We start from the raw sequence: 117,619 nt of genomic DNA, 5'->3' as shown, positions 1-117,619 counted from the left end.
CTACACCTTATTCCTCCCTCCGAGGATATTAATTGATGAAAATCCTATTATTTCTCTAAGCCATTCTGCTACCATGCCTCTCTTTAAGACCAAGCTTGTAGTCAATAGATTCTGAACAGATGAATTTGAACCTTGCACCTTGTTCCTCCCTCTGTGGATGTTTTTTTTAATGGGCCCTCTGTGGATATTAGTTTGATGAAAATCGTATTCTGTTCTGTAAGCCATTCTGCTACTATGCTTCTCATTCAGACCAAGCTGTCAGTAGACTCTGAACCTGTGAACAGAAGCAAGTGCCATTGAAATTAGAAAGACATGAATATCTTATATTATATTTATTTTTTGTTGTCCTTTCACAGTTTCACTCATGGTTATATTAACAGAGCAACATTTTTTAGTATTGTTTTTTATGTAACTTCTTTGGACATTTTGTACATTTACCACACTATGATCTGGTATTGTTTTTGCTGTTACTTCCTCAGACATTTTTTACATTTACCACTCTTTCATCCGTGAAGAGGTCGGGTCTCCACTTCTTCGCAGTTAATTCTACAATCTATGCTAGAGAATTGGAGCAACTCTGTAAAATCCATGCCATTTCCTTTTCATTTTCATCCATCAACATGATCAGATTGTTGAAGTTCTTTCACATAACAAACCTACCACACCTGTGTTCTCCATCGCATTCCACTTGATTTAGAAAACTTCAGCAGCAGAAAAAACTGTTTTCGGTGTAAGATATAGTGTCACCTTCAGTCTGTTTGTATGCCAATGTATACTCAGACTCGAAATCACTAACTAGCTGCAACAATGAATAAAATTAAAAATAAAACAAATGGGAGGCAATTATAGTCTTATCCGGTTCTAAATGACCTCTTAAATATTTTGTTGAGTGATGCAAGCATATCTATTAATATGAGAATTCATCTTGTATGGTATTTGTTTAGTTATTCAATTAACCCAAAGAAGAAGTAAAAGGTAATCAGTTTGAGTTGGGCTTGCGAAAGAAAAATCAATCGGAATAGAGATGCCATCTCTGAATGTTTCTAATATGTGAAGTTAAACAAAAATGGTATAATGCTTATGCTCAAGGGGCAAAAGTTTATTGAACCCTCATCGGGCTGACCACTTAGCTTGGCTAGCTTCTGTGATGCACGCATTAATCTATTCAGGTGATGAATCATTCCCATAAGACAAGACTGTTAAGTACCTAACCGATAGACCAAAACCTCCAATGGAATGCGGTAATTTAAGCCCTTTAAACTTGGCCCAAACCGGTCTGGATCCAATCTAGTCCTATACCTACTTAGGAGTTAGGACCATAACATTTCACCACGCTTTTACATCTACCATCCTCAATGGTCCACTTTGCAGTGTTTGGTAACTTTACCGTGCCGACTTTCACTCTGGTTTATTTTACCAAGTAGACCTTTACAGGTAATCTCTCCGCAAGTCGCCCCTTACATGGCTCGAACATGTGAAGTGCTACTGGTTGCTCTGATACCAAAAGCCCCATGACCGATGGAATGCTTGTGGCTAGGCCCTTTAAACCTATCTCATACCATGCTGCGTCCCACTCAGTCCCATACCCAGGCAGGTCCCACTTATGACTCTTAACAATGTACAACAGATTAGACAATTAAAATTTGTCTCACTGATGTAATTTTTAGGGACATGTTACCAGCAAAACCATGTTTTGATATTTGCACAAACACATCTTATCTATTATTATTTAAAGAGTTGTCAAAGGTCTCACCAGCCAATTAAGAAAGAAAGATATGCTGCATTTGTTCAATTATAAAAACATGGTTGTGCTGATAACATTACCCAATTTTTATCAGATTCAAACTAAAAAATCTGTCCATTGACAATTAACAGATTGCCAATTCCTCAAAATCTGATCCAATTGGATGATCGCAGCCATTGGAAACAGTTCTTGGCCCTTGTTTAGGGCCCACCTGGCGTACTGTCAAAATCCAGAAAATAATTTCTACTATAGCCCATGGCCCACCAAATCAACCTTACCGATCACATACACGTGGGTTGGGAAAATTAAAAGGATCGCTTAGATGAGACGCCCGCCGACTTAATAGCCTTGATTTTGATTTTCAGATGTTCTAATCTGAGATTTTATATAGTCCCTTATTTTGAGAGAGAGAGAGAGAGAGAGAGAGAGAGAGATGGGTAGGGAGAGAAAAGAGCCTTGCAAGAAAGAAGCGTGTGCCATTCAAGCTTGCCTCACCAAGAACAATTTCGATTCCCAGAGGTATTACTATTAACATTATTATTAAAGTAGATTAAATTACATCAAATTATACATGATAATCCCTTCCTAATTCTCAATTTCCTTCAATTTCTATTGGGTTGTGAGGCTGAGGACGTTAATATTTTTTTTTTTAGGTAAAACCCACATACATGTTAACATAAACAAGGAATTCATATGGGTTTTTTTTTTTTTTGAATGGTGAATATATTAAACCAAACAAAGAGAAGAAGAAAACAGCACAACACAAATGACTTAGGGCCTCTTTGGATGCCTCTAATTACCATCTTTTCGTAATCTTGTTTATGCAGATGGTTTTGAAGTTAAATATGATTACATGCAAATAATGGTCATAAAAATGATAATAGTCAATGGGTTACTAAGAGGCCTTAACTTCATATTTGCAACCATGATTAAATTAAAATAATATTATTTACAAATATGGATCAATTTTGGTGGCATCCAAAGACGCCCTTAGATTCTTTCATGACAATTCACAATAGTATTTCTTCGTCTTTTCTCTTTAGTGAGATTCAATGCTTAAGTTTAGGAGGTATGGAATGGTGTGGATTCCCAAATCAGACATTTTATTGGATGATTAACACCGTGAAGGCTAGCACTTGTGGAAAGGGATTAACAATGAAATGGTTATTTGAAAGACTATTAAACTTAGATCATTGGAAATGGAGAAGGAATATAGATTTTTGAAGACATGGGAGAAGAGTCAATTATTGACATTCTTGGCTTGGACGATGATGTTGTCTCTGGCTCTCTGCAGCCTATTGATGGAAGAGAGATAAATGCTATTCTAACAGGTACAAATCGGAAGCTCCCTTGGTAGTCCAATGAAGTTGGTTTCTGTTTGGATCAAGATCAACTCTTTGAGCAAGAAACCAAGATATAAGGCTCTTGATGGGAGGCCTCCAAGGTGTATTCAATTTCTTCTCTAGATAAGACACAGTTACGCTCTAGGAACCGTAAATTGGTGTCAAATTATTTGGATTAAACTATCTCGCCTCAAAATTTCTACACATTGGTGGTTCTTCTAAACATGATGACTGTTGGTACCGATATCCATAGTTTTAAAACTCCCCCGCATCCACGTTGACTCCCTTTTACCTTGGCCGCGTTGCGCCGCATTTGCGTTCCGCGTTTTGACCTACGGTGTCAATAAAAACTCCTTTGACTCTTTCGAATTATGACCGCGTCAACTGAGTACTCGACTGTGTTGTGCCGAGTTGACTAGGATTTTCTTCGGCCGCGTTCTGCTCCGCATCCTCGTTTTTAAACACTGCCGATATCAACAGAATGATTTTGAATTCAATTTTAGGTGATGTTGTTGTTTAAAGATAGGACAAATAGTGAAGAAGGTTTTGGGTAGATTTATAGATAGTAGATCATGAATTTAAAAAAAAAATAAAAAATAAATGCACTAGCTGCACTGCTTTTTACCTTGCCCAAATCTTCGCCTATTATAAGTAATGGTGACCCGTTGAAGACTGGAGTAAGGCTAAATGGGGGGAAATTCGGGACCGGGGTGGTTAGCTCGCACACGAATCCTTTCCTTCAATACATATGGCATTGAAGCTGACTTCACATGTTAGTCATGTTTTTCTTTTTCGGTTTCGGGGTGATTCTCCTATTTGACTTGCTTTCCTGATTTCTTTTTCTTTTGGTCTGGTGAGAACTAAGGATCATGAGGCTGGGTGAGTGTTTCTGCTTAGACTTATGAGATTCATGGAGGAGGTGTTTCCTTCCCTTGATGACTCAGATAGTCGAGTGGGCGAATGAGGCTCACGGTGCCTTCTCTATTCATTTGTTCTTCTCATCCTTAGTGGGAAGGGGAAAATACTATTGTTTGGAGGAGAATGTGTGAAGTTGCCATTCCTTTTAGAGTACAGTGTTTTTCTTGGATAGCTATCCTTGGAAAGATCAATACTTTGGACTTCTAAGTCCTGAGGTTTCAGGCTGGCCAATAAATTTGTGCTTTGCAATCAGCAAGAGGAGACAGAGGGTCGCATACTCATTCATTATCCTTTCGCGAGGCGCTTTTGGGTGACGTTGCTACAGTGCTTTGGAGTTCAATGGGTGTTCCCCCTCTTGTTGAAGGATTGAACCAGAGTTGGTGACGTCCTCTCCTTTCCAAAAGGGCATCCTTTTTATGGGCTACTCTTCTTTGTGCTGTAATCCAGACCCTTTGGAAAGACAGAAATTCTTGAGTTTTGACAAAAAATGAAGAATTATTGAAACTGATTGATTTGCAAGGTTAAGTTTTTTGTTGCGACTTGGGCCATTGGAAAGAGAGAATTACATAACTGTTTTTTCTAGAAAAAAAATGATGGACCCAAAGGGAAGAGGAAACTAGAAAGGGAAATCTTGGATCTCCAATGCTAATTTTAAGACAAAAGCATGTTGATGCAGTAGAATTGGTATGAGAAGGGTTCAGATCTACTATGCAAACAGGTGGGAACAAGGTTATTTATATGACTTGGATGCAATAGGAATGGATGAACTGTTCAGATCTAATTTGATATTGGCATGGGAGATGAGTATCCAAGAACCTAAATGAATGAAAGATTGGGAAAAGATGAGAATATTGATTAACGAGAAGACGAATAAAAGAATAATGGAGAGAAGAATATGTTCTAGGATTGGAAAACACAAAGCTAAAGAGTAAAGAATAAATCAAAACACTTGATATCAAAGAAATAAAGATGATAAGTTCGTTAGTATATCGTGCCAACAAAAATTCATGGCCTCACACCAATGGAAATCTTGGAATCAGAACAAGGGGCTAAAACATTGCACCTTGTAGACATCACATCCATGAAATTGTTGCAAAAAAGTCCTTTTCATTCATAAATTATGTTTTTTCCAATGGCCCTAGGGCACATATACTTCGCCACAACTTATAGAGACTTCTAAGCTTACACTCCTAATAACAAATAAAACCGTAACACGCGGGCCCTATTGACTTAAACAAATAAAACCCTAACTTCTAGTAACTTCTCACTTGAAACCCATGAAAATAAACTAGAAACAAAACAAGTTGTGGACCATGTGGGAGCCATTACTAACAAATCCTAATATTAACTTCTTAAAATAATATATAACAGTTAAGGAAAATAAAGTTGCAACTAAGCTCATGTGAGCCCCATGTGGACTGGGTTCATTATTCATGGTAAACAGTTCATGGATTCTATTACATAAGTAGCACTCTACCCTTACTAATCTTCAATGCCTTTCAAACCTAGTGGTGATTTTTAAATTCGAGCCGAGTACTCGTTCGACTAGAGGAATAGTCGGGGGAGGAAGAACAAGTAGCGATCCCCTAGATGCTGGAAGTGGTTATGGCCGATCGACCCGACCGGTATTTTGACTCACTCCTGATTTTCAGGTTAGCGTTCCGAGCCCCATGTGGACCAGGCTCATTATTCATGGTAAACAGTTCATAGATTCTATTATATAAGTAGCCCTAACCCTTACTAATCTTCGATGCCTTTCAAACCTAGTGGTGATATTTAGGGGCCCCATTTCACCATGACTATTAGAACAAGAGTTTGAGCTTGTTTTTCTCTCTTATGACTTCAACTGAACATTTTAAATTTATTCCTGTTATTTCTCCCTGGATTGAAAAAACTTGACCCTGACGAGTAAATAGAATGGTAGTTGTTATTGAGATCAAGATTAACAAATTGGAATTCTTCACCAACGATCCAAGTGCAAGTAGATAATGGTCGTCCTTTCTATTGAACACCATTGTTTCTAGTAGAAAATTTGTTGCTCAACAAGTTTTGCTTCTATGCCTTCTTTAAGGTTGGGAGTTGGATGTAAATGAACAGTCGGCTCCTCAATCATTATAGCCTTGTTAGCTTTTGCAATATTGTTCATTGTTCCAACTTCCACAACTTTAGCATGAAGACTATTAAGTGAAATGTTTTTGGTTTAATGAATATAGATCTTTCAATGCCCAAATCAGATAAGCGAGAAGATCATTGTGCTTTGGAAACATCATTCTTCCCAGTTATATTATCTATTTACACTCACGTTCATCATCATTGGAAGATCATGTTCAACAACAACATTCTGATCTCCCTCTAATTGGCCATCCTTATCTTTTGCACCGTCTTAACTATCTTCATCTGAAACACTACCCATATTCTCATGTTGTCTAGAATCAAGATTTCCCTTCATGGAATTCTGAAAATTAGTTAGCTTCCCTGTTAGTTCAGGATGGATAGCTAATGGAAGCGAGACGAAGTGAGAGTAAATGAGTAATCAATATTTGGGCTTTGAATTTACTGCTCAAGTACAAGTTGTATCTTCTTTGAAGCTTTAGTGACATTTAGTACAAGTTGTATCTTTTGTTAAGCTTTAGTGACATTTTTCAATGGTGGTTCCTTCCATGGAAATAGGACTCTCGTCCTTAGATGATGGAAAATTGATTTTCACTCCGACCCCTCCCTCAATCTGCTTCTCTATGCATCTCCCTTTTTTCCTCTTATAAAACAAACCAAAGAAATATCTACATTTACAGATTCAGCCTTTTCGCTTCAGCTGCCACACTTATCAGTTATGAATAGGTGACTGTGAACCACTTATCCTCGCCCTCCAGTGAAGAGTGATCATCCATTAATCCTACAAGTTGCTATGAAGAGTCCATATAATTGTGGGAAGGTTGTGATGTAGTATGCTTGTCCTCTTTGATGCCCTAATTAAGTGTTGCAAACCATCTGGGTGACATCTTCTCTGGGAGCCATGGATTTTAATTGTTACATCTCCTCTGGGGTCCATGGGTTTTAATTTGTCCTTTCCAGGTACCTCACGAGCTATCTCAATTATAGGGGTTTGTTGTGTGTTTTGTCTATGGGGTCCATGGGTTTTAATTTGTCCTTTCCAGGTACCTCAAGAGCTATCTCACTTATAGGGGGTGGTTGTGTGTTTTGTCTAACATGTATAACCCTCGGAATGGTCCTAGGTGGTGGGGTGCCTTGTTGTTCTCTTCCTCCACCATTTTGGATTGTTCTGTCTTTTCAAATCTTCCACTTGGGTCTCGAAGATATCTAGTTTTTCAGCAATCTTAAACAGTAACTTATCTCTTTGAATTACGAGTAGTCATCTTAACCTAAGCTCTTATACCGAAAATGATGCAGGTACAAAAGGAAATAGGAAACTAGAAAGGAAAATCTCAGATCTCCAATGCTAAGTTTAAGACAAAAGCTTGTTGATGCAATAGAATAGGTACAAGTATATTTCAGATTGATAGATCTAACAGGTGGGAATAAGGTTATTTTTATGACTCAGATGCAATAGAAATAGATGAACAGTGCAGATTTAATCTGATCGTGGGGTGGGAGGTGAGTCTCTAAAACTACGGATGAATGGAAGTTTGGGAAAGAATGAGAATATCAAATAACAAGAAGATGAATAGAAGAATAATTGAGAGTAGAATATGATCTAGGATTGGAAAAAACAAAGTTAAAGAGTAAAGCATAGATCTAAATACCTGACGTCAAAGGGATATAGTTGACAAGTATGTTGTGGAACCCTAGGCATCACAACAAGGGGTCAAGGCATTGCACCTTGAATTGCAGACATCACAATCACGAAATTGCAAATGGTTGCAGATAAGTGTTTTTCATTCATAAACTTTGTTTTTTGATGGCCTTAGGGCTTATATGCTTATAGACTTCTCCAGGACTTGTAGAGACTTCTATACTTAGGACTCCTACCTAATAGCAAATAAAGCCCTAACAAGTGGGCCCTATTGACTTTAACAAATAAAACCCTAACTTATAGTAACTTATCACTCAAAACTCATGAAAATAAACTAGCAACAAAACAAGTCATGGACCATGTGGGCCCTCTTACAAATACTTATCCTACTATTAACTTCTAAAAATGATAGATAAATATTAAGGAAAATAATGCAACTGAGCTACTGTGAGCCCCATGTGTACTGAGCTCTTTATTCTTGGCAAACAGTTTGTGGACTGTGTTTCATAAATAGCCCTCCACCCTTACTAATCATTGTTGCTCTTCGAAACCTAGTTGAGGTTCTTGTGGGCACCACTTCATCATGACTTTTAGAACAAGAGCTTCGGCATGTTGCTCTCTCTCGTGAGTGTGGCTGAACATGTGAAACACAGTCCACAAACTGACTTCCTATAAAAAAAGGAAGTCAGTCTAGGCTGGGCATATGTTGAAGAAAAAGAGAGTCGCATCTGGGATCCCTCATTTTCCTAGTTTCATCAAGCTGAATTTTGATGAATGTTCTCATTGGTAATGCCTGACCAATAGGCATTGGAGGCATGTTTGAAGACAGTAACGGGATGTTGTTACGGGAGTTCTCTGGTCCTATTATTACCACAGACTCCAACTAGTCTGAGGCAAAGGCGCTCTTGACTTGATTGTGCATTTTGTTTCCAGATTTGAAAGGAGTCTTATCGTGGAGGGTGATTATCAGAATCTTGTTAACCGGAGGTCTGGTTCGTGTAAATGGCTAAGTCTGGTGTTAGCAGAGGTTTTCTTATTGAGGGGCAATCCTTGCCCTATTGAAATTTTCTCCATCTTATGTTAACAGTGTTTTTTTTTTTAGATGTCAAATAATATTAAAAACAAGGAAGACCGAGAAAGTCTCCCAAAGGATTACAAAGAATAATACAATAACCTCAAGGAGGCAAAAAATCAAAACTCTCCAACTGTAATCTCTCAAACTCCTGATCTAGCCAAAGAATCCGCCTCACAATTTGCAGATCTGCGAACATGGTTGAAAACAATGGATGACCCCTCTACAAGATCAAGGATTTCGTCAAAAAGCGACCAAAATCTCCAAGGCGGTGCCTCAGTCCCACGGAGCCACCTTACCACATTTAGCGAATCCCCCTCCACTATAGTATTGCCGATATGGTCTCTTGCAATTCTTTTAATACCCTGATGGACCGCTCTGACTTCCGCCTCATTTGAGTCACACACTCCTAACGGCCCCGAATAAGCCCGCAAGGTAGCCCCTCTGAAATCACGATAGAGACTGCCAATACCCGCCGGTCCGGGATTGCCCAAACTTGAACCATCAAAATTAAGTTTCATCCATCCAATGGGAGGAGCATCCCACTCTTGAGTCACTTGAGATCGATATTCTCCACTTAAACATACCACCCTCCAACCCTCCCACAAGTCAAAAGCAGAGACAAAATGAAAAGGAGGCAAGCATTTGGCCCAAGAAATGGTAAGAGCGATGATATTGATGTATAACCGGTAAGGCGATCTATTAGACCCCTCAAACACCCTTGCATTTCGGTCCTTCCAAAGGACCCACAATGTAGCAAGGAGACAAATCCTCCACAACATCTTACCTTTTTTCTTCCATGGCACCACCTCCCAACAGGAAAAGACTTCCGAAATAGAAAAAGGAAACATCCAACAAATCCCAAATCTCCCCAAAATGTACCCCCAAACTTCTCTAGCAACTTTGCAGTGAATAAAGAGATGGCAAGCCGACTCTCCATCTTCCAAACAAAGGGAGCAATGATCCACCAAGAACATACCCCTCTTCCGAAGAAAGTTACTACTTCGAAAAAAAAAAATCATGGGGACTGCCACCTTCATAAGGCACTCTTCTTCTTTCGTATCACTAAGAAGTTTCATGTGAAAGTTCTTGAGTCCGGAAATGGTTCATTTTAATTCCCATTGTTTGTTTAGATGACTCGACATGGTTTGTCTCTCTTCCTGGTTTATTTAAATAACAGTGCCCTTTATCAATTTCTCAGCTGAGGCCTTTGTTTTAAAGCAGCAACAGTAACAGCTATTCCAGATGAAGCCCTCTGTGATGTTTGATCTTTTGCTTGAATTGATATCCTAAAACGGTTTCTTTGAAGGGATGAACAGCTCACTTGTTCCTGTAAAATCCATCTTGACTCAACAAAAAGTATTATTTGACCTCGTTGGCGTAATTGAATCAAGGATGAAGCAAAGAAGGAAAAGGAAGAGGAAAACCATGAGGGAACCAAAATGGAGTGATTTTTGTTTAAAATGTGAGCTCCAATGACTTATATACTAATAATGCACCTTTGTTATTATACCCTTAATGAAGGGCATTATTATCCAATGCATGTATTTTACTTCTTTAACAGTTGGCTTGTTGCTTCAGCTCACCTCAATACTAATGGAACTATCCGCATCCCATCCGAGTTGGATATAATATGCTTTCTCAGACTATTTAATTCCTTGGTCGTTGTTGATTCACTGTTGGCTTTGACCTCTTCATTGCTGTATACCTAATCACAGTATGTTCTAGAAATCCTGATAGTATTATCTGAAGGGCAGTGATAAATCGACCCCCTAATCTCTCTCTCTCTCTCTCTCTCTCTCTCTCTCTCTCTCTCTCTCTCTCTCTCTCTCTATGTGTGGGTCGATTTAAGATGTATGGGGGTCGATTTATCACTGCCCTATCTGAATTGCCCATGTTTCTGCATACCAGTAGTTTCTCAACATGCAACCTTGTGTCAAGATCAACATATTTTCTGTATCTGGAGACTCTTATCTTCTCATCCCCACACTCCATTGTATAAGGGTGTTGTTCGGATTAATAAATGTGCTATGATTTTTATTTCTTATATCATGCATTTTAAAATTGTCTAGCACCCTTAACGACATTTATAATCTTATATTGTGCATGTTTATAATTTATATTGTTTCCTGAGATCCTTCACCCCACCCGGGCCTTTTATTAGCGATTCCCTCCCACGAAGGCCCTGTTTGCTTTGGATTTTCAGAACCGATTGCGAGTCCAAAACTTATTATTTGACTCAAAATCAGACGTAAATTTTTGTCCAATAATCAGTTTTGGACTCACAATCGGTTCTCAAAATCCAAAACAAACAGGGACTAAAAGATTACTGATTGTGCTTGGTCTCACATCTTTTGGCACTTCCTGTTTCCGATTTAATCTTGTGGATTGAAGTGGTTTTATTGTAATGCTACATCTTTTTGTTTCAATTTTGATTGGCATCTTTTTCGTTCTGTAGACTACTGTTAACAAATCAATATTCGAACTGTTCTGAACATGATGACATTTGGCCAGGCAACATGATTTCAGTTTCTGATTGGTGTAGGTGCCTGAAAGTCATTGAATTGCTTCAATTCTGCTGTGAGAATTGCAAGTATAACTCGACTCATTGTGCTTCGCTCTCTGGGATCCTGAAAACAAATTCCAAGTAAGCAAATAGGTTCCTAGTGTGAGCATTCTTATTAAATTTCAGAGAAAGTGTTCCCAAATCTTGAGATGATTGATAGACGACTGTCAGTAGACGGGAAAAAAATGCCTACATCTCTGCTATCACTTCTTCCTGCAGGAAAACCACTGCCAAAGATGGTGAAACCTCGGATGGGACCCGCTTGAAGTCATGAAGGAACTGGAGCTACATCTCTTTTCAATTTCCATTCAAGAGTTCTTAAGTGTTTCCAGGCCCTTTTTAGACACACCTAGCGAGCAGGGACAAAAAATTAGTCTTACTGATTTTTACGGTGCCGAGTGGAAGGGTCGTCGCCCGAGAGATAAAAGTTAGTAAGTTACTCTAGCATCGGCATGTGGCGCATCCTTAACACAATATGTAGTTCAAAGTTCTTAATCAAGTAAGGCATTTTTTTATGAGTTTTATTTAGAGCTTAGATGATCTGTAAGAACACAAATTGATTTTAGTTGATGATAAAAAAATATATGATATTTCCATCATGTCCAAAATATATTATATTAGCATTCTTGGCCCATGCATAAGGTGTAAAATAATGGGCCCCATCCCATAAAAAATGAGGTGTAAAATGGCGGCCCTGGCCCTGGCCCCGCCCCATCAAATTATGAGGTACAAATGGTGGGCTCCACAGCATAAGATATGATGTGTAAAATGGTAGGTCCCACCCCTGGCATGGCCACACCACGTAAGGTGGTGGGCTCCGCATGCTATGCATGAATTGTAAATTTTAATGGAACTGGGTAAAGAGAAATGGGAAAATGGATGTTTAGGTTTGATTTTCCCTCCACTTTAGAGAGAGACTTACCCGAAACCCAAGCATTAATTAATAGCAACAAAACTGTTTCTGTAGGGTGGCGAATTAGTAGTGCAGTAAAACTGATTTAGTAGGCAAAATGGATTTAGTAGAGGCATAATCGAACCCCCTTTCGTAGGAGGCCAAATTAGTAAACTTAACTCAACTTAAAACTCAACTAAGCCTTTGTCCCAAACTAGTTGGTCGGCTAATGAATCCTTTAGAAAATTTTCATGAAGGAGGTGAAAGAATCTACCCGGCTCAAATTGACTAAGTCTACTCTTGACACTAGTTGGGTTCGTCTACATGGATCATTTTCTTCCATACCCATTAAAAAAACAAAAAAATTCTTCCATTCTTCCTATCCAAGGTCATGTTCTATGTTATGTTCCATCCTATCCTATCCAAAGTCATGTTCTGTTATCCGACAAAAACAAAACTGTTTTTGTAGGAGGCCAAATTAGTAGTGATGATAAATCAACAAAACCGGTTTCATAGGTAAAACTGATTTAGTAGGCAAAATGGATTTAGTAGTGTTAATAGCAGCAAAACCTAAGAAAACCCAATTTACAGTGTAAAAATTAAATTTCTATGGAAAAAAGTAATACAAAAAAATTCTAAAAAAATGCCAATGATGATGAAAAGAAACATGGTTAGTATGAGTGTTGCTATGGAGACCGATAGTGGAACCGAGAGAATAACCTAACAAATCCCCATGCCACATGGCATGGGAGGCGTAGTTTTGCCATTTTCATGGAGAAAAAAAAAGCCAAAAATAGGGAAAGATTTCTAATGTGGTAAGAAGCTATTTGATCAGTTCCACTCTCGGTCCCCAAAACGGTTACCATATCAGATAATACTGAGTCTGTTGTAGACATCAAATCAAATGAGAATATGTTAGGTATCTAACCATGCACCCGTCTCTTTTTTTCTTTTTTTCTTTTTTTTTTTTGTTTAAGGGAGCAACTTGGGTTGGGTTGGGTCAGGATGAGCTTTTGCTAGAAACTGAATAGGATTCAACATGAAACTGACCCTATTTTAAGGTAAAAACTCAACCCGAATTCCAAAAAATCGACCCGAGTGGCACCCCTACTTTTTTGGGGTTGGGCCTGTAGCTCAGTTGGTTGAGGTCTTGTATCTCAACCTTCAGGTCGCAGGTTCAATCCCAGCTTACCCACCCAAAAAAACATTCTTGGATGACCATCCTTATTCCACATGATCCAGACCATTCTGTGGGTCCCACTACAGAATTCAGATCATGCTGAATTCAAGAGGGTGGACCCAATCATAGGCTCCCAGCAAGCTACCTTTGTTAACTAAGGGAGCGTATGGAAGCACAAACTCTCGGCAGCCGCTAGGATTTTGGAAGGAATTTCATATGCCATTCATCATTTGGCTGCCAATATTGCATTGAACTCCAAGCAGACTCGTTAGCATGTTTCCTAGGTAATTATTGAATGTCTGCTAAGGTGGAATTCTAGGTCTGCTTGATTCTATGGACGGAAATTATCGACACTAAATCATTTTAAGGTCCCAAGCAGAAGCCAGGCTTTTCCCGATTTACATTTGCTTTGATCCACACAATGGATTTTACCATTTGGTTAATTCAGTTTTTCTTAAATCTAGATTCAACAAGCGAAAGACGTCCTTCCGCTATAAATAACGCAAAATGATACATATTTCTTTTCAAGAATACAAGAGTTCAGTAGCCTTAATCTGCAAAATTCTGTGTCTATAACAAAATTCAGCAACAATCATTGGGCAAATGTTCAGAAAGAAAATGGGATAATTACATTAACACCCCCTCTAGTTTCTGACCCAACCACTTCAACCCCTATAAACTCCTCTCTTGATTCCTTTTCCATTTCAAGAGTTGTCTTTAGGATCTACCAATTTCTTTCCACTCGGTGATAAATCAGACGTAGTCGAACAAGGTATTATCTTTGGGATAATTACATTTACACCCCCTCTAGTTTCTGACACATCCACTTCAATTTGTTTAAGGTTTGCCCCCTCAGCTGAAGGTTCGATTTTTTGGACACACCCTATCTATGTCAGGACCCATCAAATGAACGCTTTGTTTGGATTCAGGTATGGGCCCACATTATTTGGATGATCCAAAGCGTTCATTTGATGGGTCGTGACATAGATATGGTGTGCCCAAAAAATCAGCTCCATCGGATCATCCTAACCCTTCAATCTATGGTCGAACCTTCAGCTGAGGGGGCAAAACTTAACCAAATTGAAACTAGAGGGGATGTCTTTGTCACGTTTTAAGCTATAGAGGTTGAAGTGGATGTGTCAGAAACTAGAGGGGGTGTAAATGTAATTATCCCAAAGATAATACATTGTTCGACTACGTCTGATTTATCACCGAGTGGAAGGAAATTGGTAGATCCTAAAGACAACTCTTGAAATGAAAAAGGAATCAAGAGAGGAGTTTTAGACAGTTCATCAAAGCATCTGTGTGCTCGGGCTTCCCGACAGAGACCCGAACATAGCCCTTCAATTCTTTGTTATTGTAGTGTCGAATCATCACTCCCATTTGAGCAAGGTCTTCCTGAAATTAATTCAAATATATCAATACAGATTGGCATAGCAAAGACAAAACGGATTAGATGTAAATCATGTAGACTGTCATCAGTTATAGTAGGATTTCCTTTTACCGATTGTAACATGAAATAGGGCGTTCATTTCTGGTCAAAATCTGAATATTAGCATCCAGTTCAGAAATTACTTCAAATATATCAAGCATTATCTGTCTTATCAAATTGTCTCTAGTAACCATTTTAATCTCCCTTATATGTGTACTTTCCATATAAAGGATAAAGCTTTAATCAGATTTCTTAATGAAAGTTACTATGACATTTTCTCTACATACTAGTTTGTTCAGAATACTAGTTTGTTCCGAAATTAACAGGCTCTAAACCTGACTACAGGAGAAATATCCGTAGCAAAAAAACAATAGAAGAAGACTGGAACAAACACATCTGATAGATGCGTACAATTTCTCATGGAATATTATGAGCTTATCTAGGTGCCACAAGATCAACATGTACTGTCTTCATATTCAAACTATAGAAAAACCATTTCACTATAAAGCCTTCAACTGCCAACAACTCAACAGCCTAGGGAAGCCCCCCCCCCCCCCCCTTCTCCTCAATATAAGACCTGTCCTTTTGTTTCACTAGTACAAAAGAAGAGCAAAGCACCTGAGCATTTTCTTTTTTTGTCTCACTTGGTCATCCAATGGCAAACAATGCTAATTGAGGACAAGCCATGGGCGAGAGAGAGAGAGAGAGAGAGAGAGAGAGAGAGAGAAGGCAGAAAAAGCACATCAATCAAGGAAATGTCAAGTTATGTCCCTGTGTTCCCGTCCTAGCAAGTCTATCTGCCTCGCTGATTGCCAATCTCCTAACATGAAGAAAGGAGCTATTGTGATCCGAGACTCGGTCAATTATCTCCTCAATGAAATGTGCAAACCTCCATGGGTGAAGGTGAGAACCGTCTAACCACCTATGACATTAAGCAAATCACATAGCACAATTAGGCTGTATAAATCGCTACTTGCAATCAATGTGAATCCCTAGAGCACAACCCTCACTTCTGCTTCGTTGGAAGCAGTGACCCGTATTGCAAAAGAAGAGCTGTTCTGTGAAAGAAGACAGAGCATCAAAGCAAAAACTAGTAATGTTCAAGGGGTATGCCTACAGTGGACTTCTGCGTTTAAACGAAAAGGGGACATGCATAACATGGCTCTCAAGCATAGAGAACTTTCTATTTCACCCTGAGGGAGAGAATTGCTCAAAAACTCAATCTGAGAGAAAGAAAAGAATAGGCCAATAACCCGTCAATGAGTGCAGTACACTAGTTTTGCTCAGTCTTTCCAGCAAGGAATGGGCTCACACTTCTATCGGTCATCTCCTAGAGACGGCACACATTTTCTCATGGGTGACGAATGAAACAGGAATAAGACCCTTGAGGATAATAATATCAGCTGAAAATGGGGTCTCCAGTAATGTCAGATTCAAGCTCTACAACTCAATCTCTTTCAAACAAAACATCATGTGGTTGATCTAATAGGTTTTTATACCACTAAGAATACCCTAACCTGCAAGAAAATGTTTTGCAATAGTGGATACTCGCCAAGCATAATTATTATGCGATCAGTGCCACTCGCCCTTCATGCTAATCGAAGGAAAATCATGACATTCCATTAACTCCCAGTCTTGTACCTTCTTGTACATGGGACAGATTCTAATATACTTTTAATGTCACCTTCTCATGCAAATTTGTAGTTAAAATAGTATATCACCCTAGACATTCCTTTTCAGCTCTTATGAACTAGATGCTACAGAAGAGGCTTTTGTTTAGTGTGCACGGATTTCCAATACAGTGAAGATTCCATTGCATGATAAATTTTTTAAGGCTGCCACAGAAAAGCATATGGCAAAGCATTGGCACTATGCTCCCATCCAAGGCCACCGGAAAAGAACAGTAAAGACCATTATCTTATGAAAAAAAATTAGTGGTAAGATAAGACAAATACGCCCTGTCGAGCTCATTAAGCGACCATGATACGCATTACATTGGTAACTCTAAATGTCCCACCTATCTTTCTTTGTTGAGAACTCCACAAACTGTAGATGTGTCAGTGTGATTCAAAGTTCGCTACACTAGCAAATTCAAAATTAAAGCTAACAATGTAAGCTGAAACTTAAGGCAGAATTACAGAACCAAGAAAAGTTGCATTAAGAAAAGAAAGAACATCTCTAACTTTAGCCACCATGATGATGGGGCCCACGCAAGAATGAAACGCAAACAGAATAGTTCCGCAGGCAAGGGAGCATGAAAGTTCATTGAATGAACATTCATGGGAATTCCCAACTCAACTTAATTCTACTCAACTCATCTAAGCCTTTGTCCCAAACTCAACTTAAATCGAACCCCTGATCTCTCTCTCTCTCTCTCTCTCTCTCTCTCTCTCTCTCTGCACTGCCCTATATGGGGGTCGATTTATCACTGCCCGCAGTAAATCAACTAAAATCTTCAATTCTGAATAAAAGACAACTTAGGCCAGCTGTATTGATCCACCCCACAGTGAGCAACCTGCACCTGACCCTTCCATCTCAATCCCACCAATACATGGTTTTTATGTCAAATGATGATCCAGAAACTCGAGTTTGCAACTCTCTTGATGTGGTTCCAAACGTGATTAGCACGCTCCTTCCATTTGGCCAATGAATTGGTGACGAGAGACTTTAAAGTCAAAAACACATACATGCCCAGTTAGAATTGATTCATTGGAAGTCTGCTTCCACGGGTCATGTAAAAGCAGTTTGGCCTCTAAACTCTATCACTCCATGCCATCAAGGATATGAAACTGTTGATACCTATTCATATTTACGGCATAACCTTGACTTAGTCCCTAATATCACTCTCCAGTCACTCTCTACTCTATTTGAGTTTATTCAAGCCATAAGAGCCTTTTATCTTTATCCAAGTGTACCCTTTTCAATCTGCCATGGACTTGTACATGTTTGGAATGTCATACAGAAAGTGAACTAGGTCTAGAATCAGAGAGGTTGCTCCAAGAAATCATCTCTTTCTCGTCAACTCCAAGAGGAAAATATATAAATTCTGAAGGGGGATTAACAAACTCTCACAATGTAGGTGCTGAAAGATTTTAGGTTTGGGTTACTAGAGACAATTTGATAAGACAGATGATGCTTGATATATTTGAAGTAATTTCTGAACTGGATGCTAATATTCAGATTTTTACCAGAAATGAATTTTCAAAATAAAAATAAAAATTTAGGTTCGTTTCTGAATCTAGAAATTTAGATGTCTTTGAAATTTTACAATCATGGTTTATAATTAACAGCTAATTTCTCCATCATCCTCGGGAGTAAAAACATTTGCTCTGCAACATCTTTCAGTGGTATATAGTTGTCCTAAGCAACCCCCAATAAAGATCCCACAAACTCATTAAAACTCCCTAGAAAATTTAAAATGGTTTGAATTAACTAGATGACAAAAAAACTTGGTGGTAGCACTTAGCCAGACTTGACGTGAAGCCATAACTAAATAACTCATATTTCCAAACTGATAGTATAAGACATTGTCTGGTGGGTGTCTGAATGTTAGATCAGTGACCTGATGATACAACGCTTTCGAGTTGATTTGATATGTATACCACACTCATATTAGGTTTAGTTTCAAAAGAATCTAACAAATCAAGAAAAAAGAAAAATGTTGAAAAGACAGGAAAGGGAGAAAGCATGGATAGATAGTAAAAAAAGGGCGGCCAAGTGCACGAGGCTCCCGCCATTGTGGGGTCTGGGGAGGGATGGATAGTAAAAAAACAAAAATGGTTAAAATACAAATGAGAAATCGTGAAACAAAAATGGCTAAAACACAAATAAGAAATCGTCAAATTATAAAATTTAATAATCATAAAAACCAGGGATCTGTGGTGCATTTATTTTTTATAAATGTATAGAATATAATATAACTCCGCCTGTGTTTTTCACAGCCTGTCCAAAGCCAGGATAAAGGAGGAGGGTTGGTGTCAGGTTGGCAGCCAGCTGAAAACTTTGCCACTGTTCTATGAAATGAATCCTATAGAAAAATCAGAGGGGCGTACCCTCTTAGCAACGTGCTGCATCGGCCCTTGGATGTAGTGTTAAATGAGCAACGGTCCCTGCACCTTCATGGGCGGGTGCGGGGGGTGAGGAGGCTAGTCTTAGGCCGTCACTGCCTTAGTGACGCGCCACATCGGCGCCCGCGTGTGGTAAAAACAAGGGTCCTCGCACTTTACTGGACGAGGGCGAGGGGCGGGAAAGCTAGTCTAAGGGAGAAGGATTTGTTTAGCCAATTGGAACATAGGTTCACTAACGGGTTAGCTGAGGGAATTAGTTGATCGATGAGTAGAAGGGAATTAATATAGCTTGCCTTTAGGAGACTAAATGGGTAGGAGAAAAATCTAGGGAATAGAAAATACGGGTTTCAGGTTACGGTATACAAGGAAGGAGACGAACAAAAATGGTGTAGGGATTATAATAGATAAGAGCCTAAGAAATGAGGTTGTAGATGTCAAAAGGAAGGGTGATAGAATTATTCAAATTAAATTAATATTAGGTGAAGAGACGATTAATGTTACTAGTGCGTATGCCCTTCAAATAGGATTAAACGACTCGGTCAAGAGGCAATTTTGGGAGGATAGGGATGTAGTCCAAGGAATACCACATGAAGAGAAGTTATTTATATGATGAGATTTAAACGGGCAAGTGGGAAGAACTAGTTGGGGTTTTGAGAGGGTTCATGGATGATTGAGTTTTGGCAATAGGAATGAGGCAGGGGAAGATATTGTGGAGTTTGCCCGATATCATTTGATGTTAACAAATACTTTTTTTTAAGAAAAGAGATTCACACTTGATAACCTTTAGCAGTGACGCCAACTGTAGCTAGATAGATTTTATCCTCACTATGAGAGAGGACAGAGCTGCGTGTAAAGATTGTAAAGTCACACCCGGGGAGTGTTTAGTGACACAACATAGGCTGGTGGTGTTGGATATATGCATTAAACGGTAGAAGAGAAAAGATAGAAATGTTAGACATCCGATGACTAGGTGGTGGAATCTCAAAGAGGAAAAACTAAATATGTTTAAGGATAGATTGCTTAAAGGACCTTGGAGTCGTGACGAAGGGACTAATATTATGTGGAATGAGATGTCTAGTTATAACAGGAAAGTTGCTAGAGACTTGGAGAATCTAGAGGAAGTGGGCCACCGTCTAAAGGTACGTGGTGGTGGAATGAGGAGGTTCAAAAGGCGATTAAGTCTAAAGGGGAGTGTTATAAATGTTTGCATAAGTGTAGAAATGAGGAGAACATTGAAAAGTATAAATTGGCTAAAAAAGAAGCTAATAAGGCAGTAAGGGAAGCTAGAGGCAAGGCCTATGAGGATTTGTACCACAGGTTAGGGATGAAAGAGGGTGAAAAAAGATGTTTACAAGCTTGCTAAAATGAGAGAAAGGAAGAGCAGGGACTTGAATCATATAAAATGCATCAAAGACTAGATCAAAGATTGTTAGTAAAAGAAAATGAGGTTAAAGAGAGGTGAAGAAGTTATTTCGATAAGTTGTTTAATGGAGAACCCGTAGAGAATTTAGGAGAATTTGATAACGCTTTTGATGATACAAACCAGAGGTTTGTTTGTAGAATCCGAACATCAAAGGTAACAGTAGCTATGAAAAAATGAAATTAGGTAAGGCCATGGGGCCTGACGGTATTCCTATTAAGACTTGGAGCTTGGGTGATGTGGTTTGATTTGGTTAACTAGATTATTTAACAATATTTTGAAGATTAAGAAGATGCCTGATGAGTGGAAGAAGGGTACATTAGTACCTATTTATAAGAAAAATGGGGATATTCAGAGTTGCACCAATTACAAGGGAATTAAGCTAACGAGTCACACCATGAAGCTTTAGGAGAGGGTAATTGAGCATAGACTAAGAAAAGAGACTAAGGTGTCAGAGAATCAATTTGGCTTCATGCCCGGACGATCGACTATGGAAGCTATCTTCTTGATAAGGCGGTTAATGGAGAGATTTAGAGAAAATAAAAAGGACCTTCATATGGTTTTCATTGATTTGGATAAAGCATATATAGGGTTCCTATTAGAGTTGGTGCCTTAAAACCCAGTATATTTCGCATGTTAATCAATAAAAGTTTCTTTTTCATGACATTTATGGGTACTAAAAGTTAAATATGTGTGATATGTTACTTGTTATTGACACGTATTTGTCCTTAGGTAGCAAAGTAGGAAACCCATGCTCATGGATTCACACAGATCCTAGTAGGGGTGGACATCGTTCGGTTCGGTTCGGTTCTGAGGTAAACCCAGAACCGAACCACTCCCTATCGGTTCCCAAAATCAGGAACCAGAACCGAACCAATGAAACCTGGAACCGAACCGAACAAGAACCAAATTTAATCGGTTCGGTTCTGGGTTTGCAAGGAGGTGGAAAGGGAGAGCCTAGAAATTGAAAGAGAGATTAACACATACCTTCTTCTTCTTCTTCACGGTGGAAATAGAGGCCGGAGTTGCCTGACGAACAGTGGAGGCGAAAAGGGAGAACCTCGAAAGGGTTTGCACTTTGCAAAGTAGATCTAGGGTTTACTTTCTTTTGTCTTAAAAAATTAGAATTGAGACTCAAGAATGATACCAGCAGCCCTTTGCTTTGTTATAGAACTAACAAATTCTTGGCCTCAACAATGATATCAACACCCCCACTTTGGTTAATACTTAATAGAACAGCCAGTTCGGTTCGGTTCTCGGTTCCAGGTACCCAAACCCAGAATCGAACCAAAAGCCATCGGTTCCCAGATTTGGGACCCAGAATTGAACCGAAAAATTTTAGAATTGAACCGAAAAATTTTAGAATCGAACCAAACCGAAGCAGCCGGTTCGGTTCGGTTCTTCGGTTTTAGCCGGAACCATGTCCACCCATAGATCCTAGGGAGCAAGGAGATATGGGATTACGGTTCTTTGCAAACCTTAGTAGTTCCTAGTTGGGGTTGAGGTTGGACACATCCTCCTATATATAACTAGCATCTATCTTGCCTACATGCACGAGACGTGGAGTGACTTATCTCAATCACTTGGGTAATGGATGCTAAGCAAGATGGAATGGGTACGACAATGAGATTGCGTACTAAACAGGATCACATTAGAATAGCTTGTGGACAGGAGAACGTTGAGCTATTCTACCAGACAGGACCCTTTACATGTCCTTTGACCTGAGGGGTCATATTGGTCTGTTGGCGAGTCTTTCATTTTTTGTCTATCTAACCGTGATTCTTATTGGAGTTACCAGAGGGTAGTACTAGAGTGTTGGACAAACCTTCGAGGTCAATAGTGATACCCGACATGGAATTCTCTGCCTATTTAATAGTATAACGTCTACGGTTTTGATCAGAGCAGTAGTCGTAGAAAAATACCTGGTCAGGTGGATTTGATAAGATGTTTATCAAAAGGATTTCACAAAATAAGTTTTGAAATGGTTTGAACAAATGCATTTGCGAGCCGACATTGCTTGACTGAAAGGTATACCATGAGTGAGCCCAGAGGGTAGTTGATGTCCACGCCCCGTAGGACTCAACTCGGTACATGTGGACTTGGAGAAAGGACTTGCACATTTGATGTGATTAGGGGTATGATGATTTGACGGTTATCTTCAGGGTTACGTCTCGATAGAGGTCACTGACTCAATGCGATTGTAGCATTAGTTACGGAGCAATAATCGCAGTGGGGCCCACTTGTGGATTTTGCAGGATCTACCATTAAATCCCTGCTACAATCCCAACCACTACTCGATTGACCTATTATAATCTATTAGATAGAGGTCCCCGCAATTATTTAGTTGCTCACACGAACTAGTTTGGTGGTATTAAATATATTGAAAGGATATACACAATGTATATAGTGTATATACACTATGGGATACATTGGGAATACCAAAATGGTTAAGTATTAACTATAAGAGTATTTTGGAAATATCATAAATTATATTGGAGCTTTAATTCTATTGGATAGGATTGGATTGCATTAATTTAATTGGGAATTAAATAAAATGCAATGGGAATTTGAATTGGATAAGTGAACCCACATGGGACGAATTTGGGTGGGACCCATGTCCACACGCCCCATGTGGTGTGCCATTAGCAATTTGAATTACATATAATATTTGAAATATTATTGCTTGATTTGTTTTGAAAAATTAAAGCAACACATATGGTGAAATTAAAAAGAAGGAAACAATTGACCAAACAAAATTGGAAACAAGGAAACCACACGAGGCAACCCAAGGTTGCTTGGGCAGCAAGTGACACCCCCCTTGGGCGCCCCATGTGGGTTTCCTAAGTGGGGTAGCTTGTTTCCCCAATTGGAGCTCCAATTTTGGTTTCCTTAGTTTTTGGGATTTCTTTAGAAATTTTGGATTGTGCAAATGAAAAACCCTATAGATACAAGACATATTGCTGTAGTTTTTTAGAGCTCTCCTATAATTCCATGTGCTGGAAATTGGTAGAGACACCCCAAAGTTTTTCTCTTCTCTCTCAATTCCATCAACTAGTTTTGTCTTTTTAAGGTCAAAGACAATTATCCAACTAAGCTCCATTGATCAAAACATATATTCTCATATTATAATCTGATAAAGATCATATTATAAAGTGAACAAAGAGTTGTACACAAGTTCCTTTGTGCAACAAAAGGAATCCATCGATTCATCTTGCGGTTTCGCGTCGATTAAATCGTCAGCGAATTTTCGAGGAGTAGATCAAGCGGACATGTTCTTCTCTACAGCAACTAAAGGTATTTGATTTATATTTGTGTTTATTAAATCACCATAAAATCAATTAGTCCCTAGGAATCCTAGGTTAGAGCATTCTACACGGTTTATTCTTCCGCTACGTGTAGCGATTTTGCTCGGGGTTTTTCAACCTTTCTAAAGTTTCACAGGAGTCTTATGTGGTAGGTCTTTGAAAGGAAAAAAGTACCTAATAAATATGTTGATATGATTAAGGATATGTACGATGGAGCAGTAAATAGTGTCACAACTACGGATGGCACATCTAGTCAGTTTCCAATTATCTTTTTACTCTAATTATTGATGAACTTATGGATGGGTATCCAGGGCGAGGTGACGTAGTGTATGTTATTTGCAGATGACATAGTATTAATTAACGAAACCAACGCAAGAGTTAATGCTAAGTTAGAGCTATGGAGAACTACTTTGGAATCCAAAGGTTTTATACTGAGCAGGACTAAGACAGAGTATATGAAGTGCAACTTTAGTAATGTAAGGAAGCGAAGCGAGGATGTAGTAAATATGACTGGACAGTAAATATGACTGGACATGAGGTATCTAAGAAGGGAGAAATTCTATGGGGTAAGCCCTTACACCATATAAAATCTCCTAAGAGGGATATCTTTTGCTATCTTGGTTCAATCCTACATAAGGAATGAGAGATTGAAGAGGATGTTAACCATAGAATAAGAGCAGGTTGGTTGAAGTGGAAGCATACTTCAAGAGTTCTGTGCGACCGTAAAATACCTACCAAGTTGGAGGGAAAGTTTTATAAGACAGCTGTGAGGCCAGCCATGTTGTACGGGTCAAAATTTTAGGCCACCAAGAAGCAGCATGTGCATAAGATGAGTGTAGCGGAGATGCGAATGCTTAGATGGATGTGCGGTCACACAAGGTTTGATCAAATTAAAAATGAAGACATCCGTAAAAAGATAGGGGTGGCACCAATTGAGGAGAAATGAGAGAGCACCACTTAAGATGGTTTGGGCATATCCAACGTAGGTTTTTGGATGCTCCGGTGAGAGGAAGTGACTCGTGCCACTTTTGGAGTAAAAAGAGGTAGGGGCAGACCGAAAACAACTTGGGTAGAAACAGTGAGGAAAGTTGAGGGCTAGGAACATAATAGAGAACATGACCTTGGATAGGAGTGAATGGAAGAAAATGATCCATGTAGACGAACCCATCTAGTGTTAAGTTTAGACTTAGTCAATTGAGCTGGTTAGATCCTTTCACCTTCTTCATGAAAATTTTCTATAGGATTCATTAGCCGACCCCAACTAGTTTAGGACAAAGGCTTAGTTGAGTTGAGTTGAGTTGAATTGTATCGAATATAATATACCCGAAGATGCTTCCTAGGGTTTTGGAGATTGATGTTGCCGAAAAGGAAAGAGGAACGACATTGATGGTTCTAATATATATATATATATATATATATATATATATATATATATATATATATATATATAGAGAGAGAGAGAGAGAGAGAAATAAGTTATCTACACACTAGCTTAAAATACCGTGGAGGGCATATTGTTTGAGTGATCCAAACCATTCATTTGATTGGCCCTCACATAGATAGGGTGTCCACAAAAAATCAGGTCCATAGGACCATCCCAACCCTATGATTTGTGGAGGTAAAATGGACGTGTATAAACATTCACAAATCTGTCCATTTTTTGCCTCCACGGTTCGAAGGGTTAGGATGATCCTATGAAGCTGATTTTTTGGGCACACCCTATCAATGTGAGGGCCCATCAAATGAATGCTTTGGATCACCCAAACAATGTGGGCCCCCACTGTATTTTAAGCTAGTGTGTAGATAACTTATCTACACTTGTGTGTAGAATCCGTTTTCTAATATATATATATATATATATATATATATATATATATATAGAGAGAGAGAGAGAGAGAGAGCATATAATCATGACTTTCAAACTAATCATTGATGTTGCATGGGAAGGGGCTATGAGGCTTTGGGTTTAAAGCTTCAATAGAAAGAAGTGAATATGACAACTTCAAAGAAGATCAAAAGTTAAAGGTATTTGCATTTGTTTTTTGCCATTTATTGTCAGTAAATGCCCAGTACATATCAGCCTATATTTACCAAATTTTACACGCCTGACATGAAAATTTGACAGAATTGTAATTGGATAAGGTGCCATCAAATCATTGGTCTCAGATATATTTGCTGGCTAGTGTAATTAGAGGTTCGAGATTGATTTTGAGTAGGCAAAATCATGCATTTAATTCTGCAACCAATTGAGGTGAATAATGCCATTAACACAAACAAAAGCATGCAGAGGATGAAACACAAGAATTATTAAACAAGTTAGACTAACCAACTAAAATGCACTGGTCATAAATAACTATGTTAACTCTATATGTGCAGAAAGTGAAAAGAAGTGTAAGACAAACAACCAGTAACCAACAAACATAGCAAATAGAAATTTGCATCTAAACGATCCCTAAGTGTGGTTTTTCTAGAGAAGATCAAGTACCTTTAATTTCTTAGCATCTTTCCCAGATGTGACCTCGCAAAGAATGAAATTAGAATAGCTTGGATACGGCGTCAGAAATGGTATGCCCTCCAGAAGGTTATAAAGTCTTTCTCTTTCTTGTACCAAAGCATTTTTCACCTTCTGTGGATATTTGCACATTTTATTGTATGACGTTATAATAGTGAACCATGATATTTGAAGGCATCTGGTTCGAGAGAAAAAAAAATGTGAAGGCATGATGTAAAGCCAAATAAATTACAATGAAGAAAATACCTCTAAATAAATGGGGTTCTGCAATGCTGCACAAGCAGAAACTTCTGCAGCCACAGACACATTATATGGTTGCTTTGCTCGCCAAAGGTATTCAATAATGCTAAGAGGAAATGCTCCATATCCCACGCGAAGTCCAGCTAAACCTGGTTCATGTAGTTAATCAAATGCATAATGGTCAAGCCTAGCCTTAGTAGGCATGAGGGACATGCATAGGTAAAAGCCAGGTGTTAACAGTCTTAAGATTGTATCTTGTTCCAGAGCATAATTTTCGTCGAGGAATTTATGGACATGACAATGAAAATATGCTAAAGATAGACCCAATAGTGAGTGTAAAATGGAAAGATGTGCCTTGAAGCCAAGTGCAATTTTCGTCGAGGAATTTATGGACATGACAATGAAAATATGCTAAAGATAGACCCAATAGTGAGTGTAAAATGGAAAGATGTGCCTTGAAGCCAAGTGCAAAATTTGTGGTACCATATAAAGTCCTTTAGATACTAGTGGTCCATATATTAAATACATCAAATAATTCCAATACCATTTAAAGTCCAACACAAAGTCCATCTCGCCAGAGGTAATTGATACATTATAAGTAACCAAGTTAACAAGAAAATCATCATCAGGAGTACAACATATATCTGTAGGCTGGCAATAAATTTCCAGAACAACTTGGCTCTTTAAACTTACAAGCACAGAAGGAACTTTGAACTTACCGGCTCTTTTGCTAAATGTCCGAAGGACAATTAAGTTTTCATGTTGCTTCACCCACGTCATCTTAGAATCTTTTCCAGAGAATTCAATGTATGCTTCATCCAATATAACCAATATTGGCAGATGAAGAATCTTTAAGAGGTCCTCGTCACTGATTATACTATATGACAACAGAAAGGATATATGAGAATTAAATGATTCTCGAGAAGAATCAATGGAAAGGTCCATGCTCGAGAGATGTTATCCAACTTTGAAGAATGCAATCTGCTGCATCATTCAGTCAGAATAACTGAATTTCAGTTATGTTTTCATTCTTATTGATTGATAAGGGTGGCCCAGTGCACGAGGCTCCCGCCATTGCAGGGTCTGGGGAGGGCTAGATGCACGCAACCTTACCGTTGCGCCAAGGCTCATCCTCGGCGCAACGGTAATTTTGGAGTATGTTTAAAAATTGTTAAAGTATCGTGGATAATTGTTATCTTTAAAAACTGTTAAGAGTATAAAAGATTAAATAACGCCATCTCCAACAGCTGAAGCTTTTGAAGTAATTGGTTGTTTCACATGGTATCACAGCAAAGGACTAGGGTTCAAAACTCCTTGATATTAAAAAACCACATGTAATGGCCAACCGAAAGGAGAAACCACATGTGTCACGTGTAGGCGAGCCCTAAAAAGAGGGGCCACATGTGAGGGGGAGTGTTAAAGTATGAAAGATTAAATAACACCATCTCCAACGGCTAAACTTTTGTAGTAATTGGTTGTTTCACAAAAACAATTCATTGAGAGAAAAAACCGAACTGAAAATGTACCTCCCATCCGGATTGTTTGGAGAAGTCAGGAATATACATTTTGGTTTTTCCTGTTCGACAACTTCAGTAATGCGGGAGACATTCAGACTAAAATCTGACTGCCTTGGTACTGCATAAAATTAAGATGATGAATGGCCGTATGAGATGTTACCCACATCAAGGAAATATGAAATATTACAAGATTACACTTCTAACATTCGAACAAGCGATTGATGGACATCCTTATATCAACAAACATCAAATCAGCAGGTAACAGCAAACAAAAAAATGTATGGAGTAAGGGTTAGAGTATACCTAATGATATTTTCAAAACTGTGCACACAAAATTTATCTTAGAAGGAAACTAAAAAGATTTTTTTTTTAAAAAAAAAAAGAGGCTTTATAGTACCCTTAATGACCAGTGCTCCATTAACTGCAGCATCAAACTCATACATAGTAAACGTTGGAGGACAGTCTACAATCTTGTCGCCAGGATCAAGTACACATCTGCAATGGCTCAAATTCAATTTAGAAAAAAAATAGCTGCAGATAGTTGATATGAAAGAAAGGAATAAACAAATGAATCAAAGAAACTATGGTTCAAAAAAAATGAATCAAAGAAACTTCAATTTCTAACCGCATGATTAAATCGATGAGCTCATCTGCACCACATCCTGCAAGTATGTACTCAGACTCGAGACCAGAATCTTCAGCCAGGGCAGCACGTAAGCGACGACTCTCAGGGTCAGGGTAAACATATGGGAATCTCAATGCACCCAAAGCTTCAAACACCTACAAACAATCAAGAACATAGACTTAGAACAAAATGAAGTTCAACCATGTCAAAAAGGAAAAAGAAGATCATATCCCGTCTGTTAGACTTCAATATATAGAATTAACTGACAAAAGATTAAGATATAGAATCACATACAATTCATTGATGCAAAGTAGATACCATTTCCTATACTACCAGGTTGAAAAATCAGTTTTACCTATATTTATAAAAGTAAATGATATTGATTTAAGTAGCAAAATGAACACAAAGATTTACCATTCAGTAAGCTTGTGTTTGATTTACCATTCATTAAGCTACCATTCTCAAAAAAGGTCGCTTATGGTTGCAGCCAAAAATAATGAAAAACTTCTCAAAAATACATGAATAGAAATCATGTATTTGGTAACAGTGTGCTTTGTTACTCGAGGCAAATTATGAGAAGTCACACATGGTTACTAAGAATTCATGCAGAATTAATTCTGAAAATCTCAAAATCATGATTTTGCGAAGGGGATAAGACTTTCATGAGCTTACCCATTCCTACCACCGCACCTCCTCTCACATCAACTCCATCACCTCATCTTCCTCCCACCCCACTTCCTATCTCCCTGTCTTCCTTTGTTCATGCCAGCTAGGGAATGTAGATGGGTGACAGATGACCCTCCTTGTACCTTCCCCCCATAGTCTTATTGTCGAAAGAATTTCTCGCTTGTTAATGGTGGCCATATCACTGGAATTGACCATTCCCAGCGACAACTTCAAAGATGGTACAAACGACCTTCCTGATCTATCTAAGAAAAATCGCAAAAATAAAGATTGCTAGCCCCTCACATCCATCGAAAAAAAAAAAAGCATGTTTCCTCCGATTTGCACTTTTCTGCACATCCATCTAAGGTTAAAATTCTGTTATTTCATGTCATCTCCGTTTCCGCTTGACCAGTACTCCCTATACCTAGTAACAAGCCACCCCCATCACCCTACTCTAGTTGTATAATCAGTAAGTTATGCCTCCTCTATCTCATCCTGAACATAGTATGATGTTGAGATTGTTGGTTAGTTTCAATTGGGTTCACTTCCTCTGAAATCCTAGACAGACATTTTTCCTTCCTGAGACCTATCATGCTACAGTTAAAGCACAAGCACCAGATTAATTCATAAGCAAAATGCTGCCATTGAAACTTTTGCACGCTTGGATGCAAATGTCACTGGCTGGTAGTTTATCAAATGGGAGATTAACAGAAACCCGAGAACAACATCCAGATAATCCAACAATTTTTTTCCAGTATTCTGATGGTAAACCCATCAGACTCAACCACACTTGAACAGATTACATTTAGCTATTTCAATGTTAAATTTAGGAACTCATTGAAAAAGCACCAGTTTTGCAATTTAGAAAGGTTTCTTGTATACAGCCAGCAAACAATGAAGCTCCAAGAGAACTAGTCAAGATTTTAATAATCAAATCCAGTTAGATTTGTAAGTAGTATGGCTCTAATGTTGTTCCATAACTTTTATCTTGTCTTCTTCACAATATTGTTTAGGGTCAACCAAACATGCAGAAGATTTAAAATTAAATTAATTTGCTGTTAATTGACTTTTGCCAAAGAGCCTAATAATATTGTTTTTCTTCGCAAATCTTATGGATACTTCAGGAAACTTCTTACAATGATAATTAATTGAAATTATGTAGTATTATACATTAAAAAAAACACCCTAAAGAAAAGGAGAAATGACTTGCCTCTGGTGGTGGACCATAAGGATTTTCATTTGCGTCGAGTTTAATAATGTCCTCAGGCTTCCTTCCAAGCCGTGTAGACAAAACCTGCAAAGAATCAATCTCATAAATAGATCTGAATAAGTTCATTTGAAGCACAAAAATTCATTTGAGCAGATTCTAAAAATGAATAGCTTAACCCAATCTAAACTCTACATTCAGTCCAACACCCTAAACTACATAATCTGATAATTTCCACTAAAATCCATCAAACCATCAAAATCCAATACCCAATCAAACAAAGAGATGAAACTCAACAGTGACATGCAATATCAACAAATCTCCAAAGAAATTACCTCAACAGGCAAGATGGGTTGATAAGGAGACAATTTCCTGAGATGGGGACGGATGAATGAATCCCCAGTTAATTGATTCTGACTCTCGTTGACATGTTTTGTGGGTATAGTCGACGCCATACAACGGGCCACAGACATTCGATTTTCGCCCAAAAAATAGATTTTTCTTGTCTGGGTTGTTAGAGATTGTGAGGGATTTTGTGATACAAAGCCAAATCCGTGATGATTTTTGATCATTGAAAGAGAACAAGTGTTTCCAACACTAATAACTTCAATCAACATCTGCATTTCAACCCAAAATCAGCATCTGAAGAATAGGTACTGCAGAAAAGAGGGGGAAGGAAACTTAAAAGAACACAGCATTAGGCTGTTCAATCGGTTTTAAACGAACCGAAATTACCCAAATTAACCGAACCGAAATATTTCGGTTATCTAAAAATGCTAACCGAAACCGCAACCGATTTATATGGTAACCGAACCGAACCCTCCTTACAAGAACTCAAACCCATTTCGATAAAAACCTTCAAAATCTCATCCAACTCCAACCTACAAAATCTATGCTCACCTCTTTTGAGAATCTTCAAAAGACCTTTGAAAAACCCAAATTCCTCTTCTGTTTGCTTTAGAAGGGAGTTGAAGATGGGGATCTTCTGAAACAGAGGAGAGAAATCAGAAGCTTTGTGTGGATCTGCTGAAAGAGGGAAGAGAAATCAAAACCCTCAAAATCTCAAATGAAAAATATAAAGAAAGAAAAAAGAAAAAGAAAAAAAGGGAGAGGATCAGAGATTCAAAGAGAGAGAGAGAGAGAGAGAGAGAGAGTACCTGATCGCTGGAGAGGTGGCCGACTGGCCGGAGTGGAGAGGTGGCCGGAGGCGGAGCCGGGGAGAGAGAGACGGCAGAAAATGAGAGAAGAAACCCTAGCTGTGAGCTCTCTCTCTTTTTCTCTATTTGCTAAAATGAATAAACCCTAACTTTTACTACCTACTTACCTTTAGTTATTCTATTCACCCCCTTTTTATTACAGGACAGCCCATATTTTAGCTTTTACATTTCCCAGGTAAAAAAGGGGTGAATAAAGTTAATTTATCGTTTCCATTTCAAAATCTAAGGGTTTGGATTATTCGGTTTTTTAACCCAAATTAACCGAAAACCGATTTTGAAAAACTGAATTTTTTTAAACTGAAATTGGTTGTTTGGTTATTCGGTTAACTGAATAATTTTCCAGTGAAAACCGAAACCGAAACCGATAACTGAAATTGGTGCCGAACCATAACCGAAACCGAACCGATACAGTTGAAAACCGAACCGAAATAACCGACCGACTTCGGTTCGGTCGGTTATTTCGGATTAATGAACACCCCTAAAAGGGGTTTCCGCGATTTCACGAAAAGCCCTTTTCCTTCCTCATACATCGGAAAGCCCCTCTTTCCGATACTTTCACCCGATGATCGACACACTCTCTCTCTTTTCTCCCTCAGACTCTCTCTCAAGACCTCCATTCTCAATGACTCTCTCTCTCTCCCTCCCAAGACCTCCATTGTCGACGACTATCACCTTCCAGTAAGTCTCCCTCTCTCTCTCTCTCTCTCTCTCTCTCTCTCTCTCTCTCTCTCTCTAATATTTGTCTGATTTTATTTTTGCTGGATTTATGGGGTTTGGATAGGGTTTCGGAAAAGGGGTTTGGGTAGGGATTTGGATTTACTGGGTTAGGGTTTCATTTTTTATTTTTTTCTCATTCTATTTTGGTATTCTATTACTGGGTTAGGGTTTCAAATTTTTGTTTCTCCTCTGTAGATCCACATATCTTTGGGCTTTAGATCTTTGCAGGAATACATTTGCTGTTGATTTGCACATTTATTTTTTGGTTACTTTTGTGCCCTGCATTTTTAAAGTATTTTTCGCTGCTTTTTAAAATGAAAATTCCAAACAGATGTCTCCATGTATTCTAGCTCAGCAAATTAGTTGGAGGTTTTTCTTTTATGTATTTTTTGCACATCTCTCCATGTATTTTTCATGAATTACTAATGTCTTCATATTGTTGGTTGGCCTATGTATTTTTTAGTTGCTTTTGTATCATTGTATCTTGGACTAATTTTTGTTCTATGAAGGAAACACTCCACACTGAACTCTCCATGTATTTTAGCTTAGCATATTAGCTTGAGTATTTTGTGGGTGTTTTTTTTTCCAAGTTTTAAAACCGTTTGATGCAAGTCTCTGTGACTCTGTCTATTTGATACTTGATTGAGTCATTTGATACTCAATTGGTTTTATCAATTTGAAAACCTGATCTATTTGATTTTGGGTGGATTTAGGGTTCCACAAATATGATTTTTTCTTGTTAGTCATGTTCTTTTTCTTCTTTTGCAAGTAATCATCCTACTGTCAATTTCCTTCTTCTTAACCTTCCTGAGATTTGTTCTTAATTTCCTTTTTATAGTCTTGATTTCTTTTTTTATAATATTTGATTCAAGGCTGTTGTAACCTTCATGAGGTCTGTTTCTTCTTGGCAACTCTATATTTGTGACAATTTTTTGTCAAGTCTATGTTGGTTGCTTGATTTATATCTTGGCAGGTCTATATTTGTGACAATTTGATTGGCATTGTTATTGTTCAACTTCTGTTTGTCATGGTTTTCTTATTTTGATTGACTTCAGAGGGTTAGACCCACTTATTTTAGACTAGATTATATGTTGGCATCATTCTGCATATCAGTTTGTCACAGTTTCTAATTAACAGGTTTCAATTGAGTTTCCCTGCAACGAAACGCATATTTCTGTAGTTTTTGTTAGTTTCTGTCAGGTTTCTGTGCAATGAAACGCTCATCTGAAAGGTTTCTGTCAGGTTTATTTTCCTTCACTTTCCTTTCTGCCACATCAGTTTACTTCCCTTTCCTTTCCTTTCCCGACGAGAGAACAGAGCATAAGGGTCAAAAAATGTGTGCTAGTTTTTTTTTAGAAACAAATTGAACCCTACAGGTCCATTTGGATGTATGTAAAATAGAAATAGAAGAAAAGGAAAACATTTCCATTTCTTTACTTGGGTTTTTCTCTGCCTAACAGTAAAAAAATTGCTTTCCATTTTGGGATATGTAAAGAAAGGGAAAACTTTATCAATGATCCAAACCATTCATTGTCCGATGCACATTTCATGGTCTTTCTCACCGAGTATGGGATTGAAAAGATTAAACTGCTACTGGGATTACCAAAATGGCGGAGCCAATTTCTAATCCAATCCCTCCATATTAAAATTATTTATTGACTCAAGTGATCCTGAGTCCTGACTATTTGATTGGGAGAGACATTTCATCACTGAAATATGGACCAACACTCAAAATTAAAAGGTCTTCATTCCAATGATATATTGCCTAGAAATTGATCTTTTTAGTTTTTGTGTGAATGGCAGAGATTAATCTCCCTAAAAAACATGGTTTTGAACCTCACCCATTCCACTTCATTAAAGGTGAAAGGCTCATGATGGAGGAGAAACATAGAGACGACTGCGTTCTTAGTATCTTGAAAAGGGACTAGGCATGGATTTATCTTCGCTCACGTCTACACATCACATGCAAAGAATATTTTCAAGGGTGCCTAGAGATATTGAAAAGGGACTAGGCATGGGTATAGTCGACGCCATACAACGGGCCACAGACATTCGATTTTCGCCCAAAAATAGATTTTTCTTGTCTGGGTTGTTAGAGATTGTGAGGGATTTTGTAATACAAAGCCAAATCCGTGATGGGTTTTGATAATTGAAAGAGAACAAGTGTTTCCAACACTAATAACTTCAATCAACATCTTCATTTCAACCCAAAATCAGCATATGAAGAATAGGTAATGCTATGTATCGAAACAGAAAAACCCTAAACCTGTTTGGTTGCCGGGTTTTCTTCTTTTCCAGGGATTTATGTGGGTAATGGTAAGAGACAAGAGAGGGGACAAGCATTAATTAGAGAAAGATATTATGATGAGTGGTGAGAGAGGGTAGAGAGAGAAAGAGAGACCACCATTTTCAAGACAAGATTTTGCTGATGTCAGCAAGAAAAAGCTGATATGACCACTAAATATTCTCCCACATAAATCCTAGGAAAAAGAAAACCCAGCTAGTTTTTTTTTTTTATAAACAAATTGAACCTTTAGATGTATGTAATATAGAAATAGAAGAAAAGGAAAACATTTCCATTTCTTTAAATAGAAGAAAAGGAAAACATTTCCATTTCTTTACTTGGCTTTTTCTCTGCCTAACAGTAAAAAAATTGCTTTCCATTTTGGGATATTTAAAGAAAGGGAAAACTTTATCAATGATCCAAACCATTCATTGTCCGATGCACATTTCATGGTCTTTCTCACCGAGTATGGGACTGAAAAGATTAAAGTGCTACTAGGATTACCAAAATGGTGGAGCCAATTTCTAATCCAATCCCTAGACCTGGCAAAAGCGACCCGTGCCCGCGGGTCGACCCGACCCACCCGCAAATTTGCGGGCATGGGTCTGAGTTTTAGTGACCCGTCAAAACTAACCCGCGGGTGACCCAACCCGCAAAAACACGGGTCGGGTCGGGCCAACCCGCGGGCACCCGCTAGTCAGTTGGCTTTTTTAAGGGTGGTGATTTTGTTATGCTAATCTAGTTAGATGGCTTTTTTTTCTAATGTAAAGATGGTGATTTTGTCATGCTAATCTATTTTTTAAGGGTTTGATGCCTGAATAGGTTATGGCTGGCACCATAGAATATAAATAGGTTGTGGCTAGCACCATAGGTTGATCTCAACCCTCCGATTTGAATGTTAGAAGGTTGATCACTTGATCCTAACCCTCTATAGATCAGACGGTTAGGATCAACCTATTGAAATGATTTTTGGGGCACAACCTATTTAGGCTGTGGGCCATCTAATGGACGGTTTGGATCATCCCACGGTGCCGGCCATTCCCCCTCATCAAAATCCAGTGATAACATTTTCAAAAATAAACAACTGTTTGAATTTTGTGTGGGTATCATTTCCCCCTGTTTCTATTAATTTTGTTTGCAGAATTTGTCATTTAAGTGTTCTTTGTTTTTAGATATTTTCTCTTTTGTGATGCTATTTGATGGATTTTTCAGAAGTTTTTGTTTTTTTAATGGCTGCTTGAGCTATTTATTGTTCATCTGTGTTGGGTGGGAATTGAGTATTTCCTTGCAAGGGTTTATTATTGTTATGTGTTCTTTCTTAAGGGTTTAGGGTTTGTGTTGGATTACTCATTCAGCTGCTTTTTGATGATTTTGGGGTGTGGGTTGAATTGGGTTAAGAAACTCTTAAATTGAATTTTACTAATACATTTATTTACCCATCCTTGCTTTTCTACGGGTGTTTCTTGAATTGCATCACTGATGGTTATTTTTCAGCTTGAAGGTGGGATGAATTTGGTTAAATTCTTCATATTAGTCTTTTTCTTTTTCTTTTTGCTGCTCTTATCATACTTGGATTTCTCCAAGAATATGATTTTTCTTTATGGGTATATAACTGCAATGCTCAGATCTTTCACTCAAAATCATTATGCTTGTCGGCTATATCTATGTCAATGCGATATCTTTTAATTTCTAGACTATGTTCTGTTAGTTCAAATGGTTCCATTTTGTATTTACAGATACCTGATATCCTCTACCTGGTCCTAGGATAAAGTTTCTAGGTATTTTTTCTGGCCGTGATTGCGAAATTCGTATATGAATAATGGCTTTGAAAGTTGACCTAATGCTCTATAATGTTTCTGTAAGATTGTATCCTTAACTGTAGCTTACATGGGGCTTTTCATCTTTGTAATTTTCTGATGTGAATTCCAGTTTAGTACAGAAGTAGCCTTGTTTACATAGTTTCTTCCTCATATTGTTCTACTGTCTTTTCTAAAGTGAAAGTTGTTGTTCTTAATAATTTAATGAATCAGGTCCTGCTTATGTACTTTGAATTCTCATACATATTTAACTGATGATGTTTATCCATAGTACTTACTTTAGTCATGCATAGTGGTTGGTGGTAACCAGTGAGAATTCAGAGAATGCAAATAAAATTTTGCGCTTGACTCAAGAGGGAATGATGTGGTATTCTTATACTGTTCACCGTTTACAAATATCGGCTGCAGAATTTGTGACGACTTGTACAAGTTCTTAATTTTCTGTTCATTTCTTGCGAAAATGTTGATTTAACCCATTTGATCTTCTTTAATCTGCCTAGTATCTCATGGTGACTCCATTAGTTGGTAGTTTTATTCTCCTTCTCGGCACAAGCAGGTAACCAATTCAGGATCACCAACTATCATGACTACAAAAATTCATCTTCCATCCCATAAAGTATGGATTAAATGTCTTCTGCAGAAAATCCTTCCTCAGAAAACAGATGTTCCTATTCAGTCAAACAGAGCTTTTGATGTTCCTGACTCTGTGTCAACTAGGTGTTAGTGGCTTGGAATTCTAGTTGTGCATGAATCAGGAGTGAGCATGATGAAAAGACTATGAATAAGATCAAGTTAAAAGGTAAAAAGAAGACATTACATGCTTTTCATAGTTCATTCATTCATTCATTAGGATCATGGTTTTAAATTTCGACCGAAATCCGAAATTTAAGAACCGAAATTTTGGGTTTCGGTCATCCCCGAAACCGAAATTGAGGATACCCGAAACGTTACTTTATTTTGACAGAAATCTCGAAATTTCGTCTGAAATTTAAGGAAATTCCCCAAAAAATTCAATTTTTTTAATTATTTAATGTTTAGCCCAAATTTCGACCGAAACTACTGAAATTTCAGCCGAAATTTGGTATGGAATAAAATATTAATTTTAATAGTTTCGTCCGATTTCGGCCGAAATTTCAGTTTCGGTGAGGACAGAATAGCATTCCGAAACCGAAATTTGAAACCATCATGATTAGGATGCAAAAAATAGATGGGTCCATAAGGATATGTAGCTACTTGTATTAGGTAAGAGACAAAAGCAGAATTGTGCTAAGAAATAAGCAGCATAAATAGTAGCAAATAGGGGACAGACTTCTGTGCAAGCATTTTCAAGAACACACTAAGGGGCCGTTTGGATACGCGGATTTTAGCATCCGGGATTTCTTCAAAATTGTAGCTAAGAGACAAGAGAAGAAGCAGACCAGCCGTCGTTTTTGACTTGTTTTTTACTTCTCGCCGTTCTTTCCGTCGGCAAGAGAGTAGAAGATCCTCCCATATTTCCAGGTTTTAGAAATCTCTGGATGTGGGAGAGATTTTTAAAACCCGAATTTCTCATTTAAAATCCTAGAAACGCTGTCAGGACAGCATACAACAGCTTGATCATGAACCCTCATTTACACTGTTTTCAAGCTAAAAACCTGGATTCTAAAATCCGTGTATCCAAACGGCCCCTAAGTGTTCCTAACATAAAAGTAAGTGGAATGATTTACTGGAAAGTATGAAAAACATTGGGTTACATCTTTTAGCTTGAGTTAATGTAGTGCGCATGGGAGAGAAGCAAATTCTTCATGGCATCGATGATATTATAATCATAGTCAAGGCAAATATTGCATAGAAGTATCAATCGAAGGTTGTAGCAGGAGTTTACCCTGGAAGACCATGGTTTGCTTAGATATTTCTTGGGTATTGAAGTGGACCAAAGTAGAAAATTGTTGAAACTTGAAACTAATTCATAAAAAAAAAGCAAAGTTTTTGAGATGAAACCACAATGATGCTGCCCCTAGTTCAAATTAATTCGTGGACTGGATTTCACTTGATCCGTTAGATATTGGACAGGTAAAGGAATTTCTTGTTCATTTACGTACCCACTTAAAAACAAATAAACCCCGGTTCCAATAAATCATGTCTTCTACCAAAACATTCACCGAGCAAGCAGAGAAGAGTAGGTTAGATCTATTGGTTGAGTTAACGTAGTCAAGATTGGAGAGAAGAAAATCCTCCATGACATCAATGATACGATCAAAATATCAAAGGAAAGTTGTAGCAGACTTTTCTATTGAACACCTCAATTTGCTCTGATATTTATTTTGTATTGAACTGGTCCAAAAGTAGAAAATTGTTGAAACTAATTCATAAAAGGAAAACAAAAGAGCAAAATTCTCGAGATACCTAACAGTGGAAAACTGTAAAGTGAGTGGATAATAGGTTTGCAGAAGATTCAAGTAGAAAAAATGAGGTAAAGGTTTTCAATATCCTATTTTCATAAGACTGAACACTCCATTTATTTCCGTAAATGAAGTTTCAGTTATGCATCATGCGTAGAACTCGTCAATTGGAAGCTATTAAAGAATCCTTGATATTTGAAAGGATCAAGTAGTGATGTAACTAGTTTATAAGAAAAACTCATCATGATATATGCCTCTGCAGAGACTCAAATTGGGGTAGAGGTCCCATTGATAGAAGATCTGCCTAAGAATTCTATGCATTATTGTGAGACAAAGAATACAATGTATGACTAAGCGCAAAAATGGAATATTGAACAATGGCAGTATCAACAGTTGAGGTAACTTGGTTATGATAGATTTTAAAGAATCTCCATTTTTCACTTTCAATTGGGTCAATTGCAATGTGCTGTGACAATTAGTATAAACCCAGGGTTTTTGTACCCAATGCTACATGCAGAGATGTACAATAGATCGATATGGACATCATGAGCTGTCCGTAATAAAAACAGTTGTTGCTGATACCTCCTTCTCAGTTCCTTCTTCCATAACCTGAACTCGGAGAAGGAAGAGACAAGAGGCCCCTATAGAGAATGTGGTCATATGTAGGAACGGAATCCAATAAGGTTGACTATCACTTTGTTCTAAAACATGTGTTATCTGGAAAAATCAAACTCAAATAAATGAAAAGTTTCAATTAGGTGGCTTACATCCTGACAAAATGTGAGCAAGGATTTTTATGTGCTTCCCAATGGCAAGTACTCTAATGTTACTTAGACATATTTCGTCTTGAGGGGTTGCACTTGAAAGAAAATGGATATGCTTATCAGCCTTATTTAGTTCATAGTGGAAATTTAGTCATTTTATTAGTTTTTATTCATTTTAAAAGATTTTAGTCCAAGGCATAATGTTCATTGTGTGTGCACATGTGTGAAAGAGCAAAGTTAACATTAAACCATACCATAACCAGGTCTCATTGTGTGAGGACTCTTGCACTTGACCACAGTGTGTGCAGCTTCTGTCTGCCATAACTGAGTAGGTTGGATATCCTGTCAAAAGGTTCAGGTTCCCAACTGTCATGGCGGACGTCCTTATCAACTTATCCAAATCGACATATCCTCGTGCAGCGTTCCTATGATCCCAGAACCACTTACTGTGGAATATTAGAGACCAAATAGATGAAGGGGCTCAGTCTCATGGGGACTTTTAATGGCTTGCATTAAAGCAAAAGGACATGTCATACAGGTCATGGTCTCTACTCGAGAGGAGTTTTGGGGTTGTCCTGTTATTATTTTATAATATTTGCAATTGTTTCAAAACTTGGACTCGGATGAGAACTCAACCAAGGTAAAAAAGAGTCGATTCAGTCAATTTTTCATTAAGTCAAATGAGTTTTGATTGACTTAGTAGGAAAAAACTCAGACTCAGCCAAGGTAAATGGGAGTCGAATTAGATAGTTTTTAAACAGTGATATTTTCAACATAAATGGTGCTGAGTGGCCTGCTAATCTGTATATATCTTGACTCATGAATAAACATATATCATCTGATTTGCTGTTGTTATCAGTTCTAGCTGTCTCTGGTTTCTGCCTGCCAGATATGATCAATCCACATTCTTCGCTACGAGAAAATATTGATCTCAAAATTGGACAATTTCTTTTAGTTTTCTTTTACCCGGTAACTTCCTTGTGAAATGGGCCATCTCCTGCTGACATCAATATTTGAAGCCTACACCTTATTCCTCCCTCCGAGGATATTAATTGATGAAAATCCTATTATTTCTCTAAGCCTTTCTGCTACCATGCCTCTCTTTAAGACCAAGCTTGTAGTCAATAGATTCTGAACAGGTGAATTTGAACCCTGCACCTTCTTCCTCCCTCTGTGGATGTTTTTTTAATGGGCCCTCTGTGGATATTAGTTGATGAAAATCCTATTCTGTTCTGTAAGCCATTCTGCTACTATGCTTCTCATTCAGACCAAGCTGTCAGTAGACTCTGAACCTGTGAACAGAAGCAAGTGCCATTGAAATTAGAAAGACATGAATATCTTATATTATATTTATTTTTTGTTGTCCTTTCACAGTTTCACTCATGGTTATATTAACAGAGCAACATTTTTTAGTATTGTTTTTTATGTAACTTCTTTGGACATTTTGTACATTTACCACACTATGATCTGGTATTGTTTTTGCTGTTACTTTCTCAGACATTTTTTACATTTACCACTCTTTTATCCGTGAAGAGGTCGGGTCTCCACTTCTTCGCAGTTAATTCTACAATCTATGCTAGAGAATTGGAGCAACTCTGTAAAATCCATGCCATTTCCTTTTCATTTTCATCCATCAACATGATCAGATTGTTGAAGTTCTTTCACATAACAAACCTACCACACCCATCGCATTCCACTTGATTTAGAAAACTTCAGCAGCAGAAAAAACTGTTTTCGGTGTAAGATATAGTGTCACCTTCAGTCTGTTTGTATGCCAATGTATACTCAGACTCGAAATCACTAACTAGCTGCAACAATGAATAAAATTAAAAATAAAACAAATGGGAGGCAATTATAGTCTTATCCGGTTCTAAATGACCTCTTAAATATTTTGTTGAGTGATGCAAGCATATCTATTAATATGAGAATTCATCTTGTATGGTATTTGTTTAGTTATTCAATTAACCCAAAGAAGAAGTAAAAGGTAATCAGTTTGAGTTGGGCTTGCGAAAGAAAAATCAATCGGAATAGAGATGGCATCTCTGAATGTTTCTAATATGTGAAGTTAAACAAAAATGGTATAATGCTTATGCTCAAGGGGCAAAAGTTTATTGAACCCTCATCGGGCTGACCACTTAGCTTGGCTAGCTTATGTGATGCACGCATTAATCTATTCGGGTGATGAATCATTCCCATAAGACAAGACTGTTAAGTACCTAACCGATAGACCAAAAGCTCCAATGGAATGCCGTAATTTAAGCCCTTTAAACTTGGCCCAAACCGGTCTGGATCCAATCTAGTCCTGTACCTACTTAGGAGTTAGGACCATAACATTTCACCACGCTTTTACATCTACCATCCTCAATGGTCCACTTTGCAGTTTTTGGTAACTTTACCGTGCCGACTTTCACTCTGGTTTATTTTACCAAGTAGACCTTTACAGGTAATCTCTCCGCAAGTCGCCCCTTACATGTGAAGTGCTACTGGTTGCTCTGATACCAAAAGCCCCATGACGGATGGAATGCTTGTGGCTAGGCCCTTTAAACCTATCTCATACCATGCTGCGTCCCACTCAGTCCCATACCCAGGCAGGTCCCACTTATGACTCTTAACAACGTACAACAGATTAGACAATTAAAATTTGTCTCACTGATGTAATTTTTAGGGACATGTTACCAGCAAAACCATGTTTTGATATTTGCACAAACACATCTTATCTATTATTATTTAAAGAGTTGTCAAAGGTCTCACCAGCCAATTAAGAAAGAAAGATATGCTGCATTTGTTCAATTATAAAAACATGGTTGTGCTGATAACATTACCCAATTTTTATCAGATTCAAACTAAAAAATCTGTCCATTGACAATTAACAGATTGCCAATTTCTCAAAATCTGATCCAATTGGATGATCGCAGCCATTGGAAACAGTTCTTGGCCCTTGTTTAGGGCCACCTGGCGTACTGTCAAAATCCAGAAAATAATTTCTACTATAGCCCATGGCCCACCAAATCAACCTTACCGATCACATACACGTGGGTTGGGAAAATTAAAAGGATCGCTTAGATGAGACGCCCGCCGACGTAATAGCCTTGATTTTGATTTCAGATGTTCTAATCTGAGATTTTATATAGTCCCTTATTTTGAGAGAGAGAGAGATGGGTAGGGAGAGAAAAGAGCCTTGCAAGAAAGAAGCGTGTGCCATTCAAGCTTGCCTCACCAAGAACAATTTCGATTCCCAGAGGTATTACTATTAACATTATTATTAAAGTAGATTAAATTACATCAAATTATACATGATAATCCCTTCCTAATTCTCAATTTCCTTCAATTTCTATTGGGTTGTGAGGCTGAGGACGTTAATATTATTGGTAAAACCCACATACATGTTAACATAAACAAGGAATTCATATGGGATTTTTTTTTTTGATGTAAACCCAACAGAGAGAAGAAGAAAACAGCACAACACAAATGACTTAGGGCCTCTTTGGATGCCTCTAATTACCATCTTTTCGTAATCTGTTTTGAAGTTAAATATGATTAAATGCAAATAATGGTCATAAAAATGATAATAGTCAATGGGTTACTAAGAGGCCTTAACTTCATATTTGCAACCATTATTAAATTAAAATAATATTATTTACAAATATGGATCAATTTTGGTGGCATCCAAAGACGCCCTTAGATTCTTTCATGACAATTCACAAAAGTATTTCTTCGTCTTTTCTCTTTAGTGAGATTCAATGCTTAAGTTTAGGAGGTATGGAATGGTGTGGATTCCCAAATCAGACATTTTATTGGATGATTAACACCCTGAAGGCTAGCACTTGTGGAAAGGGATTAACAGTGAAATGGTTATTTGAAAGACTATTAAACTTAGATCATTGGAAATGGAGAAGGAATATAGATTTTTGAAGACATGGGAGAAGAGTCAATTATTGACATTCTTGGCTTGGACGATGATGTTGTCTCTGGCTCTCTGCAGCCTATTGATGGAAGAGAGATAAATGCTATTCTAACAGGTACAAATCGGAAGCTCCCTTGGTAGTCCAATGAAGTTGGTTTCTGTTTGGATCAAGATCAACTCTTTGAGCAAGAAACCAAGATATAAGGCTCTTGATGGGAGGCCTCCAAGGTGTATTCAATTTCTTCTCTAGATAAGACACAGTTACGCTCTAGGAACCGTAAATTGGTGTCAAATTATTTGGATTAAACTATCTCGCCTCAAAATTTCTACACATTGGTGGTTCTTCTAAACATGATGACTGTTGGTACCGATATCCATTGTTTTAAAACTCCCCCGCATCCACGTTGACTCCCTTTTACCTTGGCCGCATTGCGCCGCATTTGCGTTCCGCGTTTTGACCTACGGTGTCAATAAAAACTCCTTTGACTCTTTCGAATTATGACCGCGTCAACTGAGTACTCGACTGTGTTGTGCCGAGTTGACTAGGATTTTCTTCGGCCGCGTTCTGCTCCGCATCCTCGTTTTTAAACACTGCCGATATCAACAGAATGATTTTGAATTCAATTTTAGGTGATGTTGTTGTTTAAAGATAGGACAAATAGTGAAGAAGGTTTTGGGTAGATTTATAGATAGTAGATCATGAATTTAAAAAAAAAATAAAAAAAAAATGCACTAGCTGCACTGCTTTTTACCTTGCCCAAATCTTCGCCTATTATAAGTAATGGTGACCCGTTGAAGACTGGAGTAAGGCTAAATGGGGGGAAATTCGGGACCGGGGTGGTTAGCTCGCACACGAATCCTTTCCTTCAATACATATGGCATTGAAGCTGACTTCACATGTTAGTCATGTTTTTCTTTTTCGGTTTCGGGGTGATTCTCCTATTTGACTTGCTTTCCTGATTTCTTTTTCTTTTGGTCTGGTGAGAACTAAGGATCATGAGGCTGGGTGAGTGTTTCTGCTTAGACTTATGAGATTCATGGAGGAGGTGTTTCCTTCCCTTGATGACTCAGATAGTCGAGTGGGCGAATGAGGCTCACGGTGCCTTCTCTATTCATTTGTTCTTCTCATCCTTAGTGGGAAGGGGAAAATACTATTGTTTGGAGGAGAATGTGTGAAGTTGCCATTCCTTTTAGAGTACAGTGTTTTTCTTGGATAGCTATCCTTGGAAAGATCAATACTTTGGACTTCTAAGTCCTGAGGTTTCAGGCTGGCCAATAAATTTGTGCTTTGCAATCAGCAAGAGGAGACAGAGGGTCGCATACTCATTCATTATCCTTTCGCGAGGCGCTTTTGGGTGACGTTGCTACAGTGCTTTGGAGTTCAATGGGTGTTCCCCCTCTTGTTGAAGGATTGAACCAGAGTTGGTGACGTCCTCTCCTTTCCAAAAGGGCATCCTTTTTATGGGCTACTCTTCTTTGTGCTGTAATCCAGACCCTTTGGAAAGACAGAAATTCTTGAGTTTTGACAAAAAATGAAGAATTATTGAAACTGATTGATTTGCAAGGTTAAGTTTTTTGTTGCGACTTGGGCCATTGGAAAGAGAGAATTACATAACTGTTTTTTCTAGAAAAAAAATGATGGACCCAAAGGGAAGAGGAAACTAGAAAGGGAAATCTTGGATCTCCAATGCTAATTTTAAGACAAAAGCATGTTGATGCAGTAGAATTGGTATGAGAAGGGTTCAGATCTACTATGCAAACAGGTGGGAACAAGGTTATTTATATGACTTGGATGCAATAGGAATGGATGAACTGTTCAGATCTAATTTGATATTGGCATGGGAGATGAGTATCCAAGAACCTAAATGAATGAAAGATTGGGAAAAGATGAGAATATTGATTAACGAGAAGACGAATAAAAGAATAATGGAGAGAAGAATATGTTCTAGGATTGGAAAACACAAAGCTAAAGAGTAAAGAATAAATCAAAACACTTGATATCAAAGAAATAAAGATGATAAGTTCGTTAGTATATCGTGCCAACAAAAATTCATGGCCTCACACCAATGGAAATCTTGGAATCAGAACAAGGGGCTAAAACATTGCACCTTGTAGACATCACATCCATGAAATTGTTGCAAAAAAGTCCTTTTCATTCATAAATTATGTTTTTTCCAATGGCCCTAGGGCACATATACTTCGCCACAACTTATAGAGACTTCTAAGCTTACACTCCTAATAACAAATAAAACCGTAACACGCGGGCCCTATTGACTTAAACAAATAAAACCCTAACTTCTAGTAACTTCTCACTTGAAACCCATGAAAATAAACTAGAAACAAAACAAGTTGTGGACCATGTGGGAGCCATTACTAACAAATCCTAATATTAACTTCTTAAAATAATATATAACAGTTAAGGAAAATAAAGTTGCAACTAAGCTCATGTGAGCCCCATGTGGACTGGGTTCATTATTCATGGTAAACAGTTCATGGATTCTATTACATAAGTAGCACTCTACCCTTACTAATCTTCAATGCCTTTCAAACCTAGTGGTGATTTTTAAATTCGAGCCGAGTACTCGTTCGACTAGAGGAATAGTCGGGGGAGGAAGAACAAGTAGCGATCCCCTAGATGCTGGAAGTGGTTATGGCCGATCGACCCGACCGGTATTTTGACTCACTCCTGATTTTCAGGTTAGCGTTCCGAGCCCCATGTGGACCAGGCTCATTATTCATGGTAAACAGTTCATAGATTCTATTATATAAGTAGCCCTAACCCTTACTAATCTTCGATGCCTTTCAAACCTAGTGGTGATATTTAGGGGCCCCATTTCACCATGACTATTAGAACAAGAGTTTGAGCTTGTTTTTCTCTCTTATGACTTCAACTGAACATTTTAAATTTATTCCTGTTATTTCTCCCTGGATTGAAAAAACTTGACCCTGACGAGTAAATAGAATGGTAGTTGTTATTGAGATCAAGATTAACAAATTGGAATTCTTCACCAACGATCCAAGTGCAAGTAGATAATGGTCGTCCTTTCTATTGAACACCATTGTTTCTAGTAGAAAATTTGTTGCTCAACAAGTTTTGCTTCTATGCCTTCTTTAAGGTTGGGAGTTGGATGTAAATGAACAGTCGGCTCCTCAATCATTATAGCCTTGTTAGCTTTTGCAATATTGTTCATTGTTCCAACTTCCACAACTTTAGCATGAAGACTATTAAGTGAAATGTTTTTGGTTTAATGAATATAGATCTTTCAATGCCCAAATCAGATAAGCGAGAAGATCATTGTGCTTTGGAAACATCATTCTTCCCAGTTATATTATCTATTTACACTCACGTTCATCATCATTGGAAGATCATGTTCAACAACAACATTCTGATCTCCCTCTAATTGGCCATCCTTATCTTTTGCACCGTCTTAACTATCTTCATCTGAAACACTACCCATATTCTCATGTTGTCTAGAATCAAGATTTCCCTTCATGGAATTCTGAAAATTAGTTAGCTTCCCTGTTAGTTCAGGATGGATAGCTAATGGAAGCGAGACGAAGTGAGAGTAAATGAGTAATCAATATTTGGGCTTTGAATTTACTGCTCAAGTACAAGTTGTATCTTCTTTGAAGCTTTAGTGACATTTAGTACAAGTTGTATCTTTTGTTAAGCTTTAGTGACATTTTTCAATGGTGGTTCCTTCCATGGAAATAGGACTCTCGTCCTTAGATGATGGAAAATTGATTTTCACTCCGACCCCTCCCTCAATCTGCTTCTCTATGCATCTCCCTTTTTTCCTCTTATAAAACAAACCAAAGAAATATCTACATTTACAGATTCAGCCTTTTCGCTTCAGCTGCCACACTTATCAGTTATGAATAGGTGACTGTGAACCACTTATCCTCGCCCTCCAGTGAAGAGTGATCATCCATTAATCCTACAAGTTGCTATGAAGAGTCCATATAATTGTGGGAAGGTTGTGATGTAGTATGCTTGTCCTCTTTGATGCCCTAATTAAGTGTTGCAAACCATCTGGGTGACATCTTCTCTGGGAGCCATGGATTTTAATTGTTACATCTCCTCTGGGGTCCATGGGTTTTAATTTGTCCTTTCCAGGTACCTCACGAGCTATCTCAATTATAGGGGTTTGTTGTGTGTTTTGTCTATGGGGTCCATGGGTTTTAATTTGTCCTTTCCAGGTACCTCAAGAGCTATCTCACTTATAGGGGGTGGTTGTGTGTTTTGTCTAACATGTATAACCCTCGGAATGGTCCTAGGTGGTGGGGTGCCTTGTTGTTCTCTTCCTCCACCATTTTGGATTGTTCTGTCTTTTCAAATCTTCCACTTGGGTCTCCAAGATATCTAGTTTTTCAGCAATCTTAAACAGTAACTTATCTCTTTGAATTACGAGTAGTCATCTTAACCTAAGCTCTTATACCGAAAATGATGCAGGTACAAAAGGAAATAGGAAACTAGAAAGGAAAATCTCAGATCTCCAATGCTAAGTTTAAGACAAAAGCTTGTTGATGCAATAGAATAGGTACAAGTATATTTCAGATTGATAGATCTAACAGGTGGGAATAAGGTTATTTTTATGACTCAGATGCAATAGAAATAGATGAACAGTGCAGATTTAATCTGATCGTGGGGTGGGAGGTGAGTCTCTAAAACTACGGATGAATGGAAGTTTGGGAAAGAATGAGAATATCAAATAACAAGAAGATGAATAGAAGAATAATTGAGAGTAGAATATGATCTAGGATTGGAAAAAACAAAGTTAAAGAGTAAAGCATAGATCTAAATACCTGACGTCAAAGGGATATAGTTGACAAGTATGTTGTGGAACCCTAGGCATCACAACAAGGGGTCAAGGCATTGCACCTTGAATTGCAGACATCACAATCACGAAATTGCAAATGGTTGCAGATAAGTGTTTTTCATTCATAAACTTAGTTTTTTGATGGCCTTAGGGCTTATATGCTTATAGACTTCTCCAGGACTTGTAGAGACTTCTATACTTAGGACTCCTACCTAATAGCAAATAAAGCCCTAACAAGTGGGCCCTATTGACTTTAACAAATAAAACCCTAACTTATAGTAACTTATCACTCAAAACTCATGAAAATAAACTAGCAACAAAACAAGTCATGGACCATGTGGGCCCTCTTACAAATACTTATCCTACTATTAACTTCTAAAAATGATAGATAAATATTAAGGAAAATAATGCAACTGAGCTACTGTGAGCCCCATGTGTACTGAGCTCTTTATTCTTGGCAAACAGTTTGTGGACTGTGTTTCATAAATAGCCCTCCACCCTTACTAATCATTGTTGCTCTTCGAAACCTAGTTGAGGTTCTTGTGGGCACCACTTCATCATGACTTTTAGAACAAGAGCTTCGGCATGTTGCTCTCTCTCGTGAGTGTGGCTGAACATGTGAAACACAGTCCACAAACTGACTTCCTATAAAAAAAGGAAGTCAGTCTAGGCTGGGCATATGTTGAAGAAAAAGAGAGTCGCATCTGGGATCCCTCATTTTCCTAGTTTCATCAAGCTGAATTTTGATGAATGTTCTCATTGGTAATGCCTGACCAATAGGCATTGGAGGCATGTTTGAAGACAGTAACGGGATGTTGTTACGGGAGTTCTCTGGTCCTATTATTACCACAGACTCCAACTAGTCTGAGGCAAAGGCGCTCTTGACTTGATTGTGCATTTTGTTTCCAGATTTGAAAGGAGTCTTATCGTGGAGGGTGATTATCAGAATCTTGTTAACCGGAGGTCTGGTTCGTGTAAATGGCTAAGTCTGGTGTTAGCAGAGGTTTTCTTATTGAGGGGCAATCCTTGCCCTATTGAAATTTTCTCCATCTTATGTTAACAGTGTTTTTTTTTTTAGATGTCAAATAATATTAAAAACAAGGAAGACCGAGAAAGTCTCCCAAAGGATTACAAAGAATAATACAATAACCTCAAGGAGGCAAAAAATCAAAACTCTCCAACTGTAATCTCTCAAACTCCTGATCTAGCCAAAGAATCCGCCTCACAATTTGCAGATCTGCGAACATGGTTGAAAACAATGGATGACCCCTCTACAAGATCAAGGATTTCGTCAAAAAGCGACCAAAATCTCCAAGGCGGTGCCTCAGTCCCACGGAGCCCCCTTACCACATTTAGCGAATCCCCCTCCACTATAGTATTGCCGATATGGTCTCTTGCAATTCTTTTAATACCCTGATGGACCGCTCTGACTTCCGCCTCATTTGAGTCACACACTCCTAACGGCCCCGAATAAGCCCGCAAGGTAGCCCCTCTGAAATCACGATAGAGACTGCCAATACCCGCCGGTCCGGGATTGCCCAAACTTGAACCATCAAAATTAAGTTTCATCCATCCAATGGGAGGAGCATCCCACTCTTGAGTCACTTGAGATCGATATTCTCCACTTAAACATACCACCCTCCAACCCTCCCACAAGTCAAAAGCAGAGACAAAATGAAAAGGAGGCAAGCATTTGGCCCAAGAAATGGTAAGAGCGATGATATTGATGTATAACCGGTAAGGCGATCTATTAGACCCCTCAAACACCCTTGCATTTCGGTCCTTCCAAAGGACCCACAATGTAGCAAGGAGACAAATCCTCCACAACATCTTACCTTTTTTCTTCCATGGCACCACCTCCCAACAGGAAAAGACTTCCGAAATAGAAAAAGGAAACATCCAACAAATCCCAAATCTCCCCAAAATGTACCCCCAAACTTCTCTAGCAACTTTGCAGTGAATAAAGAGATGGCAAGCCGACTCTCCATCTTCCAAACAAAGGGAGCAATGATCCACCAAGAACATACCCCTCTTCCGAAGAAAGTTACTACTTCGAAAAAAAAAAATCATGGGGACTGCCACCTTCATAAGGCACTCTTCTTCTTTCGTATCACTAAGAAGTTTCATGTGAAAGTTCTTGAGTCCGGAAATGGTTCATTTTAATTCCCATTGTTTGTTTAGATGACTCGACATGGTTTGTCTCTCTTCCTGGTTTATTTAAATAACAGTGCCCTTTATCAATTTCTCAGCTGAGGCCTTTGTTTTAAAGCAGCAACAGTAACAGCTATTCCAGATGAAGCCCTCTGTGATGTTTGATCTTTTGCTTGAATTGATATCCTAAAACGGTTTCTTTGAAGGGATGAACAGCTCACTTGTTCCTGTAAAATCCATCTTGACTCAACAAAAAGTATTATTTGACCTCGTTGGCGTAATTGAATCAAGGATGAAGCAAAGAAGGAAAAGGAAGAGGAAAACCATGAGGGAACCAAAATGGAGTGATTTTTGTTTAAAATGTGAGCTCCAATGACTTATATACTAATAATGCACCTTTGTTATTATACCCTTAATGAAGGGCATTATTATCCAATGCATGTATTTTACTTCTTTAACAGTTGGCTTGTTGCTTCAGCTCACCTCAATACTAATGGAACTATCCGCATCCCATCCGAGTTGGATATAATATGCTTTCTCAGACTATTTAATTCCTTGGTCGTTGTTGATTCACTGTTGGCTTTGACCTCTTCATTGCTGTATACCTAATCACAGTATGTTCTAGAAATCCTGATAGTATTATCTGAAGGGCAGTGATAAATCGACCCCCTAATCTCTCTCTCTCTCTCTCTCTCTCTCTCTCTCTCTCTCTCTCTCTCTCTCTCTCTCTATGTGTGGGTCGATTTAAGATGTATGGGGGTCGATTTATCACTGCCCTATCTGAATTGCCCATGTTTCTGCATACCAGTAGTTTCTCAACATGCAACCTTGTGTCAAGATCAACATATTTTCTGTATCTGGAGACTCTTATCTTCTCATCCCCACACTCCATTGTATAAGGGTGTTGTTCGGATTAATAAATGTGCTATGATTTTTATTTCTTATATCATGCATTTTAAAATTGTCTAGCACCCTTAACGACATTTATAATCTTATATTGTGCATGTTTATAATTTATATTGTTTCCTGAGATCCTTCACCCCACCCGGGCCTTTTATTAGCGATTCCCTCCCACGAAGGCCCTGTTTGCTTTGGATTTTCAGAACCGATTGCGAGTCCAAAACTTATTATTTGACTCAAAATCAGACGTAAATTTTTGTCCAATAATCAGTTTTGGACTCACAATCGGTTCTCAAAATCCAAAACAAACAGGGACTAAAAGATTACTGATTGTGCTTGGTCTCACATCTTTTGGCACTTCCTGTTTCCGATTTAATCTTGTGGATTGAAGTGGTTTTATTGTAATGCTACATCTTTTTGTTTCAATTTTGATTGGCATCTTTTTCGTTCTGTAGACTACTGTTAACAAATCAATATTCGAACTGTTCTGAACATGATGACATTTGGCCAGGCAACATGATTTCAGTTTCTGATTGGTGTAGGTGCCTGAAAGTCATTGAATTGCTTCAATTCTGCTGTGAGAATTGCAAGTATAACTCGACTCATTGTGCTTCGCTCTCTGGGATCCTGAAAACAAATTCCAAGTAAGCAAATAGGTTCCTAGTGTGAGCATTCTTATTAAATTTCAGAGAAAGTGTTCCCAAATCTTGAGATGATTGATAGACGACTGTCAGTAGACGGGAAAAAAATGCCTACATCTCTGCTATCACTTCTTCCTGCAGGAAAACCACTGCCAAAGATGGTGAAACCTCGGATGGGACCCGCTTGAAGTCATGAAGGAACTGGAGCTACATCTCTTTTCAATTTCCATTCAAGAGTTCTTAAGTGTTTCCAGGCCCTTTTTAGACACACCTAGCGAGCAGGGACAAAAAATTAGTCTTACTGATTTTTACGGTGCCGAGTGGAAGGGTCGTCGCCCGAGAGATAAAAGTTAGTAAGTTACTCTAGCATCGGCATGTGGCGCATCCTTAACACAATATGTAGTTCAAAGTTCTTAATCAAGTAAGGCATTTTTTTATGAGTTTTATTTAGAGCTTAGATGATCTGTAAGAACACAAATTGATTTTAGTTGATGATAAAAAAATATATGATATTTCCATCATGTCCAAAATATATTATATTAGCATTCTTGGCCCATGCATAAGGTGTAAAATAATGGGCCCCATCCCATAAAAAATGAGGTGTAAAATGGCGGCCCTGGCCCTGGCCCCGCCCCATCAAATTATGAGGTACAAATGGTGGGCTCCACAGCATAAGATATGATGTGTAAAATGGTAGGTCCCACCCCTGGCATGGCCACACCACGTAAGGTGGTGGGCTCCGCATGCTATGCATGAATTGTAAATTTTAATGGAACTGGGTAAAGAGAAATGGGAAAATGGATGTTTAGGTTTGATTTTCCCTCCACTTTAGAGAGAGACTTACCCGAAACCCAAGCATTAATTAATAGCAACAAAACTGTTTCTGTAGGGTGGCGAATTAGTAGTGCAGTAAAACTGATTTAGTAGGCAAAATGGATTTAGTAGAGGCATAATCGAACCCCCTTTCGTAGGAGGCCAAATTAGTAAACTTAACTCAACTTAAAACTCAACTAAGCCTTTGTCCCAAACTAGTTGGTCGGCTAATGAATCCTTTAGAAAATTTTCATGAAGGAGGTGAAAGAATCTACCCGGCTCAAATTGACTAAGTCTACTCTTGACACTAGTTGGGTTCGTCTACATGGATCATTTTCTTCCATACCCATTAAAAAAACAAAAAAATTCTTCCATTCTTCCTATCCAAGGTCATGTTCTATGTTATGTTCCATCCTATCCTATCCAAAGTCATGTTCTGTTATCCGACAAAAACAAAACTGTTTTTGTAGGAGGCCAAATTAGTAGTGATGATAAATCAACAAAACCGGTTTCATAGGTAAAACTGATTTAGTAGGCAAAATGGATTTAGTAGTGTTAATAGCAGCAAAACCTAAGAAAACCCAATTTACAGTGTAAAAATTAAATTTCTATGGAAAAAAGTAATACAAAAAAATTCTAAAAAAATGCCAATGATGATGAAAAGAAACATGGTTAGTATGAGTGTTGCTATGGAGACCGATAGTGGAACCGAGAGAATAACCTAACAAATCCCCATGCCACATGGCATGGGAGGCGTAGTTTTGCCATTTTCATGGAGAAAAAAAAAGCCAAAAATAGGGAAAGATTTCTAATGTGGTAAGAAGCTATTTGATCAGTTCCACTCTCGGTCCCCAAAACGGTTACCATATCAGATAATACTGAGTCTGTTGTAGACATCAAATCAAATGAGAATATGTTAGGTATCTAACCATGCACCCGTCTCTTTTTTTCTTTTTTTCTTTTCTTTTTTTTTGTAAGGGAGCAACTTGGGTTGGGTTGGGTCAGGATGAGCTTTTGCTAGAAACTGAATAGGATTCAACATGAAACTGACCCTATTTTAAGGTAAAAACTCAACCCGAATTCCAAAAAATCGACCCGAGTGGCACCCCTACTTTTTTGGGGTTGGGCCTGTAGCTCAGTTGGTTGAGGTCTTGTATCTCAACCTTCAGGTCGCAGGTTCAATCCCAGCTTACCCACCCAAAAAAACATTCTTGGATGACCATCCTTATTCCACATGATCCAGACCATTCTGTGGGTCCCACTACAGAATTCAGATCATGCTGAATTCAAGAGGGTGGACCCAATCATAGGCTCCCAGCAAGCTACCTTTGTTAACTAAGGGAGCGTATGGAAGCACAAACTCTCGGCAGCCGCTAGGATTTTGGAAGGAATTTCATATGCCATTCATCATTTGGCTGCCAATATTGCATTGAACTCCAAGCAGACTCGTTAGCATGTTTCCTAGGTAATTATTGAATGTCTGCTAAGGTGGAATTCTAGGTCTGCTTGATTCTATGGACGGAAATTATCGACACTAAATCATTTTAAGGTCCCAAGCAGAAGCCAGGCTTTTCCCGATTTACATTTGCTTTGATCCACACAATGGATTTTACCATTTGGTTAATTCAGTTTTTCTTAAATCTAGATTCAACAAGCGAAAGACGTCCTTCCGCTATAAATAACGCAAAATGATACATATTTCTTTTCAAGAATACAAGAGTTCAGTAGCCTTAATCTGCAAAATTCTGTGTCTATAACAAAATTCAGCAACAATCATTGGGCAAATGTTCAGAAAGAAAATGGGATAATTACATTAACACCCCCTCTAGTTTCTGACCCAACCACTTCAACCCCTATAAACTCCTCTCTTGATTCCTTTTCCATTTCAAGAGTTGTCTTTAGGATCTACCAATTTCTTTCCACTCGGTGATAAATCAGACGTAGTCGAACAAGGTATTATCTTTGGGATAATTACATTTACACCCCCTCTAGTTTCTGACACATCCACTTCAATTTGTTTAAGGTTTGCCCCCTCAGCTGAAGGTTCGATTTTTTGGACACACCCTATCTATGTCAGGACCCATCAAATGAACGCTTTGTTTGGATTCAGGTATGGGCCCACATTATTTGGATGATCCAAAGCGTTCATTTGATGGGTCGTGACATAGATATGGTGTGCCCAAAAAATCAGCTCCATCGGATCATCCTAACCCTTCAATCTATGGTCGAACCTTCAGCTGAGGGGGCAAAACTTAACCAAATTGAAACTAGAGGGGATGTCTTTGTCACGTTTTAAGCTATAGAGGTTGAAGTGGATGTGTCAGAAACTAGAGGGGGTGTAAATGTAATTATCCCAAAGATAATACATTGTTCGACTACGTCTGATTTATCACCGAGTGGAAGGAAATTGGTAGATCCTAAAGACAACTCTTGAAATGAAAAAGGAATCAAGAGAGGAGTTTTAGACAGTTCATCAAAGCATCTGTGTGCTCGGGCTTCCCGACAGAGACCCGAACATAGCCCTTCAATTCTTTGTTATTGTAGTGTCGAATCATCACTCCCATTTGAGCAAGGTCTTCCTGAAATTAATTCAAATATATCAATACAGATTGGCATAGCAAAGACAAAACGGATTAGATGTAAATCATGTAGACTGTCATCAGTTATAGTAGGATTTCCTTTTACCGATTGTAACATGAAATAGGGCGTTCATTTCTGGTCAAAATCTGAATATTAGCATCCAGTTCAGAAATTACTTCAAATATATCAAGCATTATCTGTCTTATCAAATTGTCTCTAGTAACCATTTTAATCTCCCTTATATGTGTACTTTCCATATAAAGGATAAAGCTTTAATCAGATTTCTTAATGAAAGTTACTATGACATTTTCTCTACATACTAGTTTGTTCAGAATACTAGTTTGTTCCGAAATTAACAGGCTCTAAACCTGACTACAGGAGAAATATCCGTAGCAAAAAAACAATAGAAGAAGACTGGAACAAACACATCTGATAGATGCGTACAATTTCTCATGGAATATTATGAGCTTATCTAGGTGCCACAAGATCAACATGTACTGTCTTCATATTCAAACTATAGAAAAACCATTTCACTATAAAGCCTTCAACTGCCAACAACTCAACAGCCTAGGGAAGCCCCCCCCCCCCCCTTCTCCTCAATATAAGACCTGTCCTTTTGTTTCACTAGTACAAAAGAAGAGCAAAGCACCTGAGCATTTTCTTTTTTTGTCTCACTTGGTCATCCAATGGCAAACAATGCTAATTGAGGACAAGCCATGGGCGAGAGAGAGAGAGAGAGAGAGAGAGAGAGAGAGAAGGCAGAAAAAGCACATCAATCAAGGAAATGTCAAGTTATGTCCCTGTGTTCCCGTCCTAGCAAGTCTATCTGCCTCGCTGATTGCCAATCTCCTAACATGAAGAAAGGAGCTATTGTGATCCGAGACTCGGTCAATTATCTCCTCAATGAAATGTGCAAACCTCCATGGGTGAAGGTGAGAACCGTCTAACCACCTATGACATTAAGCAAATCACATAGCACAATTAGGCTGTATAAATCGCTACTTGCAATCAATGTGAATCCCTAGAGCACAACCCTCACTTCTGCTTCGTTGGAAGCAGTGACCCGTATTGCAAAAGAAGAGCTGTTCTGTGAAAGAAGACAGAGCATCAAAGCAAAAACTAGTAATGTTCAAGGGGTATGCCTACAGTGGACTTCTGCGTTTAAACGAAAAGGGGACATGCATAACATGGCTCTCAAGCATAGAGAACTTTCTATTTCACCCTGAGGGAGAGAATTGCTCAAAAACTCAATCTGAGAGAAAGAAAAGAATAGGCCAATAACCCGTCAATGAGTGCAGTACACTAGTTTTGCTCAGTCTTTCCAGCAAGGAATGGGCTCACACTTCTATCGGTCATCTCCTAGAGAAGGCACACATTTTCTCATGGGTGACGAATGAAACAGGAATAAGACCCTTGAGGATAATAATATCAGCTGAAAATGGGGTCTCCAGTAATGTCAGATTCAAGCTCTACAACTCAATCTCTTTCAAACAAAACATCATGTGGTTGATCTAATAGGTTTTTATACCACTAAGAATACCCTAACCTGCAAGAAAATGTTTTGCAATAGTGGATACTCGCCAAGCATAATTATTATGCGATCAGTGCCACTCGCCCTTCATGTTAATCGAAGGAAAATCATGACATTCCATTAACTCCCAGTCTTGTACCTTCTTGTACATGGGACAGATTCTAATATACTTTTAATGTCACCTTCTCATGCAAATTTGTAGTTAAAATAGTATATCACCCTAGACATTCCTTTTCAGCTCTTATGAACTAGATGCTACAGAAGAGGCTTTTGTTTAGTGTGCACGGATTTCCAATACAGTGAAGATTCCATTGCATGATAAATTTTTTAAGGCTGCCACAGAAAAGCATATGGCAAAGCATTGGCACTATGCTCCCATCCAAGGCCACCGGAAAAGAACAGTAAAGACCATTATCTTATGAAAAAAAATTAGTGGTAAGATAAGACAAATACGCCCTGTCGAGCTCATTAAGCGACCATGATACGGATTACATTGGTAACTCTAAATGTCCCACCTATCTTTCTTTGTTGAGAACTCCACAAACTGTAGATGTGTCAGTGTGATTCAAAGTTCGCTACACTAGCAAATTCAAAATTAAAGCTAACAATGTAAGCTGAAACTTAAGGCAGAATTACAGAACCAAGAAAAGTTGCATTAAGAAAAGAAAGAACATCTCTAACTTTAGCCACCATGATGATGGGGCCCACGCAAGAATGAAACGCAAACAGAATAGTTCCGCAGGCAAGGGAGCATGAAAGTTCATTGAATGAACATTCATGGGAATTCCCAACTCAACTTAATTCTACTCAACTCATCTAAGCCTTTGTCCCAAACTCAACTTAAATCGAACCCCTGATCTCTCTCTCTCTCTCTCTCTCTCTCTCTCTCTCTCTCTCTGCACTGCCCTATATGGGGGTCGATTTATCACTGCCCGCAGTAAATCAACTAAAATCTTCAATTCTGAATAAAAGACAACTTAGGCCAGCTGTATTGATCCACCCCACAGTGAGCAACCTGCACCTGACCCTTCCATCTCAATCCCACCAATACATGGTTTTTATGTCAAATGATGATCCAGAAACTCGAGTTTGCAACTCTCTTGATGTGGTTCCAAACGTGATTAGCACGCTCCTTCCATTTGGCCAATGAATTGGTGACGAGAGACTTTAAAGTCAAAAACACATACATGCCCAGTTAGAATTGATTCATTGGAAGTCTGCTTCCACGGGTCATGTAAAAGCAGTTTGGCCTCTAAACTCTATCACTCCATGCCATCAAGGATATGAAACTGTTGATACCTATTCATATTTACGGCATAACCTTGACTTAGTCCCTAATATCACTCTCCAGTCACTCTCTACTCTATTTGAGTTTATTCAAGCCATAAGAGCCTTTTATCTTTATCCAAGTGTACCCTTTTCAATCTGCCATGGACTTGTACATGTTTGGAATGTCATACAGAAAGTGAACTAGGTCTAGAATCAGAGAGGTTGCTCCAAGAAATCATCTCTTTCTCGTCAACTCCAAGAGGAAAATATATAAATTCTGAAGGGGGATTAAGAAACTCTCACAATGTAGGTGCTGAAAGATTTTAGGTTTGGGTTACTAGAGACAATTTGATAAGACAGATGATGCTTGATATATTTGAAGTAATTTCTGAACTGGATGCTAATATTCAGATTTTTACCAGAAATGAATTTTCAAAATAAAAATAAAAATTTAGGTTCGTTTCTGAATCTAGAAATTTAGATGTCTTTGAAATTTTACAATCATGGTTTATAATTAACAGCTAATTTCTCCATCATCCTCGGGAGTAAAAACATTTGCTCTGCAACATCTTTCAGTGGTATATAGTTGTCCTAAGCAACCCCCAATAAAGATCCCACAAACTCATTAAAACTCCCTAGAAAATTTAAAATGGTTTGAATTAACTAGATGACAAAAAAACTTGGTGGTAGCACTTAGCCAGACTTGACGTGAAGCCATAACTAAATAACTCATATTTCCAAACTGATAGTATAAGACATTGTCTGGTGGGTGTCTGAATGTTAGATCAGTGACCTGATGATACAACGCTTTCGAGTTGATTTGATATGTATACCACACTCATATTAGGTTTAGTTTCAAAAGAATCTAACAAATCAAGAAAAAAGAAAAATGTTGAAAAGACAGGAAAGGGAGAAAGCATGGATAGATAGTAAAAAAAGGGCGGCCAAGTGCACGAGGCTCCCGCCATTGTGGGGTCTGGGGAGGGATGGATAGTAAAAAAACAAAAATGGTTAAAATACAAATGAGAAATCGTGAAACAAAAATGGCTAAAACACAAATAAGAAATCGTCAAATTATAAAATTTAATAATCATAAAAACCAGGGATCTGTGGTGCATTTATTTTTTATAAATGTATAGAATATAATATAACTCCGCCTGTGTTTTTCACAGCCTGTCCAAAGCCAGGATAAAGGAGGAGGGTTGGTGTCAGGTTGGCAGCCAGCTGAAAACTTTGCCACTGTTCTATGAAATGAATCCTATAGAAAAATCAGAGGGGCGTACCCTCTTAGCAACGTGCTGCATCGGCCCTTGGATGTAGTGTTAAATGAGCAACGGTCCCTGCACCTTCATGGGCGGGTGCGGGGGGTGAGGAGGCTAGTCTTAGGCCGTCACTGCCTTAGTGACGCGCCACATCGGCGCCCGCGTGTGGTAAAAACAAGGGTCCTCGCACTTTACTGGACGAGGGCGAGGGGCGGGAAAGCTAGTCTAAGGGAGAAGGATTTGTTTAGCCAATTGGAACATAGGTTCACTAACGGGTTAGCTGAGGGAATTAGTTGATCGATGAGTAGAAGGGAATTAATATAGCTTGCCTTTAGGAGACTAAATGGGTAGGAGAAAAATCTAGGGAATAGAAAATACGGGTTTCAGGTTACGGTATACAAGGAAGGAGACGAACAAAAATGGTGTAGGGATTATAATAGATAAGAGCCTAAGAAATGAGGTTGTAGATGTCAAAAGGAAGGGTGATAGAATTATTCAAATTAAATTAATATTAGGTGAAGAGACGATTAATGTTACTAGTGCGTATGCCCTTCAAATAGGATTAAACGACTCGGTCAAGAGGCAATTTTGGGAGGATAGGGATGTAGTCCAAGGAATACCACATGAAGAGAAGTTATTTATATGATGAGATTTAAACGGGCAAGTGGGAAGAACTAGTTGGGGTTTTGAGAGGGTTCATGGATGATTGAGTTTTGGCAATAGGAATGAGGCAGGGGAAGATATTGTGGAGTTTGCCCGATATCATTTGATGTTAACAAATACTTTTTTTTAAGAAAAGAGATTCACACTTGATAACCTTTAGCAGTGACGCCAACTGTAGCTAGATAGATTTTATCCTCACTATGAGAGAGGACAGAGCTGCGTGTAAAGATTGCAAAGTCACACCCGGGGAGTGTTTAGTGACACAACATAGGCTGGTGGTGTTGGATATATGCATTAAACGGTAGAAGAGAAAAGATAGAAATGTTAGACATCCGATGACTAGGTGGTGGAATCTCAAAGAGGAAAAACTAAATATGTTTAAGGATAGATTGCTTAAAGGACCTTGGAGTCGTGACGAAGGGACTAATATTATGTGGAATGAGATGTCTAGTTATAACAGGAAAGTTGCTAGAGACTTGGAGAATCTAGAGGAAGTGGGCCACCGTCTAAAGGTACGTGGTGGTGGAATGAGGAGGTTCAAAAGGCGATTAAGTCTAAAGGGGAGTGTTATAAATGTTTGCATAAGTGTAGAAATGAGGAGAACATTGAAAAGTATAAATTGGCTAAAAAAGAAGCTAATAAGGCAGTAAGGGAAGCTAGAGGCAAGGCCTATGAGGATTTGTACCACAGGTTAGGGATGAAAGAGGGTGAAAAAAGATGTTTACAAGCTTGCTAAAATGAGAGAAAGGAAGAGCAGGGACTTGAATCATATAAAATGCATCAAAGACTAGATCAAAGATTGTTAGTAAAAGAAAATGAGGTTAAAGAGAGGTGGAGAAGTTATTTCGATAAGTTGTTTAATGGAGAACCCGTAGAGAATTTAGGAGAATTTGATAACGCTTTTGATGATACAAACCAGAGGTTTGTTTGTAGAATCCGAACATCAAAGGTAACAGTAGCTATGAAAAAATGAAATTAGGTAAGGCCATGGGGCCTGACGGTATTCCTATTAAGACTTGGAGCTTGGGTGATGTGGTTTGATTTGGTTAACTAGATTATTTAACAATATTTTGAAGATTAAGAAGATGCCTGATGAGTGGAAGAAGGGTACATTAGTACCTATTTATAAGAAAAATGGGGATATTCAGAGTTGCACCAATTACAAGGGAATTAAGCTAACGAGTCACACCATGAAGCTTTAGGAGAGGGTAATTGAGCATAGACTAAGAAAAGAGACTAAGGTGTCAGAGAATCAATTTGGCTTCATGCCCGGACGATCGACTATGGAAGCTATCTTCTTGATAAGGCGGTTAATGGAGAGATTTAGAGAAAATAAAAAGGACCTTCATATGGTTTTCATTGATTTGGATAAAGCATATATAGGGTTCCTATTAGAGTTGGTGCCTTAAAACCCAGTATATTTCGCATGTTAATCAATAAAAGTTTCTTTTTCATGACATTTATGGGTACTAAAAGTTAAATATGTGTGATATGTTACTTGTTATTGACACGTATTTGTCCTTAGGTAGCAAAGTAGGAAACCCATGCTCATGGATTCACACAGATCCTAGTAGGGGTGGACATCGTTCGGTTCGGTTCGGTTCTGAGGTAAACCCAGAACCGAACCACTCCCTATCGGTTCCCAAAATCAGGAACCAGAACCGAACCAATGAAACCTGGAACCGAACCGAACAAGAACCAAATTTAATCGGTTCGGTTCTGGGTTTGCAAGGAGGTGGAAAGGGAGAGCCTAGAAATTGAAAGAGAGATTAACACATACCTTCTTCTTCTTCTTCACGGTGGAAATAGAGGCCGGAGTTGCCTGACGAACAGTGGAGGCGAAAAGGGAGAACCTCGAAAGGGTTTGCACTTTGCAAAGTAGATCTAGGGTTTACTTTCTTTTGTCTTAAAAAATTAGAATTGAGACTCAAGAATGATACCAGCAGCCCTTTGCTTTGTTATAGAACTAACAAATTCTTGGCCTCAACAATGATATCAACACCCCCACTTTGGTTAATACTTAATAGAACAGCCAGTTCGGTTCGGTTCTCGGTTCCAGGTACCCAAACCCAGAATCGAACCAAAAGCCATCGGTTCCCAGATTTGGGACCCAGAATTGAACCGAAAAATTTTAGAATTGAACCGAAAAATTTTAGAATCGAACCAAACCGAAGCAGCTGGTTCGGTTCGGTTCTTCGGTTTTAGCCGGAACCATGTCCACCCATAGATCCTAGGGAGCAAGGAGATATGGGATTACGGTTCTTTGCAAACCTTAGTAGTTCCTAGTTGGGGTTGAGGTTGGACACATCCTCCTATATATAACTAGCATCTATCTTGCCTACATGCACGAGACGTGGAGTGACTTATCTCAATCACTTGGGTAATGGATGCTAAGCAAGATGGAATGGGTACGACAATGAGATTGCGTACTAAACAGGATCACATTAGAATAGCTTGTGGACAGGAGAACGTTGAGCTATTCTACCAGACAGGACCCTTTACATGTCCTTTGACCTGAGGGGTCATATTGGTCTGTTGGCGAGTCTTTCATTTTTTGTCTATCTAACCGTGATTCTTATTGGAGTTACCAGAGGGTAGTACTAGAGTGTTGGACAAACCTTCGAGGTCAATAGTGATACCCGACATGGAATTCTCTGCCTATTTAATAGTATAACGTCTACGGTTTTGATCAGAGCAGTAGTCGTAGAAAAATACCTGGTCAGGTGGATTTGATAAGATGTTTATCAAAAGGATTTCACAAAATAAGTTTTGAAATGGTTTGAACAAATGCATTTGCGAGCCGACATTGCTTGACTGAAAGGTATACCATGAGTGAGCCCAGAGGGTAGTTGATGTCCACGCCCCGTAGGACTCAACTCGGTACATGTGGACTTGGAGAAAGGACTTGCACATTTGATGTGATTAGGGGTATGATGATTTGACGGTTATCTTCAGGGTTACGTCTCGATAGAGGTCACTGACTCAATGCGATTGTAGCATTAGTTACGGAGCAATAATCGCAGTGGGGCCCACTTGTGGGTTTTGCAGGATCTACCATTAAATCCCTGCTACAATCCCAACCACTACTCGATTGACCTATTATAATCTATTAGATAGAGGTCCCCGCAATTATTTAGTTGCTCACACGAACTAGTTTGGTGGTATTAAATATATTGAAAGGATATACACAATGTATATAGTGTATATACACTATGGGATACATTGGGAATACCAAAATGGTTAAGTATTAACTATAAGAGTATTTTGGAAATATCATAAATTATATTGGAGCTTTAATTCTATTGGATAGGATTGGATTGCATTAATTTAATTGGGAATTAAATAAAATGCAATGGGAATTTGAATTGGATAAGTGAACCCACATGGGACGAATTTGGGTGGGACCCATGTCCACACGCCCCATGTGGTGTGCCATTAGCAATTTGAATTACATATAATATTTGAAATATTATTGCTTGATTTGTTTTGAAAAATTAAAGCAACACATATGGTGAAATTAAAAAGAAGGAAACAATTGACCAAACAAAATTGGAAACAAGGAAACCACACGAGGCAACCCAAGGTTGCTTGGGCAGCAAGTGACACCCCCCTTGGGCGCCCCATGTGGGTTTCCTAAGTGGGGTAGCTTGTTTCCCCAATTGGAGCTCCAATTTTGGTTTCCTTAGTTTTTGGGATTTCTTTAGAAATTTTGGATTGTGCAAATGAAAAACCCTATAGATACAAGACATATTGCTGTAGTTTTTTAGAGCTCTCCTATAATTCCATGTGCTGGAAATTGGTAGAGACACCCCAAAGTTTTTCTCTTCTCTCTCAATTCCATCAACTAGTTTTGTCTTTTTAAGGTCAAAGACAATTATCCAACTAAGCTCCATTGATCAAAACATATATTCTCATATTATAATCTGATAAAGATCATATTATAAAGTGAACAAAGAGTTGTACACAAGTTCCTTTGTGCAACAAAAGGAATCCATCGATTCATCTTGCGGTTTCGCGTCGATTAAATCGTCAGCGAATTTTCGAGGAGTAGATCAAGCGGACATGTTCTTCTCTACAGCAACTAAAGGTATTTGATTTATATTTGTGTTTATTAAATCACCATAAAATCAATTAGTCCCTAGGAATCCTAGGTTAGAGCATTCTACACGGTTTATTCTTCCGCTACGTGTAGCGATTTTGCTCGGGGTTTTTCAACCTTTCTAAAGTTTCACAGGAGTCTTATGTGGTAGGTCTTTGAAAGGAAAAAAGTACCTAATAAATATGTTGATATGATTAAGGATATGTACGATGGAGCAGTAAATAGTGTCACAACTACGGATGGCACATCTAGTCAGTTTCCAATTATCTTTTTACTCTAATTATTGATGAACTTATGGATGGGTATCCAGGGCGAGGTGACGTAGTGTATGTTATTTGCAGATGACATAGTATTAATTAACGAAACCAACGCAAGAGTTAATGCTAAGTTAGAGCTATGGAGAACTACTTTGGAATCCAAAGGTTTTATACTGAGCAGGACTAAGACAGAGTATATGAAGTGCAACTTTAGTAATGTAAGGAAGCGAAGCGAGGATGTAGTAAATATGACTGGACAGTAAATATGACTGGACATGAGGTATCTAAGAAGGGAGAAATTCTATGGGGTAAGCCCTTACACCATATAAAATCTCCTAAGAGGGATATCTTTTGCTATCTTGGTTCAATCCTACATAAGGAATGAGAGATTGAAGAGGATGTTAACCATAGAATAAGAGCAGGTTGGTTGAAGTGGAAGCATACTTCAAGAGTTCTGTGCGACCGTAAAATACCTACCAAGTTGGAGGGAAAGTTTTATAAGACAGCTGTGAGGCCAGCCATGTTGTACGGGTCAAAATTTTAGGCCACCAAGAAGCAGCATGTGCATAAGATGAGTGTAGCGGAGATGCGAATGCTTAGATGGATGTGCGGTCACACAAGGTTTGATCAAATTAAAAATGAAGACATCCGTAAAAAGATAGGGGTGGCACCAATTGAGGAGAAATGAGAGAGCACCACTTAAGATGGTTTGGGCATATCCAACGTAGGTTTTTGGATGCTCCGGTGAGAGGAAGTGACTCGTGCCACTTTTGGAGTAAAAAGAGGTAGGGGCAGACCGAAAACAACTTGGGTAGAAACAGTGAGGAAAGTTGAGGGCTAGGAACATAATAGAGAACATGACCTTGGATAGGAGTGAATGGAAGAAAATGATCCATGTAGACGAACCCATCTAGTGTTAAGTTTAGACTTAGTCAATTGAGCTGGTTAGATCCTTTCACCTTCTTCATGAAAATTTTCTATAGGATTCATTAGCCGACCCCAACTAGTTTAGGACAAAGGCTTAGTTGAGTTGAGTTGAGTTGAATTGTATCGAATATAATATACCCGAAGATGCTTCCTAGGGTTTTGGAGATTGATGTTGCCGAAAAGGAAAGAGGAACGACATTGATGGTTCTAATATATATATATATATATATATATATATATATATATATATATAGAGAGAGAGAGAGAGAGAGAGAGAGAGAAATAAGTTATCTACACACTAGCTTAAAATACCGTGGAGGGCATATTGTTTGAGTGATCCAAACCATTCATTTGATTGGCCCTCACATAGATAGGGTGTCCACAAAAAATCAGGTCCATAGGACCATCCCAACCCTATGATTTGTGGAGGTAAAATGGACGTGTATAAACATTCACAAATCTATCCATTTTTTGCCTCCACGGTTCGAAGGGTTAGGATGATCCTATGAAGCTGATTTTTTGGGCACACCCTATCAATGTGAGGGCCCATCAAATGAATGCTTTGGATCACCCAAACAATGTGGGCCCCCACTGTATTTTAAGCTAGTGTGTAGATAACTTATCTACACTTGTGTGTAGAATCCGTTTTCTAATATATATATATATATATATATATATATATATATATATATATATAGAGAGAGAGAGAGAGAGAGCATATAATCATGACTTTCAAACTAATCATTGATGTTGCATGGGAAGGGGCTATGAGGCTTTGGGTTTAAAGCTTCAATAGAAAGAAGTGAATATGACAACTTCAAAGAAGATCAAAAGTTAAAGGTATTTGCATTTGTTTTTTGCCATTTATTGTCAGTAAATGCCCAGTACATATCAGCCTATATTTACCAAATTTTACACGCCTGACATGAAAATTTGACAGAATTGTAATTGGATAAGGTGCCATCAAATCATTGGTCTCAGATATATTTGCTGGCTAGTGTAATTAGAGGTTCGAGATTGATTTTGAGTAGGCAAAATCATGCATTTAATTCTGCAACCAATTGAGGTGAATAATGCCATTAACACAAACAAAAGCATGCAGAGGATGAAACACAAGAATTATTAAACAAGTTAGACTAACCAACTAAAATGCACTGGTCATAAATAACTATGTTAACTCTATATGTGCAGAAAGTGAAAAGAAGTGTAAGACAAACAACCAGTAACCAACAAACATAGCAAATAGAAATTTGCATCTAAACGATCCCTAAGTGTGGTTTTTCTAGAGAAGATCAAGTACCTTTAATTTCTTAGCATCTTTCCCAGATGTGACCTCGCAAAGAATGAAATTAGAATAGCTTGGATACGGCGTCAGAAATGGTATGCCCTCCAGAAGGTTATAAAGTCTTTCTCTTTCTTGTACCAAAGCATTTTTCACCTTCTGTGGATATTTGCACATTTTATTGTATGACGTTATAATAGTGAACCATGATATTTGAAGGCATCTGGTTCGAGAGAAAAAAAAATGTGAAGGCATGATGTAAAGCCAAATAAATTACAATGAAGAAAATACCTCTAAATAAATGGGGTTCTGCAATGCTGCACAAGCAGAAACTTCTGCAGCCACAGACACATTATATGGTTGCTTTGCTCGCCAAAGGTATTCAATAATGCTAAGAGGAAATGCTCCATATCCCACGCGAAGTCCAGCTAAACCTGGTTCATGTAGTTAATCAAATGCATAATGGTCAAGCCTAGCCTTAGTAGGCATGAGGGACATGCATAGGTAAAAGCCAGGTGTTAACAGTCTTAAGATTGTATCTTGTTCCAGAGCATAATTTTCGTCGAGGAATTTATGGACATGACAATGAAAATATGCTAAAGATAGACCCAATAGTGAGTGTAAAATGGAAAGATGTGCCTTGAAGCCAAGTGCAATTTTCGTCGAGGAATTTATGGACATGACAATGAAAATATGCTAAAGATAGACCCAATAGTGAGTGTAAAATGGAAAGATGTGCCTTGAAGCCAAGTGCAAAATTTGTGGTACCATATAAAGTCCTTTAGATACTAGTGGTCCATATATTAAATACATCAAATAATTCCAATACCATTTAAAGTCCAACACAAAGTCCATCTCGCCAGAGGTAATTGATACATTATAAGTAACCAAGTTAACAAGAAAATCATCATCAGGAGTACAACATATATCTGTAGGCTGGCAATAAATTTCCAGAACAACTTGGCTCTTTAAACTTACAAGCACAGAAGGAACTTTGAACTTACCGGCTCTTTTGCTAAATGTCCGAAGGACAATTAAGTTTTCATGTTGCTTCACCCACGTCATCTTAGAATCTTTTCCAGAGAATTCAATGTATGCTTCATCCAATATAACCAATATTGGCAGATGAAGAATCTTTAAGAGGTCCTCGTCACTGATTATACTATATGACAACAGAAAGGATATATGAGAATTAAATGATTCTCGAGAAGAATCAATGGAAAGGTCCATGCTCGAGAGATGTTATCCAACTTTGAAGAATGCAATCTGCTGCATCATTCAGTCAGAATAACTGAATTTCAGTTATGTTTTCATTCTTATTGATTGATAAGGGTGGCCCAGTGCACGAGGCTCCCGCCATTGCAGGGTCTGGGGAGGGCTAGATGCACGCAACCTTACCGTTGCGCCAAGGCTCATCCTCGGCGCAACGGTAATTTTGGAGTATGTTTAAAAATTGTTAAAGTATCGTGGATAATTGTTATCTTTAAAAACTGTTAAGAGTATAAAAGATTAAATAACGCCATCTCCAACAGCTGAAGCTTTTGAAGTAATTGGTTGTTTCACATGGTATCACAGCAAAGGACTAGGGTTCAAAACTCCTTGATATTAAAAAACCACATGTAATGGCCAACCGAAAGGAGAAACCACATGTGTCACGTGTAGGCGAGCCCTAAAAAGAGGGGCCACATGTGAGGGGGAGTGTTAAAGTATGAAAGATTAAATAACACCATCTCCAACGGCTAAACTTTTGTAGTAATTGGTTGTTTCACAAAAACAATTCATTGAGAGAAAAAACCGAACTGAAAATGTACCTCCCATCCGGATTGTTTGGAGAAGTCAGGAATATACATTTTGGTTTTTCCTGTTCGACAACTTCAGTAATGCGGGAGACATTCAGACTAAAATCTGACTGCCTTGGTACTGCATAAAATTAAGATGATGAATGGCCGTATGAGATGTTACCCACATCAAGGAAATATGAAATATTACAAGATTACACTTCTAACATTCGAACAAGCGATTGATGGACATCCTTATATCAACAAACATCAAATCAGCAGGTAACAGCAAACAAAAAAATGTATGGAGTAAGGGTTAGAGTATACCTAATGATATTTTCAAAACTGTGCACACAAAATTTATCTTAGAAGGAAACTAAAAAGATTTTTTTTTTTTTTAAAAAAAAAGAGGCTTTATAGTACCCTTAATGACCAGTGCTCCATTAACTGCAGCATCAAACTCATACATAGTAAACGTTGGAGGACAGTCTACAATCTTGTCGCCAGGATCAAGTACACATCTGCAATGGCTCAAATTCAATTTAGAAAAAAAATAGCTGCAGATAGTTGATATGAAAGAAAGGAATAAACAAATGAATCAAAGAAACTATGGTTCAAAAAAAAATGAATCAAAGAAACTTCAATTTCTAACCGCATGATTAAATCGATGAGCTCATCTGCACCACATCCTGCAAGTATGTACTCAGACTCGAGACCAGAATCTTCAGCCAGGGCAGCACGTAAGCGACGACTCTCAGGGTCAGGGTAAACATATGGGAATCTCAATGCACCCAAAGCTTCAAACACCTACAAACAATCAAGAACATAGACTTAGAACAAAATGAAGTTCAACCATGTCAAAAAGGAAAAAGAAGATCATATCCCGTCTGTTAGACTTCAATATATAGAATTAACTGACAAAAGATTAAGATATAGAATCACATACAATTCATTGATGCAAAGTAGATACCATTTCCTATACTACCAGGTTGAAAAATCAGTTTTACCTATATTTATAAAAGTAAATGATATTGATTTAAGTAGCAAAATGAACACAAAGATTTACCATTCAGTAAGCTTGTGTTTGATTTACCATTCATTAAGCTACCATTCTCAAAAAAGGTCGCTTATGGTTGCAGCCAAAAATAATGAAAAACTTCTCAAAAATACATGAATAGAAATCATGTATTTGGTAACAGTGTGCTTTGTTACTCGAGGCAAATTATGAGAAGTCACACATGGTTACTAAGAATTCATGCAGAATTAATTCTGAAAATCTCAAAATCATGATTTTGCGAAGGGGATAAGACTTTCATGAGCTTACCCATTCCTACCACCGCACCTCCTCTCACATCAACTCCATCACCTCATCTTCCTCCCACCCCACTTCCTATCTCCCTGTCTTCCTTTGTTCATGCCAGCTAGGGAATGTAGATGGGTGACAGATGACCCTCCTTGTACCTTCCCCCCATAGTCTTATTGTCGAAAGAATTTCTCGCTTGTTAATGGTGGCCATATCACTGGAATTGACCATTCCCAGCGACAACTTCAAAGATGGTACAAACGACCTTCCTGATCTATCTAAGAAAAATCGCAAAAATAAAGATTGCTAGCCCCTCACATCCATCGAAAAAAAAAAAGCATGTTTCCTCCGATTTGCACTTTTCTGCACATCCATCTAAGGTTAAAATTCTGTTATTTCATGTCATCTCCGTTTCCGCTTGACCAGTACTCCCTATACCTAGTAACAAGCCACCCCCATCACCCTACTCTAGTTGTATAATCAGTAAGTTATGCCTCCTCTATCTCATCCTGAACATAGTATGATGTTGAGATTGTTGGTTAGTTTCAATTGGGTTCACTTCCTCTGAAATCCTAGACAGACATTTTTCCTTCCTGAGACCTATCATGCTACAGTTAAAGCACAAGCACCAGATTAATTCATAAGCAAAATGCTGCCATTGAAACTTTTGCACGCTTGGATGCAAATGTCACTGGCTGGTAGTTTATCAAATGGGAGATTAACAGAAACCCGAGAACAACATCCAGATAATCCAACAATTTTTTTCCAGTATTCTGATGGTAAACCCATCAGACTCAACCACACTTGAACAGATTACATTTAGCTATTTCAATGTTAAATTTAGGAACTCATTGAAAAAGCACCAGTTTTGCAATTTAGAAAGGTTTCTTGTATACAGCCAGTAAAGAATGAAGCTCCAAGAGAACTAGTCAAGATTTTAATAATCAAATCCAGTTAGATTTGTAAGTAGTATGGCTCTAATGTTGTTCCATAACTTTTATCTTGTCTTCTTCACAATATTGTTTAGGGTCAACCAAACATGCAGAAGATTTAAAATTAAATTAATTTGCTGTTAATTGACTTTTGCCAAAGAGCCTAATAATATTGTTTTTCTTCGCAAATCTTATGGATACTTCAGGAAACTTCTTACAATGATAATTAATTGAAATTATGTAGTATTATACATTAAAAAAAACACCCTAAAGAAAAGGAGAAATGACTTGCCTCTGGTGGTGGACCATAAGGATTTTCATTTGCGTCGAGTTTAATAATGTCCTCAGGCTTCCTTCCAAGCCGTGTAGACAAAACCTGCAAAGAATCAATCTCATAAATAGATCTGAATAAGTTCATTTGAAGCACAAAAATTCATTTGAGCAGATTCTAAAAATGAATAGCTTAACCCAATCTAAACTCTACATTCAGTCCAACACCCTAAACTACATAATCTGATAATTTCCACTAAAATCCATCAAACCATCAAAATCCAATACCCAATCAAACAAAGAGATGAAACTCAACAGTGACATGCAATATCAACAAATCTCCAAAGAAATTACCTCAACAGGCAAGATGGGTTGATAAGGAGACAATTTCCTGAGATGGGGACGGATGAATGAATCCCCAGTTAATTGATTCTGACTCTCGTTGACATGTTTTGTGGGTATAGTCGACGCCATACAACGGGCCACAGACATTCGATTTTCGCCCAAAAAATAGATTTTTCTTGTCTGGGTTGTTAGAGATTGTGAGGGATTTTGTGATACAAAGCCAAATCCGTGATGATTTTTGATCATTGAAAGAGAACAAGTGTTTCCAACACTAATAACTTCAATCAACATCTGCATTTCAACCCAAAATCAGCATCTGAAGAATAGGTACTGCAGAAAAGAGGGGGAAGGAAACTTAAAAGAACACAGCATTAGGCTGTTCAATCGGTTTTAACCGAACCGAAATTACCCAAATTAACCGAACCGAAATATTTCGGTTATCTAAAAATGCTAACCGAAACCGCAACCGATTTATATGGTAACCGAACCGAACCCTCCTTACAAGAACTCAAACCCATTTCGATAAAAACCTTCAAAATCTCATCCAACTCCAACCTACAAAATCTATGCTCACCTCTTTTGAGAATCTTCAAAAGACCTTTGAAAAACCCAAATTCCTCTTCTGTTTGCTTTAGAAGGGAGTTGAAGATGGGGATCTTCTGAAACAGAGGAGAGAAATCAGAAGCTTTGTGTGGATCTGCTGAAAGAGGGAAGAGAAATCAAAACCCTCAAAATCTCAAATGAAAAATATAAAGAAAGAAAAAAGAAAAAGAAAAAAAAGGGAGAGGATCAGAGATTCAAAGAGAGAGAGAGAGAGAGAGAGAGAGAGAGAGAGAGAGTACCTGATCGCTGGAGAGGTGGCCGACTGGCCGGAGTGGAGAGGTGGCCGGAGGCGGAGCCGGGGAGGGAGAGACGGCAGAAAATGAGAGAAGAAACCCTAGCTGTGAGCTCTCTCTCTTTTTCTCTATTTGCTAGAATGAATAAACCCTAACTTTTACTAGCTACTTACCTTTAGTTATTCTATTCACCCCCTTTTTATTACAGGACAGCCCATATTTTAGCTTTTACATTTCCAAGGTAAAAAAGGGGTGAATAAAGTTAATTTATCGTTTCCATTTCAAAATCTAAGGGTTTGGATTATTCGGTTTTTTAACCCAAATTAACCGAAAACCGATTTTGAAAAACTGAATTTTTTTAAACTGAAATTGGTTGTTTGGTTATTCGGTTAACTGAATAATTTTCCAGTGAAAACCGAAACCGAAACCGATAACTGAAATTGGTGCCGAACCATAACCGAAACCGAACCGATACAGTTGAAAACCGAACCGAAATAACCGACCGACTTCAGTTCGGTCGGTTATTTCGGATTAATGAACACCCCTAAAAGGGGTTTCCGCGATTTCACGAAAAGCCCTTTTCCTTCCTCATACATCGGAAAGCCCCTCTTTCCGATACTTTCACCCGACGATCGACACTCTCTCTCTCTCTTTTCTCCCTCAGACTCTCTCTCAAGACCTCCATTCTCAATGACTCTCTCTCTCTCTCCCTCGCAAGACCTCCATTGTCGACGACTATCACCTTCCAGTAAGTCTCCCTCTCTCTCTCTCTCTCTCTCTCTCTCTAATATTTGTCTGATTTTATTTTTGCTGGATTTATGGGGTTTGGATAGGGTTTCGGAAAAGGGGTTTGGGTAGGGATTTGGATTTACTGGGTTAGGGTTTCATTTTTTATTTTTTTCTCATTCTATTTTGGTATTCTATTACTGGGTTAGGGTTTCAAATTTTTGTTTCTCCTCTGTAGATCCACATATCTTTGGGCTTTAGATCTTTGCAGGAATACATTTGCTGTTGATTTGCACATTTATTTTTGGTTACTTTTGTGCCCTGCATTTTTAAAGTATTTTTCGCTGCTTTTTAAAATGAAAATTCCAAACAGATGTCTCCATGTATTCTAGCTCAGCAAATTAGTTGGAGGTTTTTCTTTTATGTATTTTTTGCACATCTCTCCATGTATTTTTCATGAATTACTAATGTCTTCATATTGTTGGTTGGCCCATGTATTTTTTAGTTGCTTTTGTATCATTGTATCTTGGACTAATTTTTGTTCTATGAAGGAAACACTCCACACTGAACTCTCCATGTATTTTAGCTTAGCATATTAGCTTGAGTATTTTGTGGGTGTTTTTTTTTCCAAGTTTTAAAACCGTTTGATGCAAGTCTCTGTGACTCTGTCTATTTGATACTTGATTGAGTCATTTGATACTCAATTGGTTTTATCAATTTGAACACCTGATCTATTTGATTTTGGGTGGATTTAGGGTTCCACAAATATGATTTTTTCTTGTTAGTCATGTTCTTTTTCTTCTTTTGCAGGTAATCATCCTACTGTCAATTTCCTTCTTCTTAACCTTCCTGAGGTTTGTTCTTAATTTCCTTTTTATCGTCTTGATTTCTTTTTTTATAATATTTGATTCAAGGCTGTTGTAACCTTCATGAGGTCTGTTTCTTCTTGGCAACTCTATATTTGTGACAATTTTTTGTCAAGTCTATGTTGGTTGCCTGATTTATATCTTGGCAGGTCTATATTTGTGACAATTTGATTGGCATTGTTATTGTTCAACTTCTGTTTGTCATGGTTTTCTTATTTTGATTGACTTCAGAGGGTTAGACCCACTTATTTTAGACTAGATTATATGTTGGCATCATTCTGCATATCAGTTTGTCACAGTTTCTATTTAATAGATTTCAATTGAGTTTCCCTGCAACGAAACGCATATTTCTGTAGTTTTTGTTAGTTTCTGTCAGGTTTCTGTGCAATGAAACGCTCATCTGAAAGGTTTCTGTCAGGTTTATTTTCCTTCACTTTCCTTTCTGCCACATCAGTTTACTTCCCTTTCCTTTCCTTTCCCGACGAGAGAACAGAGCATAAGGGTCAAAAAATGTGTGCTAGTTTTTTTTTAGAAACAAATTGAACCCTACAGGTCCATTTGGATGTATGTAAAATAGAAATAGAAGAAAAGGAAAACATTTCCATTTCTTTACTTGGGTTTTTCTCTGCCTAACAGTAAAAAAATTGCTTTCCATTTTGGGATATGTAAAGAAAGGGAAAACTTTATCAATGATCCAAACCATTCATTGTCCGATGCACATTTCATGGTCTTTCTCACCGAGTATGGGATTGAAAAGATTAAACTGCTACTGGGATTACCAAAATGGTGGAGCCAATTTCTAATCCAATCCCTCCATATTAAAATTATTTATTGACTCAAGTGATCCTGAGTCCTGACTATTTGATTGGGAGAGACATTTCATCACTGAAATATGGACCAACACTCAAAATTAAAGGTCTTCATTCCAATGATATATTGCCTAGAAATTGATCTTTTTAGTTTTTGTGTGAATGGCAGAGATTAATCTCCCTAAAAACATGGTTTTGAACCTCACCCATTCCACTTCATTAAAGGTGAAAGGCTCATGATGGAGGAGAAACATAGAGACGACTGCGTTCTTAGTATCTTGAAAAGGGACTAGGCATGGATTTATCTTCGCTCACGTCTACACATCACATGCAAAGAATATTTTCAAGGGTGCCTAGAGATATTGAAAAACGACTAGGCATGGGTATAGTCGACGCCATACAACGGGCCACAGACATTCGATTTTCGCCCAAAAATAGATTTTTCTTGTCTGGGTTGTTAGAGATTGTGAGGGATTTTGTAATACAAAGCCAAATCCGTGATGGGTTTTGATCATTGAAAGAGAACAAGTGTTTCCAACACTAATAACTTCAATCAACATCTTCATTTCAACCCAAAATCAGCATATGAAGAATAGGTAATGCTATGTATCGAAACAGAAAAACCCTAAACCTGTTTGGTTGCCGGGTTTTCTTCTTTTCCTGGGATTTATGTGGGTAATGGTAAGAGACAAGAGAGGGGACAAGCATTAATTAGAGAAAGATATTATGATGAGTGGTGAGAGAGGGTAGAGAGAGAAAGAGAGACCACCATTTTCAAGACAAGATTTTGCTGATGTCAGCAAGAAAAAGCTGATGTGACCACTAAATATTCTCCTACATAAATCCTAGGAAAAAGAAAACCCAGCTAGTTTTTTTTTTATAAACAAATTGAACCTTTAGATGTATGTAATATAGAAATAGAAGAAAAGGAAAACATTTCCATTTCTTTACTTGGCTTTTTCTCTGCCTAACAGTAAAAAAATTGCTTTCCATTTTGGGATATTTAAAGAAAGGGAAAACTTTATCAATGATCCAAACCATTCATTGTCCGATGCACATTTCATGGTCTTTCTCACCGAGTATGGGACTGAAAAGATTAAATTGCTACTAGGATTACCAAAATGGTGGAGCCAATTTCTAATCCAATCCCTAGACCTGGCAAAATCGACCCGTGCCCGCGGGTCGACCCGACCCACCCGCAAATTTGCGGGCATGGGTCTGAGTTTTAGTGACCCGTCAAAACTAACCCGCGGGTGACCCAACCCGCAAAAACACGGGTCGGGTCGGGCCAACCCGCGGGCACCCGCTAGTCAGTTGGCTTTTTTAAGGGTGGTGATTTTGTTATGCTAATCTAGTTAGATGGCTTTTTTTTCTAATGTAAAGATGGTGATTTTGTCATGCTAATCTATTTTTTAAGGGTTTGATGCCTGAATAGGTTATGGCTGGCACCATAGAATATAAATAGGTTGTGGCTAGCACCATAGGTTGATCTCAACCCTCCGATTTGAATGTTAGAAGGTTGATCACTTGATCCTAACCCTCTATAGATCAGACGGTTAGGATCAACCTATTGAAATGATTTTTGGGGCACAACCTATTTAGGCTGTGGGCCATCTAATGGACGGTTTGGATCATCCCACGGTGCCGGCCATTCCCCCTCATCAAAATCCAGTGATAACATTTTCAAAAATAAACAACTGTTTGAATTTTGTGTGGGTATCATTTCCCCCTGTTTCTATTAATTTTGTTTGCAGAATTTGTCATTTAAGTGTTCTTTGTTTTTAGATATTTTCTCTTTTGTGATGCTATTTGATGGATTTTTCAGAAGTTTTTGTTTTTTTAATGGCTGCTTGAGCTATTTATTGTTCATCTGTGTTGGGTGGGAATTGAGTATTTCCTTGCAAGGGTTTATTATTGTTATGTGTTCTTTCTTAAGGGTTTAGGGTTTGTGTTGGATTACTCATTCAGCTGCTTTTTGATGATTTTGGGGTGTGGGTTGAATTGGGTTAAGAAACTCTTAAATTGAATTTTACTAATACATTTATTTACCCATCCTTGCTTTTCTACGGGTGTTTCTTGAATTGCATCACTGATGGTTATTTTTCAGCTTGAAGGTGGGATGAATTTGGTTAAATTCTTCATATTAGTCTTTTTCTTTTTCTTTTTGCTGCTCTTATCATACTTGGATTTCTCCAAGAATATGATTTTTCTTTATGGGTATATAACTGCAATGCTCAGATCTTTCACTCAAAATCATTATGCTTGTCGGCTATATCTATGTCAATGCGATATCTTTTAATTTCTAGACTATGTTCTGTTAGTTCAAATGGTTCCATTTTGTATTTACAGATACCTGATATCCTCTACCTGGTCCTAGGATAAAGTTTCTAGGTATTTTTTCTGGCCGTGATTGCGAAATTCGTATATGAATAATGGCTTTGAAAGTTGACCTAATGCTCTATAATGTTTCTGTAAGATTGTATCCTTAACTGTAGCTTACATGGGGCTTTTCATCTTTGTAATTTTCTGATGTGAATTCCAGTTTAGTACAGAAGTAGCCTTGTTTACATAGTTTCTTCCTCATATTGTTCTACTGTCTTTTCTAAAGTGAAAGTTGTTGTTCTTAATAATTTAATGAATCAGGTCCTGCTTATGTACTTTGAATTCTCATACATATTTAACTGATGATGTTTATCCATAGTACTTACTTTAGTCATGCATAGTGGTTGGTGGTAACCAGTGAGAATTCAGAGAATGCAAATAAAATTTTGCGCTTGACTCAAGAGGGAATGATGTGGTATTCTTATACTGTTCACCGTTTACAAATATCGGCTGCAGAATTTGTGACGACTTGTACAAGTTCTTAATTTTCTGTTCATTTCTTGCGAAAATGTTGATTTAACCCATTTGATCTTCTTTAATCTGCCTAGTATCTCATGGTGACTCCATTAGTTGGTAGTTTTATTCTCCTTCTCGGCACAAGCAGGTAACCAATTCAGGATCACCAATTATCATGACTACAAAAATCCATCTTCCATCCCATAAAGTATGGATTAAATGTCTTCTGCAGAAAATCCTTCCTCAGAAAACAGATGTTCCTATTCAGTCAAACAGAGCTTTTGATGTTCCTGACTCTGTGTCAACTAGGTGTTAGTGGCTTGGAATTCTAGTTGTGCATGAATCAGGAGTGAGCATGATGAAAAGACTATGAATAAGATCAAGTTAAAAGGTAAAAAGAAGACATTACATGCTTTTCATAGTTCATTCATTCATTCATTAGGATCATGGTTTTAAATTTCGACCGAAATCCGAAATTTTGGGTTTCGGTCATCCCCGAAACCGAAATTGAGGATACCTGAAACGTTACTTTATTTTCACAGAAATCTCGAAATTTCGTCTGAAATTTAAGGAAATTCCCAAAAAAATTCAATTTTTTTAATTATTTATTGTTTAGCCCAAATTTCGACCGAAACTACTGAAATTTCAGCCGAAATTTGGTATGGAATAAAATATTAATTTTAATAGTTTCGTCTGATTTCGGCCGAAATTTCAGTTTCGGTGAGGACAGAATAGCATTCCGAAACCGAAATTTGAAACCATGATTAGGATGCAAAAAATTGATGGGTCCATAAGGATATGTAGCTACTTGTATTAGGTAAGAGAAAAAAGCCGAATTCTGCTAAGAAATAAGCAGCATAAATAGTAGCAAATAGGGGACAGACTTCTGTGCAAGCATTTTCAAGAACACACTAAGGGGCTGTTTGGATACGCGGATTTTAGCATCCGGATTTCTTCAAAATTGTAGCTAAGAGACAAGAGAAGAAGCAGACCAGCCGTCGTTTTTGACTTTTTTTTTTACTTCTCGCCGTTCTTTCCGTCGGCAAGAGAGTAGAAGATCCTCCCATATTTCCAGGTTTTAGAAATCTCTGGATGTGGGAGAGATTTTTAAAACCCGAATTTCTCACTTAAAATCCTAGAAACGCTGTCAGGACAGCATACAACAGCTTGATCATGAACCATCATTTACACTGTTTTCAGGCTAAAATCCGTGTATCCAAACGGCCCCTAAGTGTTCCTAACATAAAAGTAAGTGGAATGATTTACTGGAAAGTATGAAAAACATTGGGTTACATCTTTTAGCTTGAGTTAATGTAGTGAGCATGGGAGAGAAGCAAATGCTTCATGGCATCGATGATATTATAATCATAGTCAAGGCAAATATTGCATAGAAGTATCAATCGAAGGTTGTAGCAGGAGTTTACCCTGGAAGACCATGGTTTGCTTAGATATTTCTTGGGTATTGAAGTGGACCAAAGTAGAAAATTGTTGAAACTTGAAACTAATTCATAAAAAAAAAAAGCAAAGTTTTTGAGATGAAACCACAATGATGCTGCCCCTAGTTCAAATTAATTCGTGGATTGGATTTCACTTGATCCGTTAGATATTGGACAGGTAAAGGAATTTCTTGTTCATTTACGTACCCACTTAAAAACAAATAAACCCCGGTTCCAATAAATCATGTCTTCTACCAAAACATTCACCGAGCAAGCAGAGAAGAGCAGGTTAGATCTATTGGTTGAGTTAACGTAGTCAAGATTGGAGAGAAGAAAATCCTCCATGACATCAATGATATGATCAAAATATCAAAGGAAAGTTGTAGCAGACTTTTCTATTGAACACCTCAATTTGCTCTGATATTTATTTTGTATTGAACTGGTCCAAAAGTAGAAAATTGTTGAAACTAATTCATAAAAGGAAAACAAAAGAGCAAAATTCTCGAGATACCTAACACTGGAAAACTGTAAAGTGAGTGGATAATAGGTTTGCAGAAGATTCAAGTAGATAAAATGAGGTAAAGGTTTTCAATATCCTATTTTCACAAGACTGAACACTCCTTTTATTTCCGTAAATGAAGCTTCAGTTATGCATCATGCGTAGAACTCGTCAATTGGAAGCTATTAAAGAATCCTTGGATATTTGAAAGGATCAAGTAGTGATGTAACTAGTTTATAAGAAAAACTCATCATGATATATGCCTCTGCAGAGACACAAATTGGGCTAGAGGTCCCATTGATAGAAGATCTGCCTTAGAATTCTATGCATTATTGTGAGACAAAGAATACAATGTGTGACTAAGCGCAAAAATGGAATATTGAACAATGGCAGTATCAACAGTTGAGGTAACTTGGTTATGATAGATTTTAAAGAATCTCCACTTTTCACTTTCAATCGGGTCAATTGCAATGTGCTGTGACAATTAGTATAAACCCAGGGTTTTTGTACCCAATGCTACATGCAGAGATGTACAATAGATCGATATGGACATCATGAGCTGTCCGTAATAAAAACAGTCGTTGCTGATACCTCCTTCTCAGTTCCTTCTTCCATAACCTGAACTCGGAAAAGGAAGAGACAAGAGGCCCCTATAGAGAATGTGGTCATATGTAGGAACGGAATCCAATAAGGTTGACTATCACTTTGTTCTAAAACATGTGTTATCTGGAAAAATCAAACTCAAATAAATGAAAAGTTTCAATTAGGTGGCTTACATCCTGACAAAATGTGAGCAAGGATTTTTATGTGCTTCCCAATGGCAAGTACTCTAATGTTACTTAGACATATTTCGTCTTGAGGGGTTGCACTTGAAAGAAAATGGATATGCTTATCAGCCTTATTTAGTTCATAGTGGAAATTTAGTCATTTTATTAGTTTTTATTCATTTTAAAAGATTTTAGTCCAAGGCATAATGTTCATTGTGTGTGCACATGTGTGAAAGAGCAAATTTAACATTAAACCATACCATAACCAGGTCTCATTGTGTGAGGACTCTTGCACTTGACCACAGTGTGTGCAGCTTCTGTCTGCCATAACTGAGTAGGTTGGATATCCTGTCAAAAGGTTCAGGCTCCCAACTGTCATTGCGGATGTCCTTATCAAGTTATCCAAATCGACATATCCTCGTGCAGCGTTCCTATGATCCCAGAACCACTTACTGTGGAATATTAGAGACCAAATAGATGAAGGGGTTCAGTCTCATGGGGACTTTTAATGGCTTGCATTAAAGCAAAAGGACATGTCATACAGGTCATGGTCTCTACTCGAGAGGAGTTTTGGGGTTGTCCTGTTATTATTTTATAATATTTTCAATTGTTTCAAAACTTGGACTCGGATGAGAACTCAACCAAGGTAAAAAAGAGTCGATTCAGTCAATTGTTCATTAAGTCAAATGAGTTTTGATTGACTTAGTAGGAAAAAACTCAGACTCAGCCAAGGTAAATGGGAGTCGAATTAGATAGTTTTTCAACAGTGATATTTTCAACATAAATGGTGCTGAGTGGCCTGCTAACTTTATATATCTTGGACTCATGAATAAACATATATCATCTGATTTGCTGTTGTTATCAGTTCTAGCTGTCTCTGGTTTCTGCCTGCCAGATATGATCAATCCACATTCTTCGCTACCAGAAAATATTGGTCTCAAAATTGCACAATTTCTTTTAGTTTTCTTTTCCCCGGTAACTTCCTTGTGAAATGGGCCATCTCCTGCTGACATCAATATTTGAAGCCTACACCTTATTCCTCCCTCCGAGGATATTAATTGATGAAAATCCTATTATTTCTCTAAGCCATTCTGCTACCATGCCTCTCTTTAAGACCAAGCTTGTAGTCAATAGATTCTGAACATGTGAATTTGAACCCTGCACCTTGTTCCTCCCTCTGTGGATGTTTTTTTTAATGGGCCCTCTGTGGATATTAGTTGATGAAAATCCTATTCTGTTCTGTAAGCCATTCTGCTACTATGCTTCTCATTCAGACCAAGCTGTCAGTAGACTCTGAACCTGTGAACAGAAGCAAGTGTCATTGAAATTAGAAAGACATGAATATCTTATATTATATTTATTTTTTGTTGTCCTTTCACAGTTTCACTCATGGTTATATTAACAGAGCAACATTCTTTAGTATTGTTTTTTATGTAACTTCTTTGGACATTTTGTACATTTACCACACTATGATCTGGTATTGTTTTTGCTGTTACTTCTTCAGACATTTTTTACATTTACCATTCTTTCATCCGTGAAGAGGTCGGGTCTCCACTTCTTCGCAGTTAATTCTACAATCTATGCTAGAGAATTGGAGCAACTCTGTAAAATCCATGCCATTTCCTTTTCATTTTCATCCATCAACATGATCAGATTGTTGAACTTCTTTCACATAACAAACCTACCACACCTGTGTTCTCCATCGCATTCCACTTGATTTAGAAAACTTCAGCAGCAGAAAAAACTGTTTTCAGTGTAAGATATAGTGTCACCTTCAGTCTGTTTGTATGCCAATGTATACTCAGACTCGAAATCACTAACTAGCTGCAACAATGAATAAAATTAAAAATAAAACAAATGGGAGGCAATTATTGTCTTATCCGGTTCTAAATGACCTCTTAAATATTTTGTTGAGTGATGCAAGCATATCTATTAATATGAGAATTCATCTTGTATGGTATTTGTTTAGTTATTCAATTAACCCAAAGAAGAAGTAAAAGGTAATCAATTGGAGTTGGGCTTGCGAAAGAAAAATCAATCGGAATAGAGATGTCATCTCTGAATGTTTCTAATATGTGAAGTTAAACAAAAATGGTATAATGCTTATGCTCAAGGGGCAAAAGTTTATTGAACCCTCATCGGGCTGACCACTTAGCTTGGCTAGCTTCTGTGATGCACACATTAATCTATTCGGGTGATGAATCATTCCCATAAGACAAGACTGTTAAGTACCTAACCAATAGACCAAAAGCTCCAATGGAATGCGGTAATTTAAGCCCTTTAAACTTGGCCAAAACCGGTCTGGATCCAATCTAGTCCTATATACCTACTTAGGAGTTAGGACCATAACATTTCACCACGCTTTTACATCTACCATCCTCAATGGTCCACTTTGCAGTTTTTGGTAACTTTACCGTGCAGACTTTCACTCTGGTTTATTTTACCAAGTAGACCTTTACAGGTAATCTCTCCGCAAGTCGCCCCTTACATGGCTCGAACATGTGAAGTGCTACTGGTTGCTCTGATACCAAAAGCCCCATGACCGATGGAATGCTTGTGGCTAGGCCCTTTAAACCTATCTCATACCATGCTGCGTCCCACTTAGTCCCATACCCAGGCAGGTCCCACTTATGACTCTTAACAATGTACAACAGATTAGACAATTAAAATTTGTCTCACTGATGTAATTTTTAGGGACATGTTACCAGCAAAACCATGTTTTGATTTTTGCACAAACACATCTTATCTATTATTATTTAAAGAGTTGTCAAAGGTCATTATTGCCTTTCCTGAAAAGCTCTCACACGCCAATTAAGAAAGAAAGATATGCTGCATTTGTTCAATTATAAAAACATGGTTGTGCTGATAACATTACCCAATTTTTATCAGATTCAAACTAAAAAATCTGTCCATTGACAATTAACAGATTGCCAATTTCTCAAAATCTGATCCAATTGGATGATCGCAGCCATTGGAAACAGTTCTTGGCCCTTGTTTAGGGCCCACCTGGCGTACTGTCAAAATCCAGAAAATAATTTCTACTATAGCCCATGGCCCACCAAATCAACCTTACCGATCACATACACGTGGGTTGGGAAAATTAAAAGGATCGCTTAGATGAGACGCCCGCTGACTTAATAGCCTTGATTTTGATTTCAGATGTTCTAATCTGAGATTTTATATAGTCCCTTATTTTGAGAGAGAGAGAGAGAGAGAGAGAGAGAGAGAGATGGGTGGGGAGAGAAAAGAGCCTTGCAAGAAAGAAGCGTGTGCCATTCAAGCTTGCCTCACCAAGAACAATTTCGATTCCCAGAGGTATTACTATTAACATTATTATTAAAGTAGATTAAATTACATCAAATTATACATGATAATCCCTTCCTAATTCTCAATTTCCTTCAATTTCTATTGGGTTGCGAGGCTGAGGACGTTAATATATATTTTTTTTATGTAAAACCGACATACATGTTAACATAAACAAGGAATTCATATGGGTTTTTTTTTTTGAATGGTGAATATATTAAACCAAACAAAGAGAAGAAGAAAACAGCACAACACAAATGACTTAGGACCTCTTTGGATGCCTCTAATTACCATCTTTTCGTAATCTTGTTTATGCACATGGTTTTGAAGTTAAATATGATTACATGCAAATAATGGTCATAAAAATGATAATAGTCAATGGGTTACTAAGAGGCCTTAACTTCATATTTGCAACCATGATTAAATTAAAATAATATTATTTACAAATATGGATCAATTTTGGTGGCATCCAAAGACGCCCTTAGATTCTGTCATGACAATTCACAATAGTATTTCTTCGTCTTTTCTCTTTAGTGAGATTCAATGCTTAAGTTTAGGAGGTATGGAATGGTGTGGATTCCCAAATCAGACATTTTATTGGATGATTAACACCATGAAGGCTAGCACTTGTGGAAAGGGATTAACAATGAAATGGTTATTTGAAAGACTATTAAACTTAGATCATTGGAAATGGAGAAGGAATATAGATTTTTGAAGACATGGGAGAAGAGTCAATTATTGACATTCTTGGCTTGGACGATGATGTTGTCTCTGGCTCTCTGCAGCCGATTGATGGAAGAGAGATAAATGCTATTCTAACAGGTACAAATCGGAAGCTCCCTTGGTAGTCCAATGAAGTTGGTTTCTGTTTGGATCAAGATCAACTCTTTGAGCAAGAAACCAAGATATAAGGCTCTTGATGGGAGGCCTCCAAGGTGTATTCAATTTCTTCTCTAGATAAGACACAGTTACGCTCTAGGAACCGTAAATTGGTGTCAAATTATTTGGATTAAACTATCTCGCCTCAAAATTTCTACACATTGGTGGTTCTTCTAAACACGATGACTGTTGGTACCGATATCCATAGTTTTAAAACTCCCCCGCATCCACGCTGACTCCCTTTTACCTTGGCCGCGTTGCACCGCATTTGCGTTCCGCGTTTTGACCTATGGTGTCAATAAAAACTCCTTTGACTCTTTCGAATTATGACCGCGTCAACTGAGTACTCGACTGTGTTGTGCCGAGTTGACTAGGATTTTCTTCGGCCGCGTTCTGCGCCACATCCTCGTTTTTAAACAATGCCGATATCAACAGAATGATTTTGAATTCAATTTTAGGTGATGTTGTTGTTTAAAGATAGGACAAATAGTGAAGAAGGTTTTGGGTAGATTTATAGATAGTAGATCATGAATTAAAAAATAAAAAATAAAAAAATATGCACCAGCTGCACTGCTTTTTACCTTGGCCAAATCTTCGCCTATTATAAGTAATGGTGACCCGTTGAAGACTGGAGTAAGGCTAAATGGGGGGAAATTCGGGATCAGGGTGGTTAGCTCGCACACGAATCCTTTCCTTCAATACATATGGCATTGAAGCTGACTTCACATGTTAGTCATGTTTTTCTTTTTCGGTGTCGCGGTGATTCTCCTATTTGACTTGCTTTCCTGATTTCTTTTTCTTTTGGTCTGGTGAGAACTAAGGATCATGAGGCTGGGTGGGTGTTTCTGCTTAGACTTATGAGATTCATGGAGGAGGTGTTTCCTTCCCTTGATGACTCAGATAGTCGAGTGGGCGAATGAGGCTCACGGTGCCTTCTCTATTCATTTGTTCTTCTCATCCTTAGTGGGAAGGGGAAAATACTATTGTTTGGAGGAGAATGTGTGAAGTTGCCATTCCTTTTAGAGTACAGTGTTTTTCTTGGATAGCTATCCTTGGAAAGATCAATACTTTGGACTTCTAAGTCCTGAGGTTTCAGGCTGGCCAATAGATTTGTGCTTTGCAATCAGCAAGAGGAGACAGAGGGTCGCATATTCATTCATTATCCTTTCGCGAGGCGCTTTTGGGTGACGTTGCTACAGTGCTTTGGAGTTCAATGGGTGTCCCCTCTTGTTGAAGGATTGAACCAGAGTTGGTGACGTCCTCTCCTTTCCAAAAGGGCATCCTTTTTATGGGCTACTCTTCTTTGTGCTGTAATCCAGACCCTTTGGAAAGACAGAAATTCTTGAGTTTTGACAAAAAATGATGAATTATTGAAACTGATTGATTTGCAAGGTTAAGTTTTTTGTTGCGACTTGGGCCATTGGAAAGAGAGAATTACATAACTGTTTTTTCTAGAAAAAAAATGATGGACCGAAAGGGAAGAGGAAACTAGAAAGGGAAATCTTGGATCTCCCATGCTAATTTTAAGACAAAAGCATGTTGATGCAGTAGTAGAATTGGTATGAGAAGGGTTCAGATCTACTATGCAAACAGGTGGGAACAAGGTTATTTATATGACTTGGATGCAATAGGAATGGATGAACTGTTCAGATCTAATTTGATACTGGCATGGGAGATGAGTATCCAAGAACCTAAATGAATGAAAGATTGGGAAAAGATGAGAATATTGATTAACGAGAAGACGAATAAAAGAATAATGGAGAGAAGAATATGTTCTAGGATTGGAAAACACAAAGCTAAAGAGTAAAGAATAAATCAAAACACTTGATATCAAAGAAATAAAGATGATAAGTTCGTTAGTATATCGTGCCAACAAAAATTCATGGCCTCACACCAATGGAAATCTTGGAATCAGAACAAGGGGCTAAAACATTGCACCTTGTAGACATCACATCCATGAAATTGTTGCAAAAAAGTCCTTTTCATTCATAAATTATGTTTTTTCCAATGGCCCTAGGGCACATATACTTCGCCACAACTTATAGAGACTTCTAAGCTTACACTCCTAATAACAAATAAAACCGTAACACGCGGGCCCTATTGACTTAAACAAATAAAACCCTAACTTCTAGTAACTTCTCACTTAAAACTCATGAAAATAAACTAGAAACAAAACAAGTTGTGGACCATGTGGGAGCCATTACTAACAAATCCTAATATTAACTTCTTAAAATAATATATAACAGTTAAGGAAAATAAAGTTGCAACTAAGCTCATGTGAGCCCCATGTGGACTGGGTTCATTATTCATGGTAAACAGTTCATGGATTCTATTACATAAGTAGCCCTCTACCCTTACTAATCTTCAATGCCTTTCAAACCTAGTGGTGATTTTTAAATTGGAGCCGAGTACTCGTTCGACTAGACGAATCTTCGGGGGAGGAAGAACAACTAGCGATCCCCTAGATGCTGGAAGTGGTTATGGCCGATCGACCCGACCGGTATTTGACTCACTCCTGATTTTCAGGTTAGCGTTCCGAGCCCCATGTGGACCAAGCTCATTATTCATGGTAAACAGTTCATAGATTCTATTACATAAGTAGCCCTAACCCTTACTAATCTTCGATGCCTTTCAAACCTAGTGGTGATATTTAGGGGCCCCATTTCACCAAGACTATTAGAACAAGAGTTTGAGCTTGTTTTTCTCTCTTATGACTTCAACTGAACATTTTAAATTTATTCCTGTTATTTCTCCCTGGATTGAAAAAACTTGACCCTGTCGAGTAAATAGAATGGTAGTTGTTATTGAGATCAAGATTAACAAATTGGAATTTTTCACCAACGATCCAAGTGCAAGTAGATAATGGTCGTCCTTTCTGTTGAACACCATTGTTTCTAGTAGAAAATTTGTTGCTCAACAAGTTTTGCTTCTATGCCTTCTTTAAGGTTGGGAGTTGGATGTAAATGAACAGTCGGCTCCTCAATCATTATAACCTTGTTAGCTTTTGCAATATTGTTCATTGTTCCAACTTCCACAACTTTAGCATGAAGACTATTAAGTGAAATGTTTTTGGTTTAATGAATATAGATCTTTCAATGCCCAAATCAGATAAGCGAGAAGATCATTGTGCTTTGGAAACATCATTCTTCCCAGTTATATTATCTATTTACACTCACGTTCATCATCATTGGAAGATCATGTTCAACAACAACATTCTGATCTCCCTCTAATTGGCCATCCTTATCTTTTGCACCGTCTTAACTATCTTCATCTGAAACACTACCCATATTCTCATGTTGTCTAGAATCAAGATTTCCCTTCATGGAATTCTGAAAATTAGTTAGCTTCCCTGTTAGTTCAGGATGGATAGCTAATGGAAGCGAGACGAAGTGAGAGTAAATGAGTAATCAATATTTGGGCTTTGAATTTACTGCTCAAGTACAAGCTGTATCTTCTTTGAAGCTTTAGTGACATTTAGTACAAGTTGTATCTTTTGTTAAGCTTTAGTGACATTTTTCAATGGTGGTTCCTTCCATGGAAATAGGACTCTCGTCCTTAGATGATGGAAAATTGATTTTCACTCCGACCCCTCCCTCAATCTGCTTCTCTATGCATCTCCCTTTTTTCCTCTTATAAAACAAACCAAAGAAATATCTACATTTACAGATTCAGCCTTTTCGCTTCAGTTGCCACACTTATCAGTTATGAATAGGTGACTGTGAACCACTTATCCTCGCCCTCCAGTGAAGAGTGATCATCCATTAATCCTACAAGTTGCTATGAAGAGTCCATATAATTGTGGGAAGGTTGTGATGTAGTATGCTTGTCCTCTTTGATGCCCTAACTAAGTGTTGCAAACCATCTGGGTGACATCTTATCTGGGAGCCTTGGATTTTAATTGTTATATCTCCTCTGGGGTCCATGGGTTTTAATTTGTCCTTTCCAGGTACCTCATGAGCTATCTCAATTATAGGGGTTTGTTGTGTGTTTTGTCTATGGGGTCCATGGGTTTTAATTTGTCCTTTCCAGGTACCTCAAGAGCTATCTCACTTATAGGGGGTGGTTGTGTGTTTTGTCTAACATGTATAACCCTCGGAATGGTCCTAGGTGGTGGGGTGCCTTGTTGTTCTCTTCCTCCACCATTTTGGATTGTTCTGTCTTTTCAAATCTTCCACTTGGGTCTCCAAGATATCTAGTTTTTCAGCAATCTTAAACAGTAACTTATCTCTTTGAATTACGAGTAGTCATCTTAACCTAAGCTCTTATACCGAAAATGATGCAGGTACAAAAGGAAATAGGAAACTAGAAAGGAAAATCTCAGATCTCCAATGCTAAGTTTAAGACAAAAGCTTGTTGATGCAATAGAATAGGTACAAGTATATTTCAGATTGATAGATCTAACAGGTGGGAATAAGGTTATTTTTATGACTCAGATGCAATAGAAATAGATGAACAGTGCAGATTTAATCTGATCGTGGGGTGGGAGGTGAGTCTCTAAAACTACGGATGAATGGAAGTTTGGGAAAGAATGAGAATATCAAATAACAAGAAGATGAATAGAAGAATAATTGAGAGTAGAATATGATCTAGGATTGGAAAAAACAAAGTTAAAGAGTAAAGCATAGATCTAAATACCTGACGTCAAAGGGATATAGTTGACAAGTATGTTGTGGAACCCTAGGCATCACAACAAGGGGTCAAGGCATTGCACCTTGAATTGCAGACATCACAATCACGAAATTGCAAATAGTTGCAGATAAGTGTTTTTCATTCATAAACTTTGTTTTTCGATGGCCTTAGGGCTTATATGCTTATAGACTTCTCCAGGACTTGTAGAGACTTCTATACTTAGGACTCCTACCTAATAGCAAATAAAGCCCTAACAAGTGGGCCCTATTGACTTTAACAAATAAAACCCTAACTTATAGTAACTTATCACTCAAAACTCATGAAAATAAACTAGCAACAAAACAAGTCATGGACCATGTGGGCCCTCTTACAAATACTTATCCTACTATTAACTTCTAAAAATGATAGATAAATATTAAGGAAAATAATGCAACTGAGCTACTGTGAGCCCCATGTGTACTGAGCTCTTTATTCTTGGCAAACAGTTTGTGGACTGTGTTTCATAAATAGCCCTCCACGCTTACTAATCATTGTTGCTCTTCGAAACCTAGTTGAGGTTCTTGTGGGCACCACTTCATCATGACTTTTAGAACAAGAGCTTGGGCATGTTGTTCTCTCTCGTGAGTGTGGCTGAACATGTGAAACACAGTCCACAAACTGACTTCCTATAAAAAAAAAGGAAGTCAGTCTAGGCTGGGCATATGTTGAAGAAAAAGAGAGTGGCATCTGGGATCCCTCATTTTCCTAGTTTCATCAAGCTGAATTTTGATGGATGTTCTCATTGGTAATGCCTGACCAATAGGCATTGGAGGCATGTTTGAAGACAGTAACGGGATGTTGTTACGGGAGTTCTCTGGTCCTATTATTACCACAGACTCCAACTAGTCTGAGGCAAAGGCGCTCTTGACTTGATTGTTCATTTTGTTTCCAGATTTGAAACGAGTCTTATCGTGGAGGGTGATTATCAGAATCTTGTTAACCGGAGGTCTGGTTCGTGTAAATGGCTAAGCCTGGTGTTAGCAGAGGTTTTCTTATTGAGGGACAATCCCTGCCCTATTGAAATTTTCTCCATCTTATGTTAACAGTGTTTTTTTTTTAGATGTCAAATAATATTAAAAACAAGGAAGACCGAGAAAGTCTCCCAAAGGATTACAAAGAAAAATACAATAACCTCAAGGAGGCAAAAAATCAAAACTCTCCAACTGTAATCTCTCAAAACCCTGATCTAGCCAAAGAATCTGCCTCACAATTTGCAGATCTGCGAACATGGTTGAAAACAATGGATGAGCCCTCTACAAGATCAAGGATTTCGTCAAAAAGCGACCAAAATCTCCAAGGCGGTGCCTCAGTCCCACGGAGCCACCTTACCACATTTAGCGAATCCCCCTCCACTATAGTATTGCCGATATGGTCTCTTGCAATTCTTTTAATACCCTGATGGACCGCTCTGACTTCCGCCTCATTTGAGTCACACACTCCTAACGGCCCCGAATAAGCCCGCAAGGTAGCCCCTCTGAAATCACGATAGAGATTGCCAATACCCGCCGGTCCGGGATTGCCCAAACTTGAACCATCAAAATTAAGTTTCATCCATCCAATGGGAGGAGGATCCCACTCTTGAGTCACTTGAGATCGATATTCTCCACTAAACATACCACCCTCCAACCCTCCCACAAGTCAAAAGCAGAGACAAAATGAAAAGGAGGCAAGCATTTGGCCCAAGAAATGGTAAGAGCGATGATATTGATGTATAACCGGTAAGGCGATCTATTAGACCCCTCAAACACCCTTGCATTTCGGTCCTTCCAAAGGACCCACAATGTAGCAAGGAGACAAATCCTCCACAACATCTTACCTTTTTTCTTCCATGGCACCACCTCCCAACAGGAAAAGACTTCCGAAATAGAAAAAGGAAACATCCAACAAATCCCAAATCTCCCCAAAATGTACCCCCAAACTTCTCTAGCAACTTTGCAGTGAATAAAGAGATGGCAAGCCGACTCTCCATCTTCCAAACAAAGGGAGCAATGATCCACCAAGAACATACCCCTCTTCCGAAGAAAGTTACTACTTCGAAAAAAAAAAAACATGGGGACTGCCACCTTCATAAGGCACTCTTCTTCTTTCGTATCACTAAGAAGTTTCATGTGAAAGTTCTTGAGTCCGGAAATGGTTCATTTTAATTCCCATTGTTTGTTTAGATGACTCGACATGGTTTGTCTCTCTTCCTGGTTTATTTAAATAACAGTGCCCTTTATCAATTTCTCAGCTGAGGCCTTTGTTTTAAAGCAGCAACAGTAACAGCTATTCCAGATGAAGCCCTCTGTGATGTTTGATCTTTTGCTTGAATTGATATCCTAAAACGGTTTCTTTGAAGGGATGAACAGCTCACTTGTTCCTGTAAAATCCATCTTGGCTCAACAAAAAGTATTATTCGACCTCGTTGGCGTAATTGAATCAAGGATGAAGCAAAGAAGGAAAAGGAAGAGGAAAACCATGAGGGAACCAAAATGGAGTGATTTTTGTTTAAAATGTGAGCTCCAATGACTTATATACTAATAATGCACCTTTGTTATTATACCCTTAATGAAGGGCATTATTATCCAATGCATGTATTTTACTTCTTTAACAGTTGGCTTGTTGCTTCAGCTCACCTCAATACTAATGGAACTATCCGCATCCCATCCGAGTTGGATATAATATGCTTTCTCAGACTATTTAATTCCTTGGTCGTTGTTGATTCACTGTTGGCTTTGACCTCTTCATTGCTGTATACCTAATCACAGTATGTTCTAGAAATCCTGATAGTATTATCTGAAGGGCAGTGATAAATCGACCCCCTAATCTCTCTCTCTCTCTCTCTCTCTCTCTCTCTCTATGTGTGGGTCGATTTAAGATGTATGGGGGTCGATTTATCACTGCCCTATCTGAATTGCCCATGTTTCTGCATACCAGTAGTTTCTCAACATGCAACCTTGTGTCAAGATCAACATATTTTCTGTATCTGGAGACTCTTATCTTCTCATCCCCACACTCCATTGTATAAGGGTGTTGTTCGGATTAATAAATGTGCTATGATTTTTATTTCTTATATCATGCATTTTAAAATTGTCTAGCACCCTTAACGACATTTATAATCTTATATTGTGCATGTTTATAATTTATATTGTTTCCTGAGATCCTTCACCCCACCCGGGCCTTTTATTAGCGATTCCCTCCCACGAAGGCCCTGTTTGCTTTGGATTTTCAGAACCGATTGCGAGTCCAAAACTTATTATTTGACTCAAAATCAGACGTAAATTTTTGTCCAATAATCAGTTTTGGACTCACAATCGGTTCTCAAAATCCAAAACAAACAGGGACTAAAAGATTACTGATTGTGCTTGGTCTCACATCTTTTGGCACTTCCTGTTTCCGATTTAATCTTGTGGATTGAAGTGGTTTTATTGTAATGCTACATCTTTTTGTTTCAATTTTGATTGGCATCTTTTTCGTTCTGTAGACTACTGTTAACAAATCAATATTCGAACTGTTCTGAACATGATGACATTTGGCCAGGCAACATGATTTCAGTTTCTGATTGGTGTAGGTGCCTGAAAGTCATTGAATTGCTTCAATTCTGCTGTGAGAATTGCAAGTATAACTCGACTCATTGTGCTTCGCTCTCTGGGATCCTGAAAACAAATTCCAAGTAAGCAAATAGGTTCCTAGTGTGAGCATTCTTATTAAATTTTAGAGAAAGTGTTCCCAAATCTTGAGATGATTGATAGACGACTGTCAGTAGACGGGAAAAAAATGCCTACATCTCTGCTATCACTTCTTCGTGCAGGAAAACCACTGCCAAAGATGGTGAAACCTCGGATGGGACCCGCTTGAAGTCATGAAGGAACTGGAGCTACATCTCTTTTCAATTTCCATTCAAGAGTTCTTAAGTGTTTCCAGGCCCTTTTTAGACACACCTAGCGAGCAGGGACAAAAGATTAGTCTTTACTGATTTTTCCGGTGCCGAGTGGAAGGGTCGTCGCCCGACGGATAAAAGTTACTCTAGCATCGGCATGTGGCGCATCCTTAACACAATATGTAGTTCAAAGTTCTTAATCAAGTAAGGCATTTTTTTATGAGTTTTATTTAGAGCTTAGATGATCTGTAAGAACACAAATTGATTTTAGTTGATGATAAAAAAATATATGATATTTCCATCATGTCCAAAATATATTATATTAGCATTCTTGGCCCATGCATAAGGTGTAAAATAATGGGCCCCATCCCATAAAAAATGAGGTGTAAAATGGCGGCCCTGGCCCTGGCCCCGCCCCATCAAATTATGAGGTACAAATGGTGGGCTCCACAGCATAAGATATGATGTGTAAAATGGTAGGTCCCACCCCTGGCATGGCCACACCACGTAAGGTGGTGGGCTCCGCATGCTATGCATGAATTGTAAATTTTAATGGAACCGGGTAAAGAGAAATGGGAAAATGGATGTTTAGGTTTGATTTTCCCTCCACTTTAGAGAGAGACTTACCCGAAACCCAAGCATTAATTAATAGCAACAAAACTGTTTCTGTAGGGTGGCGAATTAGTAGTGCAGTAAAACTGATTTAGTAGGCAAAATGGATTTAGTAGAGGCATAATCGAACCCCCTTTCGTAGGAGGCCAAATTAGTAAACTTAACTCAACTTAAAACCCAACTAAGCCTTTGTCCCAAACTAGTTGGTCGGCTAATGAATCCTTTAGAAAATTTTCATGAAGGAGGTGAAAGAATCTACCCGGCTCAAATTGACTAAGTCTACTCTGACACTAGTTGGGTTCGTCTACATGGATCATTTTCTTCCATACCCATTAAAAAAACAAAAAAATTCTTCCATTCTATCCTATCCAAGGTCATGTTCTATGTTATGTTCCATCCTATCCTATCCAAAGTCATGTTCTGTTATCTGACAAAAACAAAACTGTTTTTGTAGGAGGCCAAATTAGTAGTGATGATAAATCAACAAAACCGGTTTCATAGGTAAAACTGATTTAGTAGGCAAAATGGATTTAGTAGTGTTAATAGCAGCAAAACCTAAGAAAACCCAATTTATACTGTAAAAATTAAATTTCTATGGAAAAAAGTAATACAAAAAAATTCTAAAAAAATGCCAATGACGATGAAAAGAAACATGGTTAGTATGAGTGTTGCTATGGAGACCGATAGCGGAACCGAGAGAATAACCTAACAAATCCCCATGCCACATGGCATGGGAGGCGTAGTTTTGCCATTTTCATTGAGAAAAAAAAAGGCAAAAATAGGGAAAGATTTCTAATGTGGTATGAAGCTATTTGATCAGTTCCACTCTCGGTCCCAAAACGGTTACCATATCAGATAATACTGAGTCTGTTGTAGACATCAAATCAAATGAGAATATGTTAGGTATCTAACCATGCACCCGTCTCTTTTTTTCTTTTCTTTTTTTTGTAAGGGAGCAACTTGGGTTGGGTTGGGTTGGGTCAGGATGAGCTTTTGCTAGAAACTGAATAGGATTCAACATGAACCTGACCCTATTTTAAGGTAAAAACTCAACCCGAATTCCAAAAAATTGACCCGAGTGGCACCCCTACTTTGTTGGGGTTGGGCCTGTAGCTCAGTTGGTTGAGGTCTTGTATCTCAACCTTCAGGTCGCAGGTTCAATCCCAGCTTACCCACCCAAAAATACATTCTTGGATGACCATCCTTATTCCACATGATCCAGACCATTCTGTGGGTCCCACTACAGAATTCAGATCATGCTGAATTCAAGAGGGCGGACCCAATCATAGGCTCCCAGCAAGCTACCTTTTTTAACTAAGGCAGTGTATGGAAGCACAAACTCTCGGCAGCCGCTAGGATTTTGGAAGGAATTTCATATGCCATTCATCGTTTCGCTGCCAATATTGCATTGAACTCCAAGCAGACTCGTTAGCATGTTTCCTAGGTAATTATTGAATGTCTGCTAAGGTGGAATTCTAGGTCTGCTTGATTCTATGGACGGAAATGATCGACACTAAATCATTTTAAGGTCCCAAGCAGAAGCCAGGCTTTTCCCGATTTACATTTGCTTTGATCCACACAATGGATTTTACCATTTGGTTAATTCAGTTTTTCTTAAATCTAGATTCAACAAGCGAAAGACGTCCTTCCGCTATAAATAACGCAAAATGATACGTATTTCTTTTCAAGAATACAAGAGTTCAGTAGCCTTAATCTGCAAAATTCTGTGTCTATAACAAAATTCAGCAACAATCATTGGGCAAATGTTCAGAAAGACAATGGGATAATTACATTAACACCCCCTCTAGTTTCTGACCCAACCACTTCAACCCCTATAAACTCCTCTCTTGATTCCTTTTCCATTTCAAGAGTTGTCTTTAGGATCTACCAATTTCTTTCCACTCGGTGATAAATCAGACGTAGTCGAACAAGGTATTATCTTTGGGATAATTACATTTACACCCCCTCTAGTTTCTGACACATCCACTTCAATTTGTTTAAGGTTTGCCCCCTCAGCTGAAGGTCCGATTTTTTGGACACACCCTATCTATGTCAGGACCCATCAAATGAACGCTTTGTTTGGATTCAGGTATGGGCCCACATTATTTGGATGATCCAAAGCGTTCATTTGATGGGTCGTGACATAGATATGGTGTGCCCAAAAAATCAGCTCCATCGGATCATCCTAACCCTTCAATCTATGGTCGAACCTTCAGCTGAGGGGGCAAAACTTAACCAAATTGAAACTAGAGGGGATGTCTTTGTCACGTTTTAAGCTATAGAGGTTGAAGTGGATGTGTCAGAAACTAGAGGGGGTGTAAATGTAATTATCCCAAAGATAATACATTGTTCGACTACGTCTGATTTATCACCGAGTGGAAGGAAATTGGTAGATCCTAAAGACAACTCTTGAAATGAAAAAGGAATCAAGAGAGGAGTTTTAGACAGTTCATCAAAGCATCTGTGTGCTCGGGCTTCCCGACAGAGACCCGAACATAGCCCTTCAATTCTTTGTTATTGTAGTGTCGAATCATCACTCCCATTTGAGCAAGGTCTTCCTGAAATTAATTCAAATATATCAATACAGATTGGCATAGCAAAGACAAAACGGATTAGATGTAAATCATGTAGACTGTCATCAGTTATAGTAGGATTTCCTTTTACCGATTGTAACATGAAATAGGGCGTTCATTTCTGGTCAAAATCTGAATATTAGCATCCAGTTCAGAAATTACTTCAAATATATCAAGCATTATCTGTCTTATCAAATTGTCTCTAGTAACCATTTTAATCTCCCTTATATGTGTACTTTCCATATAAAGGATAAAGCTTTAATCAGATTTCTTAATGAAAGTTACTATGACATTTTCTCTACATACTAGTTTGTTCAGAATACTAGTTTGTTCCGAAATTAACAGGCTCTAAACCTGACTACAGGAGAAATATCCGTAGCAAAAAAACAATAGAAGAAGACTGGAACAAACACATCTGATAGATGCGTACAATTTCTCATGGAATATTATGAGCTTATCTAGGTGCCACAAGATCAACATGTACTGTCTTCATATTCAAACTATAGAAAAACCATTTCACTATAAAGCCTTCAACTGCCAACAACTCAACAGCCTAGGGAAGCCCCCCCCCCCCCCCCCCCCTTCTCCTCAATATAAGACCTGTCCTTTTGTTTCACTAGTACAAAAGAAGAGCAAAGCACCTGAGCATTTTCTTTTTTTGTCTCTCTTAGTCATCCAATGGCAAACAATGCTAATTGAGGACAAGCCATGGGCGAGAGAGAGAGAGAGAGAGAGAGAGAGAGAGAGAGAGAGAGAGAGAGAGAGAGAGAAGGCAGAAAAACCACATCAATCAAGGAAATGTCAAGTTATGTCCCTGTGTTCCCGTCCTAGCAAGTCTATCTGCCTCGCTGATTGCCAATCTCCTAACATGAAGAAAGGAGCTATTGTGATCCGAGACTCGGTCAATTATCTCCTCAATGAAATGTGCAAACCTCCATGGGTGAAGGTGAGAACCGTCTAACCACCTATGACATTAAGCAAATCACATAGCACAATTAGGCTGTATAAATCGCTACTTGCAATCAATGTGAATCCCTAGAGCACAACCCTCACTTCTGCTTCGTTGGAAGCAGTGACCCGTATTGCAAAAGAAGAGCTGTTCTGTGAAAGAAGACAGAGCATCAAAGCAAAAACTAGTAATGTTCAAGGGGTACGCCTACAGTGGACTTCTGCGTTTAAACGAAAAGGGGACATGCATAACATGGCTCTCAAGCATAGAGAACTTTCTATTTCACCCTGAGGGAGAGAATTGCTCAAAAACTCAATCTGAGAGAAAGAAAAGAATAGGCCAATAACCCGTCAATGAGTGCAGTACACTAGTTTTGCTCAGTCTTTCCAGCAAGGAATGGGCTCACACTTCTATCGGTCATCTCCTAGAGAAGGCACACATTTTCTCATGGGTGACAAATGAAACAGGAATAAGAGCCTTGAGGATAATAATATCAGCTGAAAATGGGGTCTCCAGTAATGTCAGATTCAAGCTCTACAACTCAATCTCTTTCAAACAAAACATCATGTGGTTGATCTAATAGGTTTTTATACCACTAAGAATACCCTAACCTGCAAGAAAATGTTTTGCAATAGTGGATACTCGCCAAGCATAATTATTATGCGATCAGTGCCACTCGCCCTTCATGCTAATCGAAGTAAAATCATGATATTCCATTAACTCCCAGTCTTGTACGTTCTTGTACATGGGACAGATTCTAATATACTTTTAATGTCACCTTCTCATGCAAATTTGTAGTTAAAATAGTATATCACCCTAGACATTCCTTTTCAGCTCTTATGAACTAGATGCTACAGAAGAGGCTTTTGTTTAGTGTGCACAGTGCACGGATTTCCAATACAGTGAAGATTCCATTGCATGATAATTTTTTTAAGGCTGCCACATAAAAGCATAAGGCAAAGCATTGGCACTATGCTCCCATCCAAGGCCACCGGAAAAGAACAGTAAAGACCATTATCTTATGAAAAAAAATTAGTGGTAAGATAAGACAAATACGCCCTGTCGAGCTCATTAAGCGACCATGATACGGATTACATTGGTAACTCTAAATGTCCCACCTATCTTTCTTTGTTGAGAACTCCACAAACTGTAGATGTGTCAGTGTGATTCAAAGTTCGCTACACTAGCAAATTCAAAATTAAAGCTAACAATGTAAGCTCAAACTTAAGGCAGAATTACAGAACCAAGAAAAGTTGCATTAAGAAAAGAAAGAACATCTCTAACTTTAGCCACCATGATGATGGGGCCCACGCAAGAATGAAACGCCAACAGAATAGTTCCGCAGGCAAGGGAGCATGAAAGTTCATTGAATGAACATTCATGGGAATTCCCAACTCAACTTAATTCTACTCAACTCATCTAAGCCTTTGTCCCAAACTCAACTTAAATCGAACCCCTGATCTCTCTCTCTCTCTCTCTCTCTCTCTCTCTCTGCACTGCCCTATATGGGGGTCGATTTATCACTGCCCGCAGTAAATCAACTAAAATCTTCAATTCTGAATAAAAGACAACTTAGGCCAGCTGTATTGATCCACCCCACAGTGAGCAACCTGCACCTGACCCTTCCATCTCAATCCCACCAATACATGGTTTTTATGTCAAATGATGATCCAGAAACTCGAGTTTGCAACTCTCTTGATGTGGTTCCAAACGTGATTAGCACGCTCCTTCCATTTGGCCAATGAATTGGTGACGAGAGACTTTAAAGTCAAAAACACATACATGCCCAGTTAGAATTGATTCATTGGAAGTCTGCTTCCACGGGTCATGTAAAAGCAGTTTGGCCTCTAAACTCTATCACTCCATGCCATCAAGGATATGAAACTGTTGATACCTATTCATATTTACGGCATAACCTTGACTTAGTCCCTAATATCACTCTCCAGTCACTCTCTACTCTATTTGAGTTTATTCAAGCCATAAGAGCCTTTTATCTTTATCCAAGTGTACCCTTTTCAATCTGCCATGGACTTGTACATGTTTGGAATGTCATACAGAAAGTGAACTAGGTCTAGAATCAGAGAGGTTGCTCCAAGAAATCATCTCTTTCTCGTCAACTCCAAGAGGAAAATATATAAATTCTGAAGGGGGATTAAGAAACTCTCACAATGTAGGTGCTGAAAGATTTTAGGTTTGGGTTACTAGAGACAATTTGATAAGACAGATGATGCTTGATATATTTGAAGTAATTTCTGAACTGGATGCTAATATTCAGATTTTTACCAGAAATGAATTTTCAAAATAAAAATAAAAATTTAGGTTCGTTTCTGAATCTAGAAATTTAGATGTCTTTGAAATTTTACAATCATGGTTTATAATTAACAGCTAATTTCTCCATCATCCTCGGGAGTAAAAACATTTGCTCTGCAACATCTTTCAGTGGTATATAGTTGTCCTAAGCAACCCCCAATAAAGATCCCACAAACTCATTAAAACTCCCTAGAAAATTTAAAATGGTTTGAATTAACTAGATGACAAAAAAACTTGGTGGTAGCACTTAGCCAGACTTGACGTGAAGCCATAACTAAATAACTCATATTTCCAAACTGATAGTATAAGACATTGTCTGGTGGGTGTCTGAATGTTAGATCAGTGACCTGATGATACAACGCTTTCGAGTTGATTTGATATGTATACCACACTCATATTAGGTTTAGTTTCAAAAGAATCTAACAAATCAAGAAAAAAGAAAAATGTTGAAAAGACAGGAAAGGGAGAAAGCATGGATAGATAGTAAAAAAAGGGCGGCCAAGTGCACGAGGCTCCCGCCATTGTGGGGTCTGGGGAGGGATGGATAGTAAAAAAACAAAAATGGTTAAAATACAAATGAGAAATCGTGAAACAAAAATGGCTAAAACACAAATAAGAAATCGTCAAATTATAAAATTTAATAATCATAAAAACCAGGGATCTGTGGTGCATTTATTTTTTATAAATGTATAGAATATAATATAACTCCGCCTGTGTTTTTCACAGCCTGTCCAAAGCCAGGATAAAGGAGGAGGGTTGGTGTCAGGTTGGCAGCCAGCTGAAAACTTTGCCACTGTTCTATGAAATGAATCCTATAGAAAAATCAGAGGGGCGTACCCTCTTAGCAACGTGCTGCATCGGCCCTTGGATGTAGTGTTAAATGAGCAACGGTCCCTGCACCTTCATGGGCGGGTGCGGGGGGTGAGGAGGCTAGTCTTAGGCCGTCACTGCCTTAGTGACGCGCCACATCGGCGCCCGCGTGTGGTGAAAACAAGGGTCCTCGCACTTTACTGGACGAGGGCGAGGGGCGGGAAAGCTAGTCTAAGAGAGAAGGATTTGTTTAGCCAATTGGAACATAGGTTCACTAACGGGTTAGCTAAGGGAATTAGTTGATCGATGAGTAGAAGGGAATTAATATAGCTTGCCTTTAGGAGACTAAATGGGTAGGAGAAAAATCTAGGGAAATAGAAAATACGGGTTTCAGGTTACGGTATACAAGGAAGGAGACGAACAAAAATGGTGTAGGGATTATAATAGATAAGAGCCTAAGAAATGAGGTTGTAGATGTCAAAAGGAAGGGTGATAGAATTATTCAAATTAAATTAATATTAGGTGAAGAGACGATTAATGTTATTAGTGCGTATGCCCTTCAAATAGGATTAAACGACTCGGTCAAGAGGCAATTTTGGGAGGATAGGGATGTAGTCCAAGGAATACCACATGAAGAGAAGTTATTTATAGGATGAGATTTAAACGGGCAAGTGGGAAGAACTAGTTGGGGTTTTGAGAGGGTTCATGGATGATTGAGTTTTGGCAATAGGAATGAGGCAGGGGAAGATATTGTGGAGTTTGCCCGATATCATTTGATGTTAACAAATACTTTTTTTTAAGAAAAGAGATTCACACTTGATAACCTTTAGCAGTGACGCCAACTGTAGCTAGATAGATTTTATCCTCACTATGAGAGAGGACAGAGCTGCGTGTAAAGATTGTAAAGTCATACCCGGGGAGTGTTTAGTGACACAACATAGGCTGGTGGTGTTGGATATATGCATTAAACGGTAGAAGAGAAAAGATAGAAATGTTAGACATCCGATGACTAGGTGGTGGAATCTCAAAGAGGAAAAACTAAATATGTTTAAGGATAGATTGCTTAAAGGACCTTGGAGTCGTGACGAAGGGACTAATATTATGTGGAATGAGATGTCTAGTTATAACAGGAAAGTTGCTAGAGACTTGGAGAATCTAGAGGAAGTGGGCCACCGTCTAAAGGTATGTGGTGGTGGAATGAGGAGGTTCAAAAGGCGATTAAGTCTAAAGGGGAGTGTTATAAATGTTTGCATAAGTGTAGAAATGAGGAGAACATTGAAAAGTATAAATTGGCTAAAAAAGAAGCTAATAAGGCAGTAAGGGAAGCTAGAGGCAAGGCCTATGAGGATTTGTACCACAGGTTAGGGATGAAAGAGGGTGAAAAAAGATGTTTACAAGCTTGCTAAAATGAGAGAAAGGAAGAGCAAGGACTTGAATCATATAAAATGCATCAAAGACTAGATCAAAGATTGTTAGTAAAAGAAAATGAGGTTAAAGAGAGGTGGAGAAGTTATTTCGATAAGTTGTTTAATGGAGAACCCGTAGAGAATTTAGGAGAATTTGATAACGCTTTTGATGATACAAACCAGAGGTTTGGTTGTAGAATCCGAACATCAAAGGTAACAGTAGCTATGAAAAAATGAAATTAGGTAAGGCCATGGGGCCTGACGGTATTCCTATTAAGACTTGGAGCTTGGGTGATGTGGTTTGATTTGGTTAACTAGATTATTTAACAATATTTTGAAGATTAAGAAGATGCCTGATGAGTGGAAGAAGGGTACATTAGTACCTATTTATAAGAAAAATGGGGATATTCAGAGTTGCACCAATTACAAGGGAATCAAGCTAACGAGTCACACCATGAAGCTTTAGGAGAGGGTAATTGAGCATAGACTAAGAAAAGAGACTAAGGTGTCAGAGAATCAGTTTGGCTTCATGCCCGGACGATCGACTATGGAAGCTATCTTCTTGATAAGGCGGTTAATGGAGAGATTTAGAGAAAATAAAAAGGACCTTCATATGGTTTTCATTGATTTGGATAAACATATATAGGGTTCCTATTAGAGTTGGTGCCTTAAAACCTAGTATATTTCGCATGTTAATCAATAAAAGTTTCTTTTTCATGACATTTATGGGTACTAAAAGTTAAATATGTGTGATATGTTACTTGTTATTGACACGTATTTGTCCTTAGGTAGCAACGTAGGAAACTCATGCTCATGGATTCACACAGATCCTAGTAGGGGTGGACATGGTTCGGTTCGGTTCGGTTCTGAGGTAAACCCAGAACCGAACCACTCCCTATCGGTTCCCAAAATCAGGAACCAGAACCGAACCAATGAAACCTGGAACCGAGGACCGGTTCGGTTCTCGGTTCCAGGTACCCAAACCCAGAATCGAACCAAAAGCCATCGGTTCCCAGATTTGGGACCCAGAATTGAACCGAAATTTTTTAGAATTGAACCGAAAATTTTTAGAATCGAACCAAACCGAAGCAGTCGGTTCGGTTCGGTTCTTCGGTTTTAGCCGGAACCATGTCCACCCATAGATCCTAGGGAGCAAGGAGATATGGGATTACGGTTCTTTGCAGACCTTAGTAGTTCCTAGTTGGGGTTGAGGTTGGACACATCCTCCTATATATAACTAGCATCTATCTTGCCTACATGCACGAGACGTGGAGTGACTTATCTCAATCACTTGGGTAATGGATGCTAAGCAAGATGGAATGGGTACGACAATGAGATTGCGTACTAAACAGGATCACATTAGAATAGCTTGTGGACAGGAGAACGTTGAGCTATTCTACCAGACAAGACCCTTTACATGTCCTTTGACCTGAGGGGTCATATTGGTCTGTTGGCGAGTCTTTCATTTTTTGTCTATCTAACCGTGATTCTTATTGGAGTTACCAGAGGGTAGTACTAGAGTGTTGGACAAACCTTCGAGGTCAATAGTGATACCCGACATGGAATTCTCTGCCTATTTAATAGTATAACGTCTACGGTTTTGATCAGAGCAGTAGTCGTAGAAAAATACCTGGTCAGGTGGATTTGATAAGATGTTTATCAAAAGGATTTCACAAAATAAGTTTTGAAATGGTTTGAACAAATGCATTTGAGAGCCGACATTGCTTGACTGAAAGGTATACCATGAGTGAGCCCAGGGGGTAGTTGACGTCCACGCCCCGTAGGACTCAACTCGGTATATGTGGACTTGGAGAAAGGACTTGCACATTTGATGTGATTAGGGGTATGATGATTTGACGGTTATCTTCAGGGTTACGTCTCGATGGAGGTCAGTGACTCAATGCGATTGTAGCATTGGTTACGGAGCAATAATCGCAGTGGGGCCCACTTGTGGGTTTTGCAGGATCTACCGTTAAATCCCTGCTACAATCCCAACCACTACTCGATTGACCTATTATAATCTATTAGATAGAGGTCCCCGCATTTATTTAGTTGCTCACACGAACTAGTTTGGTGGCATTGAATGTATTGAAAGGATATACACAATGTATATAGTGTATATACACTATGGGATACATTGGGAATACCAAAATGGTTAAGTATTAACTATAAGAGTATTTTGGGAATATCATATATTATATTAGAGCTTTAATTCTATTGGATAACATTGGATTGCATTAATTTAATTGGGAATTAAATAAAATGCAATGGGAATTTGAATTGGATAAGAGAACCCACATGGGACGAATTTGGGTGGGACCCATGTCCACACGCCCCATGTGGTGTGCCATTAGCAATTTGAATTACATATAATATTTGAAATATTATTGCTTGATTTGTTTTGAAAAATTAAAGCAACACATAGGGTGAAATTAGAAAGAGAGAAGGAAACAATTGACCAAACAAAATTGGAAACAAGGAAACCACACGAGGCAACCCAAGGTTGCTTGGGCAGCAAGTGACACCCCCCTTGGGCGCCCCATGTGGGTTTCCTAAGTGGGGTAGCTTGTTTCCCCAATTGGAGCTCCAATTTTGGTTTCCTTAGTTTTTGGGATTTCTCTAGAAATTTTGGATTGTGCAAATGGAAAACTCTATAAATACAAGACATATTGCTGTAGTTTTTTAGAGCTCTCCCATAATTCCATGTGCTAGAAATTGGTAGAGACACCCCAAAGTTTTTCTCTTCTTCTCTCTCAATTCCATCAACTAGTTTTGTCTTTTTAAGGTCAAAGACAATTATCCAACTAAGCTCCATTGATCAAAACATATATTCTCATATTATAATCTGATAAAGATCATATTATAAAGTGAACAAAGAGTTGTACACAAGTTCCTTTGCGCAACAAAAGGAATCCATCGATTCATCTTGCGGTTTCGCGTCGATTAAATCGTCAGCGAATTTTCGAGGAGTAGATCAAGCGGACATGTTCTTCTCTACAGCAACTAAAGGTATTTGATTTATATTTGTGTTTATTAAATCACCATAAAATCAATTAGTCCCTAGGAATCCTAGGTTAGAGCATTCTACACGGTTTATTCTTCCGCTACGTGTAGCGATTTTGCTCGGGGTTTTTCAACCTTTCTAAAGTTTCACAGGAGTGTTATGTGGTAGGTCTTTGAAAGGAAAAAAGTGCCTAATAAATATGTTGATATGATTAAGGATATGTACGATGGAGCAGTAAATAGTGTCACAACTACGGATGGCACATCTAGTCAGTTTCCAATTATCTTTTTACTCTAGTTATTGATGAACTTATGGATGGGTATCCAGAGCGAGGTGACGTAGTGCATGTTATTTGCAGATGACATAGTATTAATTAACGAAACCAACGCAAGAGTTAATGCTAAGTTAGAGCTATGGAGAACTACTTTGGAATCCAAAGGTTTTATACTGAGCAGGACTAAGACAGAGTATATGAAGTGCAACTTTAGTAATGTAAGGAAGCGAAGCGAGGATGTAGTAAATATGACTGGACAGTAAATATGACTGGACATGAGGTATCTAAGAAGGGAGAAATTCTATGGTGTAAGGGCTTACAACAATAAGGCCTTTGTACGGTGGAAGTACCATCCTTGGTATCTGATCCAATAGCAGCTCCTCAAAAAGTGAGCTGCTGTTGGATCAAATATCAAAGGCGGTACCCCTACCGTATTGTTGTAAGCCCTTACACCATATAAAATCTCCTAAGAGGGATATCTTTTGCTATCTTGGTTCAATCCTACATAAGGAATGAGAGATTGAAGAGGATGTTAACCATAGAATAAGAGCAGGTTGGTTGAAGTGGAAGCATACTTCAAGAGTTCTGTGCGACCGTAAAATACCTACCAAGTTGAAGGGAAAGTTTTATAAGACAGCTGTGAGGCCAGCCATGTTGTACGGGTCAAAATTTTAGGCCACCAAGAAGCAGCATGTGCATAAGATGAGTGTAGCGGAGATGCGAATGCTTAGATGGATGTGCGGTCACACAAGGTTTGATCAAATTAAAAATGAAGACATCCGTAAAAAGATAGGGGTGGCACCAATTGAGGAGAAATGAGAGAGCACCACTTAAGATGGTTTGGGCATATCCAACGTAGGTTTTTGGATGCTCCGGTGAGAGGAAGTGACTCGTGCCACTTTTGGAGTAAAAAGAGGTAGGGGCAGACCGAAAACAACTTGGGTAGAAACAGTGAGGAAAGTTGAGGGCTAGGAACATAATAGAGAACATGACCTTGGATAGGAGTGAATGGAAGAAAATGATCCATGTAGACGAACCCATCTAGTGTTAAGTTTAGACTTAGTCAATTGAGCTGGTTAGATCCTTTCACCTTCTTCATGAAAATTTTCTATAGGATTCATTAGCCGACCCCAACTAGTTTAGGACAAAGGCTTAGTTGAGTTGAGTTGAGTTGAATTGTATTGAATATAATATACCCGAAGATGCTTCCTAGGGTTTTGGAGATTGATGTTGCCGAAAAGGAAAGAGGAACGACATTGATGGTTCTAATATATATATATATATATATATATATATATATATATATATATATATATATAGAGAGAGAGAGAGAGAGAGAGAGAGAGAGCATATAATCATGACTTTCAAACTAATCATTGATGTTGCATGGGAAGGGGCTATGAGGCTTTGGGTTTAAAGCTTCAATAGAAAGAAGTGAATATGACAACTCCAAAGAAGATCAAAAGTTAATGGTATTTGCATTTGTTTTTTGCCATTTATTGTCAGTAAATGCCCAGTACATATCAGCCTATATTTACCAAATTTTACACGCCTGACATGAAAATTTGACAGAATTGTAATTGGACAAGGTGCCATCAAATCATTGGTCTCATATATATTTGCTGGCTAGTGTAATTAGAGGTTCGAGATTGATTTTGAGTAGGCAAAATCATGCATTTAATTCTGCAACCAATTGAGGTGAATAATGCCATTAACACAAACAAAAGCATGCACAGGATGAAACACAAGAATTGTTAAACAAGTTAGACTAACCAACTAAAATGCACTGGTCATAAATAACTATGTTAACTCTATATGTGCAGAAAGTGAAAAGAAGTGTAAGACAAACAACCAGTAACCAACAAACATAACAAATAGAAATTTGCATCTAAACGATCCCTAAGTGTGGTTTTTCTAGAGAAGATCAAGTACCTTTAATTTCTTAGCATCTTTCCCAGATGTGACCTCGCAAAGAATGAAATTAGAATAGCTTGGATACGGCGTCAGAAATGGTATGCCCTCCAGAAGGTTATAAAGTCTTTCTCTTTCTTGTACCAAAGCATTTTTCACCTTCTGTGGATATTTGCACATTTTATTGTATGATGTTATAATTGTGAACCATGATATTTGAAGGCATCGAGAGAAAAAAAATGTGAAGGCATGATGTAAAGCCAAATAAATTACAATGAAGAAAATACCTCTAAATAAATGGGGTTCTGCAATGCTGCACAAGCAGAAACTTCTGCAGCCACAGACACATTATATGGTTGCTTTGCTCGCCAAAGGTATTCAATAATGCTAAGAGGAAATGCTCCATATCCCACGCGAAGTCCAGCTAAACCTGGTTCATGTAATTAATCAAATGCATAATGGTCAAGCCTAGCCTTAGTAGGCATGAGGGACATGCATAGGTAAAAGCCAGGTGTTAACAGTCTTAAGATTGTATCTTGTTCCAGAGCATGATTTTCGTCGAAGAATTTATGGACATGACAATGAAAATATGCTAAAGATAGACCCAATAGTGAGTGTAAAATGGAAAGATGTGCCTTGAAGCCAAGTGCAATTTTCGTCGAGGAATTTATGGACATGACAATGAAAATATGCTAAAGATAGACCCAATAGTGAGTGTAAAATGGAAAGATGTGCCTTGAAGCCAAGTGCAAAATTTGTGGTACCATATAAAGTCCTTTAGATACTAGTGGTCCATATATTAAATACATCAAATAATTCCAATACCATTTAAAGTCCAACACAAAGTCCATCTCGCCAGAGGTAATTGATACATTATAAGTAACCAAGTTAACAAGAAAATCATCATCAGGAGTACAACATATATCTGTAGTACCACAATAAGAGTAATATAGGCTGGCAATAAATTTCCAGAACAACTTGGCTCTTTAAACTTACAAGCACAGAAGGAACTTTGAACTTACCGGCTCTTTTGCTAAATGTCCGAAGGACAATTAAGTTTTCATGTTGCTTCACCCACGTCATCTTAGAATCTTTTCCAGAGAATTCAATGTATGCTTCATCCAATATAACCAATATTGGCAGATGAAGAATCTTTAAGAGGTCCTCATCACTGATTATACTATATGACAACAGAAAGGATATATGAGAATTAAATGATTCTCGAGAAGAATCAAAGGAAAGGTCCATGCTCGAGAGATGTTATCCAACTTTGAAGAATGCAATCTGCTGCATCATTCAGTCAGAATAACTAAATTTCAGTTATGTTTTCATTCTTATTGATTGATAAGGGTGGCCCAGTGCACGAGGCTCCCGCCATTGCAGGGTCTTGGGAGGGCTAGATGCACGCAGCCTTACCCCTGCTTTGCAGAGAGGCTTGTTTTCGTGACTCGAACCCGTGACCACCAGGTCACAATGGAGCAACCTTAGCGTTGCGCCAAGGCTCGCCCTCGGCGCAACGGTAATTTTGGAGTATGTTTAAAAACTGTTAAAGTATCGTGGATAATTGTTATCTTTAAAAACTGTTAAGAGTATAAAAGATTAAATAACGCCATCTCCAACAGCTGAAGCTTTTGAAGTAATTGGTTGTTTCACATGGTATCACAGCAAAGGTCTAGGGTTCAAAACTCCTTGATATTAAAAAACCACATGTAATGGCCAACCGAAAGGAGAAACCACATGTGTCACGTGTAGGCGAGCCCTAAAAAGAGGGGCCACCTGTGAGGGGGAGTGTTAAAGTATGAAAGATTAAATAACACCATCTCCAACGGCTAAACTTTTGTAGTAATTGGTTGTTTCACAAAAACAATTCATTGAGAGAAAAAACCGAACTGAAAATGTACCTCCCATCCGGATTGTTTGGAGAAGTCAGGAATATACATTTTGGTTTTTCCTGTTCGACAACTTCAGTAATGCGGGAGACATTCAGACTAAAATCTGACTGCCTTGGTACTGCATAAAATTAAGATGATGAATGGCCGTATGAGATGTTACCCACATCAAGGAAATATGAAATATTACAAGATTACACTTCTAACATTCGAACAAGCGATTGATGGACATCCTTATATCAACAAACATCAAATCAGCAGGTAACAGCAAACAAAAAAATGTATGGAGTAAGGGTTAGAGTATACCTAATGATATTTTCAAAACTGTGCACACAAAATTTATCTTAGAAGGAAACTAAAAAGATTTTTTTTTTTTAAAAAAAAAGAGGCTTTATAGTACCCTTAATGACCAGTGCTCCATTAACTGCAGCATCAAACTCATACATAGTAAACGTTGGAGGACAGTCTACAATCTTGTCGCCAGGATCAAGTACACATCTGCAATGGCTCAAATTCAATTTAGAAAAAAAATAGCTGCAGATAGTTGATATGAAAGAAAGGAATAAACAAATGAATCAAAGAAACTATGGTTCAAAAAAAATGAATCAAAGAAACTTCAATTTCTAACCGCATGACTAAATCGATGAGCTCATCTGCACCACATCCTGCAAGTATGTACTCAGACTCGAGACCAGAATCTTCAGCCAGGGCAGCACGTAAGCGACGACTCTCAGGGTCAGGGTAAACATATGGGAATCTCAATGCACCCAAAGCTTCAAACACCTATAAACAATCAAGAACATAGACTTAGAACAAAATGAAGTTCAACCATGTCAAAAAGGAAAAAGAAGATCATATCCCGTCTGTTAGACTTCAATATATAGAATTAACTGACAAAAGATTAAGATATAGAATCACATACAATTCATTGATGCAAAGTAGATACCATTTCCTATACTACCAGGTTGAAAAATCAGTTTTACCTATATTTATAAAAGTAAATGATATTGATTTAAGTAGCAAAATGAACACAAAGATCCATTCAGTAAGCTTGTGTTTGATTTACCATTCATTAAGCTACCATTCTCAAAAAAGGTCGCTTATGGTTGCAGCCAAAAATAATGAAAAACTTCTCAAAAATACATGAATAGAAATCATGTATTTGGTAACAGTGTGCTTTGTTACTCGAGGCAAATTATGAGAAGTCACACATGGTTACTAAGAATTCATGCAGAATTAATTCTGAAAATCTCAAAATCATGATTTTGCGAAGGGGATAAGACTTTCATGAGCTTACCCATTCCTACCACCGCACCTCCTCTCACATCAACTCCATCACCTCATCTTCCTCCCACCCCACTTCCTATCTCCCTGTCTTCCTTTGTTCATGCCAGCTAGGGAATGTAGATGGGTGACAGATGACCCTCCTTGTACCTTCCCCCCATAGTCTTATTGTCGAAAGAATTTCTCGCTTGTTAATGGTGGCCATATCACTGGAATTGACCATTCCCAGCGACAACTTCAAAGATGGTACAAACGACCTTCCTGATCTATCTAAGAAAAATCGCAAAAATAAAGATTGCTAGCCCCTCACATCCATCGAAAAAAAAAAAGCATGTTTCCTCCGATTTGCACTTTTCTACACATCCATCTAAGGTTAAAATTCTGTTATTTCATGTCATCTCCGTTTCCGCTTGACCAGTACTCCCTATACCTAGTAACAAGCCACCCCCATCACCCTACTCTAGTTGTATAATCAGTAAGTTATGCCTCCTCTATCTCATCCTGAACATAGTATGATGTTGAGATTGTTGGTTAGTTTCAATTGGGTTCACTTCCTCTGAAATCCTAGACAGACATTTTTCCTTCCTGAGACCTATCATGCTACAGTTAAAGCACAAGCACCAGGTTAATTCATAAGCAAAATGCTGCCATTGAAACTTTTGCACGCTTGGATGCAAATGTCACTGGCTGGTAGTTTATCAAATGGGAGATTAACAGAAACCCGAGAACAACATCCAGATAATCCAACAATTTTTTTCCAGTATTATGATGGTAAACCCATCAGACTCAACCACACTTGAACAGATTACATTTAGCTATTTCAATGTTGAATTTAGGCACTCATTGAAAAAGCACCAGTTTTGCAATTTAGAAAGGTTTCTTGTATACAGCCAGCAAACAATGAAGCTCCAAGAGAACTAGTCAAGATTTTAATAATCAAATCCAGTTAGATTTGTAAGTAGTATGGCTCTAATGTTGTTCCATAACTTTTATCTTGTCTTCTTTACAATATTGTTTAGGGTCAACCAAACATGCAGAAGATTTAAAATTAAATTAATTTGCTGTTAATTGACTTTTGCCAAAGAGCCTACTAATATTGTTTTTCTTCGCAAATCTTATGGATACTTCAGGAAACTTCTTACAATGATAATTAATTGAAATTATGTAGTATTATACATTAAAAAAAACACCGTAAAGAAAAGGAGGAATGACTTGCCTCTGGTGGTGGACCATATGGATTTTCATTTGCGTCGAGTTTAATAATGTCCTCAGGCTTCCTTCCAAGCCGTGTAGACAAAACCTGCAAAGAATCAATCTCATAAATAGATCTGAATAAGTTCATTTGAAGCACAAAAATTCATTTGAGCAGATTCTAAAAATGAATAGCTTAACCCAATCTAAACTCTCCATTCAGTCCAACACACTAAACTACATAATCTGATAATTTCCACTAAAATCCATCAAACCATCAAAATCCAATACCCAATCAAACAAAGAGATGAAACTCAACAGTGACATGCAATATCAACAAATCTCCAAAGAAATTACCTCAACAGGCAAGATGGGTTGATAAGGAGACAATTTCCTGAGATGGGGACGGATGAATGAATCCCCAGTTAAGTGATTCTGACTCTCATTGACATGTTTTGTGGGTATAGTCGACGCCATACAACGGGCCACAGACATTCGATTTTCGCCCAAAAAATAGATTTTTCTTGTCTGGGTTGTTAGAGATTGTGAGGGATTTTGTGATACAAAGCCAAATCCGTGATGGGTTTTGATCATTGAAAGAGAACAAGTGTTTCCAACACTAATAACTTCAATCAACATCTGCATTTCAACTCAAAATCAGCATCTGAAGAATAGGTACTGCAGAAAAGAGGGGGAAGGAAACTTAAAAGAACACAGCATTACAGGGCTGTTCAATCGGTTTTAACCGAACCGAAATTACCCAAATTAACCGAACCGAAATATTTCCGTTATCTAAAAATGCTAACCGAAACCGTAACCGATTTATATGGTAACCGAACCGAACCGAAACCGAAATTATATTTCGGTTGTTCAGTTAGTTCAGTTTAGCCGAATCCTCCTTACAAGAACTCAAACCCATTTCGATAAAAACCTTCAAAATCTCATCCAACTCCAACCTACAAAATCTATGCTCACCTCTTTTGAGAATCTTCAAAAGACCTTTGAAAAACCCAAATTCCTCTTCTGTTTGCTTTAGAAGGGAGTTGAAGATGGGGATCTTCTGAAACAGAGGAGAGAAATCAGAAGCTTTGTGTGGATCTGCTGAAAGAGGGAAGAGAAATCAAAACCCTCAAAATCTCAAATGAAAAATATAAAGAAAGAAAAAAGAAAGAAAAAGGGAGAGGATCAGAGATTCAAAGAGAGAGAGAGAGAGTACCTGATCGCTGGAGAGGTGGCCGGAGGCGGAGCCGCGGAGAGAGAGACGGCAGAAAATGAGAGAAGAAACCCTAGCTGTGAGCTCTCTCTCCTTTTCTCTTTTTGCTAAAATGAATAAACCCTAACTTTTACTACCTACTTACCTTTAGTTATTCTATTCACCCCCTTTTTATTACAGGACAGCCCAATTTTTAGTTTTTACATTTCCCAGGTAAAAAAGGGATGAATAAAGTTAATTTATCATTTCCATCTCAAAATCTAAGGGTTTGGATTATTCGGTTTTTTAACCCAAATTAACCGAAAACCGATTTTGAAAAACTGAATATTTTTAACCTGAAACTGGTTGTTCGGTTAACCGAATAATTTTCCAGTGAAAACCGCAACCGAAACCGATAACCGAAATTGGAGCCGAACCATAACCGAAACCGAACCGATATAGTTGAAAACCGAACCGAAATAACCGACCGGGTCGGTCGGTTATTTCGGATTAATGAACACCCCTAAAAGGGGTTTCCGTGATTTCACAGAAAGCCCTTTTCCTACCTCATACATCAGAAAGCCCCTCTTTCTGAGACTTTCACCCGACGATCGACACTCTCTCTCTTTTCTCCCTCAGACTCTCTCTCAAGACCTCCATTCTCGACGACTCTCTCTCTCTCTCCCTCGCAAGACCTCCATTGTCGACGACTATCACCTTCCGGTAAGTCTCCCTCTCTCTCTCTCTCTCTCTCTCTCTATCTCTATCTCTAATATCTGTCTGATTTTTTTTTTGCTGGATTTATGGGGTTTGGACAGGGTTTCAGATAAGGGGTTTAGGTAGGGATTTGGATTTACTGGGTTAGGGTTTCATTTTTTATTTTTTTCCCATTCTATTTTGGTATTCTATTACTGGGTTAGGGTTTCAGATTTTTGTTTCTCCTCTGTAGATACACATATCTTTGGGCTTTAGATCTTTGCAGGAATACATTTGCTGTTGATTTACACATTTATTTTTTGTTTACTTTTGTGCCCTACATTTTTAAAGTATTTTTCGCTGTTTTTTAAAATGAAAATTCCAAACAGATGTCTCCATGTATTCTAGCTCAGCAAATTAGTTGGAGGTTTTTTTTTTCATGTATTTTTCGCACATCTCTCCATGTATTTTTCATGAATTACTAATGTCTTCCTGTTGTTGGTTGGCCCATGTATTTTTTAGTTGCTTTTGTATCATTGTATCTTGGACTAATTTTTGTTCTATGAAGGAAACACTCCACACTGAATTCTCCATGTATTTTAGCTTGAGTATTTTGTGGGTGTTTTTTTCCAAGTTTTAAAACCGTTTGATGCAAGTCTCTGTGACTCTGTCTATTTGATCCTTGATTGAGTCATTTGATACTCAATTGGTTTTATCAATTTGAACACCTGATCTATTTGATTTTGGGTGGATTTAGGGTTCCACAAATATGATTTTTTCTTGTTAGTCATGTTCTTTTTCATCTTTTGCAGGTAATCATCCTACTGTCAATTTCCTTCTTCTTAACCTTCCTGAGGTTTGTTCTTAATTTCCTTTTTATAGTCTTGATTTCTTATTTATAATCTTTGATTCAAGGCTGTTGTAACCTTCCTGAGGTCTGCTTCTTCTTGGCAACTCTATATTTGTGACAATTTTTTGTCAAGTCTATGTTGGTTGCCTGATTTATATCTTGGCAGCTCTATACTTGTGACAATTTGATTGGCATTGTTATTGTTCAACTTCTGTTTGTCATGGTTTTCTTATTTTGATTGACTTCAAAAGGTTAGACCCACTTATTTTAGACTAGATTCTATGTTGGCATCATTCTGCATATCAGTTTGTCACAGTTTCTATTTAACCGGTTTCAATTGAGTTTCCCTGCAACGAAACACATATTTCTGTAGTTTCTGTTAGTTTCTGTCAGGTTTCTGTGCAACGAAACGCTCATCTGAAAGGTTTCTGTCAGGTTTCTATTCCTTCACTTTCCTTTCTGCCACATCAGTTTACTTCCCTTCACTTCCCTTTCCTTTCCTTTCCCGACGAGAGAATAGAGCATTAGGGTCAAAAAATGTGTGCTAGTTTTTTTTAGAAACAAATTGAACCCTACAGGTTCATTTGGATGTATGTAAAATAGAAATAGAAGAAAAGGAAAACATTTCCATTTCTTTACTTGGCTTTTTCTCTCCCTAACATGTAAAAAAATTGCTTTCCATTTTGGGATATGTAAAGAAAGGGAAAACTTTATCAAAGATCCAAACCATTCATTGTCCGATGCACATTTCATGGTCTTTCTCACCGAGTATGGGACTGAAAAGATTAAACTCCTATTGGGATTACCAAAATGGTGGAGCCAATTTCTAATCCAATACCTCCATATTAAAATTACTTATTGACTCAAGTGATCCTGAGTCCTGACTATTTGATTAGGAGAGACATTTCATCACTGAAATATGGACCAATACTCAAAATTAAAGGTCTTCATTCCAATGATATATTGCCTAGAAATTGATCTTTTTAGTTTTTGTGTGAAGGGCGGAGATTAATCTCCCTAAAAAACATGGTTTTGAACCTCACCCATTCCCACTTCATTAAAGGTGAAAGGCTCACGATGGAGGAGAAACAAAGAGACGACTGCGTTCTTAGTATCTTGGAAAGGGACTAGGCATGGATTTATCTTCGCACACGTCTACACATCACATGCAAAGAATATTTTCAAGGGTGCATAGAGATATTGGATGGCATTGCTTCCATCTGAACTTCTCCCTTGTTCATCTTTTTGATGTTAATGGTAGTGTAGACAACGGGCACTAACTCTCTTGATGAAACCACTCAAGGTGGGGCATGCCTAGGTATGGGACAAGGTGGGCATTCCATCAATTATGGGGCTTTGGGGTATTGGATAGGTACCAAACATTTGGTGTCAGCAGCCACCAAATCACGTGTTCGAATCACTGAAGGGGTAACCTGTGAAAAGGGTTATTTAGAGATGCGGACGGGGTTAAAAAATGTGTGAAAGCCATCGGAGTGAAGTTACCACAGTGAGTTGCAAATTTAACAGCGCCCCCCCCCCCCCCCCCCACGGATGAATGAATCCCCAGTTAATTGATTCTGACTCTCATTGACATGTTTTGTGGGTATAGTCGACGCCATACAACGGGCCACAGACATTCGATTTTCGCCCAAAAAATAGAATTTTCTTATCTGGGTTGTTAGAGATTGTGAGGGATTTTGTGATACAAAGCCAAATCCGTGATGGGTTTTGATCATTGAAAGAGAACAAGTGTTTCCAACACTAATAACTTCAATCAACATCTGCATTTCAACCCAAAATCAGCATATGAAGAATAGGCACTGCTATGTATCGAAACAAAAAAAACCCTAAACCTGTTTGGTTGCCGGGTTTTCTTCTTTTCCTGGGATTTATGTGGGTAGAGGTAAGAGACAAAAGAGGGGACAAGCATTAATTAGAGAAAGATATTATGATGAGTGGAGAGAGAGAAAGAGAGACCACCAGTTTCAAGACAAGATTTTGCTGATGTCAGCAAGAAAAAGCTGATGTGACCACTAAATATTCTCCCACATAAATCCTAGGAAAAGAAAAAACCCAGCAACTAAATATTCTCCCACATTTTTTTTACAAACAAATTCAACCTTTAGATGTATGTAATATAGAAATAGAAGAAAAGGAAAACATTTCCATTTCTTTACTTGGCTTTTTCTCTGCCTAACAGTAAAAAAATTACTTTCCATTTTGGGATATGTAAAGAAGGGGAAAACTTTATCAATGATCCAAACCATTCATTGTCCGACGCACATTTCATGGTCATTCTCACCAAGTATGGGACTGAAAAGATTAAACTGCTACTAGGATTACCAAAATGGTGGAGCCAATTTCTAATCCAATCCCTAGACCTGGCAAAAATGACCCGTGCCCGCGGGTCGACCCGACCCACCCGCAAATTTGCGGGCACGGGTTTGAGTTTTAGTGACCCGTCAAAACTAACCCGCGGGTGACCCAACCTGCAAAAACACGGGTCGGGTAGAGTCGGGTCAACCCGTGGGCACCCGCTAGTCACTTGGCTTTTTTAAGGGTGGTGATTTTGTTATGCTAGTCTAGTTAGATGGCTTTTTTTTCTAATGTAAAGGATGGTGATTTTGTCATGCTAATCTATTTTTTCAGGGTTTGATGCCTGAATAGGTTATGGCTGGCACCATAGAATATAAATAGGTTGTGGGTAGCACCATAGGTTGATCCCAACCCTCCGATTTGAATGTTAGAGGGTTGATCACTTGATCCTAACCCTCTATAGATCAGAGGGTTAGGATCAACCTATTGAAATGATTTTTGGTGCACAGCCTATTTAGGCTGTGGGCCACCTAATGGACGGTTTGCATCGTCCCACGGTCCCGGCCATACCCCCCTCATCAAAATCCAGTGATAACATTTTCAAAAATAAACAACTGTTTGAATTTGCGGGTGACCCGCGGGTTGACCCGGCCCACCCGCGGGCCGCGCGGGTCACCTAAATTCTGACCCGCAAAAATGCGGGTCATCTCCTGACCCGACCCGTGTGACCCACACACGCATCACCCGCGGGTTGACCCGGCCCGACCCACCCGTTTGCCAGGTCTACCAATCCCTCCATATTAAAATTACTTATTGACTCAAGTGATCCTGAGTCCTGACTATTTGATTAGGAGAGACATTTCATCACTGAAATATGGACCAATACTCAAAATTAAAGGTCTTCATTCCAATGATATGTTGCCTGGAAATTGATCTTTTTAGTTTTTGTGTGAAGGGCGGAGATTAATCTCCCTAAAAAACATGGTTTTGAACCTCACCCATTCCCACTTCATTAAAGGTGAAAGGCTCACGATGGAGGAGAAACAAAGAGACGACTGCGTTCTTAGTATCTTGCAAAGGGACTAGGCATGGATTTATCTTCGCTCGCGTCTACACATCACATGCAAAGAATATTTTCAAGGGTGCATAGAGATATTGGATGGCATTGCTTCCATATGAACTTCTCCCTTGTTCATCTTTTTGCTGTTAATGGTAGTGTAGACAACGGGCACTAACTCTCTTGATGAAACCACTCAAGGTGGGGCATGCCTAGGTATGGGACAAGGTGGGCATTCCATCAATTATGGGGCTTTTGGGGTATTGGATAGGTACCAAACATTTGGTGTCAGCAGCCACCACCTCACGTGTTCGAATCACTGAAGGGGTAACATGTGAAAAGGGTTATTTAGAGATGGGGACGGGGTTAAAAAATGTGTGAAAGCCATCGGAGTGAAGTTACCACAGTGTGCTGCAAATTTAACAGCGCCCCCCCACGGATGAAT

At 38.3% G+C, this 117,619-nt stretch overlaps 6 protein-coding genes across 9 annotated transcripts; 3 read left to right on the top strand and 3 right to left on the bottom strand.

Annotated features, from left to right (window-relative positions):
- Nucleotides 1–2,108: 2,108 nt before the first annotated feature.
- LOC143888288 (cx9C motif-containing protein 4, mitochondrial-like) lies at nt 2,109–11,990 on the top strand. The gene is made up of 2 exons (XM_077392663.1): nt 2,109–2,263; nt 11,374–11,990. Exons 1-2 carry the CDS (start codon nt 2,178–2,180, stop codon nt 11,477–11,479), a joined length of 192 nt encoding a protein of 63 aa, XP_077248778.1. The 5' UTR covers nt 2,109–2,177; the 3' UTR covers nt 11,480–11,990.
- Nucleotides 11,991–13,958: 1,968 nt separating this feature from the next.
- Nucleotides 13,959–31,726, bottom strand: LOC143888287 (histidinol-phosphate aminotransferase, chloroplastic-like). 2 transcript variants are annotated; one of them, XM_077392661.1, is made up of 11 exons: nt 31,615–31,726; nt 31,358–31,480; nt 30,793–31,074; nt 30,461–30,544; nt 28,585–28,739; nt 28,357–28,454; nt 27,969–28,077; nt 27,162–27,319; nt 26,449–26,591; nt 26,176–26,316; nt 13,959–14,864 (listed from the first exon to the last, which is right to left on the bottom strand). In XM_077392661.1, exons 3-11 carry the CDS (start codon nt 31,072–31,074, stop codon nt 14,733–14,735), a joined length of 1,302 nt encoding a protein of 433 aa, XP_077248776.1. In that variant the 5' UTR covers nt 31,358–31,480; nt 31,615–31,726; the 3' UTR covers nt 13,959–14,732. The 2 variants fall into 2 exon arrangements, with proteins under 2 accessions (XP_077248776.1, XP_077248775.1); XM_077392660.1 differs by having other exon boundaries at nt 31,358–31,483; nt 31,615–31,713.
- Nucleotides 31,727–42,784: 11,058 nt separating this feature from the next.
- On the top strand, nt 42,785–52,574 carry LOC143888285 (cx9C motif-containing protein 4, mitochondrial-like). Its single transcript, XM_077392659.1, has 2 exons — nt 42,785–42,878; nt 51,955–52,574. Exons 1-2 carry the CDS (start codon nt 42,793–42,795, stop codon nt 52,058–52,060), a joined length of 192 nt encoding a protein of 63 aa, XP_077248774.1. The 5' UTR covers nt 42,785–42,792; the 3' UTR covers nt 52,061–52,574.
- Nucleotides 52,575–54,539: 1,965 nt separating this feature from the next.
- Nucleotides 54,540–72,322, bottom strand: LOC143888284 (histidinol-phosphate aminotransferase, chloroplastic-like). 2 transcript variants are annotated; one of them, XM_077392657.1, is made up of 11 exons: nt 72,207–72,322; nt 71,939–72,064; nt 71,374–71,655; nt 71,042–71,125; nt 69,167–69,321; nt 68,938–69,035; nt 68,548–68,656; nt 67,741–67,898; nt 67,028–67,170; nt 66,755–66,895; nt 54,540–55,445 (listed from the first exon to the last, which is right to left on the bottom strand). In XM_077392657.1, exons 3-11 carry the CDS (start codon nt 71,653–71,655, stop codon nt 55,314–55,316), a joined length of 1,302 nt encoding a protein of 433 aa, XP_077248772.1. In that variant the 5' UTR covers nt 71,939–72,064; nt 72,207–72,322; the 3' UTR covers nt 54,540–55,313. The 2 variants fall into 2 exon arrangements, with proteins under 2 accessions (XP_077248772.1, XP_077248773.1); XM_077392658.1 differs by having other exon boundaries at nt 71,939–72,061.
- Nucleotides 72,323–83,299: 10,977 nt separating this feature from the next.
- LOC143888283 (cx9C motif-containing protein 4, mitochondrial-like) lies at nt 83,300–92,647 on the top strand. The gene is made up of 2 exons (XM_077392656.1): nt 83,300–83,456; nt 92,542–92,647. The coding sequence occupies exons 1-2, from the start codon at nt 83,371–83,373 to the stop codon at nt 92,645–92,647; spliced, it is 192 nt and encodes a 63-aa protein (XP_077248771.1). The 5' UTR covers nt 83,300–83,370.
- A 2,492-nt stretch (nt 92,648–95,139) lies between these two features.
- LOC143888282 (histidinol-phosphate aminotransferase, chloroplastic-like) lies at nt 95,140–112,166 on the bottom strand. 2 transcript variants are annotated; one of them, XM_077392655.1, is made up of 10 exons: nt 112,039–112,166; nt 111,421–111,702; nt 111,089–111,172; nt 109,217–109,371; nt 108,989–109,086; nt 108,601–108,709; nt 107,722–107,879; nt 106,987–107,129; nt 106,721–106,861; nt 95,140–96,020 (listed from the first exon to the last, which is right to left on the bottom strand). In XM_077392655.1, the coding sequence occupies exons 2-10, from the start codon at nt 111,700–111,702 to the stop codon at nt 95,889–95,891; spliced, it is 1,302 nt and encodes a 433-aa protein (XP_077248770.1). In that variant the 5' UTR covers nt 112,039–112,166; the 3' UTR covers nt 95,140–95,888. The 2 variants fall into 2 exon arrangements, with proteins under 2 accessions (XP_077248770.1, XP_077248769.1); XM_077392654.1 differs by lacking the exon at nt 112,039–112,166 and having other exon boundaries at nt 111,421–111,723.
- Between the last annotated feature and the right edge of the window lie 5,453 nt (nt 112,167–117,619).

This window comes from Tasmannia lanceolata, unplaced genomic scaffold, assembly GCF_043159265.1.
Source record: "Tasmannia lanceolata isolate RefF3 unplaced genomic scaffold, GAP_Taslan_0.1 ptg000012l, whole genome shotgun sequence".
In the NCBI taxonomy this organism is placed as follows: Eukaryota; Viridiplantae; Streptophyta; class Magnoliopsida; order Canellales; family Winteraceae; genus Tasmannia; species Tasmannia lanceolata.
Note: the sequence above shows the minus strand (reverse complement) of the source record. Positions and strands in the feature narration are given on the sequence as shown.

Bases quoted from the DNA above. Each gene is read 5' to 3' on its own strand.
- LOC143888288 (XM_077392663.1), top strand. From the start codon at position 2,178: ATGGGTAGGGAGAGAAAAGAGCCTTGCAAGAAAGAAGCGTGTGCCATT. The intron at 2,264-11,373 runs GTATTACTATTA...TGATTGGTGTAG, and splicing joins AACAATTTCGATTCCCAGAG to GTGCCTGAAAGTCATTGAAT.
- LOC143888287 (XM_077392661.1), bottom strand. From the start codon at position 31,074: ATGTTGATTGAAGTTATTAGTGTTGGAAACACTTGTTCTCTTTCAATG. The intron at 27,320-27,968 runs GTACATTTTCAG...GTTGTCATATAG, and splicing joins CCAAACAATCCGGATGGGAG to TATAATCAGTGACGAGGACC. The intron at 26,592-27,161 runs GTAAGTTCAAAG...TACATGAACCAG, and splicing joins GACATTTAGCAAAAGAGCCG to GTTTAGCTGGACTTCGCGTG.
- LOC143888285 (XM_077392659.1), top strand. From the start codon at position 42,793: ATGGGTAGGGAGAGAAAAGAGCCTTGCAAGAAAGAAGCGTGTGCCATT. The intron at 42,879-51,954 runs GTATTACTATTA...TGATTGGTGTAG, and splicing joins AACAATTTCGATTCCCAGAG to GTGCCTGAAAGTCATTGAAT.
- LOC143888284 (XM_077392657.1), bottom strand. From the start codon at position 71,655: ATGTTGATTGAAGTTATTAGTGTTGGAAACACTTGTTCTCTTTCAATG. The intron at 69,322-71,041 runs GCAAGTCATTTC...GATTGTTTGTAG, and splicing joins CTTATGGTCCACCACCAGAG to GTGTTTGAAGCTTTGGGTGC. The intron at 67,171-67,740 runs GTAAGTTCAAAG...TACATGAACCAG, and splicing joins GACATTTAGCAAAAGAGCCG to GTTTAGCTGGACTTCGCGTG.
- LOC143888283 (XM_077392656.1), top strand. From the start codon at position 83,371: ATGGGTGGGGAGAGAAAAGAGCCTTGCAAGAAAGAAGCGTGTGCCATT. The intron at 83,457-92,541 runs GTATTACTATTA...TGATTGGTGTAG, and splicing joins AACAATTTCGATTCCCAGAG to GTGCCTGAAAGTCATTGAAT.
- LOC143888282 (XM_077392654.1), bottom strand. From the start codon at position 111,708: ATGCAGATGTTGATTGAAGTTATTAGTGTTGGAAACACTTGTTCTCTT. The intron at 109,372-111,088 runs GCAAGTCATTCC...GATTGTTTATAG, and splicing joins CATATGGTCCACCACCAGAG to GTGTTTGAAGCTTTGGGTGC. The intron at 106,862-106,986 runs GTATTTTCTTCA...AAATATCCACAG, and splicing joins AGAACCCCATTTATTTAGAG to AAGGTGAAAAATGCTTTGGT.